This window comes from Elgaria multicarinata, chromosome 6 (assembly GCF_023053635.1).
Source record: "Elgaria multicarinata webbii isolate HBS135686 ecotype San Diego chromosome 6, rElgMul1.1.pri, whole genome shotgun sequence".
Lineage (NCBI taxonomy): Eukaryota > Metazoa > Chordata > Lepidosauria > Squamata > Anguidae > Elgaria > Elgaria multicarinata.
The window spans coordinates 22,960,601-23,090,047 of record NC_086176.1 but is presented as its reverse complement, the minus strand read 5'-3'; the positions used below and the strand labels follow the sequence as shown (position 1 = coordinate 23,090,047).

The 129,447-nt window shown below is 42.5% G+C and overlaps 3 protein-coding genes across 4 annotated transcripts; all 3 read right to left on the bottom strand.

The window, feature by feature from the left end:
- Positions 1-16,744: 16,744 nt before the first annotated feature.
- Positions 16,745-28,195, bottom strand: TAL2 (TAL bHLH transcription factor 2). Its single transcript, XM_063128458.1, is given in 2 exon segments — positions 16,745-17,352; positions 28,117-28,195. Coding segments are annotated over 2 exon segments (450 nt in total). The 3' UTR covers positions 16,745-16,981.
- Positions 28,196-65,075: 36,880 nt separating this feature from the next.
- FKTN (fukutin) lies at positions 65,076-85,746 on the bottom strand. The gene is made up of 10 exons (XM_063129148.1): positions 85,682-85,746; positions 84,158-84,362; positions 82,031-82,090; positions 80,254-80,457; positions 77,318-77,595; positions 76,746-76,878; positions 73,254-73,383; positions 70,375-70,508; positions 68,888-69,018; positions 65,076-66,464 (listed from the first exon to the last, which is right to left on the bottom strand). Exons 2-10 carry the CDS (start codon positions 84,260-84,262, stop codon positions 66,251-66,253), a joined length of 1,389 nt encoding a protein of 462 aa, XP_062985218.1. The 5' UTR covers positions 84,263-84,362; positions 85,682-85,746; the 3' UTR covers positions 65,076-66,250.
- Positions 85,747-86,941: 1,195 nt separating this feature from the next.
- FSD1L (fibronectin type III and SPRY domain containing 1 like) lies at positions 86,942-127,029 on the bottom strand. Of its 2 annotated transcripts, XM_063129145.1 has the most exons (14): positions 126,950-127,029; positions 120,343-120,438; positions 119,029-119,160; positions 113,790-113,891; positions 109,622-109,644; positions 106,996-107,117; positions 103,997-104,206; positions 102,697-102,795; positions 100,457-100,586; positions 98,209-98,241; positions 95,934-96,034; positions 95,504-95,755; positions 93,057-93,145; positions 86,942-90,534 (listed from the first exon to the last, which is right to left on the bottom strand). In XM_063129145.1, the coding sequence occupies exons 1-14, from the start codon at positions 126,962-126,964 to the stop codon at positions 90,412-90,414; spliced, it is 1,527 nt and encodes a 508-aa protein (XP_062985215.1). In that variant the 5' UTR covers positions 126,965-127,029; the 3' UTR covers positions 86,942-90,411. The 2 variants fall into 2 exon arrangements, with proteins under 2 accessions (XP_062985215.1, XP_062985216.1); XM_063129146.1 differs by lacking the exon at positions 98,209-98,241.
- Between the last annotated feature and the right edge of the window lie 2,418 nt (positions 127,030-129,447).

Here is a 129,447-nt window from a genome sequence, read left to right as displayed (position 1 = left end):
ATTGTATGTGCAATTGACACATTTATTTCTTTTAATGAAGTTCTAAAACAGAAAAATTTCCATGGAAAAACAAAGCTGTAGGAAATTTTCTGCCCTACCTCACCAAAGATGTTGAATATTTTGAGTTCTCAGGCATTGTATAACTATGGTTTTTGCAGTACTGCTTCTTATCCACTGAGTGGCATCAAGCTCATGTTTAGGAAATGTAAATACAATTCAGCCTGACTTCTGCGTACAGGTGGGGTTACGGTAGGAAGACCAGGGGAAGACAAGTGGGGTAGACAACTGCCAAATCTGGGCCACGAAACTGGACTTTCTATCTGGGTCTAGCTGAGCCTACCAAAACTTAATCAAGGTATGGTAAACCGCTTGTTCATCATTTTGCTCATAGGGAAAAGAACAACTTTTTTTTCAATTTGTAAGAATAGAGATATTACACTTTAATGGGCATGATGCTTGAGGAAGTGGTCACAGATCATGTCCAGGCTCTTGGATGAAATTAATTTTCTAGAGCCATTTCAGCCTGGCTTCAGGTGTGGTTTTGGTTGTCCTGTGGGGTGATCTTCGCCAAGAGCTGAGAGGTGCAATGCAAGGCTGTTGGTCCTTTTGGACCTCCCAGCAGCTTTCATTACTGTCAGCCTTGATATCCTTCTGAGTTGAGATATAAGAGCATTGTACTGCAGTGGTTCCACTCCTACATGGATAGCTGTTTCCAGAAGGTTGGTGCTGGAGGATTATTGTTCTGCCCAGTGGCTATTATATTATAGGGCTCCACAGATTTCCTCCATGCTTTTCAACTTCCAGGTGAAACCATTGGGAGAGGTTATATGCAGATGATACCCAGCTTGCTCTTTCCCTTTCATGGACCTAAACTACGGTGGGTGGGGTGGGGTGGGGTGGTGGGGCTCAAGCCCCCTCCGGGATATCCCAGAGGAGGCAATGTCTAACCAGGTAACATCAGTAAGCTCACAGCCTGGCAGCTAGCTGGGTGGTAGTAATTCCAAGATTCTTGCAAAATAGAAAGAGGAATTCTGCTCGCCTTGCACACTGTTTTAAGGAAACAAACATTTTTATCCCATCTCCATTTTATATTTAGCCATGAGGGAGAAATGGATGTGGGTGGGGGAACTATCCATTTGAGGGAGGAAGAGAAGTAGGTTTTCATACACAAAGGGAATATTTATTTTTGTCTCAATGAATGAACATGTTTTCTATCCTCTTGCATGGCTGTTCTACATGGACAAAAAGAAATCAGTTTGGGGATGGATCTTAACATTATAGCTAATGAGTTCATCCAGGCAGCACCAATCAGAAGAAATACATTCAATGTGGAAGAATCCTAGCAGTGCATATCCTGAATGTATTTCTTCTCTTTGGTGCTTTCTTTAGTAACCTACCCTTCAGTGCTCCTGCTGCTTAGCTATAATAAATTTGTTTTTATTCATAAAAAGAGCTTATTGATTTTTATCTTCGGCTTCAACTTGGATGGTATATTGTATAGGATTATGGATGGTGGGGTAGTGTGTAAACTATCAAAGTATCAAGGGTCCATTGTGGAGTACTGACAGGGTAGTTACCGGAATGAAGGCCTGAAAATGTTTTTTTTAGCAGTGAGGCCCTGCTGCAGCAGCATTCCGTCCTCCAAGAAATAGAAATATATACATAAATCTAAACAAATAAGCCTGCCCCCTTTCCCATGTTTAGCACCATGACCCACCCACCCCCGGAAATTCAGATGTCTGTGCCCCTGTCCCTTTTCACCAAATATAGGTGAGGCAACTGCTATTCTGAACTTGTGCTTGGGCTGGGTAATTTATTTATTTATTTATTTACAATATTTTTATACCACCCCCCATTCAAAATTTTAGAGCGGTGTATAAGATAAAATTAAATAAAAACAATAAAACACCTTAAAATAGATTTTTAAAAGCAAAATGAAAGGTGAACTGTGAACCGTGGCTGGTCAGTACGGAAAGGCTTCCTGGAATAAGGATGTTTTCAGGAGGCACTGAAAGGAATACTAAAGTTGCCGCCTGCCTGACCTCCAGAGGCAAGGAATTCCATAGGAGGGGGGCCACCACACTGAAGGCTCTTCCCCGGTGGACTCCAATCAGAGGATGGTTCCATGTGGATGGGGAGAGCCAATAAACTGAGACTCAATCCAGAAAAGAGATAATGTTTGTGGGTGGTTCATCTGTCTGGCTAAGTGGCATTTACCCTGTTCTGGAGGTTGGTTACATTCCCTTAAAGCACCTGTTGCACCGTGTCCTGCCTTGTTGGTCCCTGGCCGATGGCTGATTAGCCACTGTGTGAACAAGGTGCTGGACTAGATGGACCCTTGGTCTGATTCAGCATGTCCCTTCTTATGTTCTTAAACTGGTCCCCTCCAGATGTTTTGACTTCTGGAAAGCTGGGCATTGTAATTCAGAACATCTGGGGGCACCAGGATCAGGTATGCAATTTGGGTGTGTGCATGGATCCATCATTGTCACTAAAGGCTGATATACCAATTGCAACCTTGCCTGGACAGAGATAGCCTTCCAACAGTTATTCATGCTGTAATCTCCTGTTTTATATATGGGGCTGCCATTGAAAATGGTCCAGAAACTTCACTTAGTCCAAACAGAGCAACTAGATAATTAATGGGGACTGGTGGATACAGTCATATTATGTCAGTACTCTGCCAGTCTGTTGTCAGACCCAATTCAGAGTTCTGGTTTTAACCTTTAAAGCCCTGAATGGCTTGGAGACATTACCTAAGGATCTTTTCCTCCTATGTATCCCTCTCCAGACCCCAAGGTCATTTTCAAAGGCCCATCTCTGAGTGCTTCCACCAAAATGAGGCAAGATGGGTGGAGACATGATAGCACTCTTCAAATACTTAAAAGGTTGTCACACAGAGGAGGGCTAGGATCTCTTCTCGATCCTCCCAGAGTGCAGGACACTGAATAACGGGCTCAAGATAAAGGAAGGGAGATTCCAGCTGGACATCAGGAAAAACTTCCTGACTGTTAGAGCAGTACGACAATGGAATCAGTTGCCTGGTAAAGTTGTGGCCTCTCCCACACTAGAGGCCTTCAAGAGGCAGCTGGACAACCATCTGTCAGGGATGCTTTAGGGTGGATTCCTGCATTGAGCAGGAGGTTGGACTCAATGGCCTTGTAGGCCCCTTCCAACTCTGCTATTCTATGATTCCATGACTATAAGAGAGAAGGCTGTGGAATGTCCTGCCTGACACTTTTGTTGTTACCTTTTTGGCACCAGATCAGGACCTTTTTTGGGGGGGGGGGAGGAACCTTTCCAGAGCATTTTAGGAACTGTTGAAATGTTTTTAGATCTTTTTGCTGTTTCATCTTTTGCTGGTAGTTTTACTTATGTTTTAATATGTGCTGTTTTATTCTTGTGTTGTTTATTTTGTACTTTGTTTTTAATATGTTTGTACATCCCCAGAGAACTGCAGTTATTGGGCAGTTTTAAAATGTAAGAAATAAGTCCATACATTTAATATTTCCTAGACATGTACCTGATGCCACTCAGTGGGTAAGAAGCAGTACTGCAATGGGTATAGTTTGCTTCCACAAGTAAATTTATCGTTAAGACGAGAAGCCTCCATCTTCCTCCCCCCCCCCTCTGGTCCCGGTCCCGGTCCCAGTTTTCTTCTTCTCAGACACAGTTTAACATTTTTTTGAAATCGAAGACAGGCTTGATTCAAGTTTTGTTCAGACACAATTCTGCCTTCACACACACACACACATGAGACAAATTCTTATTATTTTATTTATTTATTACATTTATATCTGCCTTTCGCCCCCAAGGAACCCATGGCAGCGTACATAATCCTCCTCCTCTCCATGTTACCCTCGCAACAACAACCCTGTGAGGTGGGATGGGCTGAGAGTCTGTGACTGGCCCAAAGTCACCCAGTGGGTTTCCATGGCTGAGTGGGGACTAGAACCTTAGCCATTACACCACACTGGCTCTTATTATGGATAGAGCTCTCTAAATTTGTAGAACCTATAAGAATTATGAATGGAGTGACTGATGACTCGCTCAGTTTTCCCTGCTCCTCTTCCTTCCCCCAGCTCCTCTGCAACTTGTTATGTTTGGAAACTATGAAAAAGGGAGAAATGAAAACAGGAGATGAGAGGACCAGCACTGAGCCAGTATAATCCAATCAAAAATTGGGGTGGGTGGGTGGACTTGACATAGAATGGCCTAAAAAATTCCAAATTGGGGAGGGTTGTTTCCAAACGCCCATTTCTCCAAACCCAAAAAACAAACAAAATCTTCCCTCTCTAGAGAGAAGAGACCACATGCCCAGGAGGTACAAGGTGGGGTCACCTTTTAATCTGGAATAACCACCCACATTTTTGGCAGCCAGTTTGCAATTATAGTGGATATAGTGAGAAGACTGGGTGTATACATTGGCCCATTTTACCCATGGACAGTGAAGGAGTGCAGTATATGCTTAAGGAGGCATAATGCTTCCTTTCCGCTGCATAAGCAACTATTGGTTCCACAATGCGATGCATACTGAGACCTAGAAAGGATTATACTTTATCTTTTAAAGAAAGAAAAAGGACTTGCAACAGGAAACAGGGTTTGCATTGTGCCCCACATCGTGAGTTGCCGATTCTTCTTTTCCTTCCCAATTTAACACCAGCCTGTTTGGAACACTCTAAATTCTCAAGAGCGTCGTGGGCTTCCCAGAGTGAGCTTTGTTTTCCAAGACAGAAGATGTTTTATTGTTAACTGACTCACAAGCACATTGTCTTCTGTTGCCACCATCACCACTGTCCCGCCAGCCCTGGTGTGGGGCACCCTCTGCAGATCCCATTACAGTGTTTGGGATCATGAAGTACAAATTAGCATAATCAGATTAGCTGCATGGTGCTGTACATTTGAAAAGAACAAGGGGAGGGGGGGGAAATAACAAAAAGAAAAAGTATTTCAACAAAAGGAAACCCTGAGGAGGGCAGAAAGGGTTTATTGCTGTTAGGCTGCGGAGCTGAAGGCTTTGCACCTGCATAGCGAACAAGTCCTCTTCTAACTAAGGACTCTTAGATGGTATTAAAACATGGGAGGGAGGGCAAAAAGAAAGGCAGACTGAATGAAAGAGGGACTGAATGAATCAGCCTGCATCCCATTAATTGATTTATCGGGATAGGGAATGTGCAAATTGCTGACAGTGGTAAAACGGCCGTTTGATTTCTACTCAGCATGGAGAGGAGATCAGCCAAGTAATCTGGTCTATCGAGATAAGAGTTTTAGAGCCTCTGCAGGAGAGAGATAAGAAATGCCAAAATCCCATTGGTGGTTAACGGTTGTGTTGTTGGCTTTGCTTTTTCAAATCCTGCTGGAATTCTTCAGATACTTTTTATTATTATTATTATTATTACATTTCTAAATACGCAGCCTTTTTTCCTTCTTTCTTTTGTAAATATAAAATACAAAAACAGGATAGATAGAAAGAGGAGGGGCAAAGCTACAAGGCCTGCCGCAGGCAGGCAGATTTTTGCATACCATAAAAGAGCAGCAAATTCCCAATTAGTTAGCATATGATTATATTTTTCTGGGCTGTGCCATTTGGGTTTTCTGCCTTGATGCTGGTTTGGAAGGACTGACTCTTTTTCTAAATAGTAAATAAATATGCAAACAAACCATAACTACCATGTTTCAGGTGGGAGCTGGATACACAAGGCATTTGTTTAATTCCCTTGTGGGAATTGCTGGCATTATCACAGCTGAAAAGCTGGTTTGCAAGACTACCACGTTTGGGGGGTAATTAACCGGCTTCTCTTTGTTTCTGCTGCAGAGTGGGAGAGGAACGGGAGGGCCTGCCATAAGACGCACTAGTGAAATTCTTCAAGATTAGCGGCACTGACCAACTGGAGCAGGGTGTTGTGGTGCTGTGTAGTGGGGGTCAAAATGAGACGTTTGGCTGGAGCAGCTTTGACAGCTGAAAATTTCTCTCCCAACGTTTTGCAAGGTCCTTTATAAGCCGCTGAATACATTGGCCAGCCTGAAAAGATGTGGAAACTATCACTACATGAAAACCTAGTTTTCCTATTTGGCTTGGAAAGTGACAGAAGTGATAAAAAAGGGGGGGCTAGAGATTACAGCAACATGACAAAGTAGGCTGAAGAAGCAAGCTGTGGGTGTGGCTGAGCCAAAGGTTGATGCGGTTGGGTAGTTGCTGTGGCCGTGACCTGTTACACACCCCACCTGCCAGAAGGCAGTGCTGCCATATTGATTCTCATTCAGTGTCTGGCCAGGAGAGGTCAGAGGTGGTGAGTATTGTCCCTAATCTTGTCAAGCCTTATGCAACTAAAAAGTGCTACCCAGAGTCGTCTGGATTCTAAGACGTTCTGTTAAATAGGTCTTGCTTCCCTCTCTCGCCTTGTGTTTGCCTTCACCCTGACGTCATTATTGGTCTCTTGTACGCTAAGTTACCCAAGGCACCTAAAGTGGAGCTGGTTTGGCCAGTTGGTGGCGTGGAGTCTTCTTGTAATAGTGCTAATCTACGTAATGAGCAGCCTTGAACATTACAGCCCCTCTCGTGAAACAACTGCCCCTTGGAAACGTTTTCACTGGGCCCCACGTGGCTGCTGTGACAAATTGTTTCCTCAGACAGTCTCAGAACTTGGGTTGATCACATGCAAAGACAGATAGGAGACCATACATTTAGATAATTGTGCATCATAAAACTATTAAAATTCAAACAAACAAACACGGACTGCAATTATTATAGACAATACCTTCTCCATTTCTCCCTGGCCACCAAAAATGTATTGAAGTGTTTTAAAAAACGTGAAAGCCATAGCAGGGGCCCGAGGGACGTTTTCCACATCCACGCACATCGGTCGATGTCTTACCACTCCACTACTCAACACTTCGGACAGGCTTGCACAAAGTGTGCCCCACCAAGCTAAAGGCAGGTTACAAGCCATAAATTGTGACCTGCCAGGCACTTCACAACTCCCCTTGTTTTGCACTTGAAAGCCAAAGTTCAGGCAACATGACCCAACAGGGTTTGTAAATGCATGTAAAGAGGACAAGGCCATGCACATTTTCCCCCAAATCCCTGTGTGCAGTGACCCTAGGGTGACCATATGAAAAGGAGGACAGGCCTCCTGTATCTTTAACAGTTGCATAGAAAAGAGAATGTCAGCAGATGTCATTTGTATATATGGAGAACCTGGTGAAATTCTCTCTTCATCACAACAGTTAAAGCTGCAGGAGCTATACTAGAGTGACCAGATTTAACAGAGGGCAGGGCACCTGCACCTTTAACTGTTGTGTTGAAGAGGAAATTTCACCAGGTTCTCCATATATACAAATGACACCTGCTGAAATTTCCTTTTCAATACAACTGTTAAAGATACAGGAGCCTTGTCCTCCTTTTCATATGGTCACCCTAAGTGACCCCAACCTTCTTGGGTTGAGCAAGGAAGTCTGAAGGGGGCTTCTACTCATGAGCTGAACCCGCGGAGGCAATCAGGAACCCTGACTGAACTCTCATCCAAGTGAGAACAAGAAGAAGCCCTTTTCAGGCGTTGCCCCTCAACTTGGCAAGGTCAGGAACAGGGATGGTAGGGCTTGGGACATCGTGGGCGGGGCCCATATATGCGATCCCATATCCCTTAAATGTGTTTACATATCCTGTTCAGGAATAACACCCAAACAGGGAAATCAAGACTGGTAGGATGAGCTATGTGTGGTGTGGTGAGTCACAAGTTGTGCAGAGAGGCCTGAGATATAAAGGAGGATGTACCCTTAATAGTTCCCTTAATTATTCAGAATACGGGGTTTTGCAGGTGTTGCTTTTCATGCAGTGGTGAGAAGAAAAGCTACATTTATCTCTTAAAGTGAGTTGGATCCTCCTTTGCAATCTGGTCATCCTTTGAGGAATTGGTGGGTGTGTTTAATGTATTCCATTCATCCAGTAGTAAATCTCTCTTTTACTTTTACTCACCTTCTTCCTCTCCTATAGTTTCCCTCCTAGCACCTGCTGTTTTAAAAGTACAATCATGGCTATATATATAAAAAGGGTGAATTTAGAGTCACTTTATCTCTCTGGCTTTTGAATTTAACTATGTGACTTTTAACTGACCTCTGACCTGACAGGTCAGCAGTTAAGCTGTCCATTCTCTCACGTTCCTTTTATGGCTAAAGGATGAACGAACATGTCAGATGTGTGTTGTTTACTCCTATCTTCACTTGGTCATCTCAGACAGTTATGACTTAAATAAAATGTGTGGAAGTGCAATGTACAGGGTGTGGATTTATCCAGCACTGTTGTTTTTTAATAGTCTGTGCTGGGTTCATAAATGACTAGCCCAAATGTCTTCCTGATTTGCTTATGCTGGACTTCTGTTGCAGAAGGTTGTACTTAGGTGGCTCATATTATTGTTTCCAATGCAATTCCTCTTTAATTTATGGATATAAATTAGGGCACATTCATATATGTACAACTGCAAGACCATTGATTTACATATGCATACTCATTACAGTGATTCTTTTAGAGATAGAACATATGTAATGGCCTTATATTACTATGTCATGCTATTGGTCTATGTAACTTCTATTGGCAATAGCTTCCCAAGGTCTCAAACAGGAGGATTTCCCAGGCCTCCTCAGAGATCTTTTTTTAAAAAACAGATGCCAGGGACTGAAGCGTGATGCATTATGCATAGAGAAAGGCACGGAGCTTTCCCACTGAGCTTCCATCCTTCCTGCAAGCCCAGCAAAGATTGCAAGGCCTAAACTACTATGGCACACTGAGGTAAATTTTCATATCACCCAAACACAATGCTTTGCAAGACCAGCATCTCAGGACTTGTTTCCCCCTGAATACTGCATTATGATATAGGGCTGAGAAATAAATTCATCTAATAGAAATGTAACAATTAACATATCATAAAGAAGTGCCTTTTCCCAGTCTTTTTCTACAGGCCAAAACATGAGTTTGACAGTAGAAGTAGTAGTATCGGAAGCAGCTGTCATCATCACAACTAACACAGTTCTATATACAGAGGTCGATATAGGTATGGATAAAGATAGATATGGCTGGAGTTGTTTATTGAAATTCTAGCCTGCCCCATTCTACAGTCCTGAAAAAGATTAACCATACATGTAACATTGGCCCAGCGAATGGGTTGCAGGCACACGAGGCTTGGTCTCAGGAGGTTTGGCCTTGTGAATTGCCTGAATGGGAGACTGCCTGTCATGACCAACCTGCTCCGAGAGCCAGACCAGGGACCTGTCTATATGCGGCCAAAGCCCCACAGTGGCTGCAAATCTGTGCTGCATCAGTTATAAAATGCAGCCACCACAGGGCTTTCCCACGAAGCTGCAATTTGAAACAGTCGGGGACTTACCCCAACGTTTTTGATGGGAGGTCAGTACGGGTCTTCCAGTGTCTGACCTTGCTATGGGGCCAATCCAGGGGGTGGTCCTGGTGGAAGGTGACTGGCAGTTGGTCACTGCCTGGAAACCAGGAAGAGGGGGGGGCAGTTCCGGTACCCGAATGACCACCGGAAACTCCATGCTCCCTCCTTAATCCCGATGCCATCCCAAGTAAGGGAAACCGTGCGGTTTTTTGGGGTGGGGGGGAGGCAGCACCAACGCAGCACCGTGAAGGCATTTAGGATTGGCTCTAAACTCTGGCTGCTGCCAAAAAGATCCACAATGTATCTAGTTCCTCCCTGTCCCTCCATTATGTCTAAAAGAATGCATTTATATCAAGACATTATACCGTTCTTCATCTCCCTACTCCTGCTGTGGGGTGGGCAGGAAACGTGCTCTGTGAGGTTGCTGTTCAAACCTTCAAGTGAGAGACCACAACAAAATGCTGCATGGATTATTGCAAGAGCCCAGTGCCCCAAACCACCTTTCAATTTTTTCTCTTTCTCTTCCTTTCCCCTGTCGGTCATTCCTCTTCTAGTTCTATCCTCCTCACTCCTTGTGGTGCCTCCCATTTCACACCTTTTCTGTTTTCTTCTCTTGGCTCTGTTGATTGTCCTGGTATTCCCACCCCTTCTGCTCCCACTGACTCTTCTTTCATTTGCCCATTCCCTCCTCCATCTTTTCCTGCTTCCTCTTCACAGCTGCATCAACCCCCACCCCCCAGCTTTCCTCTCTCATTGGCTTTCCCTTCCTCCCAGTCTCTTGCTTTGGCTTCTGCTTTCATCATTTCTTCTGCTTTTTGAGATTGGGGGGATTTGTCCCCTTGGAAGGCCTCCTTTCTTTTAATTGGGGGCAAGTATTTCTGCATACCTTAGGCTTAACCAAGCTGGGAGAGACCTCCCCCTTCTGCGTCAATGGAGTTGTTGGGGCTACAAAACCATTGGCACACTCCACCTAATTTGGCTATTAGAGGGAATGATTAGACCAGACAGTAGCTCCATGGAAGAACAACAAGCTGCAAGTGGAGCACATAAATATATCAAGTAATTTCTTGTCCACCCAGGGGGATGGAGGGAGAAAAAATCTAACTTCCTGGGCAATCACAACATCCAACTACTTACCAGGTGATTGACAGGTTTTCACTAGCAGAAGGCCTTGTTCACTTATAGGTCTACTCGGTCAGCTCTGTGCTTGGCTCCCCTGATCAGGCATTGTTGGCCCACCTGAGGATAAAATCTTCCAAGTTAATGCCAGGCCTTAGCAGAAGTAGTTGTCTATGAGGGTTTGTACTCCTTAGCCTGCCTCTCTCCAAATCTGTTCCTTTCTGTATAACTAGTGTAAAGCTACGTCGCCATAGGTGCTAGTTGTCTGAGTTCCTTGACTCCTGCTATGTCGGTGCTCTAGAAGCTGTATGGAGATGTTGGCCCTCGCTTCCTCACACTTATTGCCTCACTTCTTCCCCTCAGGCCTCAAGTCCTCCTTTATAAAACCCAGCTTTTCTTAGGGCCGCTTCCTTTTCTCTTCCGCCACCACCATCCCTGCTGCGTAATATGGCCGCTCTGAGAGCAGGCCCAGCTCACAAAACCCTGCACACCTACGCTGCACAGAGCTACGTGGATGCTGTAGTTCCCTGAGCGCCTCAGGACCCTGGCCAGGACATGGAAACATACCGTTTGTCTATTAAAACTCGAGTTTTGAACTTTTTCAACCTTTCAACATTTTCTGCATGTCTACACTGAGCAAAATCAGTTTGGCAGCTTTCTAGCAATAAGCATTACGCTAACTTTTTAATATATAAATTCCTTGCTTCTGGCTTCATGGCTGTTCCTCGGTTCCCTAGGTTGGCTGTGCTGCTGCAATTCTGATTACTCCCAGCTCTTTACAGCTGTCTCCATTATCACACTGCTGCCCTAGTTCCTGGCCTGCCTAGATCTTTCCATTAACCTCACCCCTGTTGGTTCTTTTACCCCCCCCCTTTTTCCTTTACATGGCTCAAAGTCCTTTGAAAAAACAAACAAACCCTTTTTAAAACACACACACAAAAACCATTAGAAGTTGGTTCAACAACAGGGACTTACTCTAAGGCGGTTTACACATCTCTGCCAGGATATATGTAAAGCAGGAAGAAGACCAAAGAAAAGGGCTTCAGGGGATGTAAGGGCCCAGGTCAGACGATGCTATGAGCCACACTTTTTCACGGAAGCAAAGAAGCCGTTCTCCGAAGTAGAAAAAGTACAATCAACAGGAAAATGTTGCTGTGTCAGAGAAATATTCTCTGAAGTCCACTGTTCTCTTTTCTGTGCACCATGACTTTCCTTGAACTATTTGAGAAATATAGCTGAGCATGAAAGAGTATCCATGCTCTTTGGTTGTGCAAAATAGCCCTCTTTATGTCTGGCACTTGCTAATAGACAACAGAGTCCATATTAATGGAATTTAATGGCTGGGGGCTATTCCAGCCCACTTTATTTATGTCCATACCTACTTCCTGAGTTGGGACTGAAGTGAATAATTCTTGCTGTCTTGAATTTGGATGGGATGGAGAAAACCTAGTTTTGAGTTTGGAGAGGATTAGAAAAGGATTCTATGGGTTTTCTGGCTGACAGAAGCATCTCCTAGGGAACGGGTACAGGGATGAAGAACCTTTGGATTAAGTGTGTGTGTGTGTTTGTGTTTGCTTGTTTCCCATCTCCTCAACCTGTACATTTGTAAATCATTTGCAACGAAAGTTACCATAGTCTTCATTACTCTTTCCTTGCAAAGAAATTGACCACATAGAACTTACGCTTTCTATAGCTCTGAGAAGTGGAAGGATGAATTAATTCCTTGTGTAACAAAATGACAAAAGTTTTCCCAGTTGGAACATTTATTTTTTAATAGACGAAATGAAGTGACTGGTTTTATAAATAATTTATTTCTTAATATATTAGCCATTAAATAGCATAGTAGACAGGAAAAGATATCAGTTACAACATATTTGTTCATAGCTATTCAGAGGGGAATCACAAAACATAAAAAGTGCTGACAAAATAAATCTTTGGTAGATAAGTCTAGTTAAAAACTCAAGTTGTACATTAATAGTAGATGCTATTTCCCCCCTTTTCTATAAAATTAGGCAGGACATTTGAGAAATGTTACTACATGAAGTATAACTGTCACCACCCTTAACATTAAGTACCTGCCTTTTTCTTTTGCATTAGAACAATGTTCTATTCAAGGAATGAATCAATCTTCATTTGTTTGGCGTATTTGGAATAGCTTTTAACCATTAAGAATAAACGATACAATGGAGAGTCCCAGCACAAACACAGATGGTTTGTTTGGTTGCCTAATTAAAATTATTATAACCAGTGAAGTTACACTAAGGATAGGTCTATCAGGAGGTAGCATCCGCACCTAGAACTACTTCATCAGTTATTTACATTTTAAGTAGTTTTTTTTCATTGGAAATATTAAAATCTCACATATCATTGTGTTTTTACATGCATAAAATACCTAAAGTCCTGAAAATGTGACTACAGTGTATTTAGACAACACGTTCCTACCATAATATGCAGACTTTGCAATCATTGCCCAGTTTGGTCTCCAATGATTGCAGCCTTAGTTCCTAAGCACAAAGATTTGGGTCTATGTCCCCCTGAATTCAGCAGGATTTACCTCCAAGTAGACCTGTATATGGTAGCGCTGCATGTTATTTGAAAGCATAAAATGATAAATGGATTCTCAAGCAAGTTATATGTTGCAACTTGTCTAAGGTCAGTAAGAATGATGTCCTAGCTCTACTGGGGTTCTATTGTGTGGTCACTATGCAACAGAGAAAAATTAGTTATCCAGATGACTAGGAGGTGCATAAAAATCCAGTGATTGCTATTGTTGCTTTTTAATTTAACTCTAATAATTTCTGTTCGCTCTAGAAATAATTTTAAAACATTTGAAGTTGGGGGGAAAAATCTAAGACATAAAGGACTTCAATATAATTACCGTAGCATTTTTATTTCATCCAATCTCACCGCAGCCCTGTGATATAGTTTAGAGTTAGAAAAGTAATTTGCTCAAGTCCAAATTTGACTTAATAGCTACTGAGCTAAAGTTTGAAATTCGGCCTTTTTCCTAAGGTCAGCAATCTCACCACCGTACAAATGCCTCAAAGCACTTATTGGTCTGTTTCCTTGGAACCCCCTAACAAAGTAGAATTTCAGCCAAGAGGCTTCAGTTTAACAGGAGCAAGTGGAAGGCTACTGATGTCAGAATAGCTATAGCCAAAACTGGAGCAAGGGATTTCTCCTATTCTTCCTTAAAGCTTATACTACAGTCAGTAGAGACAGGCATTTTAAACAAATTTGGGATATCAATATTGAGAATATATGCAGCCTATATATTTGATGTAACATTGGATATTTGTGACTGCTGGTTTATTGTTTTTAATTTGAGTGAGGTATTACTGGTATATTAAAATCTTGTTATATTTAAACTGCTCTCCAGTATTTTGCCAGTTAATAATTTAACACTGCATGCATTATTGAGCAATGCCAAACTCAAAATGGTCATCTCGAGTTAAATCTGAATTTCAAGAAACAGAGCTGGATATAATGGCCCAGTGCAGACATAATACTGCTCATCTCTTAACCATGATTAAGAAATCGGGAGCAAACCATAACACTCACCCTTCTGTATAGTATGAATACCCGTCCTTGGTATAGTTATACTAACCAGGGTTTGAAGGTGGACGGTAAACCTGGTTTAAGAGAGAACTTGGTTAGCTGTAGTGCAGATGTACTGCTGAATTATGGTTAAGGCTGGCCAGACAGCAAAAACTGCACGAGAAGGAAGGGATGAGGGGACGTGTACATGAGCCCTTGACGTACTCCCTGTGTTTAAGAGCATCAGCATTATGTCTGCACCAGGCCAGTATGCCTCTTATACCAGTACCAAATACACTATTGCAAACGTCTTCAACAGAAACCACACCTCCATTTTTATTTCTCTGTAGCATAGCCTTTAATAAAACCAGGGGGATTTAACAAGGATATAGTTAAGACTGTACTACTTCGCTGAAAAATTATTAGGACATAATATATATATATATATATAATATTTGACTGAAATTTGAAATGCTTTGCATTATAATGTACTGATTTGCCCCCCAATAAGTCTTTAATCTTTATGAACCTCCAGTAAGTCTTTAATCTTTACAAACCTGCATAAATTAATAAAATAAACCTAGAAAGATAAATAAAAAAATGTCTGACTGCAGTCACATATCTCACCAGTAGTTTCTAGAACACTTTGCAGTGTGCAAAGTGCTCTTTATTACATTGAGGTATACACAGAGTGTAGGTCAGCAACGCAGACAGTAACCTAGGAGTTATAAGAGCCAGAGAAAGCAGTTTAGCATCTTAGAATATCAATAATTCTGAAACTATATTGGGGTACACGCGTGTGCCATGAGAAATAAAGTGGTTACATTCTTAAAGGTTTGTGAGCCCAAACCATAGATGAGGCTGTTTGTTGTCTTTCTGCATGGTTCTCTGCTTCAGCCTTACCTGCTTCCAAACAGCTTCCTCCTCTAGGAGCAGGTCATTCTCTTGTGTCCATACTATAGCGGCGATTGACTAATTCAATCATTCCTTATCAAAGCAAGCACAGAGCAAAACCACCCATTGCATCTCTGTGTGACCACATTTTAACTGAAAGCCAATCAGGGCACCATCCAGATCAATAACTCATACAGAAAGTCACATGGGGGTAGAATCCTCCATAAACCAGTAATTCTAATGCTTATTCTGAGACATGAACCTTTTTGGAGAGTAAACTAAAAGTCATGTTAATGACATGATTAATGCATACTCTTTTTTTCTTTAGTAAATAGCAGTCACAGTGGCCTGCAGCATGAGGGATGGGGCTTGAATTCATTGGCCCTGCTACGGTCTCAGTCCAAATTGGAGATCCCACTGCAGTTATTTGCCCTGGGAGCAAATTTACCTTTGGTGAAAATGAAAGCCTCCCTCCTGATGGATGTCCCATCTCCCCACACCACAGTTCCAGTCAAGTCAGGGGCCCCAGTGCTGCTATTTAGTAAATAATACACAACCAATCACACATGTAATTTGGACCTGAATTGTATGTCCAACTACAAACATTTTTTAAAAAAAGTTTGCCTAAGCTAACAAAAGGTTGGGAAACACTGTCTTCGATGAATATTGATACCAAAAAGTAGGTGGTATGATGCTTCCATTTCATTGTAGATACATCCAAATAGAAGCTTACTGGTTTATAAAATGTCAAAAACAATGGAACAGTTGTCTTCTATTCTCTGCCTTGGATAGGAAACACTTCACTGGAAACTTGAGTAGTTCCTCCTTGTTAAGTTTAGACGGTATAGACTTTTTGTTTTTAGTTGCGCTTTAATTTTGGTTTACAGCCAAATTTGAGAATCTTATTCCAAATGTACAATCCAATTTGAAAATTTGCTTCTTCTGAAAAATAATCAAATTTGAATTCACACCTTTTAAAGATGCACATGTTTAAATAATGGGGGGGAAACACAACTCCAATTCAATTTACTTCTTTTAGCAATTTTGATTAAAATTGAAGCAGGTATCTCCACCTAATCACATAGTTTTACTATGCAAATGTATGACACATTTCTGGGTTAGATTTTATCTAGTTTTACTTTGACATAGGCTGCAATCAGAAAAAAAAACCCATGGAATTAAATGCCGGCATCCTAAGCAATGCATAACTGACATGGCTGGTGAAAGGGGAGAAAACAGGCTGTTAGCAGTGCCAACCTTAGATATTTTTACACCTGTAGCAAAAAGTGTAAGAAAAATGACGACCTCTGCTCTAGAGCTCTTTTTTTTTTTTCAAAAGGTGTAGGAAGATGAAAATTGAAAACAAGAAAATGGTCTCCTCTCTGGAAACTGTTGCTAGAAACAATAAGTTGCTCCAGGGGATGGCGTTTAAAACAATTTAAATTGAAGATGAGTTGGGTTTCCCTCTACTAGGGTCCAGTTTATAAATTACTGAGTAGTGGAAGAGTGGACACATAGCCTTGCTTTCACCACACGCCTCCCAAAATGTGTGACATAACATCTTCACTCAAACAGCCGTAAGTGCGGTGGCCCAATTCATGTGTTACTTCCTCCTAAGCAAGCAGGGAAGAAATCATATGAAGCACTCATGTCATAATTACAGGAGGTGGGGAAGGGTCAAGGACTCACCCCACTGCAAGAAGGGGACTCACCAGCACAAGAATCATATGAATTGGGTGTAAAAGTTATATTGTTGTTCAACTTAGTATAGCTTTCACTTATGTGGCAATGACACATTGGCCTTGAAATCAAAGCGCTTTGTGGCAAGTTAAATTGTTGGAATCCTGATTAATTTCCAGAGATTGAATATTTCTGTTTTAATTACTGAAATTTACCATCTTCAAAGAAATATTTTACACAAAATACACTTAAAAGAGCAGATAAATAAATAAATACTGTACATAGGCAAACAACCCACAACTTATATAAAGGGGAACTATCAAATTACTACCAGGACTACAGCCCTGACTGATGGTTCGTCATGGAGAGGATGTCTCTGACCAGCACTCTGGGACATTGCTGCTTGTGTTGGGAGAAGGGACCTCAGAGTCTTCAATGAGAGTCAATTCTTCCATGCTTTCCAAACTTGGACTCTGCTGGAATAGCCCCAATATTCTTCCTCGCGGAGTCACCCCTGTCTGCTGCAGGCCTTGCTCCCCAAGCACTTTGACAAGGAAGTTGATGTACCTCATGGCTAAGCGAAGGGTCTCATTCTTGCTGAGCTTTTTGTCCGGAGGATGAGTGGGTATAAGCTTTCTCAGCTTGGCGAATGCGCTGTTGACATTCTGTTGTCTCCACCTCTCCCTGCTGTTGGTGAAGATCTTTCTGGTCATACTTAAGACTGGCAGAACTAGAGGAGGAGGAGGAGGAAAATTATAAAGCACATAATGAAAGGGCCAGTTGAACTGGAGCTATGGAACAGAAACATTCAGCCGCTGATATTTGCATTTATAGTCCCCAGCACTGAAGCTTTTGAGAAAAGGTTCTTAATAGCAGGGCCACCAGTGAGGAGATTCCAGGCCTGATATGAAATTTTGACCCAGCACACACACCTCATGCATGCATACAAAGAAGTCAGAACCTAAGCCAATGGTGCCATTAAATCACCCCACAATTTTTTAAACAACTGTCACAGAAATAAAGGGATTATCAAGTGGGTCCAGTAAGTTTGCTATGTATCCCCCAAACACATATGCAGACCTGGCCAGTAGTGATTACATTTGCCTAGGGGTCTTCATCTTTGAAAAAGTAACAAATGGCTCGTTCATCCGTTCATGTACATCCCTGGATTTTTCTTCGCTGGACTAGTTTCTGCCTAGCAGCTGAATAAGTGACCAGTCCCTGAAAAGCTTTTGTGTCTGTGGTGATGTGAAAACTGAGAGATAACCCAAAAGCATTTGGGAAGCCGTAAATCACTGAACATAGCCCAGGTTGTGTGGAACATGTCCTGCAGTAACAAATTCCATGGCTGAGAAATCAAAAGACCTACGAAACTAGCATACACATCCATTTTCCTCAATGCCGGTTCGGAGACTCCTTGTTTATTGAAACCAGAAATTTTATAAAAAGTAAGACAGACAAATAAGACAGCTTCAATCTAAAGTGCAAATACAGACCCCTGCCTCTCTATTTGGGTTATGCTTGATTATATGCTTCTGAAATGCTCCAGGAGACAAAAGGTCACTGGCTACCCATTAATAGATCTCTCCAGTATGAGCAGCATTATTTGTGGAAGGACAGCCAGAGCTGCCCCTCTTCCTTTCTTTTGCTCTCCTCTTTTGTCAGCACAAGCCCTGTGAGCAAATAGTGGGCTTTGTGAGTTCCTCTATTAGATGGCATGTTAAAAAATGTATCCTTGTATCTCTGACATTTGTACAAGATCAGCAAACAGTAGGGCCCTCTACAACCTGGGAATCCCTTTTAAAGAGCTGGTACCTCCTATTTTACAAGGTAGGGGAACATTTATGGTAACCCAACACGCAGCCCACTCCTACGTGTGTTTATTCACAAGTCAGGCTGTGTTCAATTGGGCTTATCCACAAATAAGTGGCATAGGATTGCAGCTTTTATCTATTTGCTCCATCTTAAAATGCATTTCTCTTAGTTTAGCCTTCCAAACAAAAATCTCTAAATCTTCCAGAATAATGCAATAAATCTTGAGTCACTTTCAAGATCCAAAGTGACCCAGTTCTGACTGCTTGCTTTGGGTCTTGTCTGAAGATGCCTTCACTGCTCATCACATACCAGCACTTTACTCTTCTCCATTTTAAAGGCCAAACATTATTAAAACATAGGGTTTAGGGTTTGCTTTGCACAGCAATAGCTGTCTGGGTTAAGACGCATGGATGATCTATTCAAAGAAAATGCTTTTGTGTTTCAGAACTGAATTGCTCCAGGAGATTTAGACTGATTTGTATGTAACAGTGGCAAATTGTGGGTTTAATTAAGTAATTAACCATGCGTTTGCCTTGGCATGTGCAGGGGGTGAACCACTTCCAACTTCAATATGCACTTCTTATTGGCTTGATAGTACGTTGCTCTATGATGTGCAAAGCCAGACACTTTGGGTTGTTTGTAGGTTAAGCAATCCAAAATTAAGAACTAATCATAGGTTAACATTGGGTTGTTTAACCTGTGACCAAAGTGCCTGGGTTCGAAGATCGTAGAGCAACCTAGATTGCATATTGAACTCAGAAGCAACTCACACACCATGGCATCCATGTGTGAACACACCCATTGCATGAATCTAAACATGTCATAACATTGACCCAAAAGTAATTTGCAGAGATAGAATCTTAAATGTTTGCTGAAATAGTCTGACCATAAATAATGTATTTTCAACCAGTAGGGCTTCTAGTAGTAGTACAGAGGAGCTAACATCCAGAGATAGTTCCCACACACACATACATGCCAGAATGTTGAAAATGGTTTGCACATAATTTAAACCATGGTTTATTTAACCAATGGTTTATTGCCCTACCCAGGGTTTGTCTGGCAGATGATCAGACAAACCATGGTTTCTATTCTCAATCCTTGGGTTGTTTCTTTGCTTCTTCCTTCACCCTTGCCCTCCCAGTATCACAAATGCATTTGCGGCACTGTAGTACTAGCATGTAGGGTTGCTGAGTTCTTTGACCACACTTGCCTACAGCCTCTGTAGCCTTGTGAAATAACCCATGAACAGCCCATCATTCTGAGTTCACACAATCCATAGTTTAAACAAGACTGAGTTCATAACCCAACAACAAAACATGGGTTCTTTTTCTGGATTTTTCATAGTTAACAAACCATAATTTGTCAGAATGACCAGGTTCACACATGACAACAACCTAGAATTTGGAAACCAATGCATCATTGTTGTCTTTAGTGCATACACTCATACATGTTTTGTAAGCTTATATAGACTGAATTTCCATGATCACTGCAGTCCATCATAGCTAATTTAAGCCACAATGGGTTGTGTGGCATGGGCCAGTGAATATTTTGAATATTCAAGCCACGATCACGGCTTGTTGTGTCATCCGAACCAGGGGAGGGTGGATTGTTGGCTGTTTTAGAGTTATGGGTGGTTTGTTAACTATGCCTACAACTCACCCTCCCTGCCTTCAGACAACCTGACAAGCTGCAGTCGTAGCTTAAATATTCAAAATGGCTGGCTGCACATGTCACAGCCCACTGTGGCTTAAATAAGCCATGATGGGCTACTTGATTGTGTGAACCGGACAATAGTGTTTCAAAAAACTACAAACCCCGTTTGACTAAAGGCAAAAGAGGAACAAAGAAATTTGTGTTAGTTAATCACCTTCAACGCTTATAACTTAACAGCAACTCAGAACAAAGTCCAGCCAAACAAGTTATAGTACCCCAAAAGCCTCATCATCTCCCACTTAAAATATTTTTTGAAATGCCAAAAGGAACAAAATTGATATAGATTCCCCCAAAGCCTGTTATACAAACGATCAACCAATGCATGGGGAACTGATGAAAATCTCTTTTTCAATAGCAGGGGCTCTGGCAGCATCTGTACGTGAAAATCTATTCAGGCTGCTTAAGGAGTACTAACAGTTTTCACCCAAAGCCACTTTTCTGCCAGGCACCTCACATTAAATGGCCATTCAAGCAGTGGCAATAGTCACAGGCTAGCAAGGAACTTCTCTATAGTGTGGTGGGAAACAAGTCATTATAAGAAATACAATTTGTTCAGATCTATAAATAGCTCAATAACTCAAATGTCCTGTTCAACATCTTATGACTGCATCTTATGAGACAAATGAATGAATGAGCAATCGTGGATTAAATACCAGAAACAGAACTTCTACCCACCCATCCACACTACTTTTTAATGGAATTGGTTCACACATTTAGCAGCAGCTATTGAGCTATTGAGTGTTCTCTAACCAAATGCAAATAATTCAGGACGTGTATATATGCATGTGTGAACTTGCTTTTACTATCCTCGGTGTTAAGCTTCAATAAGGTTTAAGGCCCAGATCCGGTTTACAGTTGTGTGCACAAAAACGACATTGCATGTGACTAGCAGCTGAAGAAATGGACTTTCCCAAACGCGAGTTCCGCTGGATAACAAAGATGGTGCAAAACTCTTTATAGCAAAAAAGTATGATGAAGTTAAAAAGTTAAATGGTACAACCATTTAACACAGAGAGAAATATTTCTATATATTACGAGTGAACTCATTTTCCAAGTGCTGATCCTTATGTAGCCAAACAGCACCATCTACACACAAGAGAAACCCCTAAGTTTAGAGAAGTTTAAAAAAAAAGACATTCAGGGGGAAATGTATGGGGCAGGGGGAGACACGAGGGCAAAACACAACCTAGTGAGGACAGAGCATCCTCAGTAGCCCGCTACAAAGCATTAAGTGTTGTTGTGGATGAAAAGCAGGAGGAGCACGGCGCTGGTTGGCTGAAACTCTGAACAGAAATACTCCCTACTGCCATATTTTGTCGTGGGTCCCACTTGCTCCTTACATTAGTAAAGTAAGATGTCCACATGTGAATATCATGAAAGCCTAAATGGAGGCTGTGCTCTATACCACCCCGCTGTGACTTAGGAGTCTTTCCAATATTAATAACTAATTATACCCAGGGACTTCTCATGTAGTATCACTGTCACTCTGTTTGCATATTTCCCTAAATCCAGTCACAGTAACCAGGATTGAAGATAAGGCACTGTGAGGGAGAGATTTCTAAAACCAAACCCACTGAATATTTAAAATGGGGCTTACTGATTCATGGGCAAAAAGGCGGGGTTGACAGATGGAAAACATGTGGAACATATATTCAAGAGAAACAAAAGAAACAGTCCCTAGCTACACTAGTCCAGAGTTTATTTACTATATATAGGTGTGTGACACTGATAGGCTTAGATTGAATCTACCACCTTCTTTCTTTCAGGGCAACCCTGACAAGTTCAGACTGTTAGTCAGGCTGTGCTCCGCCCCCTCCCTGGTTCTGTCAAGGAGGAGGAGCCTCTCGCTTGACAGACAGCTCTCCTTAGGCCCAACTACCAAACCTGCCCGAACATTTTGTTACAGGGGCAGAACAGGGTAGAAGTGGGTCTTAAATATAGAGCCCCCCCATCCTTGCAAAAATGCATCCAAGATTAGAATGACCCCCTCCACCTCCTATCCAATCCCAAAATCTTATCTAACAGGGGACAAAGGTTGCATATCTATGCTACCCACTAGGGTGGCCATGTATCCTCTTTCACAGAGGACCCTGTGAAGGTCTCTCCAGTTCAAATCCAGTTTAAAGATAAATAGCCATAAGAACTGTTGACCTTCAGCGCCTGGACAGCAGACTGCACAGGCAAGGACACAGTTGTGCATTATGCTGAGATGCACTGTAGTTCCATTCAAATTATTATTCCTAAATTGGCATGTATACATATAAATCAGCATATGTACATTTTATGCAAATTTGTGTCTCCTTTGTCCGCTTCTTTGATGAGGCATTTCCTCTTTTTTTAAAAAAAAATCGTAAGTGGCCAGCCTTCTGCCAGAGAAGTCTAAGAGCAGAAAGGAGTACATATAGGCATGAGCATTAGGACAGGTGGAAGGGAAGGAAATGGCCTCCTCTAAGCTCATGCTGGCTGGGGAATGCTCAGTGTTGTAGGGCTTTTGCCTGTATGAACATGTGCCGGATTGTGCACTGAAGCAACAAATGGGATAGCCTCTTTACAACTTCAAGGTTCACAAGGGAAGTGAGAACACTGGAGGATGCTCTTCTTCTAAAGATGGATATTGCTTTTATGCTTTTGATGGTTTTAAATTATTTTTTGAATATTTGTTTTTAATGTTCACTGTTTTTAACTATTGTAAACTGCCCAGAGAGCTTTGGCTATGGGGTGGTATATACTGTAAATGTAATAAATAAATAAAACTAACCCCAAATCTCCTACACTTCAGAATTTTTCATGGGTCCCAAGTTCTCTTTTCTATTTATAAAGTAACATAGGAACCTGAGAACATGCAATAAGACCCTGTACACCAAATGTCAATAATAAACGAAGAGATGAGAAGTTCTGACCCATGACGTTTTCACACCAGCTCCCACTAACGCTAACCCCTTTTTTAAAAAATGATGCACTATTCAGACACCGATTCCTGCCTTCATCTATCCCCTCCAACCCCATTGTGCTATCGGAAGCAGGTTGCTTCAGTTTGATGCAAGGCAGGGCCAGCCCTGGATATATGATGGAAGGCTTGAATCCAGCACGGGCAGCATTCAACTGACTGAGGGCCACGCAAGACATGACTCTAAACACATCACTTGCAATTACATCAATAAAGTAAAAAATTAATAGCAAGTACACCCCTGCCTGCATTTTTCTCAGAACCGTATCACGCAGGTAGGGGAAGATTAATCCTTTCCTCACACATTGTGATTGCTGCAAAGACACACACACACACACCCCGATGCGTGCAATTCACTCTGAGAGGGCATCCTCCATTGGACTCAATGGAGCCTAGTAGTTGTGAAGGGGGAAATGGGACAACCCCATATGTGCCACTCTGGGTTTCTTGGAGAAGGAGCACAATACAAATGTCATAATACATAAACACGGTCTCCATTTTTAAGAGCCTGGTGTAAACGGCAACAGTTGCTATCCTTAGGAATGGAAATATACTAGATTCAATAGAAGCAAGGCATAGGTGTCCTCTTGCAGTCACATATTTCTTAACCAAGAAATAAATGTTGGCTTTGTGATAGAAACTAGCACCCAAATCCTAGAGCTATGCATAGTAGTTATAGGCAGAGATATGTAGCACAAGGCGCCATTTTGGGTGAGAGTGCTTGAGCAAGGTTTTCTCGCTGTACAGCACACACGAAGACTGCCTTTTTTTGCTTTGTTCTTCTGCGTACTCACACTAACTATACAGTCAGAAATCAAAACCAAGCACAACTGCTCACTGGCACATATATGACATATCTGTTTGCTTAGCAGTACATACATGGCTCCATGGTAGCTTGAATGCAACATACGTTATCCATTTAAAATATTTGTGCCCTGCTTCTCTGTCATTCAAAGCAGCTTACAACCACAGCAAGAACAAAATCATCACAAAATAAAAATTACCAACGATTAAACCAATATTTAAAATGGCATTTTAAAATCTACTGTCTATTTATAAACGGTAAAAGTATAGGGTAGCATGTAGTCGGTCCTGCCTGTACGATGGTATCACACACAATGGATCCTGTAATAACTGAGGCTAGCAATCCACTTCCATACAGATAGGTGCAGGGGCTAAAGTCTTGCTGACCCAGCCACACCATTGGTCTTGGAAGCCCTGCCTTCTAATCCCAGATGAAGACTGAATTTTTCACTAGTGCATGAAAGGCACGCTATACACCTTCACAGGGAGTTTTGTTTTTTTCTTTGTTTGTTATCTTTATGTTCTGCTGTGTCTTAACCCAATAAACCGGTTCTGCTCTGAACCCTGTCACGAACTGAGACTTATTTGAGATTTCTCAGTCCATGTGTGTTTCCATTTTACCTCAGTTTTATGTGGTAATTTAAAAGACGAAATCTCATTTCAGACAGACTAAATATTCCACTGTCTAGCCACTTACTTGATCAGCAAAAAAGTATAACAAAACAATTCACTGCATTCACAGCTACTGGTGTTGCATTATAATTAACCATTTATGCAAAGCCAAAACATAATAATTTAGTTGTTTTACTTGCTTTAAACAACAGACACAGAACATCAATTTTAAAAAAACACACAGACCTAGTCTTGTTCTAATTTTAATTTAAGAAAATAAAAACAAAAAACATTTTCGTACAAATGTTTAAGGTAGGTGTATAACATTCTTAAACATGTTAGCCCTGACTTTGAGGCTTCGGTGCACATGCAAAGGCTCCAGTGTTCACAGAATGCTCCCATATGAGCAGCGGGGACTTCATTCTCTTACAACACTTGTGTGCAAAGAACCTTGTGGAATTTTGGATTAGGGTGATTATGCAGCAATTAAGTGCCCCTGAAATTAATGGGACTGCATTGTAAGTCATGCTCATTTCTCCAAAGGAAGCCTGCTTTTCTATAAAAAATTACCCCAAACATAACAATTAGAAATGTAGCCAAACAAACAACCCAAGATTACGACTCCAATGGTAACCACATCTATTTAGACTCCAAGGGCCAAAACAGACATTACATTAAACCTGTGTCTAGCAGCTGAAATCCCACCCACCCCCCATTTTTATTGTAGAGTTGTTGCATGGGCCCCATTCTGTATCAGGGCCCTAGTGTGGGTCTAGGGAGGCCTTTAAGAACTGGATTGGAGGCTAATGGCTAAAATTTCAGTAGGGCTGTGAATCCATTCTTGGTTTCAGTCAGAACCAGGAGCGATCCACAGTTCAGCACCTTGGACAGCTCCTTTATGGTTCTGACTGAAACTCAGAATGGATTCACAGTCCCAGCAGAATCGAAGCCACTAGCCTAGCTGTACCCCTACATCAACTCTAGACTAAAAATGGGGTGGGGACGTAGCTGCTAGATACAGATTTGAAATAATGTGTTCTAGCCCTCAATAAATATGTCTATCATTGGGGTAGTAATCTTGTGTTGTTTGTACCCTATTTGGGTTGAAAGGAAAAATCATTGTCCAAATCCACTTTTCCAAGGAAGAGCTACCTACTGATTCTGGCTGGCTTTGTAAACAAGATCTTTATTTCATATAAATTAAAGCATACAGATAAAAATGAAATAAAATCCAGCGTATTTCAAAGGGAGAGGGGAATGTAAGAGGAAAATATCCAGAGCAAAAGATGGCAAAGAACTCAAGATGGCGGGAGATCTGTGATTGGGTTTCCCGCAAAGGCTAGATGCAGCTGCTGGAGGACCCCAATACAGATCAGGACCGCGATACTAGGAGAGAGATGATTTAACCCTTTCCGCTGTGTTGTTTTCCTTAACCCAATCACCCTGGAGCTGCTGTTTTCCCAGACGGGTGTCAAAAAAGGGTGCAGGGGAAGGGTTAAGCCCCCCTTCCCCCAACATCACAGTCTCAATCCACATGGGGTGTGTGTGACAGCAGCTAGATGTTACACGGGAGATGCACAATTAGCTGTCTAATTGCTTTGAACTCTTGCAAACAACAGCTGGGGGGGAATCCAGATTGAGACCTGGCATAGGAGAGGGAGGGTTGCATCCTTCCCCCCCCCCCCGTTTTCTTCGTTACGATTGCTGCCACCCCTTCTAGGTACAATGTGCCCTATTAGGAAAAACATGTTTTCCTAATAAGACAGATAACAATTGGGGTGGGGGGGATTTTTATAAGAGAGCTTCGGCTATTGGGCGGCATAGAAATGCAATAAATAAAACAAATAAATAAAGGAACAGGGCAGAGGAGAAGGGTAAAACCATCCATCCCACCCAGCCCCATGATGCAGTACCAATCTGATTTGCCAATGCCCCTGCTGCTGCTATTTGCAAAAGTTTGTATTTATAACCTGCCAAAATAGGCTTCATTTTAAAGGGACCGGAGAGCTATCATCGTGATCATGTCTAGTTTGGCCTTTAGTCTGATGAGAAGGACAGTTCCGAAATTTTAATCCAAAATATATTGACAAGATAGCCATAATAAATGCATTTAAGCATGGGCTTCAATCTTTCCTGGTGAAATCAGAAGTGTTTAACCTTCACTGGGCCATGCCTGACATCCATAAAATGCAAGCATACATTAAAGAAATGGAACTCTGCATATAATATTTTGCTAAATGACCAAAGAAGCTCATATTTTGACCCAATATTTCCACTAGACTGCAGCTTTGCTCTGTTATTACTCTTATCTTTTTATTGCTTTGTAGAAAAATGGACAAAAAATTGCTAAATAGTCCTTGCAACAGACTCATGTTATTTTAAATTGAATCTATATGTATGAATCCGAAATGAACCAGTTTTTATTGCATCTCGCCCTGAGAGTTATTAGCTAGAGGGTGATACATAAATCTTAGAAATTAATTAATTAAATTAAATAACTGCATGCGAGGAATTTGGGAATGTATGGTTGATACGGTCATAGATTTATTTATTTTTAAATTAAACAAGACATCTCACTCTCAAAGACATTATAGGGAAATATCCCTGAAAATACCTTACATGGAAAATATTTACTGATTTCAATAAGTCACTTTTATGTAGTGCATGTAAAATTAGGATGCTTATGTAGTAATTAGAAGGAATGCAAAGTTAGGGATCTCTAGTGATATCTTTTGGGGTAACTCCAGAAAGCTATATAAAACACTACAGAAATATTCAGAGATATTCTTCTTGGACTAACTGCCTTGCATGCTAAAGTGTAAGAATTTGTCTTGTTATTAAAGATTTCAAAATTCATATAGATAAACAAAATGAACTACAAAGCTGTGGTTTAAGAGAGTAGACCTATCATTTTGTATAGATCCCATGTAGTGGCATGTACACAGAAGGAAGAAGGTATCAAACTCTCGTGCTCCAATTTAGTGGAGTTTTTATGATACGGGGACCAACATTTCACATGGTTTTAAACAGAATGAATGATAAGATCTTAAATGCTAATAGTTATACCGTTGCAAAGTTTTAGAATAGGATTTCACAAGGTTGTAGATATTCCATGTTACTTTAGATTCTAGTTTAGAACACACGTACTCATCTGTGGAATTTTATTCTTCAGATGCAACAAAAATTAATGGCTCCGCTGCCAGACTCCAATTGCAGGGCTTAAACTATGTCAACAACAATGTGAAAAATAGCGGAGGAGACATGATTGCACTTCATGACTGAATTGAGTCACCTGTAAAGTACACCGCCGGAGTCGTGTGCCACATTTTTTTGTATCGTGTGTGTCAAAATAGAGACGCCGAGGTTCTTAATCCTTCCCAGAAACCAGGGATGGCAAAAGGCTGTCCCAGAAAATGACTGCGTTTGCCACAACCCTTTTTACACCTGGAGAAGTGTAGGCAGGCATTTGGGAAAGTTATACAAATGACTAAAATGCTAGAGAGAAGACGCAAAGCTTGCAACTTACCTTTTCTAAAGATGGTGTAAGCAGATTTTACAGAAGAATTCACACTCAACTGAAGGAGGATTCTCTCCTCTTAGTACTTTGCTCTCACAGCTCAGAAACGCAAGAGCTTCTCTCCTGACAATCCAGCCAATTGCCGATCCCTGTCTGCTGCCTCATTTATAGAATGCCAGCTCCTTTGTCTGGCGCGTGTCACCACTAGTGCTAGCGATCCGGGGAGCTTATTCGACATCTCCTGGGAGATTCTTTTCATGCTCCATCTTCTTCCCTGCTAGAATCCTAGCCTGTGGTAGAATAGGTGGAAATGGCAGCTATATAAGCTTTGTTCTGAAACGCCAGTGCTACTGTAGATCCAGAGCGCCTAGAAGAAAACCCAGAAAAAGGCTCTTTTTGCAAAAGGCCAAAGTCTAGCAAACACAGCAGGCTTAGTTTGGGTTTTGGCTCTGGACACTGGAGAGGCTCAACCCTGGAACTGATTTCCAAGTGTCAAGGCACAGCCAGTTGCAGTAGAAATGACAAAAGAAGCACCTCTGAGCATGTTCAGAGTGTTCCTCACCACTAAGCAGCCGCAACCCATTCTCATACACCTGGCATTGGGGGCAGGGCTGGGGAGACCTTTTTAGATCAGTAGGTGTAGCTTCTAAGGTAGCCTGAAAACTGGCACTACTTTTCTTAGAAATTAAATTATTTGTGGAAATCACCCGTTTAAAAAAATGCCTTGTGAAAAATGGACTTCTGCAGAACGTGACTGAGACATCCTATAATCACAGCAACACATGTCTATACAGTTTCACTTATCTACATGTGTACATAGAGATCGAATTGCACATGGGGGAGGCAGGGCAAGGACTGCAGCTACAAAAGACCATGTGCCTCGTGTGCAGGAAGTCGCTGCATTCAGTCGCTGGCATCCCCATATAAAAGGAGGTCTGGGCTGGTTATAGTCTCTGTCCAAGTCGGTCAAGGACCGCCGTCATCTGACATAGATAGCAAGTGATGATGGAGCAGTGCTTCACTCACAGCTATAGCGGCCAGCTGAAAAGTTGCCAACCCTACGTGATACTCATACTCATTACCTTGCCTTGGTGACATCTTTTGAAACTGTAAACACACCCTCCCTTTACTGTACTATTTTTCAGACCAGGTCTGCGCAAAACAGTTGACCAAACTGAACATAGCCCACCAGCCATCTGTTATGCTTTAGGGTGGATTCCTGCATTGAGCAGGGGGTTGGACTCAATGGCCTTATAGGCCCCTTCCAACTCTACTATTCTATGATTTTGTGTTGTGGCCTGGCAGATGATTGACAGCCTCCCTGATGCTGCAGTCCCAGACAGGATTTTCTGACAGGACAGGTAAGCTGTTGGGGGTGGCTTTTACAGAGAAGAGTCTTCTGTTTGAAGGACTGCCAATAGATGGTCCTCTATTTGAAGAGCTGTCCTGTCCAATTCCATTTTAAAGATAAATGAACCCTAAGAGCTGCTGTCCGTCAACTGTGGGCACCTGGTCACAGTCCTATTCCTCACACTATGGTGAGATGTATCTAAATAACAGTAATTATTTCTAAATATGCACCTATAGCTATAAATTAGCATATGCAAATATTATGCAAATCACTCTAAATCTTTTTGTCCTTTTTCCCTGATGCATTTCCTGTTTTCTGGTGATTCATGAGTTACTACTCTAGATTAGCTGGCTTGAGGAGTCACAAGTTGTGCAGGCCTGTCATATGGTACAAACATCCAGCTTCCTCAACTTACGTTCATATGATCTATCTTCCAAACTTTCTTGTCATCCTCATAGTTCTCCTTAGAATATTTTTTTTTCCAATTTACCAACAACATCCCAAAATATGCATCTTTTGTCAACTTGAAAGCTGGATATATTAACTGTGTTTTTAAGCATATAGCTGAATCCTACCAGCTTCAATAGAGTGATAAGTATGAGGTTGCAGAAACACAAGGACTGCATCAATGGACAAAAAAACACAGCAGGAAATATTAAAAGATTTGCTTTTATTCTGAGAACTGATACAAGACATTTCAAGCTTGTTCAGATGCTTATTAAAGGGATCTTCCTTTTGCAACTCCTTCAAAAGAAAGTAGGTTTAATTCAAGCAAGCAAGCAAGCAAGAACCTATGCTTCTCTGAACTAGTTAGAAAAAGGATATAGCCATTTTAAAGAACTAAAGATGCTCAGACCGTATTGCCCTGGTTCACACAAAACTCTAACCCATGGTTTATTGCATTAATCAGAGTTTGTTTGTCAGATGATTGAACAAATCATGGTTTGTTTTCTCAATCCCTGCATCCCAAGTGCATTTGTAGCACCGTAGCATGTAGAATGGCTGGGTTTTGTTTGCTTTTTTACAATTCTTGCTTGCCACCTCTGTAAGCCTGGCAAAACAACTCATGAACAACCCAACAACAAATCATGAGTTCTCATTCTGTGTTGTTTGTCGATAACAAACCATAGTTTTTTAGTGCAGCCGGGTTCACACATTACGACAACTGAGAATTCAACAACCTATACCATGAGTTAGTGTTATGTGAAAACTAGGCACTGGGAATGTTTGCATGACACAGCAGCCCAGCATGGTGAAGTTGCAGTGTGTGTGGCCATTTTGAAAAATCCAATCTCCCCTCAAGGGTTGTAATTTGCACATCCAGCAAGCGTGGGTTATGCAAGAGTTAAACAACCCAGAGTTGTTTAGAGTTACGCAAGGGTTGTTTAACCCTCACATAATCTATATTTGCCAGGTTCGCACAACACGATAACCCTCCCCCCGCCCCCCGCAAGTTGCATATTCAACCTGGTGCCTGCATGTGTTCCAGCTCATCTAAACCAGGTCTTTAAGTCAGTTCTTAGAATTAAGGCAGGTCCAAAAATATAAGTGAGTTTTTATTTCGCTCTGGTTTGTGCTTGGGAGCTTCAGGAACAGTCTGCCCCCAAATAATGAAGGGGAAAAAAAATCACCCACCTAGACTAGTTAAGGCAATTCAGTACTGGAAGATTTAAACAATCTTTTTTTAATTTCAACAATGCCCAAAATGTCAACACTTAAAATTTCAGTGGCTTGGAAAAAACACGCCACACATTCTTATGATTACAAGTTCCTTCTCCTGCAGGACTAAATTGGAGGCTGGTCCCTTTCTCATGGTAAATTAAAGCAGCCTACCTACCCTCTGAAAGCTGTGTCAACTGCTTCATTTAGCACAAGTGTTATGTTAACTAAATCCCCCACTACCCCATTTGAAAGGGGCCTTTGGCCTCACAGAAATCTCATTTCCATATAATTTACATTGGAAAGTTGCCAAAAGCACCTCCACTGTGTAACCTCCTCCAGATCATTATTTACCCACAGCCTGCAGCAGAGAGATATTCTAGCCAGGAATATCTAATATAGGAGAGAGGGTTTTGCTCTGTGGGTCTTATACAGGGAGGACAAGAGAGAGAGAGAGAGAGAGAGAGAGAGAGAGAGAGAGAGAGAGAGAGAGAGAGAGAGAGAGAAGGCTATTGACATCTCTTAGGATGTTGCAAAACTCTGAAAAAAAGCCAATCCATACCATCTCTTGATGCCTGGCTTTAAAAATAAAAAGTTGGATTTTTGCTGAAACAAATGACATCAATTAAAATCACACAAAATAAGCTAAGGGACTCTCAAAAGGTATTTTACTGTTTAAAAACATTTCAGCTTCTGAGCTCACTTACTTAAGAGTAAGTGCCACTGATTCAGTGGTACTTAAAACTCAGTAAATGCCTAGGACTGGGCTGTTCATCTTATAATGGAATCTTAGATTTCTCAACCATTTTGTAGTCTTGCTACTTGGTAAGCGTTGGACACGGGAACCAGGAAAACTTCAGTTCAAATTTTGCCTCTTCTCTGAACTCTACTAGGGTGACCATATGAAAAGGACAGGGCTTTTGTATCTTTAATGGTTGCATAGAAAGGGGGATTTCAGCAGGTGTCATTTGATGGCATGCAGCACCTAGTGAAATTTCCTCTTCATCACAACAGTTAAAGCTGCAGAAGCTGTGCTCTCTTTTGTATCTGGTCACTCTAGCTAAAGAGGGCAGGGCTCATGCAGCTTTAACTGTTATGATGAAGAGGGAATTTCACCAGGTGCTGCATGCATGCAAATGACACCTGCTGAAATCCCCTTATCTTTGCAACTGTTAAAGATACAGAAGCCCTGTCCTCTTTTTCATAGGGTCACCCTAGCCACCTGGAGTTCAGAGAAGAGGCAAAATTTGAACTGGAGTTTTCCTAGGTGGCCCTAGGCTAGCAACTATCTTTCAGGTCACCACCACCACCACCCAACCAGTCTTTGTAACTGCCCAGAGAGCTTTGGCTATGGGGTGGTATATAAATGTAAATAATATTCATCATCATCATCATCATCTGCAATATGGGGACAATACTATCTGTCTTAATGTATACAGGTATCAGAAGGGTTACTGAGATAATATATTTGGAGCACATTGAACGTTCAAAAAGTGCTATATAAATACTATTAGTAGCAATGATGTGTGTTTTTTTACTTCTTTAAAAAATAATTTGTCACATGTCAACTTTAGATATTTAAACAATCTATAAAGAACACACACATTCTTAATAACCCTATTTCAGCTTCCCCTTGTCTAGATCTTTGAGAGCACCCAATTCCTGCTTCCATTCCCATCGTGAATGCTGTTAAGTCAACTCAGCTCTACCATAGTGCTGCACATCCTTGTTCGCGTGCAGACATGACCTTGCATGTATACACAAAAATAGGGCTACTTCCAGATGAGACTTTCATTGTGCCATCGCTGTGCCTCATTCACGGAATTCTACAGGTGGGGAGGGGGTTCCAGACATCGTCAACTTCCTCTTGCAGTCCTCCTGTGTTGACTCACTGCTTCTACTGTGTTTTTTCCTACCTGTTCGAGCATTCATCAGGATGCATGCTTAAAGCAGGTGGAGGTTAACGTTGTGCACACTAGCTCCACTCTCCTAGGCTTTTAAATGCACTGTCCCACCACTTTCAGTTCAGACCTTGCCCAGTTAAACCAGCAAGGTCTGAAAGGGAGTTCTCCTTGCGTTCACTTGAATCTCTTCATGAGATTGCCAACCCTGCCTTATAAGGCGATGTGAAGAGCTCTACTTGTGTTTAAGCAAATGCAAGGACAGCTCCTTTTTAGAACAACTGCTGACAAACCCCAGGGCCTGGGGTTTAAAACAAAGAGTAGAAAGGACTAAGTGACTTAGAGGATGGACCAAAGATGGGTCAGAACAAAGGAAACAATCCTTTGCCTCTGGGAAATGAAAGCTCAGAGACACTTGTTGCCCCTTGATTGACATCTGGCTAGCTGTACGGAGCCATAGCAGTACAGAAGATAATTGTCTACCCGTATTCTAAACAAAAGGTATAATTAAAATCATCTAGGGAGTGGGAATGCTTCAGGACTGGGTCAAATTTCCCACCACGGCTCTGGACTGGCCAATGCAAAGGGACCCACCTGGGTTTCTCAGCTGGGTGGTGGCATGGCAATGAAGTAGGTATTTGCATGTTTCCGAGGTTACAGAAAGCAACTCCCTTTAAGCTAATTAATTGGGGAAAGCCTGCACACAACTGGCTCCTACCTCTCTATGGCTGTCAAGAGCTTTCGCAATGTTCTTGGCAGCATTCCATGCTGCTGCTTCCAGAACCCAAATAGATTCTTGAGCCGAAGTGTCAGGGAAATGCCCAAGAAATGCATAGCACACAATACATACTTCCAGAGAGCCATCATGGCTGAGCTCCTCTGTAACACAGTAGCCCCAAATGGTGGAATAAGGTTTGAGCACCACACCTACCCTCATAGCACTCCGGTACAAAATAGATTCCTTGCTGTCTTGCTTGTGTCAGATCCAGCCTTTCTTGACCTAAATTAAGCAATTTGTTACACTAAGATTCCATTGATGGCATTACTAATGGGCTGAATAACATGTCACCCCTTCCATGAGCACAACTTTCCACCTATGAATGGGAGCTCCTTTAGTGCATAGAGTGAAAAGTTGGATCCAATCCACTGTTATTTCATAGACCATTGTAAGCCACCTGGGACAGAAATGCTTAAATAAATTAAAGATGTGATCACAGGTTACTGTGGCTATTTAAAGTGTTAGATGAATTCATAGAGGGCAGATCTATCAATACATGATAGTTCAATGGAGCCTCCATATTCAGCAACGCAGCATCAATTACCAGATTCAACAGGTGTCTGTCACCTTTTGTTATGCTGTTGGGAGGCTTGGATGCTAGAAATAGGGGCTGTTCACACAACACGACAACCCACCATGGATTATTTAATCCACAGTGAGTCTGTGGCATCTTCGACTGCCATTTTGAATAGGCAACCATTGCTTGGGGGCTGTTCTCTTGTGTGAACTCATTGAGAGTTCCCATTGTAGATACATTAAGTACTTGATGTATTCTTCATTTTAACAAACCTTATTTTCAAGGGCATCATTAAAAAATGGAATTGACGTAGGGGCAACGGGAGGCTGGCCATATGCAATATCAAAGTACATTAATATTGATTAATAAAGTTATATTCCACTCTTCAAATAGGTTTTTCCCCAGAGCAGTTTATATAAATTGCAGTTAATTTGAAAAGCATCAGTTACATTTTTATGGTTATTATTTTACACCTCATAATATGTGTAGCAAAGATCCCCACACAGAAGAGTCAAGAATTGCTCCCGCTATTTCATAAGCTCAAGAGCTAAGCCTGGAGCAATCCTGGCATTGAGCGCGGTCTTAAATTAAGCCTCCTCTGAATGTTTACCACACAGTGTGGAGGTAACTAGAATCCGTGCATGCTTACAATTGCTATGAATCCTCCATAATTTGGAAACTGTGTTCATAATAGGAAGAAAGCTTCTTATGGATGGAGTCATCCCAACTCCCTTCCCCCATACACTTTGAAATGCAATCCCAATGGTGAACAGTGAATTTCTCATAAATGATAAATCACAGACAATCTATTTGACAGTTTTATAGACCGAATGCATCCCTATTCTCTCTATTGAAATAGTGCCATCTACATTACCATCAACTTCGCATTACCTCGATGCGAAGAATTCTTCTGTATTTAATTACTAAAAATAATTGAAACCATGCAATTATATGATTGCAAGAGGAACCTTGATGCCCTTCTCATTTTGCTGTGCTCACACAGTAGATGGTGGAACTGCCTATCATTTGCCGGCTTAAAAGATGGCAAGCCTAACAATACCTATGGAAGCTAGAAGCCAAAGACCTCTGTCAATGTCATCCCAACATTCTGGAGATAGTCTGTGGTAGTCTGAGAGGGAGAAGGTCTGCTGGTTGGTGTGTGGTGCAAAAGGACCAGCAGAAATCTGAGGAGAAAGTGAATAGCTAAGGCCTGAATAGTAAGCTATTCCTTCTCTGAGGGAAAACCATACATGGCTGGTAAAGATTTATAGCTTCATCCCACGTACCTGCTTCCCTCAGATTATCCCCGTAGCGCTAAGCTTTCGCGGTTGTTGTTGGTTTTGCTACTGGGCGACAGCGATCCTTTGCATACCAGGAAGTGAGTTTGGGGGGGGATGTAAAAAAAATCATTAAAAAATCAATGGATGACCCAATTCAAATCAAATTTGGTATGCTTAAAGCTCTCCCTAATATCTATTACTGTGCCAATTTTGGTGTCTTTATCTTTAAAGCTTACGCAGATATAAGCATTTGTTTAAAATCCTGCTCCTGCGCCCCAGTGGTGGCTCGGAAGATACGATCAAAATGTAAGGGCTAAATACGGCAAATCTTTTTGCTTTATTGCACAATTAAGGCAGGACGCATGGGAGTACTTCACAATCAAAGCAGGTTATAAGCTGGAAAACTTCTGAGTCCTTTGCATGTAATTCGCAGCGATTGCACAGTATAACGCTGGTGTGATAAAGCTCTTATTTATTTATTTAAAAGATTTATATCCCTCCCTATATCAATAAGATCTCAGGGCAGTGTACAGTTAAAAGCATATAGTATAAAACAGTAAATATACACAGCTAAAAACAAATTAAACCATAAACCAAGTTAAAACAATATATAATTTAAAAGCAGTAAAACTATTAAAGCAGTTAAAACAATGTGCCAACTTAGTGAATTCAACCATTAAAAGCTTTGTTAAAAAGCCATGTTTTCACTTGGCGCCGGAATAAAATCAGTGTTGGCGCCAGTCAGGCCTCCAAGGGGAGGGCATTCCACAGTCGGGGTGCCACAACAGAGAAAGCCCTCTCCTTTGTCCCATCATAGCGAATGTGTTGTGCTGGTGGGATGCAGAGAAGGGCTCCTCCAACAGATCTCAAGTCTTGGGCAGGCATATACAGTATATGGAGAGGTGCTCCCTCAAGTATCCAAGCCGTTTAGGGCTTTAAACGTTATTACCAACACCTTGAATTCCTACCGGAAGCATATAGGCAGCCAGTGCAATTCCTTATATGGTCTCTGTAAGATGTACCCACCAGCAGTCTAGCTGCTGCATTTTGCACTAGCTGCAACTTCCGAGGTGTCTTCAAGGGCAGCCCCACGTAGAGTGCATTGCAGTAGTCTAATCGGGAAGTTACCAGTGCATGCACTACTGTGGTTAGGTTGACCCTGTCCAGGAAAGGCTGTAGCTGGCAGATCAGCCGAAGCTGACCCCAAGTACTCTGTGCCACGGAATCCACCTGGGCCTCCAGTGACAAAGATGGATCTAGGAGTACTCCCAAGCTATGCACCTGCTCCTTCAGAGGGAGCGCCACCTCATCCAGAACAGGTCGCTTACCCAATTCCCAGACTCAGGAACCACCAATCCACAGAGCTTCCGTCTTATCAGGATTCAGCTTCAGTTTATTGGCCCTCATCCAGCCCATTACAGGCTCTAGGCACTGGTCCAGCACCTTCACAGCCCCAGCTGACTCCGATGACAAGGAGAAGTAGAGCTGAGTATCATCAGCATACTGATGGCACCCAACCCCCAAACCCCTAAAGACCTCACCCAACGGCTTCATATAGATGTTGAACAGCATGGGGGACAGAATAGAACCCTGTGGCACCCCACAGCTTAATTGCCATGGGGTGGAACAGGAATCCCCTAATACCACTCTCTCGAGTTGGTCCCACAAATAGGAGTGGAACCACTGTAACACAGTGCCTCCTACTCCCATCTCGCAGAGCCGGTCCAGTAAGATACCATGATCAATGGTATCAAAAGCCGCCGAGAGATCCAGGAAGATAAACAGGGTAGCACTCTCCCTGTCTTTCACCCGGAGTAGGTCATCAGTCAGAGCCACCAAGTCTGTTTCAGTGCCGTGCCCTGGCCTGAAACCAGACTGAAATGGGTCCAGATAATCCGTTTCTTCCAAGAACGTCTGAAGTTGCCCAGCCACCACACGCTCAAGCACCTTGCCCCAAAAGGGGATATTAGTGATGGGGCGGTAGTTCTCACATACCTCTGGGTCCAGGGAGGGCCTCTTCAGGAGAGGGCACACTACAGCCTCTTTCAAGGCAGTAGGCACCATTCCCTGACAGAGGGAGGCATTTACCACCCCCTGGATCAGGAGTAGGAAGTTCCAAAGCCGATCTTAGGAGGACTAAAACTATATTAACCTGCCCATTATTTCTTAGAGATAGCAAATAGAAGAGAAGTCATGAGAGTAGATTACAGTAAGTCTGGATTTCTGCCCTTCAAGAGAAATGTAAATCAATATTAGACTGCAAGAACAGTGAGAAACCATGTGCAGCAGCTGCACTTTACCCAGTGCAATGTTAAACATCTCTCACAAAGGTTTATTTTTTAAAACCTTTTAAACTTCTTAGTTTTTAACAAAGCACTTGAAATAAGTGTGACTGTATACTTTACCTTCTGGGTATATGCTTCAGCATAATTCCAAGACCTAATATTTTCTTTTTCATGCTGAAAAACCTTGGTTGGATTTGAAGGAAATATTTAAGCCCAGAAAAACTTAAAAGAGATTGGCCATGAGATTGTGCCTTTTGCATCAACTGAGAGGGCAATCACTATTCCAGAAGCCTTTGGACATTAATAGCTTCATCACACCAAGGTTATACTGTGCAATCACAGTGAATTGTATGCAAAGGGCTCCAAAGTTTTCCATCTTATAATCTGCTTTGACTGTGAAGTCCTCCCATGCATTCTGTTTTAATTGTGCTTCTTAGCCAAAAGACCCGACCTATTTTGCTACCTCTTTAGGAGCGAATCATTTGTTGTTTTCCGAGTGGCCACTGGGGGCACAGGAGAATGATTTGATATGTTTAAAGTACAAATTAAACAAATGCTTACATCTGCATAAGTTTTAAAGATAAAGACATCAAAATTGGCACAGTGATAGATATTAAGGAGAGCTTTAAGCATACCAAATTTGAATTGGATTGGGTCATCCATTGATTTTTTACATTTCTCCCCTTAAATGCTTTCCTGGTATGCAAATGAACTTAGGAGCGCCGCCACCCTGGGTGTGATTTAGCTAGCAACAACAACAGCTTTATGCTACGGGAAAATTCGAGGGAAACGGGTATGTGGGATGAAGCCTTGAATGCCAACGCAAAAACATGACAGAAAGAAAGGGAAGGTATCAAACCCATCTCTTCACACAGTAAGTATGCAGGGCCAGTGCCAGACTATTTTGTGCCCTAGGCAAGGCGAGCTACTTGCACCCACCCACCCACCCCAAAACTGCCAACTTTGATTCAGCTGTTCAAGAAGAGTTTCTGAACTATTATATTTTCCTTTTACTATGTTTTTTTTTTCTTAAAACAGCTAATTTGTATAAAACTGTGACCCTTAAAGGCCAGTACTGCGCCCCTCTGAGGTCTGCGCCTTGGGCGGCTGCCTAGTTGGCCTAAGGGTAGCACCGGCCCTGTAAGTATGGTTTGCTCAGAGGTTTGTGTGAGGAAGTGCTAGATTTGGCAGCTCATGGCCTGCTAGGCAGAATCCATCTTGGGTTTGACCAGGCCATAACTATCTAACAAACAAGTTAAAAAGTTTAGGGCCAGTCTAGACATAATGGCCAAAATGTGCTCTAGATGTAGCTCCTTTCCTTGTCCTTGTGCTCCAACTCAACCCTGACTTGTGATTTCAAGTCTTGTACCTGTCCTTTCCAACCAGAATTAGAAGTTTACTTTATACGATGGTTTCCAGTTCTAGAGTATCATCACTCGGGGGAGGGGGCGGGAATTGTGTTTCCTTACCGTCACTTCTCCGCACTTCTTCATTCTTCCTCGAGGGGAAAGCGGAAGTAAACAAAAAACATAAGGCCCATTCAGAGGCTGTTCTTATTGCGCAGCTTTTCCTGCACACAGCAAGAGATCGCAGCACATTCCGATTTTTTTTTTTTTTTTAAAGACGGATTAAAAGGGGTCTATTTTGCTACGGAAAAACAAGCAGGAAGAGGAAGTATGTGGGAGGCGAACATCGTCGTCAAAAGGATGTGTGCACATCCATAAGTGGGCAGTAGCGAGTGTGCGATAGAACGCTCGTCTGATGAACCTCCTCATTTCACAATTCACATGTAACAACATAGTCTTTTTTATTTCCTCTTATGTTGTTATTATTTTTCTCTTTGGCACTTTTTCAGATGATGTGGTGTAGTGGCTAAAGTGTCAGACTGGGAGTCAGGAGATCCGGGTTCTAGTCCCCACTTGGTCATGGAAACCCACTGAGTGGCTTTGGGCCAGTCACAGACTCTCAGCCCAACCTACCTCACAGGGTTGTTGTTGTGAGGATAAAATGGAGAGGAGGATTATGTACGCCACCTTGGGTTCCTTGGAGGAAAAAAGGCAGGATATAAATGCAATAATAAAATAAATGACATGGGTTTCTCTTTTGTGGGTCGTCACGGTGGGCTATGTTATGACGAGGAGGGATTGGGATAATTCAGATAAACCCCCAATTAATCCCCACCTCCACCCCGTGATTCTCTCTTGCATGTGTGGAACATACAAAAGTTCCGGTCACAATAAGCAAGTTAATCCTGATACAAACCACAACTGGTGGCTGGGTCCAGCCCTACCATTAGGCAGGATGAGGTGGCTTCACTCAGGTGCTAGTTTTTGGGGTACCATTCAAACGGCCACAAACTGACAGTTCATAATACTGCCATGAGTAGTCACGATTTGTCTCAGGGGGAAAGAAATCTTGATCCACGCCTGGCAGCAACAACCTTTGTATAGGGGAGAAGTGGGCATGCGCCCCTGCCATGTACAAACCATGTGACACAGACACTCCACATGGAGACCTCTGCATATGGCTCCCTGCTTTCCACAGATGTTTTTCCCTCAGACAAGAGGAGGAAAGAAAGCGTCAATAATGATTCCGCGCATAGTTGTCTCCAAGTGAAGCCCCTGCATTACATTATCATCATCATCATCATCATCATCATCATCATCATCATCATCATCATTTATTACCTGCCTCTCCATCTGGAGCCTTGTGTGGCACAGAGTGGTAAGCGGCAGTTACTGCAGCCGAAACTCTCTCCACGGCCTGAGTTCGATCCCAGCAGAAACTGGTTCTCAGGCAGCCAGCTCAGGTCGACTCAACCTTCCATCCTTCCAAGGTCGGTAAAATGAGTACCCAGCTAGCTGGGGGGAAAGGTAGCTGAGACTGGGGAAGGCAATGGCAAACCACCCCACTACAAAGTCTGCCAAGAAAACGTCAGCAGGCGTCCCTCTAGGAGTCAGTAATGACTCAAGTGCTTGCACGAAAGGTTCCTCTCTCTCTCTCTCTTCCATCTGGATGGAGGCGGTGAACAACACTAAATAAAATATAATACATAAAATTAGTTTAAAAAGCATATAAAACCAATAAAATATTAAAATAACAATCACAATATCTTAAAATTCTTGGGTTTAAAATTCATCTGGGTAGGCCTGCCAGAAGAGACTAGTCTTTACAGCTGTCTTAAACTCAGAGAGAGCATTAAGCTGATGAATCTCCTTCAGCAGGCCATTCCACAGTCTAGGGGCGGCAGAAGAAGAGAAGGTCCTCTGGGTAACAGTTGCCAGCCTAGTTTTGGCTGACTGGAGTAAACCCTTCCCCGAGGACCTGAGTGTGCGGGGCAGATTGTACGGGAGAAGGCGATCCCGCAGGTAACCTGGACCCAAACCATGTAGGGCTTTAAAGGTAATAACCAACACTTTATACTTCACACGGAAACGAATTGGCAGCCAGTGAAGTGATTTTAAAGTTGGTATAATATGGTCACCCATAGGTGTACCGGTGACCAACCTGGCTGCCATATTTTGAACTAGTTGAAGTTTCCGGACTAGGCACAAAGGTAGCCCTAAGTATTGCAGAAGACAAGCCTCAAAGTTACTAACGTGTGCACTACCGTCTTTAGGTCTTCCAACTCTTTAGGTTTTCCTATGACATTATGTGAATGGTGGAAGAGAGGGGAGGGGCAGACCAGTCCCCCACCTGGATAAATGTCTGAACCAGGCCTAACTCACTAGGGTATCAGCATTGCTCGCCTTCTTCCCCTTTGAATGTGTCTAGGCTCTTAGTGTGGCATCCTCAAGGATAATCCAAACAGATCAATTAAAGGTTATGTACACGTAAAACAGTCTGTCTCCAACGGCCACCATCCCTTCTTCTAGTCTATCCTCTTGGCTTTGGCTATCCCACCCCACCCCCGCCCCGAACTTCTTGAAGGGCTTGGGAGCAAAGCAGGTGCAGTCTCTCTCCAGCATGGTGAGAGCTATGAATAGTAAAGATTTTTAGCTCAAGCACACGGAGGCTGTTTAGCAGCCATTGGATAATCCCCAGTTAATCAGATTATGCAAATTCTTTCTTCAACCCCCTCACCCTTATTCCCCACTCTCTAAAATGAGAAATTTAGCCTCGCTCCCTCCAAGAAACACCGAAATGGCATAAAGATCCCGTTTTTGCTAACTCCGTGCTCCCTCTCCTGCAAAGATACTGTCCTCTTTTATATTTTCAGTTCTGTGTAACTGTAAAGTTCACATTCCACAAGGCTGGCCCAAGTTACAACAGCACAATTTTAGCGTCCTTATTAATTCTGATCTGCTAAAGAAAGGCAGCAACACCCACTATACATAAGGATCCGCAACTGGAAGGCTCAAGCCAGCCCCCATGCTTTGTGCCAGAACTATGAAGCAAGAGACAAGAAGAGGGACACAGAGAGAGTGCTGGAAGTAGCAAGCAAGCTGCACAGGCAAGAGGAGCTTGGGTCATCATTCCCCAGCCCTTCTTCAAAGTGGTTCTCAGGGAAAAAAACTGTCTCCTGACAAGAATACATAGAGACCAACAAGACGATGATAAAGCTCAAGGGGATATTTTATTCAGCTTATGTGAGAGCCTCACATTAGAAGAAAAATCTGGTCATGCTTCTCCATGATTAATAAAAGGAAGAGTTGCAGCGTCAACACGAGACATTTTGCTGTCTGAAATGAAAAACAAGATGGCGGCTGCGACGCCATCACCTCACTCACCAGGCTTTGACGTGCACACTTCCCTCAGGCTAAGCACCACCACTTAAATACCTGAGGAAGAAGAAACCCATAACCTTTCCCTTATAGCAGAGGGAAAAGGTAAGGAGGTTTGGACAAGGCTCTTCTGTGAATAGGGCTGAAGGTTTAATGTAATGCGTTTATGTATGAACCAACAGAGCAGGAGACGCAACCAAACTGACACGTGGTTTTGCGGTAGCAGAATAAAGAAAATACTTATTGTTGTTTACAGTTCTTAGTTCCTTCAAATTCTATTCAAATCCTGCCTATTCTTAAGAATTCTAGTAATAACAATTCCAATAATAACAATCCTTAGTCCCTAGGATCTTATTTCCACTCACTCCTCACACAACTCCTGACAAGAACACACACAACTAAACACTAGGGCTGTGCTCCGCTTCTCCTCGGACTGGAGAAGCAGAAGTGGATTGGGGTGCTTCACCTCCCCTTAAGGTGGAGGCAAAGAGGATCAGGGGAGCAGCGGAGCGTTGCGGAGCAGATCAAGGTGAAGGTGGATCCTTCGCCTCGATCCAGAGCTCCACAAAAAAGGTAAGGTGGGTTTACTTGGCTCTGCCGCCGCCGCCCGTGCGGTGACAGCGGCAGAGCCAGGTAAGGGGAAGGAGACTCTTACCTGCATCCGTCCACGGCCCCGCGGCTGCTTCAACTGGGCCCGAGAACTCTGGTCTTCCTGTTTGAGTCCTCGGGTTTGGTTGAAGCAGCCGCGGGGCTGTGAACAGACGCAGGTAATGCGGAGGAAGGAGGAGGCGCTTACCAGGCGCCACCACCCCCCCCGCCACTGCGGAGCTCCAATTCGGAGCCGGAGCGGAGCAGACTCGAGGCGGATTAAGGTGGGGCGGAGCGGGCGGTCCCTGCACAGCTCTACTAAACACATCTGCCCTCCACACCCAATCACCAACCGAACACCTCAGACCACTCAGCTCCCCCATATATAGACTCCTCCCACCTTTCCAAAGCATCACCAGCCACACCCACTCAGTCCAACATTCCGCACCCTCTAGACATACTCACGCAGACATACCTAAGGGAATAGAAATGTGGGTAATGCCACAGCGGCCTTTCCCATTTTGAGTACAAAAGGCCAACACCGATAATGGGAAACGATCCTTCGCTGCATGGGCAGACTAATTTAGGGGTGCGGAGCCTGGCACATGGTGCACAGCTCCTCCAGCACCTTCCTGCTGCCTCCCAGCATCTGCCGCCTGAGGCCAAGCCCAAAGACAACCATACTAAAGAAAACAAAGTAAGAACAGGTTGCTTACCTGTAACTATGGTTCTTCAAGTGGTCATCTGTGCTGTGAGCTGTACGCTTTTAGATTGGGAAGAGAGGACGACTGTTGGACTGCAGGATTGCCATGTTACATCTTGGAAATTGTCCCTGTACCTTTTAATTACTTGCTTCCCCACCCGCCAGTCTTTCCTTCTGCATCATCCCCTACCTGCCCTGCTGCATACTTGCTTGCTACAACAGATGGAGGTGGACCAGAAAGGGACAGGTCGAGGAGGTGGCTGCAGTTCTTTGGGCTTCTGATTCAGTAGCTAAATGGTATAAAGGGGATCTCATCTGACAACCCTAATCCAACAATTCCAGCCAAAATGGAATTGCAGACTCCAGACCAATGGCACAACCATAGATTTTTGCCTGGAAGATGACTCAGCGATGCCCAGAAAGGTAAAAAAAATATCCAAAACATTTTTTTAAAGCACACCTGCAATATCTGTGCATGAACCTACAAGGCAATTTATCAAAACATGTTTGCATATGTCAAAGGGACAGTTGTCCCTTTGATTTGTTTTTCTTGTTGTTTTGCACACCGGCGTACCTTTTTCTTTGCACATGAAAATAGCCTTTGATACTCCAGAAATGAATTTGAGGGATACGGCAGCTGCATTTGCAATTCCTGCAGTTAAGAACCCTTCTCTTTCTCTTGTTAGGGGAAATCTCAGCATGTGTCCTGTCCCAGATAAAGAGAAGACAATTCTACTTGTTCAGATTAAAGTTTATTTTTTAGTATCGGCCCATTTGTGGTTTTACTTGGATGGTTAAAATGTGCAGTTTCTCCAGCATTCCATATTTGAGAACTGAGCTTTCAAAAATGCCTTTTTTTCACATTAACTTGTATGTTGAGGAATCAATGCACCTTATAGAACATTCTGGGCCATGTTCTAACATATGGCTCATTCAGGGCAGTAGCAACATCTGGAAGGGATTGGGGACCACTCTTGCCCCATGTAAATTAGGAATGAACCTTTGAACACCTTCAGTACCCTCCCCACAGCCATACATTTCTGCTGAAACATGGGGACTGTTTGCATGGCGCTGGGTTAGTGCGCCTCCCACCTCATCCCCATGCTTTCCCTCTCCTGGGACAGCATTGAGTATTCCCAACACCAAGGAGGGAGCATGGGGTTTTCGGGAGGCCATCTGGGTCCTGGAGCCGCCCGCACCCTTTTCCTGGTAGAAGGCAACCAATCGCTGGTCTCCCTCCACCAGGCTCTGCCCCCGCTTGGCCCCGGAGTTATGTTACATGGTAGAAATGCCATGTTGACATCGCTCCCTTTGAAGAAGTTGGGGTAAATCCCCAACTTCTTCAAAAGGCAGCATTGCAGGGAAGCCTGATGGGGCACAGATCCACAGCTGTCGAGGTGCTTTCCCCGGGTGTAGACAGCCCCATGATGGTGGTGATCAAGTTGGGTTTCAAGAGAACACCTGCCACTATACTTATTTATTTATTTAAAACATTTATATCCCACCCTATATCATTAAGATCTCAGATAAAAGCATACAGTACAGATAAAAGCATACAATATAAAACAATAAATATGCACAGTTAAAAACAAATTAAACCACTTTTGATCTTGATGGCAACGAATCTCAGAGAAGATTCTCAGCTTCCTTGGAAACCCACTGTTCCAAATCAGTTTGAAAATCACAGATTTAGGTAACATTCATATTGGTGAAAGAATAAATGTAGCAAGAAATTGGAGGGGGAAAGGCAGTTCAGCATCTGCATCAATAATTGGTGAAAGGCGACCAGCGACTGGTTGAATAAACTATAGATCCTGGTTGAAATGAATAAGAGGTCTTATTTAAAGAAACCTGTAAATTACTCCTAAATCAACTTTATGAGATATGGAAAACATTTACAATTTTTTGGAATAGACAAGATGCTACCCTATTATGGAATAAAGAGTTTAGATTTGCTTGTTTTCCTCTTTATTGTGATTATTTCCATTTTGGCTGATTCAATGTTTTATAGCCATTGTACAGTTGTGAAATATAGTGTTAATTAGGGCTGTGCTCCGCTTCTTCTCGGACCGGAGAAGCAGAAGCGGATCGGGGGGCTTCGCCTCCCCTTAAGGCGGAGGCAAAGAGGATCGGGGGAGCAGCGGAGCGTTGCGGAGCAAATCGAGGTGAAGGCGGATCCTTCGCCTCGATCTGGAGCTCCGCAAAAAAGGTAAGGGGGGGTTTACTTGGCCCTGTCGGTGCTGCCCATGCGGCGGCAGAGCCAGGTAATGGGGAGGGGGGTCTTACTTGCATCCATCCGCGGTCCTGCGGCTGCTTCAACTGAGCCCGAGGACTCAAACAGGAAGACTAGCCGGCCTGGTCTTCCTGTTTGAGTCCTCAGGCTCAGTTGAAGCAGCCATGGGTCCACGGACAGACACAGGTAAAGGGGAGGAGAGAGGGGGGTTTACCTGGCCCTGCCCCCGCTGCCGCTCATGCGGCGACAGTGGCAGAGCCAGGTAAGGGGGAGGGGGGTCTTACCTGCGTCCGTCGCAGCGCGTCACCAGCTTCACTAAAGCCCACAGTTCAACCAGGAAGTGTAAGCCGCAAGCGGGGCCTACAGTTCCTGGTTGAGCTGTGGGCTCTAGTGAAGCTGGGATGGAGACAGGTAAGGGGGAGGAGGGAGGGGGGCCTCACCTGGCACCGCTCCCTGCCACTGCGGAGCTCCGATTCAGAGCTGGAGCTCTGCAGCGGAGCGGAGGGACCCTAGGCAGATTGAGGCAGGGCGGATCGGGAGTGAAGAGGATCGGGGTGGTGGTGTCCGTGCACAGTCCTAGTGTTAATAGTATGGTATTCCCTTAGGAAAATAATTTTAAAAGCAAAGAGAAGGTCACCGTAGCAAGGAAGTAGGTAGGTTACCTCCTGAGAATCTTATAGTTCCCATTATAGAATTTGGCAAACATTACATGGAGAATTTCCCTAATGCCTAGAAAACACATTTACAACCAGTGCCATATTTTGGGGGGCCCATGGGCAAGATACCTTCAGAGCCCCCCTTCTGACAGTGAGTCTGCCATCTTACCGGTATTGTCACCTGCTGCTGCTCTTCCTCCTCCTCCCTATCACCTGCTGGCTTGCCAAACAGAAAGGCAATGAGCAAATAGGCAGTGGCATCTACAGCTCTCCTGTTGCCTGGGTCCGAGCAAAAGCAAGGTGAACAAGGAGGGCTCTTGTCAATAGGCTCCTGCTGGGGTGTGGGCCCTCCGAAGAGGCCCAACAATGCTGACCCTTGACGCTGGCATTCAGCAACCACAGCAAGGACCCAAAGAAGCACACAATGAAGATGTTGCAAAACATGGCCAGCGTCAAGGGTAGGTACGGTTGGGTTCCACCAGGGGCCCACATTCCAGCATGTCAACAGCCCCTTGGTGCTCTCTGGACCCAACTACCATATCCGTATTGTTTTCAGCCTTGCACTCAAATCCAGCAGCTCTCAAAAATTATGGTATGCAAAAAAATTTAAGCTTCAGTGTATTAGCCTTTGCTTCATCTCATACGCATGTTTGCATATTCCATCATTGTCGGAGATGGCCGGCTCCAAGTTCCCCTGCCTTCTGATACTAAGTTGGTGGCAAAACAGAGAGTCCTTCTTGCCAAGGAAGCTTGCCAGTCTAGCTCACTGGTGGTGTTTTAGGAAGCTGGCGAGAACCTTCTTGTTTACGTAAGGCAGGGCAGGTTGTTGGCCAGCGCCTGTGGTTGATTTTCGTAAAGAGAAAAGAAGCAAGCACGCTCCCTGAATTGCCCATGATTTGTTATTGGGTTAACTCTGATTGATTATGCAATAAGCAACTGCAGGGTTTCTGGGTTCACATGTCACAAAACAACCCAGGAAGAGGGCATTCCTGAGTTTTTAACTGAAAGCAGAATTATGAGCACGTGGGAGGTAGCACACTCTTCACTTCGCTTGTCCCCAGCAATTTCTAGGTTAAACAACCCAAGAATTACAGCGTTACGTGCGAACTGGGTCTGTCTGTTTGTTCTTGTTTGTCTATGTTAACCTTTTCATATGCCACTTTAGGGCATGTTTGAGTGCTGTTCATTGTTTTTTCACTTCAAACATTTCATGTGGTATTCCATGCTCTCAGTCCAAATGGACCTCTAAGACACTTATATAAAAAATAAACTGTATTTAATTTAATTTTATTAAGATATATATTGATGGCTATTCAGATGAAGCGACCACAGAGCAGTTTACAGAATCAAACAAGACAAGAAAAATTGTGTTCTTCTTCCATTCTTGTAATATTGTATATCTCCTGATATTTTAAGCTACTGTTCTAGATTTTGTTGCTTTGCATTTGTGCTAATTTATTGTAATAGTGTTCGCCCCCCCCCCCCCAATTTGTACTTTTTAAAGCTCAGACGTTGTGGTCAATGAGTTAGAGCCAGACATCCTGAAGAGTGAGGTTGAATGGGCCTTAAGAAGCATTGCTAATAACAAGGCAGCAGGAGATGACGGTATCCCAGCTGAACTGTTTAAAATATTGCAAGATGATGCTGTCAAGGTGATGCATGCCATATGCCAGCAAATTTGGAAAACACAAGAATGGCCATCAGACTGGAAAAAATCAACTTATATCCCCATACTAAAAAAGGGAAACACTAAAGAATGTTCAAACTATCGGACAGTGGCACTTATTTCACATGCCAGCAAGGTAATGCTCAAGATCCTGCAAGGTAGACTCCAGCAATTCATGGAGCGAGAATTGCCAGATGTACAAGCTGGGTTTAGAAAAGGCAGAGGAACTAGAGACCAAATTGCCAATATCCGCTGGATAATGGAGAAAGCCAGGGAGTTCCAGAAAAACATCTATTTCTGTTTTATTGACTATTCTAAAGCCTTTGACTGTGTGGATCATAACAAACTGTGGCAAGTTCTTGGTGGTATGGGGATACCAAGTCATCTTGTCTGCCTCCTGAGGAATCTGTATAACGAACAAGTAGCAACGGTAAGAACAGACCACGGAACAACGGACTGGTTTAAGATTGGGAAAGGAGTACGGCAGGGTTGTATACTCTCACCTTACCTATTCAACTTGTATGCAGAACACATCATGCGACGTGCTGGGCTGGATGAATCTAAGGCTGGAGTTAAAATCGCAGGAAGAAACATTAACAATCTCAGATATGCAGATGACACCACTTTGATGGCTGAAAGCGAGGAGGAGCTGAGGGAGCCTTATGACAAAGGTGAAAGAAGAAAGTGCAAAAGCTGGGTTGCAGTTAAACCTCAAAAAAACCAAGATTATGGCAACCAGCTTGATTGATAACTGGCAAATAGAGGGAGAAAACGTGGAGGCAGTGACAGACTTTGTATTTCTGGGCGCAAAGATTACTGCAGACGCTGACTGCAGCCAGGAAATCAGAAGATGTTTACTTCTTGGGAGGAGAGCAATGACAAATCTTGATAAAATAGTTAAGAGCAGAGACACCACACTGACAACAAAGGTCCGCATAGTTAAAGCAATGGTATTCCCTGTAGTAACCTATGGCTGCGAGAGCTGAACCATAAGGAAAGCTGAGCGAAGGAAGATAGATGCTTTTGAACTGTGGTGTTGGAGGAAAATTCTGAGAGTGCCTTGGACTGCAATAAAATCAAACCAGTCCATACTCCAGGAAATAAAGCCAGACTGCTCACTTGAGGGAATGGTATTAAAGGCAAAACTGAAGTACTTTGGCCACATAATGAGAAGACAGGATACCCTGGAGAAGAGGCTGATGCTAGGGAAAGAGGAAGGCAAAAGGAAGAGGGGCCGACCAAGGGCAAGATGGATGGATGATATTCTGGAGGTGACAGACTTGACCTTGGGGGAGCTAGGGGTGGCGACAGCCGACAGAAAGCTCTGGCGTGGGCTGGTCCATGAAGTCACGAAGAGTCGGAAGCGACTGAACGAATAAACAACAACATACCACATTAGGGGCTGTTTGGTGAAAAATTAAAAATAAACTTTAACCAATTAGAAATCACTTTAAAAAAAAAAGCCCTAAAACAGATGACACCAACACAAAACCACTGCTATATATTATAACAAGCTAAAAACTACCACCCACTCAGTCCAGCAGAAAATGTAAACAAGCCCATACCAAAAGCATTCCTAAAAAAACCCTCCAGATTTGTATTTTAGTTATGGTAAACTTCAAGTTATCTGTTTATTTTCGAGGTAGTTGTATTACTGTGCATATGTATGGATGCTTTCTTTTGATGTATGTGTCATCATGGCCTTTGGCTAGTACAATAAACTTTGGATTGAGTACTACATTAAAAAAAAAATAGCTATATAAAGTTGGACCAGGACTGGTGCCAGAGCCCAATGGGCCCTTGGCATAGTGCTGCCAACGGGCCCTCTACGGCCGGCTACCACCCCTTGCTGCTGAAGGATGGGCAGGAGGCTTCTTCTGTGGCAGCTCCTCCTCCTCCTTCAGCTGACCCACTGGCAAAGTGATTTTAAAACATTTTGTTCCATTTTGAGTAGCAGCAATCTGAGCCAATCTTGGTGGGTGCGGGACACAGCCAATGAGGGCACAGGAGTGACATAAAGACCATCCTGTGCTCCCATTGGCCCTGTCCCCCTAAAGGCAGCGTCTGATTGATTCAAGTCACTGCTGCTCAAAATGTAACTTAAAAAAAGAAAAGAATGGGGTGCTGCAGGTGCTTCCTTTTTCTGGCATTTCCTTTCGCCGGATGAGTGGCCAAGTGAGGAAGATGGCGGCAGCAGCTGCTGCAGTTGACTCCGGGACAGGGATGGGCACTTTTGAGTCTCTTGGACCTCGGCACCTACCCACCTAGGTTGGGCCCCCCTGACACGGTGCCCGGTTAGGACCCTACTGTTCAGGTATCATACTACAGATGGATGATATGCTCCAGTATTAAGCGCATTCCCCCCCCCCTTTTTTTTTTTGGCTAAATGTTAGCAACTGGAACTTGTAAGAAAGAAAGAAAGTCCCTGTTGCTGTTCAATAAATGGTGTTGGAAGGTATATTATGTGTTTTCTGGGGAAGCTCTCAGATGTCTTTCATCGCCTGCCCTCCTACCTCTGATTTAGTTGAAGTCTGCACAAAACCCATCACAGATAAAGAAAAGATTCACTTGAACAGCAGGTATTTTTCTCACCATAAATTCTCAACCTATGAAAGCCTGCAAACAACAGCCGTTGCATCCTCACACCACACAAAAAGCACAAGGAGCCGAGGCTGCCGTGCCAAGAAGCACATTCAGCTGCAGGCCAAATGGTGAGAATTTCAAAGGGTATCAGCCAAACAGGGGCGTTTTGTAGATTGTTTTTATCAACAGAGCTAAGGTAAACGTTGCAAACCTCCATTACACCAGCCTAAACGAATTTCTGTGTAGAAGTACCCTAATATAAATAAGTCACCTATTAATCTCAGTTTAAGATTGGGTTTTGTACTTGGAGCTGGGAAACAGGGTTTGAAATGATGGCTTGGCTATGAAGAAGTCCAGGTGGCCTTGGGGCAAGTTGATGACCCTGTTCAGATGACACGCTAAGCCGCTGTGGTTAAACATTTTGAGCTAAAAATTATGACTTAGTATGTCATGTGAACCATGACTTAGCATATCACATGAATCATTCCTAACCATGGTTTAAACACTGCAAAAGGGTTAGCAGCCTAACCAGGGCTTAGTGTGTTGTCTGAACTGGCCCGTTATTTCTCATCCCAACCTACATCACAGGATTCTTGCAAGGGTAAAATCTCACCCAAAAGCTCCTTGGAGAAAAGGCAGGATATAAATGTAAATGCACACAAACACACAAATCCCTAAATCCTGGTTGAGAATTAATTTCCCTCCCGTTCACATTTAATTTCCTTACATTTCAGGAGCAACACCATGGTATTCATATATTTTATAAGTAGTGGCTTCGTTTGTCATATTTCACGGCCCTTAAAACTTGCAAGTCACATTTGCATAATCAACACTGTAAGTTTATCGCAATTAATGTGAGCATATGGCTGGGTCACACAGCATCCCATGAACAAGCCTTCCCAAGGTGAGAGGCCTCCAGGTGACTGTAGCAGCTATCAGCTGTGACAGCTGCTAGAGCAGCCTGTAGAGAGAGACCCCTTTCAGCCCTCACTCTGCCTGATCCTCACCTGCTTGCTCATCAACCGCTCACCTTCCAAAGGGACCTGACAGCAGCAGACAGAAATAAAGAAGTTGCTGCGACTTCCCTTTTGCTGTGACATCCTTGTCTTTCTCTGCTAGTCACCGCTGCAAAAAACATACCAGAACATGTGCTACCAAAGGCTCAGCAAATGGGTGAGTGGGGGACCTGGTGCAATGGGTCTAAGGGGCCTCTCCAAGTGCATTTGAAGCAGCTGTCAGAGCAGATCGGTCCTGGAGGGTTCTCACCCCGTCTTTCTGTGTGAACTGGACCACAGTGAAATGTCGTATGGCAATAAACTAGCAAACAGGAAATGTATGAATGATATACAACCAAGCACACAAATGTATGGGATACACCAACAATTAGGGCTGTACGTATTCAAATTTAAATAAATGTGCATGCTGCCAATATTTCAGTAAAGGTGCCTTTTTGGCAACATTGGAGGAAGCAGGAAAGAAGTTAACAGTAAAAAAAAAGCTCTAGGCACCACACAGAAGGTCAATTTTAATATTTGCTTTTCCGTTCTCTGATACTTACCAGAACCAACATAAGTTAATTAACTAATGTCTGTGGCCCTTAAAAATAAAATTAAAAAAAAAGACTTTTTAAAAAATAAGGTTTTAATAGGAGGGACCACTACTTATGAGGTCTATATGTATCCCACTTTTGCATCTGCTAAACAGAGGTTTAGCAGTGTCAGGCCAAGATATTTTGCTGTCAGAAGCGGAGTAGCAAATAGAGCCCCCACTAACCCTTGCAGTCAATGTGCATAATACTCAAGTCCTATCAAGTTATTTTGGTACCTGAAATCCCACAAACGCCTCTCCCTGGGCATAAAATTCTACTAAAAATAAACTAAACAACAATTTGCAGTCCTGTCACGGCACCCAAAATCACCTCACGAAAAGACCTGGGCCTAACCAGAGACACTGGTGAGACAAAAGGCGTGTCACCACAGAAAGGAAAACCTCTCTTTAAAAGAAACAACTCCTGTCTCTAGTCTAAAGAGGAATTTGGAGAATTTTTGATTGTGAAATTAATTTGAAGATCCCTCCAAAGATTGTCTGTCTGTCTGCCTGTCTCTCTCTCCATATGCATGTGAATATAGTTGCCTTATTTTTTTACCCTGCCTCATTCCATCTAGCTGGCTAGTTAGAAACAGTCAGGCAGCCCTTGTGTTATAGGACTGAGTTGAGGAACCAGAATCCCCATTCAACTCATGGCCAGTAAATGGCATCAATCGCTAGGGGATTCGGAGAGGGGCGGGTGGTGAGGGGAGAGAAAGAGTGAGAGAAAAGGAGGGGCTGGAAGAGGACGAGGGTTTCTGTTTGGCTCTTCATTCCCTATTCATCCTGAAATGGGGATCACTCCAGCTAACTGGTCCAGAGAGATAAGGATTTCAGACAATCTGCCTTCGCCTGATAAGGACAGCTCGCATTGCGGAAAGATTATTTGTTAAGAACCTTGGTAGAGTAAAAAATACAGTCAAAGGCCTTATCGCTGGAACTCATTATCCATTCACACACATGGTCACCATCACCAATTTTGCAATGGACACAAATCATCTGCTTGGAGCTGAACTACACGAGGATGATACATGTATGGGTGGGGGGTGGCCGAGAGATGGAGCATGAGGCAGAGAAAGCGCACATGCTTACAAGCCTTCAGCCACGGCCATTTCTCCCATTGTTTGAATCAGTCATTCAAATTGAAACGATTTCTTATAAGGGGAGACCAGATTCTTAGGCCCTTGTTTATCCTTGAAGCTTCATTACGACAGAGCCAGCAAAAGCAGAAGGCTGTCTCGCACACATGCCTCACTCTCCTAAGCGGTAAGGAGCTGCTGCAGGGGAGAGATTTCTGGACTTTTGCTGTATCTGTTTATTTACCAACATACATATGCGTTGGAATAGCAAGGATTAGATGGCCCCATTCCGCAATGCCTCACAACCAGTAAAGCAGGGATGGGGAAATCTCTTTTGGCCAGAGGGCTAAAATGGCTCCAGATAAGTATGTCAGGGGCTGCATGCCCACAGTGGGCGGGGCCCAGCCCAAAGGGAAGGGGCATGCCAGAGGCCTCCATGAGCCAAATGAGGCACCCAGTGGGCCAAATTTGGCCTGCAATGCAGAGGTTCCCCATCCCTGCAGTAAAGGGACCACTACCACTAGTTTTGCACAGAGTAACCAAGATGATCAGAGGCAGCCATAGATAACTCTGGACACCTTGATTTTTGCCATTCAGGTAGGCCCACTCAAAGTGGCTTGCCTGAGGATCCAAAATCCTGGAGCTGACATGGAATATCAGTTGCCCCCATCTTGAAAAGCATCACACACATACACCTTGGAGCCCACAAGGCTGTTCCTTGTTGCAGAATTAGAACTTGTTTCTACTTCACAAGCTAAAATAACGAATTCCCTCTCCCCCCCCCCCGCTGCCCAGCCACCATGTAAGCAGGTGAGGGGCCTCACAAATTCCTGCAACACAGGGCAGTCATTGAAGAAGACCATTAAAGCAAGAACCTATAGGTTATACAAAAGCTTACAGAGAAATGCTTCACTTGTTTTAAATGGCATCTGGTTATCAAAATGCTGAACTCTGTTCTTTTAATGCAGTTGTAAGAATAGACACAAGACTTGGATATAATCATATTATCCTACCACCAGAAAATCCTAGGAATGGGCCCGGTCCACATCCATTCAGTGGAGGGAAGTAGAACATTTCTGCAATTGTCTTTTCTTAAAATATTCTGGTAGCTGGGCATAGTGTGGGGATAAGAGCCTATGCTTTCTGGTTGGTCTTGGGGTAAACCCCAACAAAACTCGTATATTTCGTTTAAGTGTATAGCTTTAAAAAGAACAATGGCTGATGTGAGGGTGGGAGGGGAAAAGGAATGATCTTGCTCCTTACTTTTCTGGCAAAAGTAAAAGAAACACAAACTGACCCACTATTTCCTTGGCCTTACTGTAGCAGCCACAGTGCCAAGGTCTTCATGATTTAGACCTTGCAACATCTACTCGCCACCTTCTCCAAATCAATTAGGGCCCAGCTGAAATCAACGGCAAAATAACTACAGACAAATCCTTTTGGCCAGGGCCATATTTAGCCTCATCAGGACCAAGCCCCAAATCACAAAGTCTGAGAGGATAATCCATATTCCAGAAGTCAGCTCTTGCCTTGTTATTCTCAAAGCATATGTGGATGATTGAGAATATGGACCAATCCTTACATATAGGAAGACTGTGTGCAGAATAGGACACTGTGCTGCAAATGGCCCAATCCTGTCAGGAGACAAACTATCATGTTCTTCACCAGCCACAGCCTCAGAACTACGTTGGCCATGTGTCCTATTTTACAGACGCCAATCCTCTATTTGCATGCATCCTACATCTGAAGGGCTCTCTAGTCCAACTCCAGTTTAAAGATAAAGAGCCATCAGAAGAGACAACCAGCAGGGTCCATGAACAGTTAGCACCTGGACAGCTGACTCAGCAGGCACATAGGTCACCTGGTCAGCCTTCCCCTCTAAGGTGAGATGTATTGTATTTCTTTTTAAATGATAGTGATTTCTAAATTGGAATCTAGACATAAATGTGCATATACAAATTCCATGTACATCTGTGCCTTTTTTTGTTGGTGGTGACACATTTCTGCCTTTCTTGCAATGTGTAAGTGGCCACCTGATTCAGAACATACGTATCACATGGATGCCACAGGAGTGAGGGGGGGGAAAGGTGAGGGAGAGCAGAATGTGATATTGGGAGCAGAATTCAGCCTCCTGAGATTCTTTGCTTTCTCTAAAAATAAATTAAAAAACACATTCCTATCCCTTATGATGGTAAAAAAAATATGCTTGAAACGTGGGCTATGAAGGCTGAAATCTCAGAAAGCAGAGGGATGGCTTTTACGCAGCACAACCTACTCAGAAGTACATTCCGTTGAGTTCAATAGGACTTATTCCCAGCTAAGTACAGCCTACGATTTCTTAGCACCAAATATAAAGGAGTGGAATCAAGGCTCCACTAAAATCACAGACTCAAGTGTGCAAAATAGAAGAAATGTGACACATTTGCTTAACGTATAGCGCACACAGCAGAATCCAGCTTTGTTTGGCATAGAATTTTGATTTCCTGTGCACATATTCCACACACCCTCCCCGCTTAGAAGAGGATATACACCGTCCTGTGATTTCCCAAACTTTCTACTCAGCCACAGAAACCAATCAGCCAGAGGTCATGACATCTGTGAACATTATATGAACAAGTCGAGATACTACTACAATACTAGATGTCCACCTTGACACTACTGTTCTTTTTTCATGCTTTCAGCGTGTTCCCTATGGAGAATAAAAAGTGTGATCAGCAGCTGAAAGGAAAAGATCTGGCACCATATGTCTGATCGGTCATAGAGCCAAATCTTAAACCGTCCGACCCTCAGCCTGGCTTTTGACTTCAGCGGCACCTATTAAAGCGTCTCCCCAATGTTTGCTCAGAACTCCCTCTGCTAGGCAGCTGGGGAGCGCCATTACCAAAAGATGTCAAAGTGGACAACCTAGGCCGATTATAGGAGTCTAAAATGTAAACATGGAGCCTTTTCATCCCGAAGCTGCTGCTGCGGAAACAGAGCCGAGGCTGCCGACGGAGAGAGCAACGCTAAGTGGGCTATAATGTCAGTTCAAGTTGAGAGGCTACAAAAAGTCAAACAGCAATTCGATGGTACTATAGCAACACTTAAGAGCCTTGCCTTTCCATACCGTCTGAAAGGCCAAATGCAGCATTAATTAGCTAATTTAGGAGGAGAGGGGCTATTTATTTTTGAAGCAAGCAGGAGAGTGGGGGAAAATTAAGAGGGATGGGGCGTTATTAGGAGTGCCATTTAAAGCATTGAGGGGGGGTGGAGACATTTCTGTAGGGGGGAACCACTCTTAATTATAATCAAGATTAAAGGGTTTTTTAAAAAAGCAAACTTGGGAGCATTTTTGTTGTTCACTTTTTGATGTATCTCCTAACAGGTCAGGGTGCACAACTTTTTCGGCCCTAAGGCCCGCCCGCCCATGCATACACACATGCATAAAGGTCTTTCTTACCAGTTTGGCTTGATCTTATGCATTGTCTCTTCAGAAGTAAGCCCCAGTGCAACAGCATTCAGGCAGGCAAAACACAGAGCAATTTTATGAATGTTTCTGATTGCCACCCCTTCTAGTTTAAATACGCATTACCTTTTAAAGGTGTACAAAGAGCAGAGTATTTAAAGTATAAATGCCTTTAAATCGCCTTATCTCACTGACCAGAGATAAGAATGGCGTTTCCCTGCTCAGCGCTGAAGAAAACCTCCCACTGCTCCAGTGACCCCCCCAATCTGGATCACTGGAATAGCCTTGCTAATGGCAGTCGGATCAACTGAGCTGCAGCGACAAGGAAAAGTAAGTGGAGCTGTGTATCTGCGATATAAATTACCCTGATGAATATATGTGGTTCCGAAACAAAAAAGAAAGAGGTGGTAATGGTAGGGGAGTCCCCTCTGCCTTCCCTAAATAGCATCTTTGGCCATTGTTGCCACTTGAAGATACCAAACGTCCACATTCATAGCGTTCCGGTCAATATCTTACCCAGACTCACAGTGTTTTCTAAGCAGAAGTAGCCCTACCACAAATTAAGGCAGGAAAACCACCTCAGGCAGTGGAGCATGGGTACCATTAAAGGAGGCTGACCAATGTGATCCATGAGAGAGAATTAGAGCTCCATCCGACAAGCATTTTACTGCACGCTCGTTACTGGGCATTCACGGATTGCTCACATGACGTCGTCTGTCTCTCACGTGTCTTCTGCCCATTCTGGCCTTTCCTTGCACCGCAAACGCCCCCCAGAGAAAGTCCGGTTACTGCTCTCCAGTTGCTGTTTTCAGGAAGCGACGTCAGAGCGACAGAGAAGGGACGGGAGCCGCGCGTTTCGACCTAGATGGGATGGGGCTCTCAGTTGTTAATTCTGTTCGTTAGAAATGGAGTGGTCCTAAGACTCTTGCAGAGCTCTCATTAATTTCAAAGGGTTTGGATAGGAGAAGTTCCCAATGAATTAAGAATATATGAAGAGCCATGCTGGATCAGGCCAAAGATCCATCTAGCCCAGCATTCAGTTCACACAGTGGACAACCAGGGGGCTGTCTATATCCTCTGGGAAGCCCCAGGTTATGTGACTCAACCGCTGTTTTAGAGCCACCCCGGGGCAAAGAGCCAAAGACCCCCGATTTTCCTGCCTGAGCGAGGTCAGCACGGCTCTTCCCCGTCTGCACTGGCGGTGTTCCCAGGCAGAAGGTGACCTCTCATTGGTCGCTGGAAGCTGCAGGAGGGGGAGCCCCCCCCCAGAAAGCCTGTGCTCCTCACTCCATGTAAATAACTTGCTGCCACCCCACACCAGCGGTGCCAACTCAGTGCCGTGAAGAACGCTCCCAACTGTCAATGGGAAACTCATCAGGACATGAGTGCAGCAGCAGCACCGACCACATTCCCCAGCAACTAGTGTACATAGGCTTAGTACCTCTATGCATTATGTCCTTAATTCACCAGAAATGTATCCTATCCACATTAGCTCACATTTTGGAGGATAAGAAATGAGATAAGGGCACCAACTTTCCAGACGTTCCAAGGGGCATAGTTGAACTACATCAGAAGAGTTTATCCGAGACCCCCATGAACTTCAGCACATTCCATGCCCTAAATAAATTGCTTCCGGATCCGTCATCCTTTCAGTCCATTTGCTTGGGTTTTGCCAAGCATAGAAGTATTTTTAGCGACACACCAGAAAATACCAGCGGTGCGCTATATTTAGACCATGGATAGCATTTGCATTTATAGCCAGCCTGTCTACAGCATTTGCAATCTCACAACAAACACAATTGTTGACAGGCATTGCATTTTGCTTGCATAACCTCTTCTTTCTTGTCTGGAGCAGGCAGGCTCATCATTTTGAAATTCCAAGCAGGAAAGACTTTTCAGCAATCAAATGTAAGCAACACATGTAGTTTCTGAAAACATTACCGCACTGTGAGACCAGGTTATCATTCCGACTGTGGAATGATCTCCCCGATGAGGCTCGCCTGGCACCAACACTGTTATCTTTCAAGCGCCAGGTCAAGACTTTTCTCTTCTCCCGGCCATTTAACAACATTACCCTATTTCTTCGATTCTAAGACACACTTTTCCCCCCATATAAACATCTCTAAAAATGGGGTGCGTCTTAGAATCGTGGGTGTGTCTTAGGGTTTTTTGTTGTTGTTGGTGGTACTGAAATTAGTGTGCGTCTCACAATCGAAGAAATACGGTAAGTTTGTTTTTTAACGGACCCCAGAACTGTTGTTTTTTTAAATGGATACTGTTGTTTTTATGTTTCTGATGATTTTTAAATTTTGTATACTTTTTAATGTTTATTGTTTTTAGCTTTTGTAAATCATCCAGAAAGCTTCAGCTATGGAGCGGTATATAAATGTAATAAATAAATAAATAAATAAATAAAAATTCCCCTGCATTTCTATCCAATGTGAAAACACTGAGAACAATGGAATTAATCATTAGGGATGTGCTCCGCTCCGATTAGGAGCGTAGAAGCAGTAGCGGATTGGCCTGCTCCGCCTTACCCAGAGGCGGAGTAGGAGCGGACCGCGGACCCCCTAGAAGCAAGGCGAAGAGAAGCGACCATTTTTCGGAGCTCCGAGTTCAGTCGGAGCGCTCCGGTCGCCATCTTGAAAACATTTCGCCATAGGATTGCATTGCGGCAAATAATCGCGCATAACTACGTTGTTTTTGAAGCTATCGTTCTGGAAATTCTTGTGCACAGAGAGTCGTGGATGGGGGTCATTTTGAGACCACTCTCACCTCTCTGCGTGCTGTGGTTCACGTGCAATATTTTTTTAAAAATCGGGTCAACCGCGGGGCTCAAACTGCGTTTCGGCTTTTCGCCCATAGGATTGCATTGAGGGAAAGAATCGGGGATAACTGGGGGGGGGTTTAAGCTATCGTTCTGAAAATTCTTGTGCACAGAGAGTCGTGGATGGGGGTCATTTTGAGACCACTCTCAACTTTCTGCGTGCTGTGGTTCACGTGCAATATTTTTTTAAAAATCGGGTCAACCGCAGGGCTCAAACGGCGTTTCGGCTTTTCGCCCATAGGATTGCATTGAGGGAAAGAATCGGGGATAACTGGGGGGGGGTTTAAGCTATCGTTCTGAAAATTCTTGTGCACAGAGAGTCGTGGATGGGGGTCATTTTGAGACCACTCTCAACTTTCTGCGTGCTGTGGTTCACGTGCAATATTTTTTTAAAAATCGGGGTTTGGGTTTTTTTTTTTTATTATTATTATTTTTTTGGAAGCGATGACAGGCACATTCAACTCCCAATCCTGATGAGAATTCATCTCCTCAGAAAGCATCCTCCTCCAATCCCAGCGTTGGAGGGGGGACTAAGGCAGACCCACCCTGAGAACTTTCTGTTTTGTGTCTCTTTGTGGGTTGGCGTTCGTGGAGGGAACACTTACTTAGCTAGTGCTCCTGCTTTGGAGATAGATTAATTTAATATAGGTTTAGTTTGGCGCGTGTGTGTGTTTGTTTGCTTCTTTCTGACTTGTAGCTTAGTTTGCCCTGTGTTTTCCCCTTACTTTGATTTAATATAAACTTTATTTTTGAATTTTGGAGTGTGTGGTTGGGTTGGTTGCCCCCCCCTTCCCTGTATTAAAGCCTGACTGTTCTGCTTTTGTGAAAGCTTTCTTTTGAAAGCATACACACACTTTTTGTCCCATTTCCCTACATTTATATTCTTAAACATATTTTATTATATTCTTTCACATAGTCCATTAGTATATATTCTCATACATATTATATTAGTATTCATATTTTGTTCTTCTTATAGTAGTGGTTGGTTCTTTTTCCCCCTCCCCTCTCTTAAATCCTGATTGTGTTTCCTTCTATCTTCTATATACCAAATATACCAAAAAAATTGGATTCTCTTTTTCTTCTCTGTGTAACTTCGACGGAGTGGGCTGCTTTTGTCAAGTTCAACAGGCAGCCACAGATTGAGCATTTTGGGGAAAGCATACGCACACCATTTCCCTATTCTTAAACATATTATTATTATATTCTTTGACATAGTCTTAGTAGTCTATTAGTATACATTCTCATACATATTAGTAGTAGTATTCATATTTTGTTCTTCTTATAGTAGTGGTTGTCCCATTTCTTGTCCCATTTCCCTACATTTATTAGTAATATTCTAAAACATATTATTATATTCTTGTAGATATTCTTAGTAGTATATTCTCATACATATTAGTAGTAGTATATTTTATTGTTCTTGTCCCATTTCCCTACATTTAAACATATTATATTCTTCTTATACATATTCTTAGTAGTACCTTATACATAGTATTAGTAGTATTAATATTTTGTTAGTCATCATGAAAAGAGAAAGCAGGCGTGCTGAAAGCAGCAAGGCTCAGTCTGCCAGCAGGGCTTCCTCTCCTCCTGTGAAACTCAAACGGGCAACTCCTTGGCTGACTGCTCCAAAACAGAAGCAGGACAAGCAGCAGGCAGAGCCACTCTCTTCTGCAACTTGTGCCCGGCGTTCTCTTTTTGAGGGTGGGAATGGGAAAAGTGCCCGTTTGCAAGAGGCACGTGGCAGCAGTGCCATTAGAGGAGGAGGAGTATCCCCAACTCCTTCATTCTCCTTTCAGCCCACGAGCCCGCTGATGGACCTAGACGAGGTCCTCAGCACAGTGGAGGGGGGGGAGGAGGAGGAGGCGGTGGGCCTCCAGGATGTGGGGGCTGAGGAGGAGCAGCAGCAGGCCGAGGCTCTCTCCCCAGTCTCATCCCACACCCCTGTTTCTGTGGCAACACCAGAGAGCTCAGGCGGGCAATTGGTGGTGTCACCACAGAAACGAAAGACAAGCATCGTGTGGGACCACTTTGAGTTGGGAGCGGATCCCCGCTTTGCTGTCTGTCGCCACTGCAAACTCAGCCTAAGCAGGGGTTCATCGACAGGGCATTATGGAACCAGCAGCATGAAGATGCATCTTCATAGGCAGCACCAGGCGATCTTGCTGGGGAAAGAGGCGGGCAAGGCGACTGGTTCCAGGGGAAAGCCGAAGGCTGCTGCTGGCACTGCCACTCTAAGCTCTCCATCTCCCATCCCCACAAGGGTTAGGCAGGCAACCCTGCAGGACATGGGGTGGGGGAAGTATTGACCCACAAGATGGCGTTTTCCAATGCCCACCCAGGGTGCTACTGTGTTGGGGCATCTGCCGGGACTGACTCCTCCCCAATACTAGATCTATGACATGTCACTCTGCCTGCCCCTCTGCTAGCCTGTCCTCCTCGGTGACCGACTCGCTGGGATGGTTTGCGTTTGCAATGCGTGACTAACTGCAATGCTGGCTTAGAAACCAGCCATCACTTCCTTGTGCCCCCAGAAATGCCCGCAGCCTGCCTGCCTGCCTGCCCGCCTCCCCCGGGGTGCTGCTGTGGTGGGGCATCTGCCAGGACTGACTCCTCGCCTACTCTGCCTGCCTCTCTGCCCGCCTGGTGCCTGGTTTGCTCCCAATCGTCCTCCTCTGTGCCCCTCAAGGCGTAACTGCTGGCTTAGAAAGAAACAACCAGCCATCTTTGCCTCACTTTGCGCCCACTTATGGGTTGGTTTGCTATGCGTTAGTGCTCAAGCCATCCTTGCGGCACTACAATGCATGCTGCCTGCCTGCTTTCCATTGATGGTGCTATATAAATAAATAATAATAATAATAATAATTCTCCCCTTCCCGCCTTGCAGCGATGGTGTATGTGTCTTGCTTTGACTCAGGGGAGAAGTCCTTCCTGCGCTCACTTAGACTTTATCAAATTCAATAATCCCTTTTTCAAATGTGCCAGAAGATTTAGGGTTATCTCGTGGCATGTTGGGATTGCCTTGGAACTGGCCCCATTGAGCTGTCTGCAATTGCAACTTTAAATCCCTGACATACTGGAGTGTTCAAATTTCAAAAGTTCCCCTAACATCAGGGGATGATGGGATTGCCTTGAAACTTGGTGTCCATGGGGACACATGGGTAAGCTGTCATGGGACCAAAGGATAGGTTTCTAACGTGCAAATTGACGTAGTTGTAGAATGGGACTTGATTTGGGGTGAGTTAAAAAGTTTAAGCCGCGCCAAAAATCAGGGGATGATGGGATTTGCTTGCAACTTGGCGTGCATGTGGACACATGGATAAGCTCTCCTGGTGCCGAGTTTGAGGTTTCTAACATGCAAATTGACGGAGCTATCCCAAGGGGTGTGAATGGGGTGCCCGATTTTCATAAATTCCCCAAAAATCAGGGGATGATGGGATTGCCTTGAAACTTGGCGTGCATGTGGACACGTGGATAAGCTATCATGGTGCTGAGTTTGAGGTTTCTAACGTGCAAATTGACGTAGTTGTAGAATGGGACAATTTGGGGTGAGTTAAGCCATGCCAAAAATCAGGGGATGATGGGATTTGCTTGCAACTTGGCGTGCATGTGGACACATGGATAAGCTCTCCTGGTGCCGAGTTTGAGGTTTCTAACATGCAAATTGACGGAGCTATCCCAAGGGGTGTGAATGGGGTGCCCGATTTTCATAAATTCCCCAAAAATCAGGGGATGATGGGATTGCCTTGAAACTTGGCGTGCATGTGGACACGTGGATAAGCTATCATGGTGCTGAGTTTGAGGTTTCTAACGTGCAAATTGACGGAGCTATCTAAAGGGGTGTGAATTAGGGTTATGGGAGGTGCGTTAGAGGGTAGAGCCGCGCCAAAAATCAGGGGATGATGGGATTTGCTTGCAACTTGGCGTGCATGTGGACACATGGATAAGCTGCCCTGGTGCCGAGTTTGAGGTTTGTAACATGCAAATTGACGGAGCTATCCCAAGGGGTGTGAATGGGGTGCCCGATTTTCAAAAATTCGCCAAAAATCAGGGGATGATGGGATTGCCTTGAAACTTGGCGTGTGTGTGTATACGCCCATGAGGTGTCATGGTGCCAAACGTGAGGTTTCTAACTTCAACGGAAAAAAAGTTGTTTACTTTTTTAGCTTTCAATGCAAGCCTATGGGGGGGCAAAAACGGAGCTCCGGATCCGATCCGGAGCTCCGAGCGGAGCGGAGCGGAAGTGGGCGGAGCGGGGGCGGGGCGGAGCGACCCGCTCCGAAAAATGGCGGATCTGCAAGTGAAGCGGAGCGGGGGGTCCGTGCACACCCCTATTAATCATCATCTTCAGAATTATGCAAGATCCTTCTTTAGATCCCCTTACCTTTGTCAGTTTCCCCCAAACGCAGGTCTGGAGCAACAGAAGAAATTTCAGCTGCCAAACCACCTGGATTTGGGGTACTTCTACAGTTGCCATTTTCTCTAGCGTTAACCTTGTTCACTCGGTCAAGGATTCCCAAGAGCCAAGACAGTGTCACCGTCGAAAGCACTGCAATCCAGTGGTTTCTAACTGTCTCACTTCGGGTCACTTTTCTGACTTCGTTCCACCATAGTTGTTGAAACATCCTTTCATAATACATGGCCTGGCCTGGAGGAGTGATTCATGATGCTTTCGGTGGAGCCTCGCCTGTCAGCCTTACCTGTCCTGTCTCCCTTGCACTGTCCCATCACCTACCTTGCATCCATGCTGCCTTTGAAAAAGGTGAGAAGTCTGTAGCTGAGCAGCTTCGGGGAAGCGTCCGCCTCCTTGCTTTCCCCAAACATCAAATTGGAAAGATTTTAGCTGTAAGCGTCTGCTTGCGCTTCTGCCACAAACGCCCTGAGCCGCAGCCTGTTCCCCTATTACTTCTCAACAGGTGGCATTTGCCTTTCTCAGCGTTTAATTGTATCATTTGACTTTTAGCCTAAGTGCCAGTGCACAAATAACAAACAAGCAGCCCTGGTACTCCCCTCCCCAAGCCAAAAAGAACAAGTTCTTTTTAGGCTCCTTGAGGTATAAGTGATGACTTAACCTTAAGAAAAAGGACTTTGTTATTTAGCCCTAACTAGTTATATTCATCAAATATACAAACCTTGACCATTTTGATATTTTGAATACATGCACCAATTTTGTTTTCAGTTGTTTATTACAAAGAAACTCAGTATGTGCTATCATTTTTCAAAAGCCTCAAACCTTCTCATTATTTTGCTATGAGTAGCATCTCGAACTGAAAGTTAAAAGCGTACCTCTGCATAACAAGTACATTAAAATTTTATTCTGATCCATAAACGGTTGATATTAATGTCCTATTGCTCTTAATGGGACTTACGCATAACCACTCTTTTGATTGGAGCCACTAATATACATGGTACAAAAAAATCAACAACTTTGTCAATAAGTTAGACCATACCTTACGATCATTTAAATACTCTGTTTTAGCTAGGGGGCATGCATTAGTTCTCCCTGTATTCATTTCTTCTACCTGAACATGAGAATTTTTTTAATATGTTGGAAAATATTCTATCCACATTCTCTGTCCACAAACAGAACTGCTACATTATTGTGCTTTGTATAACAGAGTTCCACATAATTTAAACAGACCTTTTTTTTGCCATAAATAGCATAAATAATATATACTATTGAGTACTCCTTCACAGTTTTAGGTTTTTGTTTCATCTAACACTTAATGGGAACTCCTGCTCTGTTTTGTTCAGTTTCAAATGTCTTGAATACCTGCTCATAATAAGAGCTGTGTCAAATAAACGTTTTAAATAAATGTTAATGCAATGGCCCATATCACAACAAGTTACATTCTAATTATTGAAACATACAAATGATATAGTAGACCAAGGATGGCCACATCCTATACCATTAGTAGATTCTCAAGTTATTCTATACTCCAGACAGTGATCTGAAGAGTTCAAACAACCTGAGCCTTTTGTGGTTGGCCAGATATTAATTACCAAGAGGCCAGAGTCATTACATAAAAAACCCTGGAAAAATGCAACAGAAAAGTATGCAATATCTCTCAGCTTTTGAAATTTCTTGGCCAACACTTTTCTAGACCATAGCATCCAAGTTGGTTTATTCAACAGTTTTGAGGGTTCGTTTTAAATCCTTCCATCCTCAGCTGTAGAAACAAGTGGCTGAAGCTGTATGCCAACTTGCTTGTGTGTTGTAATAATAAAATAGTTGGGTGACCCTGAAAACGATCAAACATCTCCAAATGGACGACACATTCCACAATTGATAATGATTTCCGGTGAGCCACAATTCAGAGGGCAGCATATACATCCTAGATTCCAGCATCTTACAGACAGGTCAGTAGAGTTGAATGACTTCTTCCCATTCACTGATTGGCCAGATCCCATTGGGTTGGACATTGGGTGGTGAGTTTTTCCAGTCCCACACCTTCACCGGCATCTTCCAGTCCTTACCATAGTTGGCTTCAATATAACGGAGGGCGTCACACGGTACACGTACCTTGAGTTCTACAAACTCCGTCCAACACAGTGTGAATTTGGGAAACAGGTATCTGCATGGCAAGGAGGACAGAAGGGTCAGCACGATGCAGGTAAAGATGCTTAGCAATCATGCTGATGCGGTGTCTCGTCTTAGAATGCAATGTGGAGACCTTGCATGCAGGGAGTGCTAGAAGAACCCTCTGCTTAAGAAAAGAAAAGTTTCTATATCCAGATAGCCCAAAATTTGGCAGCATGCAGAACTGGCTTCTGCAACTGATATAAATTATACCTACTAAACAACTTTCCATGCTCTGCATCAGGGGAGGGCAATGTTTTTGGGCCCATGGGCATATTTGGAAATTTGAGAAACTGTCCTGGGCAGCACCATGAACTGGCTGCCATGGGAGGCATGGCAAATAACAAGCAACATGCCCCCAAAATGGAGTACAATGCAGAGATGAGGCCTGAGAAGGGCCTCCAGTGATCTTAATAGTCAGGCAAGTTTGTGTGGGAGAGGGTGGGTCCTTCCGATGCCGGGATGCAAAGTCGCCCAAGACGTTAAAAGATCAGCAGCAGGGAAATGGACCAGCCGCCAGTGTGCTTTTGCAAGGACTGGCAAGATACGTCCCATTTGGCTAGTCCCAGTTAGCACCCTGGTGACTGGATTTTGGACTGGCTGCCGCTGCTGCTGCTTCCGAGAGATCTCCAGAAGGAAGACCCACGTAAAAAGGCATGGCAATAGTCTAACCTGGAAGTGATCAAATGTGTGATAACCACAGCCACGCCGTCTGTCCAGAAGGGGCCAAATGGCACGGGCGCTTTGTGCCACTTGGGCTCTTGTGGCAAAACTGGATCTCTGATTTCCACCACCATCAGCAGCATCTAGTCTAGAGGGAGACTACAACTCCATCAACAACACACTGCATTAACCTCACAGGGCTGTTGTGAAGATAAAGTAGGTTAACCTTCAGGTATACTACATTGTGCTCCCTGGAAGAAGGTAAATAAATGAGTCAGTCCTGTTCCAAAGTTTCTGCAGCATCAGAGAGAGACATTTCCCTTCTCTACGTCTCCCTGACATAACTCACAGCTAAAACAACAGAAATCCCCAAACGCACAGAAGCAGCAGGACGTTAACACAACTTGCTAGAAAAGAGTGTTCAGTTTTTCACCCCTCGATGAAAATAAGTCATCTAGTACAATATAAAACTCCTACAGCGAGGAGTAACAAGCGCTTTATGGATTAAAAATCACGATGCTGAAAGACGATAAAACCAATAAGCTCAGGCAAGAACCAAGCATTGGGGGGAAGCCCTCTGCTAATTCTCATTTCTACCTCTTCGAAATTTCTATTTAACTAGTGTTCAGTCTATGTAGCGTCTGTTTTAACAGATTAGATTTCAAGTCTATGGCAGGTCTTCCAAGAACACAACTGGTATTTAGGGCCGGGCCCTACCTTTAGGCAAAGTGAGTCCAATGTCTGAAGCAGCAAATAGTATGGGGCCCTGAAGGGACAGAGCTGTGCTGTGCCCTAAGCTACTCCACTCCCCTCAGGTGTAGCAGAAGAGTCTGTCCTGAATTGGGTGAGGGAAACAGCAATTGTTTTGAGCAGTACTAGATATGCCACTAGTTTTAAAGCACTTCCTTCCCTTTTGCTCTCCTTTCCTGTTGCTTCAGCAACCATAAAGACTAATAGAACCTTTGTGTTCCTTCGGGCAGGACGTTCCTTAGACAAGAGCAGAGGGGTTTCACACTTCATGCTTTCAGGGAACCCTCACACACAACTCTACTGCTGAAGAGCACGTGTGCATCTGGCATGGAACCCTAGCAGACTGCAGAGGATTCTGGGAAATATTCTACAGCACACAGTTACTGGCCCCGTTCAGAAGACACCTTAAACGATGGTAACCACAGTGACTAAGCCAGAAAGCCAGGCTGTGTTCAGAAGACACCTTAAACCACGGCTTTAACCATGGTGAATAAAGCAAAAAGCCTTATTCACCATGGTTAAAGCCATGGTTTAAGGTGTCTTCTGAACACAGCGTGGCTTAACCACCATGGTTAAAGCCATGGTTTAAGGTGTCTTCTAAACAGGGGCCATGTGGGGCACTGGCCAGGGTTGCTGGGTCTCACTGCTGCTCTACTCGGATGGTGTCCATGGCCTAGAAAATATCCAATCATCTCCTGCAGCTACACATTGCAAAGGAAGGCGGGTAAGGGTGAGCCTTCTCTTTCAGAGAAGCTTTTCCACCATTACTATTCATCTCATTGAGGAACCCCCTGAGAAAGATCCTTAGAAATCCCATCAGCGTTCTCCAATAACAGAGCTGGAAAGTCAATTGGAGAAGATGCTGTTGCTTTGCCTGCAGGGTATTACTACTATACTGACTGCAGAAGACAACTGCGCTACACTTTTTTGGGAAGGGTATCTCATGTTGCAATTTGTCACACTTGTCCTCCTCCCCTACCACCAGATGCCAGGTCTGAATCATACTTGAATTTCTTGCCCGATTTGGCCTGAGTTCCTCCGTTCCACATGTGGTCATCCTCTTCATAGAAGAAAAAAATGTCAAGTTTCACGTCATCCCCTTCTCCTTGGAAGGAAAGCTCCAAACTGTCTTCGATCTGTAAGGCAGACCAAAAGACACATGTGAGAAGATTGAGTATGCGAAGTCAAGCATAGTAAATGGGCAAGAGGGGCAGATTCCACATCTTTTGCACGGATTCCAAATGACACGTTACATTATACACTTTTTCTTGTTAGCGTGCTTAAAACTGGGCAGTTTATTTTGAAGTATAAAAGTGCAGGGTTCCCAGTCTGGAATGTGCTCCCAATCCAAGCCAGTGTGGTGTAGCAGCTAAAGTGCTGGACTGGGAGTCAGGAGATCTGGGTTCTAGTCCCCACTCGGTCATGGAAGCTCACTGGGTGACTTTGGGCCAGTCACAGACTCTCAGCCCAACCCACCTCACAGGGTTGTTGTTGTGAGGATAAAATGGAGAGGAGGAGGATTATGTATGCCGCCTTGGGTTCCTTGGAGGACAAAAGCAGGATATAAATGCAATAATAAATAAAATACATCTGGATGAAGCCCTTGCTCCCCAGTTTCCTTCTGGAAAGTAGCTGCCTTCCCTGGTACTGCAGTAAACGACACTGGTGTGTGTGTCTCTGTGTGTGTAAATAGCAGTCAGGGGAAAGTGGGTGAGTTTGGGCAGGAAACTGGTCCCAATCCAGATCAGGAGCACATTCCTGTCTGAAACCCCCCAGCTGCTTTTCCTCCAAAATAAAAGTGGCCAGTTTAAGCACATGTTTTTATCATTTGATGTAACATACAGTATATGGCCTTTGTAACGGAAAGAGAAAAGAAGGGGCACTGAGATAAGGGTTAAAACCAGTGAAAACCAAGCCACTGAGAGAAGAAAACCTGTTCCTATCTGCACAGGCTTCTGCCTCCCAGTCATACTGCCGTGCAATGGCATGCTGAGACCTCTGTCCACCTGATAAATGGCATGCCAGATCTATTTACTACATGTTTATCCTGTGTTTCATCCAAGAAGCTTGAGGTGTAAATCGTTCTCTCCTCCCACCCATTTTATCCTCACAACAACCCTGCAAGGCGGGTCAGCGGAGAGAGTGTGACTGGCTCAAGCTTCTGGGCTGAGAAGAGACTTGAAGCCAGGCCTCCCTGGTCCTCGTCCCCTGCTCTATCAAACACCAGTCCTCCTAGAGCAGGGGTGGCAGCAAGTAGATCTCCAGATGTTTCGGATTTCAACTCCCAGCGTCCCTGATCACGTGCCATGCTGGCAGGGCCTTCTGGGAGTTGGCCCCAGGACATCTGGAAACCTCTACCTTCTGGCCACCCCTGCCCTAGAGCACAATGCACCCTTCCTGTAAACACCTGTTACTGCGTTGCCATTGCAGACCCCTCGAATGGAGACTTGAGGAGGAGGGCAGGGGAGCAGGCAGGGGCAACTTCTACCAACCTTGCCAAACTTGTGCTTTAGCGGCAGTCCTGCCTTCTGAAACGCTGGAACAATATCCGGCTTATAATCTTGAATGAAAATCCCCAAGTCCACGTCTTTGCTGTAAGGAATAATATTGCACTGTCTGTACCAACCTAGGAAGAACAAAAGCAAACCAAAAAACACCCGTGAGCTGTATGGCAAATGCCCTCAAGTAAAGGTCAGGCCACTCCCAAGCTGGTGCGGTCAGTGTAAGTCCACAAACATTCCAGCCTCCAAAGTTTGTTCCTAGCTGGAGCTGGGTGCTGGCCGAAGAGGGAAACGCAGCCCCGCTGCATCTCTAGGCCGGGCATGGGGAAGAGGTAGCCCTCCTCTTGCAGACCGCTGGATTTCGGGGCTGGGTGCAGTGGAGGGAGGGTGGGAGCACCCCGTCCCTCCAGCCCTTTGGCTGCCTACCTGGCTTCTTAGCACTACCAGGCAAATGCTTAAACACAAGGCTGATTTCCCCCTCCTTTAAAAAAAAAAAGGGAGGGGGCGGCTTCTGTGATTTGAAAGCTGCAGGTCCTAATGTCCTTTTTTTAGTTATTTGACGTTTTGTTATTAACACAAACATTATTGATACTTTTCACATGCCAAACACATTTTTGGTAAGATCTACACAGAACCGTTTCTGATTAAACATGTCTAGTCTTCACCTCCTTTGCATGACACAAACGTTTGGATAATCAGAACATTTTGTAGGCAACTTTGCCCTCTGGACAGGGGTGGGGAAGCTAGTCCGATAAGGCGGGCCATAGGATGTCAGGGGGCGGGGCCACACCACGCAGCCCCTCCCCTGGACCATTTTGCCTCTCTGTGCAGAGAAGGGGCTCAGCTGACTTCTGCTGTCAGCTGACTTGGGCGCCTCCTTCACGTGCTGCTCACCATCCAGGCAGAGGCGGCATGCGAAGTTTCGCTCTTTCCCACACTGCTTGCCAGTCCGGGAACGCCATTTCTGACTTCCTCGCACCGCTCCACAAGGCTCAGCATTGCAGGAGACATTGGGGCAGGAGGAGGGGCGGAAGGCTGTGGTTTGAGAACACACACCTCTACAGACCCCTTGGCTTCGTGGCAGTGGTGGCTGGTGCCCATTGAGGCGGGTGGGGGCAGAGGACAGGGCTGAAGGCCACGTGTGGCACTTGGAAACAGTGCAGCCAATGGTCCTGTTTGTGGGAGGAGCTCTCTGCCACAAGTGGATGGGGGCCAGGCATGGGGTCACTGCCCTGTTTGCCCCAAATATACAGCCTCGTGGATTAAAGCCTAGTGGGCACTCCCTTGCATTATCACGGATTCCCTTGCATGCAGCAATAATGTGTTTATATATTTTGCACTTCTTATACACGGGGGGCGGGGGGGGGGGGGCGGGGGGCTTCGCCTCAGTCCCAAACCCTGAATTGGGCTGTGCCACGACACAGGCTCTGCACACCAGACCTCACGTCTGCCACCACTACTTATGGGGCGACACAGGCTCTGAACACCAGACCCGGCCGAGGCTACTCCCTGCTCAAGCCAAGCACCACCACTTGATACGCCTGAGGCAAGGGATAAGAACCACCTTCCTCCAAACTATGTGGAGAAAGGGGTTTAAAATGGAGAATGGATTTTAATATATATAATAATGCGCTGTGAGTTATATCTGCTTAGGTGAATGATTGTCAGAGTGGGTGCTAAATGTGTAAACTTAAGATGATAAACGCCAAACAGACACGTGGGATTTTTGTGGTAGTTTTAAAACAAACAATCAAAATTTATTTTTAAAAGTTCATAAGCTTTGTTTCAAATAACAACATTTAAAAACCTTTTTGAAACCTTCCATACAATCCGGTCACTCATTCACATTCGCGCTTTCCTTTTTCTCACACAATCACTCTTGAACTTTCTTTATTATCAGTATTGATTAATATACTTCCACTACGTGCACACCACACTCTAAAGACACCACTCACTACACTGACTCTCAAATTTCCCAGAACTTAAGTACCATAAATACAGAGAGCACTACAGACTCTCAGAGTACCTAAAAAGTCTCCCACAATCCCCTCAGCCATTCCCTTATATATCACTCCTCCCCCTCCCAAGACATTCTAATTCCACCCACTCAGGCCAGCATTCTAAAAACCACAGACTTACAAACTGCAGACATATATTTGGAATTGACTTGTGGGGTGTAACGCCACAGGCTGCCTCGGCCCAAACCAGCCAAATTGCTTCAGGCCAACTCTGCCTGATGGCCAGCTGCTGCCCCCTGCTCTCCTACAGGACATACCTGAAGCCTTTGCTCACGTCTTCCAGGAGAGCTGCTACGGCCTGCCATTATATCTACCGCTGTAAACTATGGTGGCTGATTCAGCCCAATGGCCAGCTGCTGCTCCCCTTCCCACCCGCAGGAGTTACCTGAAGACTCTGCTTGCGCCGGCAAGCCCCCCAGCCTCCAACAGTGGATCTATGGCAGGACAGAGGAGCTCTTCAGGTAAACCCTGCAGAGTCTTCAGGTAAGTCCCGCGGGTCGGGGGCAGCAGCTCACCAGGTTCAGAGAGTGAGCAGGAGGGAAAGACTATGGGAAACTGCAACAGTCCAATGAGAAACCGCCCGGGGAAATCACAACAACCGTCCCTGCTTTGGAACCGAATCTGAAGTGGGCTGGGGCAGTTTTGAGGCACCCCGAGTCGATTCGGGGCCAATTTGGAAGTTCCTAATCGGCCTCTAAGGTGAATCAGAGGGGGAGGGCTGTGTACAGCCCTATTACACACACATATGTCTCAGCTGAGACGCCACTTACTCATTTGATATTCCGTTTTCAATCTCGGCAATCCACAGCGGTGCCAAAGAGGAAGTTTCAAATGTGACCGCAAGCTCCTTACCCAGGCAAGTCCCGCTGCTCAGCCAGAATCTCACTCCTAAACTGTTTAAAGTCAGAGCAGCAACATGCAGCAGCGCCTTGGCTTTTTTCCTGAATTCCACCGCATCGAGGGACACGTCGTCAGGGTACAGCTAGAGAAAAGGAGGGGAAAGGAAAGTGTAGTGACATCGAACACGGTAAATAGCTCTTCTTCTGTTTCTAAAATACAACTCCCCCCACTCCCCCCCTCAAAAAAACACCCCTCTTGGTTTTCCATGATTATACTGAGCATTTCTTTACTTGCTGAAATTCTTTTTCCTACTGAAGGAATTTTAGTGACCTGTGAAAAGAATTATTATGGAAATGTTGTTCCTGATTCCCCAAGGCAGGGGTGCCGAATCCTTTTCAGTCCGAGGGCCCAAATTCAATTACAGAGAAGCTCTCGGGCAGGGGGCGGTTACATTCCAGTGGCTAAAGGGGTGGGGGCAAAAATACCACATGTACGGTAGCCTCAAGTGCTTGCTGCCATGAACAAAGCCTTAAGAGAGGTATTTCAATCTTTTTAGGAGGGGGAAAAGCTGGAAAACCACCAAGCCATTGGGCGTCAGGGAAAGGGGTGGGGCCACCTGGGGAACTCTGGCTGGCTGGGCGGAGCCACCAGGCAGGCTGGATTTGGCCTGCAAGCCTGAGATTCAACTTCCCTTGTCTAATGTTATAGACGTGGGGCACAGTGGCTTATTATTATTATTATTATTATTATTATTATTATTATTATTATTTACATTTGTATACCACCCCATAGCCGAGGCTCTCTGGGTGGTTTACAAAGGATAAAAACACTTAAAAACAATATACAAAAATTTAAAATCACAAAAAACATACAAAAACAGGGAATTGGGCCACGGGTTCATACGGTGCCTTCCTCCATAAAGGCATAGGAAGAGCCATGCTGGACCAGGCCAAGGGTCCAGCTAGTCCAGCATTCTGTCCGTTGCTCCATCAATTCCTCCTCCACTCAACCACAGCTCAAACCCCACTGATGCTACCCTTGATAAACACATGTGCGCCCCCTGCAGCCTGGGATGTGGTACAGCATGACATGGCCTGAAGCTTCAGGGGCAGCAGCAAGAAGTGGCACTGCCTGAGTGGGTCTTTCCATCCTGTCCCTCCCTCCCAAATGCAAACTGCTCTGAACCAGGGTCTGAAAAATGGATATTCAAGCCCGGGGTTCAAAAGATGGCATTAGAAGAAGAAAACAAGATTTTAGGATGTGTTGTTTTATACTTTGAATGGTTTTAATTTTTGTGAACCGCCCAGAGAGCTCCGGCTATTGGGCGGTATAGAAATGTAATAAATAAATAAAATAAAATAAAATGTTTTAATAATGTATACTACATTTTAAATTCAGTTTTATGAATTTTATACTTTTTGTTGCTCCCCGCCTAGATCCAAACAGAGAGGCGGGTAAGAAATATTATTATTATTATTATTATTATTATTATTATTATTATTATAAAACATTGTTTTAAAAAGCAGCACGGTCCACTTTTGAGAGCCTATGCAAACTAAATGCTGCTAACGACATATTGCACTGTATCAAACGTTGCTCAAAAGAGAGATCAATAAGTGAGGTTACAACTCAAGTCTATAATCTTTAGTCCCAACCCCCATCAAAAAGTAGTTACTTACTGTACATACTGTACAGTACTGGTCGCAACTGATAAACTGCTTATTCCCCTTACTGCCGGTCCTTAGAGCCAAATGTCAAACTTCCATAAACTTCAAGACATAGTCAAGCCCATGGAAAGAACCATTTTTCAATACAGGTGTTCTTTTCCACCTTCCAGCCATGGCTCAGAAGGTAATAAAGCACTCGTTCCTGGCTTCCCTGCACAAACGTATTCTTCAATGTTATGCTCTGTGTTTTCATTCTTGGGCACCACCATGTGTTCAAGCCAAAAACTCAAATCTTAATGCGCAATCACAGTAGGCAGGGATCACTGTGTTGTGGCTGGCTTTTAGTCTGTAAAGTTAAGCTACTAGTCAGCTGGGAGGGGGAACAGGTTAATTACCTCTGAAGCCATTTCCACTATTATTATTTCAAGGAAGACTACAGCCAATATCCAAAGCACCCTGAGGATACTTCCATGTACCCAAGGGAGCTTTTGACTTGTGTTTCCTGAACTGCAGCCTCCTATGCTCTGAGGTAAACTACTTTTGAAATGGAGGAGGGCATTCCTGAGGTATTTCACTGGATCATGGGCTACATATTTAAATTTAAGTGAATAGTTCCTCACACCCCAAGCTATTTGAATGCTGGCAGGATCTAAATTCAAACAGGTAAATATTTCAATAAGAACCACTTAAGAGACAGAAACTAGTTTGACCCTCTATGGCTCAGCTCTGTAGCAACCATATAGCAAATCTAAATCAGTCAGACAGAATGCATTAAACCAGGGTTGTACAAATTATGATCCACCAAGTCCCAAGGAACCCACAATCGGCTTGACAACACTGGGTAAAGGTTACAGTGTTGGACTGAGACTTGGGTGACCCAGGTTCAAGTCCTCACCCAGCCATGAAGCCCACTGGGTGACTTTGGGTCAGTCGCTGACTCCCAACCTAACCTACCTCACAGGGTTGTTGTGAGGATAAAATAGAGAAGAGGAGGATCGTGTATGGTGCCTTGGGCTCCTTGGAGGGAAAAGGTGGATTACAAATGGAACTAATAAATACACACGTTATTTATTTATATAATAAATACTTCTTTTGCAGTTAGAGGCAGGCAACAAAGACAGTTATCAAGACCCAGCTCCCGCTGATGGATGTGCTGCCCTTGGCTTGGTGGGTCATGGGTTGCGCAAGTCTGCAGTAAGTGTTTTTGTTTGCTTCTACAGTCTGGGAGCGCTTCAAATACTCCCATTTCAGCCTGTTAGGAACGTGGGAAGCTGCCTTCTACCAAATTAGGTCCTTGGTCCATCTAAGCCCAGTATTACTGACACTAACTGGCAGCAGCCCTCCACAGCTTTGGGCAGGAGGGTTTTTTTCCCAGCCCCACCTGGAGACACCAGGGATTGAACCTGGGACCTTCTGCATGCAAAGCATGGGCTCTAACTCTGAGCCACGGCCCCTCCGCACTGTAGTTAATTCTGGCCCCTTTCAGAAGACACCTTAAACCACGGCTTCAACCACAGTGGTTAAGCCAGAAAGCTGGGCCATGTTCAGAAGATGCCTTAAACCAAGGCTTTTTGCTTAGTCAACATGGTTAAAGCTGTGGTTTAAGGTATCTTCTGAACACAGCCTGGCTTTCTGGCTTAACCACCATGGTTAACGCTGTGGTTTAAGGTGTCTTCTGAACGGGGCCTCTGTTAACTCTGACAAGTGCTGCCATTTTAACATGGATTGCGGGGGGGCGGGGCAGAGGGAGGGAGAAAGAGAACCAACCAACCAACCAACCAACCAATGCTGCAAATAGTCCACATTTTGGAAGCAACGCTACTTGACAACCACTAACCTGGAAGAAAGACCGGGCTTCTCTGTACCTACATTCAATAAACCTGGATTGCGACTTTTCGTCTAGGAACTCGGATGGCTGTTTTGGAATCTGGACCGTAATCCCATCCATGGAAACACTCTGTAGTTCTAGCCTGCTATGAAAGGGGAAAAGGGTGACGTTATCTTGGCCAGAAAATCTAACAAAATCGGAGCAACCAAGTCTCCAATTCGCATCACGACTGTGACGGAAAAGGGAAGAAAAGCACCGACTCCGTTGCTGTCCCCTCAAGGACATAAACAGCAAATGCCGTCTGTCCACTTTCATCCAAACACTCCAGAATTGCCCAGAGAGCTTCGGCTATGGGGTGGTATACAAATGCAATAAATAAATAAATAAACCGGGTGCCCTCTGGATGTGATAACTACAACTCCCAGCATTCCTCAGCCAGCAGGTTTCGCTGGGGAATGCTGGGCATTGTAGTCCAAAACATCCAGACTGGGGAAGAACTGGTGCAAAACGCAGCTTTTTGGACTTGCCACGCAAGAAAAACTCAAGCCATCAACCTCCTGAGAAATCCTGCCGTTCCTTACTTGTCGTAGGCTCCAGCGTAGTGGCCAAACTGCAGCTTCCGGAAGGGCACAAACTTCCGGTCCACGTGTGGTTTCAGCCTCAGTGGTCCGTGCCAGAGGTAGTTGCCGCTCCTCTCGTAGAAGACCACTAGATGGATGGCGTGAGCGGCCAACTTGAAGATGTAGTGCAGGGGAATCTCCGTCCCAGAGAGGTCCTCCATCCCTTCTAGGCGCGGGTCTTTGCTTTGAATCTTCAGGCACTGGAATCCCACCCTCTCGGCGGCTCGAAACAAGCCCACCTAAAATGGACGCCGTGCGTCAGCTCCAGCCCTGCTCGTAAAACCACAGCTCTGGTTCGTGAAGCCCTTGCTCTGGGCAGGTTGTGGGGAAAGCAAGACTCCTACGGCAATTCCACCACTCCCCTCGGAGCTGTTCATGGCAACACAAAGGTTCTGTTTCCAATTTCTCCTGTGGCTTAAACCAGGGTGGCACCACCATCCTGCTGCCACCCCTGCAGTGCTGAAATGTGGTGATGTAGTGGCAAAAAAAATATTGATGGCTTGCTGCAAAAATTCAGCAACAAACTGCTAGAGAGACTTTGAATTGCCAAATTTATTTTGTTTTCAGGCAACAATTCATGGGGGCGGGTGTTGGCAGTGCAGGTGATGTGGCGGCAGGAGTGACCCCAGATTGCCCGAAGTTGCCCACTCCTGGCTTAAAATAAACCACCCAAGAATGCTCCAAGTCTTGCAGAAATTACCACACAGACATTAGTCCATCAACGCTGTACGCTTCAAGCCTGTGGCTTTAAAACTTTACCCCTCAAGGGAACCCTTTGCACATTGACTTGTCTGCTAAGGAACCCCTGCTCATTGCAAAGGATTCTGGGACATGTCCTAGGGTCCTCTGCGCAATTCACACAGGGGCCAGGCCCACTTTGGCCTCACCAGCATCATTTCCACCAGTGGAAACCTTTTTCCTATGAAGGGCTGTTGACCCTCAGGAAAAGTCATTTGGGGGCCGCAGCTGATGGCAGGCAGAGCGACAGCCCAAAGCGGGTCATGTTTGCAGCACTGTGCCACCCCCCTCCAGGCAGGCCGCGGTTCTTCTTGAAGCAAGGCCTGGAGAACCTACTATGGCTCAAAGGGACAACTTGGGGGCCCCGATAGTCACCCAGCTACGAAAGCTTGATTAGCTGGAAGGAGGTGCTTTCCTGGGCCTGGCAGAACCAGAACCCAACTCAACACCGCAATACTCAGAAAAAATGGTTTTTCTTTACTTCTCTTTTTGTATAACCTCTCTCTCCAACTTCCCTTCAGAGTAATGATGCTATTGATAAGGCTGAAGCGAAGATGTGCCATCTTCAAATGCAAACTACGGGGGCATATTCAAAGGCATCTGCCTCTGATTCAAGGACCTTCTAAGCATCATTGACCTTGCAGTCAGAACATTGTGCAACTTCCTCTTCTCTCAAAGCCTTCTGGGAAATGCACTATAGACTATGAACTTCTCAACGTTTTATCCATTCTCCAACCTGATGCCCTCCAAATCTTTTGGACATCATCTTCCATCAGATGGGGAGTTGCGATGTTCTGACTGCAAGATAGATCAGGCATTCCCATCTGCAAAACATCAGACCATCTAGTTCAACCCTTTTACAACAGTCCTTTTACAACTTCAATGGCTGCCAGTCCAGGTCCGGGCCCGATTCAAAGTGCTGGTATTGACATTTAAAGCCCTAAACAGTCTGGGGCCAGGTTATTTGAAGGAACGCCTCCTCCCATATGTACCTGCCCGGACCTTAAGATCATCTACAGGGGCCCTTCTCCATGAGCCCCTGCCAAAGGAAGTGAGGCAGGTGGCTACTAGGAGGAGGGCTTTCTCCACTGTGGCACCCCGGTTGTGGAATGAGCTCCCCAGAGAGGTCCGCCTGACGCCTACACTGTACTCCTTTCGTCGCCAGCTGAAGACCTTTTTATTTACTCAGTATTTTAACATTTAATTTTAACTTAAATTTAAATTTTACTGTTTTAACTCTGTATTTTAATCTTATATCAATTCTGCTGCGTGGTTTTATCCTGGTTGTGCTTTTTATACTGTATTTTGTATTTGTGCTTTTAACCTGTTGGTTGTTTTATTATGGTTTTAATTTTTGTGAACCGCCCAGAGAGCTTCGGCTATTGGGCGGTATAAAAATGTAATAAATAAATAAATAAATAAATAAACAAACAAACAAACCCATCCGGAGGGAACTGGTTGGAGAAGGCTGTTAAGAAGGACAGGTGAAGGAATAACAGTCACCTGCCCAAGGGTCTCTACTTCCCTTGCTCGGCTTTGTCCATTTTCTTCTGCTGCCCCTTACGCCTGGAACGCTCTTCCAGAACATCTGAGATCCACAAGTTCAATCACAGCTTTTAAAGCTCAGCTAAAAACTTTTCTTTTTCCTAAAGCTTTTAAAACTTGATGTTGTTTGGACTCTATACTGTTAGTTTTACCCTACCCTGTGCCTGTTTACCCTACCCAGTGCCTGTTTGCATTCTCTTGCCAACCTTATTGCATTACTATGATTTTATTAGATTGTAAGCCTATGCGGCAGGGTCTTGCTATTTACTGTTTTACTCTGTACAGCACCATGTACATTGATGGTGCTATATAAATAATAATAATAATAATAATAATAATAATAATAATAATAATAATAAGTGCAGAATTACTTTCTCCCTAGGCCTTGCGACCATAACCAGCCCAGGTACATGGTGGAGAACAGCTGCTCAGGCTTAAATCTGTGACAGGGTTTAGAGAGTATGGGAAACTCCCATGAGCACCAGCCAGCATGGTCAACAGTCAGGCATGCTGGACTCTGTAGTCCAAAAAATCAGGAGGCCACCAGGTTGGGGAAACGCTGCTTTCTTCTCATCAAGCTGTAAAGTTGATCATGGTTAAGTAGGCAAGCTTACCTCGAGTTTCCAGGTTTTGTCCAATAGTGCAAATGTGGTATAGTCCCGTGGGGCACAGAAGTACTTGCATTCTGAGTGACTGCCGTCAGAAGAGGTCCTGAGCTGCTCCAAGTCTGTGTCAATCAGCCCCAGGAGCAAGGGATCAATCAGATGCACAGCTATGTTGTGATTGGACACCAAACTAAGGAATTTCCTAACCACATGCTGTTTAAAAGAGACACAGAGGGGGGAAATCTATCAGGAGTGAATCGTTTGAAAAAAAGCTATATACTGAGAACGAAAACCTGATGTCAATTAGCATCAAAGATCTGCGTCCTACCGATTATGGTTAAGATAGCAACAGCTACTTTGGCTGCACCTAAGGTGCAGCCAAAGTAGCTGTTGCTATCTTAACCATAATCGGTAGGACGCAGATCTTTGATGCTGGTAAAACCAATTAACATTTCAAACCAGCACACACACACCCTATTACCACTACCCCAAGTTAAGAGCGGTCTCAACCGGCAAAAAGCCATTAATGGCTCAAGGTAGATTTTCCCTGGTGCCTAAAGGAGAGAGAAGAAGGTGCTAGGCCTACGATTCTAGGAAGAAGGGCGTTCAACCCAGAAGGGAGCTCCACTCTACCAGCTAGGACCAGCCAGAATGGGCAAAGGTCAGGCAAACAAGGGCTCCAGGCAACCTTTCCGCATCCTTGGGCTGCAACAGCTGAAAAACATCTGTAATTCTGAACAGGCAGTTGATCCAAACTGGAGTCCAACACAGTCTAAGAGCAGATGTGATTCTATTTGCATTGTGCTTCACAAAAGAGTCATAGTGGAAGAAGGAACGCCCACAAATGTGGAATCTCATTTTCTAAAGCAGGGCTGAGCAACCCACCCCCCAAAATAAAATAATGTATTTTTTTAAAAAATATGGCGTCCATAGTGGCTACCGTGCACCAAAACAGGCAAATTTAGCTTGCTTGCAAGCTCAGTTGGGTTCTTTTGGTGCTCTGAAGCCACTATGGAGCGCCAAAGGGGTTAGATTTACCTTGAAAACACTTTAAATGTAACCACTGTAGTATTCTGTAGCCCTACAGAGTGGTTTGCTGTCAGATTTTGGGAGCAAACAGGCATAAGAACATAAGGAGTGCCATGCTGGATCAGACCGAGGGTCCATCTAGTCCAGCACTCTGCCCACACAGTGGCCAACCAGCCATCGGCCAGGGATGAACAAGCAGGACATGGTGCAGCAGCACCCTCCCACCCATGTTCCCCAGCAACTGGTGCACACAGGCTTACTGCCTCGAATACTGGAGACAGCACACAGCCATCAGGTGTAGTAGCCACTGATAGCCTTTGCCTCCAGGAATTGATCCAACCCCCTTTTAAAGCCATCCAAATTGGTGGCCATCACTACATTTTGTGGTAGTGAGTTCCATAATTTAACTACACGCTGTGTGAAGACGTGCTTCCTTTTATTTGTCCTGGATCCCCCACAAATTTCAGCACTTCTTTTGGTTTGTTGGGGGGGGGCACCCCATGGACTGCAGCTAGTATGGGGGGGGGGGGTCAAAAATAGCCCCCAGACCACCCCTGTGCTAAAGTGTGCACATCTAACTAGGAAATGGAGCAAGAAATGATTCTTTTGCTTAATGCAATGATCGTCACACTGACCTCCAGAAATGCTACAATGCCCTTAGCTGAAATAAATGAAACCCGTTGAATGCAGTTTTGGCGGAGGTTTTCACAACCGGTAAAAATGAAAATGAAAACCAAAACGGAGCTGTAGCACTTACCCATCGGCTACTGTCTTGTCCCAATTTGCTGCCTTTAATCTTCGGGAAAACAGCTCCATTCTAACACAACCAAACAAGAGAGAAATCTTCACTTGGCCGCCAAAGTGCAGTTATGAAGAGTGAAGCTTCAGTGACATTTCCCACTCACATAAACCATGAAGCTCACTGGGTGACTTTGAGCCAGTCACTGACTCTCAACCTAACCTACCTCACAAGGTTGTTGTGAGGATAAAATCAGAAAGGAGGGGGACCGTGTAAGCCACCTTGGGCTCTTGGCAAAAGGAAAAAAGCAGGATAGAAATGTAATAGAAGTAGGGTGACTATATGGAAAGGAGGACAGGGCTCCTGTACCTTTAACAGTTGTAATGAAAAGGGAATTTCAGCAGGTGTAATTTGCATATATGGGGAACCTTGTGAAATTCCCTCTTCATCACAACAGTTAAAGCTGCAGGAGCTATACTAGTGACCAGATTTAACAGAGGGCAGGGCACCTGCACCTTTAACTGTTGTGTTGAAGAGGAAATTTCACCAGGTTCCCCATATATACAAATGACAACTGCTGAAATTTCCTTTTCAATACAACTGTTAAAGATACAGGAGCCCTGTCCTCCTTTTCATGTGGTCATCCTAAATAACACTCCATCCCTACCATGACTGGAAATGCTGGGAAAGAACCGGCTTTGAGGAGTCTTGTTGGCAGACACCTTTCAGACAAATACATCACTGAAGGTAGGGTGACCATATGAAAAGGAGGACAGGGCTCCTGTATCTTTAACAGTTGTGATGAAGAGGGAATTTCAGCAGGTGTCATTTGTATGCATGCAGCACCGGGTGAAATTCCCTCTTCATTACAACAGTTAAAGCTGCAGGTGCCCTGCCCTCTTTTAGATGTGGTCACTCTAGTATAGCTCCTGCAGCTTTAACTTCTGTGATGAATAGGAAATTTCACCAGGTTCTCCATATATACAAATAACACCTGCTGAAATTCCCTTTTCTATGCAACTGTTAAAGATACAGGAGCCCTGTCCTCCTTTTCATATGGTCGCCCTAATAAAAGTAAATGGTTGTAAATAAAATATCTTTTAAAATATTTGATAGAAGATACAAGGAGGCTTCACAGCATAAGTAACTGTGTAACTGTGTGAATATTTATTCAGAAGTAAGCCCCACTATGTTACTTCTGGGATTGCACAGGCCTACAAACTTAGTTCCAAAACCAACTACAGTCCTCCACAACCTCAGTGTGTCCACTTGTAAAATGTACTACACTTCTGCTGCACGAGATTGATTCCAAACAACAAAGCTACAAACCGAGCTAGAAGTATGTCGGTATTTGCATAAAAGCCCCACTTCCCTTGACTAGTCAGTGGCTAGACTGTAAATTCAAACCTTTGAAGTCTGATCTTAACCATGTTTCCCTGGCAATGAAATAAGCCTTACTGATTTTCATGGGATTTACTAACAAGCAAATATGCTTTGTATCAAAGCCTTGATCTTACCATGTATTTTAGCTAACCCATTTAAAATCCTCGTAAACACTTGGTTTAGATTAGCTGTACTCCATGATGCAAGGTGGAAAAATTTCCAGGGCTTGATTATTCTTATGATTCTTTATTAGTAACAATGAACAGATGGCAATTGCGAATACATTACTAGACAAGCTTGGCGGTATCAAAGTTGGAGATGAGTAGTTGTCAGCCTAATATGCACATTTCTTTGGGTTGCTAAAATTTATTACGGCGCAATGCTTTTGCCTATTTAGAAAGAAATATATTCTACATCTCCCAGCTGACTGGGGCATGCTAGAAGTTGTAGGACTTTTCTCCATCTAAACATGCATAGGATTGCGCCCTAAATGTGGTTTAATTTCCCCCCCCCTCAAATACTTCAGATCAAATACCTTTCATGTATTGGGACAAAAACTATTACACGGGGTACTTTTATTTATTTTACTTTGTCGTTTATGAAATACAAGTAAAATAAACATGCTAAATTGCACCACTCTCTAGGGCAATAGAAAATTTTCCAGTGCAAACTAAAAAATTCCAATTCATTTTTTTCTGGGAAACCACTAGTTATGCTGAACTTAGGTTTGTTTTTTAAGTAGTGAGTTACAACAGTTCTTACCTTTGGAGACAAATAATACTTATAATAGTACAGCTGGAAGAGGAGAAAGACTGAGCTGGTTAAAGTTAGAAGGCCCAAAACCACGTTCTTGTTAATTCTCTGCATTAGTCTTCAAGTCTTTCCTGACTGTCATTTGAAAGCTGGAGTTTGGTCCTTCTCATCTTTTCAGGTGACATATGATGCTTCTCTGCTGTGGAAAACAAAGCTGGAAAAACATATTGTTGTTTTAAAAAATTGAATTCATTTAAATGCTTGCAATGCTTTTATGAACTAGAATGATTTATTTATTCATTCATTACTGTATTCATAAAGCTGACCCATAACACACGTTTTGGGGGCAGTTCACAAAACAAATGCAACATTAAAATACAACATGAAGCATTAACAACTATTCAAACTAGAACCGATGCATTCTAGAAAACATGTATTCTAAACCAAGAGGCCCAGACTATAAATAAGACGTGTTATTTAAAAGACCCAGGTGAATGGAAGGTTTTTTTCTGCCAAGTTACAAGAAAACCATAAAGATGGAGTCAGGGACGCCTCTCTAGCATGGCTGTCCTATAACTGGCATGTTCTCTCCTTAAAGGTTACCCACCTCATTTCATTTGGCAAAGGGCGCTATTTTTTTCAAAGTTCATGAAAAGTACAGCAACCAGCATAATGTTTGTTAGAGTGTTCAAACGGGGGGACGGGGACCGGGGACCCAGTGAATTTGAATGGAATTTATTATTCTCCATTTTATTACTAAAATTCATTTCTAATGCTGAGAGCCAACAAACTGGACCAGAGTTGTGCTTGCTATTTGACAGAGATTGTGAGACCTCTTTGTTGAAGGGGCTGACAGATGTTTGATTTCTGGTGGATTGTGCCCTTCGTCTGGAAGCGTTCAGGGTGCGGGCCGGGGAGTTTGAGCCTCTCTCACACACTCCCTGCCAGAGATGCTGAGCTTTTGAAACGAGGAGAGATTCTATAGGTGATCCATAGAAATTCCCAACAGGGACGGTATACTACTTGAATGTTGACAAGGGCACAAAACAACCCTAAACCAAAGATGCTCCTCCCCGAAACCTAGCAGGGACATCGCCTGTGCAACCCTTGCAGTCAAATTCCACCCACCCCCTCCACCACCCCCGGTCTTCCCACTGGCTTTCTCCAACCCGGCACCCTGCAGATGTCTTGGGTTACAACTCCCATCGTTCCAATGATGGCTAAGGATGATGGGAGTAGTAGTCCGAAATACCCGCTGGTTGCCGAGTTGGGGAAGGCTGCCTGCACAAATCCCTTTCTTTCCTATGAAAAGAAGGCCTGACGCCATTTGCTCACACCCCGTTTCCTTCCCTCTCTCAAATGGTAGATTGTGAGATCATCGGGGCAGAGACCTCTTTGCATCCTTATTACTTTACTGATTTGCATGCTACGTATCATATTTCCATGGGGCAGCCTCCGCCCGCCCAGGGAAGAAGCGCTGCCGCATCGTCTCCCCGCACCGTGTTTAGCACCTCCCTTCCCGATGCCGGTTACCTGCTGGATGCGGAGAGAAGCACTGCCCCACCCCACCCCCCAAAAAAAGCCCAGGGAAAAGGTTTTGCAGCACCACGAACCGTAAAGCAAACCACTCTTTACGGCGCGAATGGCTTTGGGGTAGTACGAGAAGAGAAGAGCGACACACGCGGAGAACGGCTTCCCTATGAGAAGTCTATGGTCACCGTGTTGTCCTCACTTCCGGTTTCCGCTTCCATGCCTTTGTATGCGGGGCAGAGGGGAGCGGCTCCGCCGCCTCTCGCTGTGGCTCTACCCGCGCGTTCAACTGGAAACCGGAAGTGTTGCAGCCTCTTTGAGTCTACGAGCCCTTGGGAGAGGAACTGGTGTAGAAACACAGCTACACCAGCCCCCGGGGATTAAAATCTCAGACCTCCTTTCGCTCTCTCCATCTAACTTGTTTTTTTTTAACGTTTGTAATATAGGAACTGGGCAGGGGGTGGGATTACTGTTTCTAGCTTTAGCCTAACTCTGGACTGGCTTCCTCCCCTGCGATGGTTTTTAAAAGGGCAAAATGAAGGTTTTAATCTACACTAATCTTCTAAACTGAGCAGAAGAGAATGTGTAAATTATTCTTCCATCTTGTACAGAGAAAGCTGTAACAATCCATTTAATCTTTCTAGCACACCATTAGATCATTTGTCAGTAGTTTCTCTTCAATTGTTTTTCTACAACTAGCACAGTACATGGTCAAGCTCCTGCCAATTCCCCCCTCCTAAACTCAAGTTACAGCAATGCTTTGCCTCACCCATCTTTAAATGTGGAACCAAGTAGTGACAGCAGTTTTATTCCTCTGCATTACTGACATTGTAAACCGCCCAAAAAGCTTCGGCTATGGGGCAGTATATAAATGTAATAAAATAAATAAAAATAAAGACCAAACAAGCTCAAGAAATTGATTTTGGCCAGACATTACCCAAAACCTCCTTTCTGTCAAGGTACTTTATTCTTCTGCTAAACTGCAGTGTTGTGACATTTCCAACTTCAAAAGCTCCAAGTTAAAGTTAGACTGCACTCTTGTACAGCATAAGGGTACCTATTTTAACCAGGGCACTGATCCAAGTTAAGCGTTCCTACAGTTCAGTTTACAGTGGTGTATAAAGATCTCCCAAGAGAACATTAGTTATTGGGCAGATTAGAAATAGAAATGAATTAATAAATAAAATCTGCAAATACTAGATGTCCACCCTCTTCTAAATAGTATATGAAGCTCAAACACAAGACAGCAAGAAAGGTACTGTTTTCAAAAGTTTATTAATACAAAACTCCTGTTAAGATGTTTTTGAATTAAAGACACAGCAAATAAAAACACTACATGGGCTTTAAGGCACCCCAGTTGTACAGTGTTGCTATGGCAGGTAGGACTGTTGTCTTAGGATACTTGACAAGGATAAAGAATGATGCACTGATTACCTGAGGTACTGTCAATGCGCAATTTCCCTGTTTAATTAGATCAGTGTGATAATATAATATGCATTCTAGTCTCAACACCTTATGCCATGAGCAGAGCAATGAATGATATGGAGCCATTTTGAAAAGGCACATGCAGACACATTTACCAGTGGTGAAAACTAAACCGTGAGCTTCAGCTGCCCAAATAACAGGAATATGTGGGGTGACAAACAAGTTTGGGTTTCCCCTTCAAGTCAATAAGCTTTTGGAACACTTCAGTTTAATGCCAAAGACAAAAATAATGACCAAAGAGGGAAGGGTGACACCCATACACTAATATACTCTGCTGAAATACTACAACACCAAGTTAGAACTTGCATAATTTAAATACCAAAATTTGTCCAGATAACAGTTTGAAGCCTCTGACCTGTTCTGCACCATAAAAAGGAATCCAGTCCCAGCACACAGGGTAGAGAACAGGGTAGAGACAGAGGAGGAGGATTTTGTGGACTTTGTTACATAGCCCTGAAGCTTAAACTCAGGTCTCAGCATCTGTTTTGTATAGCCGTTGTATAACATTCAATTATTATTAAACCCTTACAATCCCATTTGTAGTATTGTTCATCTGGCTTGGGCTTTCAGCTGGTCTTTTGAAACCTCTCGGCAAGCTCACATAATTTTAGACTTAGATTTAATTGAAGAGTCAGTTCGCTACTGTATTCCATAAAAGGGAGTCAAGTTTTGTTACATAATTATGTTACAGTGAATTGAAAGTTCGTAATCTCTGAACACTAATTAGCAATACACATTTGCACTTCCCTGTAAATATACAAAAACAAACCTCCAATAGCTACAAATACAAAAATACTTTAAATTTTACAACGAATAAGGAGACAAAATATGTACACACTGGGGAAATTCTATGCTTTGTTACCAATCTAGCATGTCTACCTGAAGAGTCAACATAATTAAACTGAGTAATCATTTTGCTCAACTGCATTAGCAACAGCATGCTTGCCACAGAATGAGAACCAATCAGGGTTGTTAGCTCAGAAGTATCATAAACTAAGAAAAATGTCTAAAGTGCTTAAGGCATTTCCTCTTGTTGGCATACCCCCGTTTCATTAAGCTGTTGAGCAGCAACAGAAGTAAGCACCTGTATCTCAAGACTATTTCACAGTAATTATTCTTCCCATAAAGGTAAATAACCTACACCTCTATATCAATTTATGCTTCTAGATGCATGTTAAGAGCCTCTAAACACTAGTGCTGCATCTGGAATAAAGATAAATTGCAGATCTGTGGAGTTGTGGAAAATTCACAAAGATTTCTGAATAATTGGATAGATCTTGCACACATGCATGTGTCTCTGAAAGACGCTTTCTGCTTTTGGACCACACTAAATAGTTAGTAGGACCTTACACCTAAATGGGATCATTCAAATTTTAAGAGCATCTCAACAGGAGCCAGACTAATTAGCTCATTTTACAGTACTCAAAGCATCAATAAGGTATTTAGCATACTGTATTTTCACCCAAACAGTAGTTGGCATTTGATCTTCAAACCATTTTTCAAAGTCTTAATTTCACAAATCAAATGTGCAAAGAATAAAAATCTGAGGTCAACTGCTGCAAATATAAAATGAATCGGTACACGATGAGTACAGAATTCCACATTGGAGTATATAATGGGCTTCTTGATAGCTAGAATCCATGATAAAATTGGGTAGAAGAGGGATTTAAGCAGATTGAATTTTGTAGACATAAGAAACTTTAGACTGATTTACCGCCAAGGAATTTTTTTTGTAAGAGAAAAATTGAGGAAACTGATCAGATAAATATAGCCACATAAAGGATTCTGATGAAGGAGTTTACATACTTCAGTTGAAGTTAAATATCCAAAGTGAATTACTACATTACTAAGGTTGAATGTATCCATTTCTCAAAAATGGAAAAACCCCTCTAACCAGACGTGTTGTATTAGAAAAATACTCTTTTGTGAAATTTATCAGACAGACAGCCGATCAACAGAAAGTAAAAAAAGAAAAGAAAACAACAACAACACTGTGCTATATTGGAAGAATTAATAGGAAGCCAAGGCCAAATCTGAATATGCCGCTTATGGCCTTAATATATACTTCTGACACTATGTAAGGGACACAGGAGTTACAGAGCTTTCAAAACTGGAATGTACAATCCACTTTTTATATCTAAAGGGAAAACGCTTTAGAGGCTTGAAGCAAAAACCATTTAGGGCCTTTAAGGCTGAATACAGGGCTTTTACAATGATACAAAATTAAGGTGTTTGATGCATCCAAGAGTTATCCAGTTATATAGTTTTGAGTCCATTAAGCACAGCTTTCAGGACTCAACCTGAAAGCTAAGAATTGAAGCAAGCGATTAGTTTACGGACCAAAATTATGTCTACTCAAGAAATACAACTTGAGTAGATATACAGTGTAAGCTTACCTCAAGTAAGTGTACAAACATGAAGTACATGCTGATGTCTGCCCATTCAGTAAAACTAAAGGACTCCTATGAACATGGATGAGACTAGAAACAAAAATGTGACGAAATCCCCTCATTACAGAACACACATTTAACATAGGGAAAATGGAAGCACTTCAGAAAGTTCCTTAAGTTAAACTGTCTGGTCTCAAATACTATGATCTTAACAATAGTGAAATATAAGTGACATCTTCCATTCCACAAAGCATTCCATGAGGTTAATGGACATTGTGCTCAAATCCCATCTTACAATGCATTACTTGGGATGATTATGCAGACCCTGGGCAGAGTTAGCCATGATGCCTGAGGGTGTAATAGCGACTTTAATCAAAGGATACTGATCAAAACAGAACAATGTGTTTTCCCTCCCCTTCCATTATACTGAGTTGTAGAAATTCAGACAGGCTTTAGAAAGTTCAAAGCTTCAGCGTATGATCCCTAGCTCACCTACGTTTTTCAAGGGCAGGGAGAAATCCTAGAGAGAAGTAATGAGGGCTTTTAGGCTAAGATCATACTTGTCTAATGGGTGCTCAGCTGATTCCAGTATGACATGTAGCAAAGACAAGTAGTCAAATTTAGTCTAACAAGCACATCGCTACAACCTCAAATGTCTTCTCTAAAAAGAAATGATGTCTATATTCCTATTACACTGCAGATTCACAGTACACTCCTGCTAACACTTCAGTTCAGCCCTAAACATTTTGCACTAGTGGTGCTCAGACCTTAGAAGTTGCAGGAACACATTAAACCGTTGATCACAAACTCTCTGAATAACACCTGCAAAGAAAAGCAGTTAACCTAGAACTGGAAACATCATTGGGCAACATTGTTTAAGCTACTGGTTGAACCACTCAATCCATTTTCACTCTTCTGAAGCGTTTTCACAGCAGTTGGCACCTGCAGTCCTGTTGTCAAGGTGAGACCACCACACCAAACCTAGAAAAACAGACATTTGAAAGATGAAGAGTCATATGCACTTTCTGGCATAAAAAGCCAACTTAAGACTGTGTCTGTGTTTTGTTGTCACAATAATGAAAACACGACAGGTCCACATGCTTCCACTCCACTCTCCTCCTCTGGCCACAAGACTGAAACCTTTAACTGCAGTATAGTGTTACATCTAAACCCTAAACTGTGGTTAAACTTAACTACGGTTTGTTGAAAAAAGCCAGCTTCATCACCCATTATTTGAAGATGGCTTGTTTCAAACAAACCATAGCTAAAAATAATCACGGTCTCTTAGGTTTGCCATAACAAAAGGCTGTAGTTGGGAAATCTTCCAATCTCATCTTTGCAGCCAAGAGGAGGGGAGAATGCATGAGCCCAAGCTCACATTCACTGTAATGTCTGAAAGCAGCCTGTGTGTGGTTTCACAAGTGAAGCAAACACACTTTTCTGGCAGGAATGAATTGCTTCTTAATCTTAAAGCAATATCAGGGAGAATGTCTACAATATACACTTGATTTTTAAAGTAAGTACATGTCTTATTTGCTATACAGAAGAAACATTAGTTTAAACATCACCTCAAAAAAAAACACCTCTTGCTTGTTTGCTCTAGCCATCTGTCAACCTGGACCAGTTGAAAACTGGGATCAGCCTGTTAAGGTCCTCCCTCAAGGAACCCCAACTGTAATACTACCATGGATGCAAAGGATTGTGTTACGAGATCTCCAGCTCCCTCACAAGACAGCTATTTCTAAAATAGGGTGGAGAGGAGGAAAGAAGAAGGTAAAGAAGGAAAGCTATCAGATTTGGCTATACAATTTGAGCTTAGCTGCCTCTGCCCAATTTTCACTTTCCAAGTTTTTCCTCAAAGTTCCCCAATCTTAGGAGAGGCTGTAAGGGGTGCAAGGGGCTGTAGTGGGGAGGAGTCCTGCTGCACAAGTAGATTTCCGCTTGCGTACCTTTGGATCCTTCCCACTGTTGATATCAAAACTCTACCTCCCTGAATACAACTTTGTAGTGACTGTGCACTTATTTCAGCATATGAAACGGAAAAACCGAAGCCTCCAAAGCTTGGAAAAACACAAACCTCAACTTTACTTTTGTACAGTCACTCGTTTTCACTTGGAAAAGGAGGATAGATAAAATGGGCAAGTAGCTGGCCTCGAGTTTTAAGTTAACTTTCAGGCAGAGAACAGTTGGAGGTCTGTGAGGAATCACAGGAGGGAATAAACAACTGGAAATTCCCCCCACATAATATATGACTGCTAAGGTTTGTGGGTAGACAACTAGATTTCTATTCACCATTCCCCAAACCTAGTCTAGTGCTAAGGAGCAGTTGTCCAACAGCTCACCTGTTCCCCAAACATAAGAGGTACAGTGCAGAGTAAGAGGTATTTTTACCTCCCCTTCCTATGCTGCATAGGAAAGTAGGGGAAATGGGGCCAAGGTTATCTTGTCTCATGAAGTACATTCCCAGATCCTATTCTGTTTCTGCTGCTGTAGTTCCAACTTCCTTTCCGTGCCCAATTTAAAATGCTGGCAGTTACTTTTAAAGCCCTAAATGGCTTGAGCCCAATACATTTGAAGGATCACCCAAATACATACACGCCTGCCCAGGCACTAAGATCAGCCTCCAAGGCCCTGCTTATGGGTCCATCATTAAGTAATATTAGGCTGGTGGACACTAGAGGCAAGGTCTTTAAGTGGTGGCCCCATGCTTTTGCAATTCCCTCCCTAGTCAAATATGCATGTCACTTATGCTGATGTCTTTTAAATGGGCTTTGAACATTCCAGGCTGCTTTTCATACAAACTGCATTTTCAACCTGCTATTTATGTTTGGCGTTTAATTGCAGAGAGCACCACTAGTTAGGAATAGTTTAACAACTTGTTATTCTTGATGTTGGTTTTCATTTTTATATTGTTTTACTCTGCTGAGATTGTTTACATGCTGCTGCAATATTTTAGATGTTAGCCATTATCATGTTTTGATTATGGTTTTATGGTTTGTAATATGCTTCTCCCCTTGTATTCGTATTTTTCTATTTTTTTTTTCTGTGCAAATTGATATTCAATTGTCCTTGGCATTCTGTAGGTCCTGGAAGATGCCAATATAAGCATATATAAGGCATTCCCCCAGTACATAGAAAACCTCTGCTTTTCCATAAGTGGCCTGTTTAACCCCATAACTGATTAAGAGATTTCTCTGCACACTTATGAACTGTGGCATGGACCAGAGCCCTAAAGTTAGTAATTCAAATGACCACCAGTTCTGAGTTGAATGTTTAAGGAGTAATCTAATTTTAATAAGCATGTATACATGTTCACAGGTCAGACACTGATATCTGACCTGCTTGCAGGAACCTGAAAGCAGCCCCAATATGTGACATTACGTGTGTGTCTTTTCAACATTTTAAGTTACAAAATACGATTTATTTGCAAGAATAAATCAACTAGCAAGATAGAAAATTCCCTTTGAAGCAGCAATTATGAAAAAAGTTTAGTTAATACTGACCATAAAACCTGGTAATAGCGGTTGGGTAAATTTTGTTTTGAAGGTGTACAACAACTGCTTTGAGTTTGCATTATAGAAAGAAAGCTGACCTGAAATGAGAAAAGTAGGTTAGTACTTATAAATTATATCATGTATTTCTTGTCTTCTCACTAATACAAATTCTCTATTGCTCGAGTTTATACTCAGGAAATAAGACTCGAGCTCTGCAGGAACACGTTTAACGACAGCCAGCACACAGGCCATCAACAAGCAACAATACTATGAAGAAAACTTGCTGCCAAAATAAAAAAGTGTAGGAGTAGAGAAAAGTAAGAATGTTACAGCGTGTAGGACTAAATGCTAAGACTTGTTTGTTGATTGAGACAATCAGTCTGTCTAGTCCAGGGTTTGGCAATGAGGCCCCTGCCCTCACCCCAAGAACCAATGACTGTGCCCGACAGACCTCTTGAGCTATTAGCCAATGGAGCGATACCCTTCCATTGACCTTAACAGAGGTGGGGAAAAGGGTGTTCTGCCCAAAAATGTCGGAGTGGCATGGGGGGGAGTGCAACCTCACCAAGAACCCTTGGGGAGAAAGATAAAAAAAAATTGCTTAGAAAGAGAGAAGAAGACAGACGATCAGAACGGAATCCCAGAGATGGGGAAGGCAAGGATAGTGAGAACATTTTACCCCCCACAACAATTTGTGGTGGTACCTGGGACATTTTTTCAAAATAGGAAAGGTGCCCACAGGCCTGAAAAGGCCTAGTCCAACACTGTTTCCAACAGTGGCTAGTCAAATGGCCTTGAAAGCTTACAAATGTTTTGGATTGTGACTGCCATTCCCATTTGAACCCAGCATCTGGTAAATTAGAGGTATACTGCATGTGAATAGAGATTCCATAATAATAATTGACCCATCCAACTTATGGCAATAAATTCCATAAGTTGGCTGTGTGCTACATTGTAGACAAAGATACTTCCTTTGTTTGTCCTGAATCTTCTATTTCAAAAAACAACCCTAAGTGCTTCTATGAAAAGAAAACTCTCTAATTCACTCTCCAGAGTATGCTGCTAGGGCTGGACCACAGGACTGGGAGAGCCCTGGAACAACTTCCAGAGAGGTGGCAGCAACTCCTCCTCCTCCTGACACTGTGCTGAAAAAAGTAAGTGCTACACTGGTGAAGGCCAGCCAAGGCTGCAGCCTGGCATCTGCAGCATTCCATTTTTAATTCAAGTATTTTTATTTGCTGATTTTGAGTAACACATCTTTGCCACCCTGGTATCCTCACTGGCCTTTCCCTTTCCCTCAAAGGCCATGTCGGATTGGTTCAGATCTCTGCTATTCAAAATTAGCAAATAAAAATACTTGAATTTAAAATGGAGATGGGGGGATGGGCAAGAGGCCTCTGGAAAACACTTTGCCCAGAAGCTCCTTGAACCTCATAATGCCTCCAACTGTCCACAATGTTCACGATGTGAGAGATACAAAGACGATGCACGCCAGGCAATTTGGAAGACCAACAGCTTACACAAGCCCCAAGATCTCTGATTACTATTATGGCAACATATTCAAACCGGATTTTCCTATTTTCCACCACCTATATATTTGAAAGGAGTTTCTGCAAGTAGTACTGAGATGTATCCAGCTTTAAAAATTTACTGCAGCATTTTAATCCATACTAAATTACAGCTTAACGCATCTAATAGCTTTTCTTTCCACTGTAAAATGGGAGCCATTGTTATTTTAGTCTTTCTGGCAAATAGACATTTTTTGGCAAATCCCCTTGGATGGATTTATTATGAAATGTATATGGCTGATGTCAGGAGTGAAAAAAACTGCAGCTATTTAAGGAAGTATCTGAATTAGAGGAGGGCCAGAAGGGGCCTGGCTCCATTACCTTTTGAGCTCACCCCACCAGCTACAGGTGTTAGAGGGCTATGGGGGGCTATGATTTGGCTAGTTGAGGGGGTCAGGGAGTGGGTCATCTAGATTCCATTGAAGTATGCACACACACAAATATATATCACCCTATAATCTGAGCATTGACTCCAACCCTTGGGAAAACAAAGCCTTCTCAATGATTGAAAGTCAACCTATCTGCAACCCAGAGCCATACGCATGGCATCCTGGCTTGCATATCTGGGATTTACATTATATTTTCCCCTCTGGCAAGTTTTCTGCTGGAAGTTATAGCACCAGCGACCCACTCCAAGGGGGGGAAAGCAGTGATTTCCCGTAGTTCTTGTGTTAAAAGCCACCTCAGCATCACATGTAGTTTGGGCCCCACTACCCTGTTTAAGTAAGGTTTTGTAGAACATATAGAAGTGAGTTAATCTGACGTGTACCAAGCCTGTCTGTTCTGAGAAAAAAGCCACTTCCAAATCAATTCAGATCAAGAATTTCCCCAACTTCACAATGTTTTATTTCAGTTCTCTCATTAATTGTTCTGAAGACTGGAAATTACCTCCATCGAAGTCACAATAGACTCCTATCCTGTCTGGAACTTGGACATCGAGTGATTTCGCTTTGTTATTGTGCTTGGCTGCAAATGTAGTCTGGAGCCAGTTATTTACATGTACACACCAACTTGTATTAGTCTTTCCCAATTGATCAAATTTCCCTAAATTTTTGTATGCGACTCCCACACTGTAGGATTTGCAATCCTTCTGGGCTTTCACTTCCCAGTAGTGTTGCCCGTTTTCAATAGTAGTATCTCCTGTAACAAAACAGAGAAGCATCAATTAACAGTTCAATGTAGATGAAGAGCATGCAGAAACTATAATTAGCAAATACAAACTACAGATTACATTCCCCAGTGAAAATCTCCAATTATTCCGGAATTGTCTACTATCTCATGTTTTAAATTAAGAGGTTTTACACAAAAAAAATATTACCTAACACGGTGTAGGATTCCCCAGTAAATCTATCTCTGCTGCCTCTTATCAAAGGTGAGCGTGAACTAACGGATGATCGCTTTGGAGAGGGAGTGCCGCTTCTGTAAAACGACAAGAAATGAGTTTGCATGGCACTGCAGTACACAAGCAATGGCCGTTATAACAGGCAACAAGTTAGTCTGAACTCTTACAAAAAGTTTCAACAACAATAAATTTCACTAAAAGCATTTATGTTTATGTTAAGGTTCTCATGCTATTAGAGAGGTCTGTAGGTAGCCATGCTTGAAGTATTTAGTTATTTCAATACAAACAGCCATGCACAGAAACAGCTATTAAGACAGCAGATAAACTATAGTGTAACAATAGTATATATGCAGGACAGGAGTGAGTGAAGTGAATATTAAGCATAATTCTGAAAAAAGTGTCCTTAGAAAAATGACTACATTTGGTCTGATTAAAAGTGAATACTTCCAAATCAGACAGGTTCCCAATATTACATTAACAGCTATCGCTGCAACAGTGTTGTAATATTACAGCCTTCAGCACTGCACTGATTATAGTCAGTGCAAATCATCTTAAAAGTGGATTTCTGATGGATAATCCACATATTGGAGGCATTTTAAAGTAAATTGCTTTGCTGTGCAAATGGCAAAGTCTCAATGGCAGAAAAGTAAAAAAATCATTACATTACTGTTTTCAGAATGAAGTCCTACTGTGGATGCTGAAGACATTTAAAATACTAAAATGTGTTTTGACCAAACAAAATATATTAAAGGAAAGTTACTTACCAAAAGAAAAAAAGAAATAAGTGAAGCATGAAAAGACAGCAAAGCCAAGAAATTAAAGCAAGTATTCAGGGAAAAGTTGTACACACACACACACCACAGCACCAGATCCTACTTCAGGGTTGTCATTACTATAAACCCTACTACCTTCTGCTTTCTACCGTAGAAGCAGTCTTAGTTTGCTGCTAAGTTATGTAGAAAAATAGCACGTTTGTTAGAAAGATGCTGCATATGATATAAGGCAGTAGTCCGAAATTAATTCTCCCCCTTCTGCAAAATCTACTCAAAAGCCAACATGCTATTTTTCAGGTAAGTGTTCCAAGATCCCTTCACCCAAAAGATGGCCTTTATATTAACAGCCTTTACTAGTATACAGAATAGCGTTTGTATTTTAGAATATCTGGTACATCTGAAGCCGCTGATCACTTACATGAATGAATACAAGCCAACCTCTCTGTACGCAATTGTACTGTTACACTGCCATTATGTATTCCACCATCTGATTTGATAGGCCATGTTGCTGCCCACTGCCATTTCAGCGGCATTTTACTTGTTCAAGCAAATGAGAGAAAACCTGCAGAGTGACTGCAAACAAGCCAAGACATCCACTTGGCCAGGAAAACCCATTTAACTACTTAAAAATGAACTCTCTCTATAACTCTAGCCATGGCCAGGGAAGGCTCAAGGCACCTAGGCTGGAATCCATATAGCTGCGGACACTGGTTAGCCCTCAGCCTCGTTCTACTCCCCAGTAATGTGCAGCAATACAAAATGCAACATCATGCTGCACGTTTTCCCATCTCACTTCCTGGGCGGCTGCTTTCAGAGGAAGGGCAACATGCCTACTGTGATGACATCATGTACTAACTGAAGTTATTGGGAGGAGGGGAATTAGACAAGGGCCCGGTTTTGGTGGCAGCCCCAGGTCTGCCATAACTGCTAGTTCCAAACTAAAATGATCCTTCCGAAAAGAGGTTTATTAACGTAGAGAACGTCAGGCCGAGGGGCGGCATGAGGAAGAGCAGAATCTGCCTGAAGAAAAGTTGATTTTAAGGAGTAGCTGTGTCAGTTTAAATCTAGCAGTGTTAAATCCCTCCATTTACTTCAGACTGGGAAGTGATGGATTGAGTCCACTGTCTCACTATTATGGAAGACATGGCCAACCCTAAATACCACAGGCATCAACATTTAACTTACTGACAAATTAGGCACTTTTGTATTTTCAGTTTTCTACATTTAGTGCTAGTGGTTTTCATTCTGTAAACTGTTCTCATTTTAAACTCCTTTTTCTGGAAAGCATCCAAGGCAGTATACAAGTTAATACAAAAAGTGAGAAATAGGAAAATTGAAGGATCTACACAGTGGCTTGTCTACTGGTAAAGGCTGTTGGATTGATTCATACCAAGTCTAGAGAGCAAGAATTGAAAAGAAAATACTGAGAAGTAAAGCTGGAGGCTAATCCCTAGAGCTAGGAAGAGGCACATTATCACCTTGAATGGTTCTTCAGAAGGGTAATCGGGCCACTGTCAGACAAAAATAGGTAGTTAAATGATACTTTGTGGCAACTCAGTCTTATTTTCTAAAACCAGTAACTTAAGTCTTTAAAACCACTTTAAAACTATTTCCTTGTTGGTAATCATAGCCACTGCATGCCATTCAAATTTATTTTAAAAGGAAGCACTACTTGCTAACAAATTAAAACGTAATAGAAAATATTTTCAGAAACTACTTGAAAACCGGCTTGTAATACATTAAATACGCCTCATTTGAGAGTTTACAAAGGTTTTGCCTATTTCACTCAATTTGTTACTAGCTCCTTTTGCACAGCTCGGGTAGGGAGAAATGAAGGATGCACCTACAGTATTACTACTTAGACCATGGCTCCATAAAGCTAACCAGGCTTGAAGCCTCCTCCTTTGTACAGTTAGATACAGTCTAGGTATTTCATTAATGGAAGTCATCATGGAAAATCTCTCCTCACAGTAAATGCTTAATGCCATGATTATAAGACTACAGAGAAGTATTAACATGTGCCTTATTGTTTGTAGTGCCTTTTACAAAACTAACTTCTGTTAGCAGAAATACTCAATTTGAGCTTCACCAAGCTCTTGAGGGAAGCCTATCAAAAATGTGTTGTCTAATTCCCATATATCTTCTAACACTGGATAATTTTCAGCATCTGAAGAGGCATGTTCAATTACAAACGTAGTCAATGCGTTAACATTGATCATTCTGGTGAAAATGCAACTGGAATCCCAGAACACACATCTGAGAGCTGCTAAGTAGGCTCTCTGCTGCCTATTTCCTCGCCCCCCCCCCCCATTTTCTCCATGAATTTCCACATAGTACTATTAGTTCTGTTAATTTGGATGGAGCGTGGGTTTTGTGGTGGAAACACATCTGCCTGCTCCCAGACCATGCCGTTCTTTAGGTCCTTCCTTCACCCTCCCATTTTGCCATATGGCAGGTGTGGAAGCTTACTGCATGCCAAAAGATAGCCAGCATTTTTGTATCTTGATGGGGTTTTTTGTGGTTGTTGAAAGACAGATATTTTCTACTCAGAACTGTGTTTGCAAGAAGAATTTCGTTATTTTTAAAAAAACACAGTAGTTTTAGAAAAGCACGAAAGATGTGAAATTCAACTGCTTGCCCCCACACTTGAAAAGAGAGGATTTTGGACTAAAACGCCCATAATTTCTGACCACTGACCATGCTGGCTAGGGCTGATGGTTGTAGTCCAAAACATCTGGAGGCACCCTGGTTGCCTACCCTTGACGTAACGGGGGAGTCCTTAAGAAGAAATACTTTTGTAAGCCGCCATGAGAGCCTTTTTTGGCTGAATGGCGGCATAAAAATACTTAAATAAATAAATAAATAAATAAGAAGAAGAGTGCAACTATCACGACCAGCAGCCATTCCAGCAGACTGTCTGGCACGAGATGAGATGGAGAGGACCATTCCACCAGCCCAGCTGAAAGACTTCCCTCATGAAGGCTCCTCCGCCCTCAGCTGTCACCAGCAAGTCATTCCAGCAGACTGAGCTGAGGGAGGAGAGACTGAGAGCAGAGCCATTCCACCACACCTACTGAAAGAAAGAAATTTTCACTCTTCCCTCCCCATTTTTCCTTGTGTATCACGTCTTTTTAGATGTTAAGCCTGCAGGTAGGGGGATGTCTTGCTTAATTCACTGTATGTAAGCTGCTCTGAGAGGCTTTTTGGTTTAGAAGCGGCATAAAAATAATTCAATTAAATAAAAATGAAATAAGTGTAACCATACCAATACTCTAACCCTTTCTTTCAGTAGACCAGGATCTATTTTTAGCCATATACCCATCCAGAAAAAATATATACACTGTCTTGTGAATTTTTTTCTAGAACAAAGAACTCCCTTTTTCCCCTTCAGAACAAGGAATCTGCCTCAGAACGCTAGAATGTTGAATACCATGGGGATAGTGGGCTCAATTAAGTTCAAGGCAGAGGGGCTGTTTGCATGACTTGACAGACTTTTGAATATGCAACCCCCACTCACATGTTGTGTTGTGTGAACTGCATGTGCAATGTGGTCCCCATGGAGCTGTGGCTTGTTGTGGATTAAATAACCAATGACAAGCTGAGGTGTGTTGTCCAAACCCAGTGGCTCTGGGCACTTTTCATCTCTTCTACCTAATACACCACAAATCTGTATTTTTTGTGACAGGCTTACAAATCACTTCTGAGGTTAAGTTCAGTTTTCCTTACCTGCCTTTGTTCTCTTTTCCTTTTATTTTATTTTCTTGGCTTTTGCCTCCTGTCGAATCCCACTCAACATAAGAATCTTCAACTTTCAAATTAAGATGAGACGATGAACCATCCAGATTGAATATAAGAGCTGACCAAAGACAATTTGCAGATTAAAACAGTTATTCACATCTTTTCCTTTAATGCAAAGAAAGCTAACGTTATTAAGTAAATTAGCCTGATCCTAAGTTAGCTACACATGTTAATCAAGTTTTTTTAAAAACAACAACAACAACAACAACCCATTGTTCTGAATATAGCCACTTTTATTTCTGAAAAAATAGAGCCGTCTTCATCAGGGACCCACACTGTTTTTTGTTGCTGAAAATTGCAAGGAGAGGTAGAGCCTGTTATGTTTTCCGATTTGCACCTGAAAAATTAAGTTCTTAGAAAAACAGTGCGTGTCAAGACTCAAGCTTGCCAATTTGCTGTTAGAGGAGCAGGAAATGTGGGAGGATCCAAGGGCCATATTTGGGCCACACACCCCTTCCTGCAGGTGTGACAAAAAATAAATTTAAAAAATTAAATGGCAGCCATAACAGCTACAGAATGCCCAAAGGACCGTATTTAGCTAATATTGACTCTTTGGGTGCTCCGTAGCTCCTGCAAATGCCATCTATTATCAAAAAACATCCACCCAACTTCAGGAGGGATTGGGGGCCGTAGGCAGCCTGCGAACTGCTTGTTGCCCACCTGTGCTCTAGGGTCTCCTACTATCGGCTTCCAAAACTTATGAATGAAAGCAGTATGGAACACCAAAGCTAACTAAAAAAGTACTATTACAGTGGCACAATAAACATGCTGATTTTTCATCAGAGCACCAGAAAGTACATGTTATGAAAAATGTACTAGCCTCAGGGTTGTTGTTTTTGTCTTTACCGATGAAGCCAAATGCATTAAGTGGGAAGAATGTAGTTATTTCAGACATGCCCCTTTCCAAGTATTAAGTCTATTCCAAGATATATATTCAAGAAACGTTCTAGTTTTACTGCCATAAGAGTCAGAACGTCAATGAGGTAGGTTATAATGTTCCCAGAGGCCGTGAGTGTTCAGTACAATCCAACATTCAGAACTGAGTCATAGTTCTTTACTGGAATCTGTTTTTGTGCAAATTTAATCTTTGCTACTGCCAGCTAAGCAGAATAATTGAGCCTACATTGCTGTGCTTGCCATAATATTTTGGAACCTAAACAATAGTTGTCATACTAAATGGACACTATTGAATTAGAATGCATCAGAGACAGGGTTTTTTTTTGTATTTCAATATACAAACACTGAAAATTCTCTAGGAAAGCAATGCCCAATTTGAAGACTGTATCAAGCAAATATTCAGCCCATGAGGAATAGTGCAAGTACCATACAGCTTTAAAGGAAAATTTAACTTATCACTAAAATGAGTCTTGTACAGGTGTTGGGCTGGCATACGCTGAAAAGCCATGAATGATTGTGACTGTTATATAGTAGGTAAGGATAGTTTGCTAATACCACAGTAATGTGTCTTCTGTGACAGGCCCAAAGATAGTACATGCAAAGCTGAGCAATGCAGTCTCCCAAAAATGTTTTGCAGTAGTTCTAATCTTAGAAGAGCAACATGTGGTAATAGAAGAAATTACAAATGGACATCTGCAAATTCAATTGTCAGAAAGCCAAGTTCTTTTTAAATATAAAGCAGCAAGTGAGATGTCTTCCTACCACTTTATATTTCTAAGGCTTCAGGAAAGACCTTACACTTAAATTTCAGAATATTTTTTGTACTGTCTATGGCAGCTATCTGCTTCTTCTAAAAGCTTTCTAGACATTTTCTTTCACCCAAATGCATCTATATAGACAACTGGTAATTTCATACATTAGAGTAAAGTGATCTCTGCATGGGCCCCTCAGATGACGTCTTCTGTATGCTCACATTCAACCCAGGCTGGCAAGAGTTGTCATAAACTGAAATAAATGCCAACACTGGTTGAGAGAAATGGCCCTTATTCTAGGTATCCTATATTAACTTGAGAAGCACACTTTGCCAGCCAGTATCATAAAGTCTGTTTTTCAGTTACAGGACTGCATCTCAACACTTGAGGTACATTAGAGCAAGACACAGCTACTGTCCAAAACCAACTCTGTGTTTTATATCCAATATGAAATCTCAATCTAATTTCCCATATTCAAGACACTATACTATGCTAGTACTTAAAGCAATGTAGTTTTACCTTTGGTCTCTAAAGTCACTGGGTCAGAATAGTCCCCAGCCACAGCCTTGTTGCAAGCTCGGACACGAAAGTTCATGTATTTTGAATCAAACCTCAGACCTGGAAGAGGGAGAAGCCTTCAGACACACACTACCACAAAAAGGGATTAATAGCTCAATGAGAAAAGAAGTATACATGCAGTTCCCTCCACTCCAAAGCTACACGCAAATGAAAGTATCAATAGCATTTGATGCTAAAAAAATTAAGGGAGACTTAAGACCTCCATTTTTTCATGCTGGAAGTGTAACAGAGCAGACTTCTCATTTGTGGTGAAACTGACAGTAAAATATTGCTGGATTATGAGCTCTGAGTTGTTCATAGTTAACAACCCATATTTAACCTGTAGTGCAGAGTTCGCATGTAATGACAACCCACAATTCAATAACCTGTACTCAATAGGTACTCTGGGTTGTCATTATGTGTGAAATCAGGTCATAGTAATGGCTTTTTTGTACACACAGGAATGTACATAACAAAAACGTTCCGCTAGTGTTCTTGTAGTATAACCATAAAGAATTCAATTTATGATATAGGCATGCTGCCAAATTATTTCCCCTACCTATTTTGAGACATTGCTGGGGACAGAACAGACCCAAGTTAGGTTAGGATGGCGTTTGATAGTTTCTTTTTCTTGTTCATTTCAATAGGGGTAGTTCAGACCTTTAAAACTTGAGTTAAATGTAACATTTTAAACATCTGGAAAGGGGGTGCAAGATGAACACTACAGGACAACTGATTCTAACATTGAGGAACGCATCAAATACAAAGGGGGGCAAGTATGTTAAACATGTTTTACAGATGTCTCCAACAACTGCTGAGATCCACAGCAACTACATTACCTTGGGAGAGTTGAGGTACCGGGATAATAGTTGTATAACTTATTTATTTATTGCATTTTTATCCCACCCAATAGCCGAAGCTCCCTGGGCGGTTCACAAAAATTAAAACCATTCGGTATAAAACAAATAGTATAAAAACGTGATATAAAATACAATATAAAAGCACAAGCATAACTACACCTGTTATGTATCATGTCTGATTTTTATAATGTTATGGTTACTTGGTTTTAACCTGGAGGTTTGCTCTTAGTATGGAACTGTCCTATTTAAACTATTAAAATCATCCTGCTTTTAGAATAGTCATACAAGTTAACAGTATTTTATTAGATACTATTAGAAATTGATTTTGAAGATAAGTTCTAATAGAACTTCCTATGACAAGTTAAGTCAACCTGAAGAGAAAGCATCAAAAAATTGTTTACCCGATAATGTATATTCAGTGCCCTTAATATAGTCTATAGTTTCCCAACACCTCTCATCTTTTACTCGAGGAAGTCCATCAAAGTTGGTTTTTCTGTATTCTAGTACGTAGTGATCAATTTTGTTGTCTTCTTCTGTCATTTGCCATGATACTGTTACAGAGTTGTCAGCTACAAGGCAGTCTGTTAAAACTATCTCCGGAGCTTTGGGTACTGTTGATGGAACAAGAGAAGAGGACTTAGGAAACTAGAATGCTACTCATAGAAACCTAGCACTGGTAAACCAGAATGCTACCTATATACAAATCTTTGGCAAGACGGTAATGGTTGAGCATAGACTTGAGCAGAAAGCACAGACTAACACAGCTATAGATTTTCTTGAAATGTCCCACGGCTAATGTTTTGATTTGATCACATAAATTTTCAGCTTGAATTTATGGATAAATACACAAAATCAAGTCCCACTGGATTTAATGGGACCAGTGCACTAGAAAGCATGCACAGGTCTGCAGCCTTAAAATATTTATGTTGCAGTTCTAAACTATGTACATTAAATAGTGCCATTTAAAATGTTTTGCCTCGTTTGGTGATTTACATCTGTTCTGGAAGGTCAAGTCTGTCTGACCCTCCTTTAAACATTAGCAAATATATTTTGTGCTTAAGCAAACAGGGATTTTTAAAATTTCATTTATTTATTATTACATTTATGTTCCGCCTTTTTCCTCTTGCCAGAAACCCTAGGTGGCTTGCATAGCCTTCCTCCTCATCTCCATTTTGTCATTACAACCTCCACCCTGTGAGGTAGGTTAGAGAGTCAGGGACCAGCCCAAAGTCACCCAGTGAGCCCCATGCCCTGACTGAGGACTTGAACCCAGAACTCCCAAGTCCCAGTCCAACACTAACAACTACTCCAGACTGGATCTCAATACCCATTTAGCTATTGGAACAAATATGCAGAAGCAAGAAGTCCCTCATGCCGCTGGTACCAAAGCTCAGCAGCATAAGAAAGAACTAAGAAATTACTGCCCTAACTGTAGAGGAAGGAGGTCCACATAACACATACCCCACTTTAATAAGGTATGTGTACTCTCCAGGTATTTTGTATAACACCACAATGGGACATGTTAATTCAAATGAATTAAGTTTATGACTCTTTAAGAACCTCCCTTTAAATACAGCACATTTCACTCTTACAAGTTGAGGTTCAGTTTATTTGTATACACTTTTTTTAAAAAAGCTGCTCATATCCATGCTGATCTCAGCACCAGAGGAATTTGGACACAAATGACTGTTTAATCTATTTGTATCACCTACACACTAGTTCACTTGGCTTTCATCCTATTTTAATCTTGCAACAACTGTTTTAGGTAGATTAGGTGAAGAGAGAACGACTGGCTCAAATTTACCTAATGGCTAAGCAGGAATCTGGAATCAAGCTATCCGTAATCCAACACTGTTCACTATACTGGCATCCACAGATTTTCAGTACTACCCCCAAAGCCCTAGATATTGCTCAATGCCAGGACGTATTCTTAATTTCAAAATAATACATTGTATATTAAATACAGAAAGCCTGCTTTTAATAAAAGGCCTTAAGGGCTGTCAAAACTGACATTGCTTAGAACAGATTTAAAAAGATTATTTCTACCAGTACCCTAGAAATCCCAACAAACTCCCTTAACCTTCTGCCATTTAGGCTTAATGCATTTGTATGAGAAGAATCAAATCATGGTTTAATATCCTCCAAAACAGCAAATCAATGAAAGGTAAAAAAAAAGGGAAAGAAAAAGGAAGGATTAGTATGTGTTTTATGGAATCACTGGTGCAAAGGATTTAAGTCCCAAGATGATTAGATAGTTGTGTAAGTCTATACTGATGAAGTTTTTCATTGCCAAAATACAGGACATGTCCTCTCATTCTCACACACAAAGACTAACACTCTCTACAACAGTCATAGCACAATGGAATAGGATTCTTTTTTTCCAGATGTAAAGTTAGTCCCAAGGGAGCTTAGCTATATATTGGTCCTAGGGATAAATCAATTATTTTGTATTTGGGAAGGCTGAAAGAGAAGGCTGCTACAGCCAAATCCAGTCTTGATGACTTACTTTTTGCAGGGGGAGACAGGGAGAAGCAACAATAAAGGGTTGTCAAAAACATAAATCAGTAACTATTTGGACAAACTAGACTGAGGTGCCAGAAAGTCAGTCACTTATAAAAGTGTCAGAACTGGAGATGTCAGAAGAAGAGACTCATTTGAGTGTCACCAGCATCATTTAAAGCTCAACTATTCGTAGCAGTCAGAATTAATGTCCAATGTGAACACTCAGAGCTGCCCAAAGTCTTTTGGAAAGTATATACCAAAGATTCCAGACAATTCATCATCTACAAGATGAAATCAGGTTTGATATCCTGACAGTTTTAATTTGATGTTTCAATATGAAGTCTTAGATTATTCTTTCATGAGCAAAGAAAGGCCAAAATATTAAATGGAACCTGGCTATGCAAGGCAGAAGACGATTCTTTAAAGACAAAATTAGTTGACCATGTAGCCATTAGAAACTGACCCACCTAACAGGGGAACGTGTTCCTCTGAACACAGAAACTATCCAGATTTCCAGAAATAACTTAGCTACCAGTTCCATTCAGTTATTATTTGATTGACTGCTTCAACTATATTTCAGTATAAAATATATAAACCTATCAGTTCAGACATTGCAAAACAAGAAATACAGCCCAAGTTGCAATGTTCATAGCTACCTGCCTTGCTATCCATTCCCACGTGTGTCCTGTTTGGAAAGAAACTGGGGAAAGTGGTTTCCTTGGCCTCCAGCCACCAACAGCTCAAATATACACACCAGGACACACTATGGGAATGGGCAGGGGAATATCCTGCACTCACTTGTATTCATCATTATGGCAGGAGGGAAGCTTACTGTCACCTCTTTGGAAGCATGGAAACAATATTCCAAATAGATCACAGCTGCGTGGACTATTTTTACCTGGCAAGAACTTTAGAGCCTGGAGCATTTGTCTTTCCTGAGAGAAGTCCACCATCAAATGTGTCATGTTGTCACTCACTTTGGGTTTCAAAGACAGACGGAACGCTGGAGCCATTGTGACTCTAAAGGGAAGAAATTAGGGAGAAGAGTTCTTCAAATCTCTATCAGCGGCCATGCTGCTGAACACATAATGTTCACTTGTTATTCACTGATCCATAATATGCAAACTTGCTAAATCATTTAAAGTCATTGTGCACCAAAAACGTTCGTGCATGACATGTAGGGACACATACCCCATTAGTCACTCTTGTAGAGCCATTCTAAGGGCTGCCAAGTGACAATAGCAAGATTACTGGAAGTTTTTGGCAATCAGTAAGCTTACAGTTCTCCTATCCTTTGTGTAGGAATGGTCATGGTGGAACCGGCAAATAGTGGTCGTACTAGCCAATTGGGCCAGTGAGCATAGGAAAAATACTTGTTTCATGAAAGATTCATCCTGAGAACTGAAGTATTCTGGTGTCAGTTTGTAGACAGAGATTATAGTACCTACCTGGTATCCAGGCAGATTTGGAAAGCTTGAGAATAGAATACTTGATTTACAATCAAAGCTTTATTATTCTAGACCTAAATTTCTACTTATCTCTAGTCAGCTGTCTGGTTTGTACAAGTACCTTAACCACAGTTTAAGGACCACATATTGTACAATCCAAAATCCAAACCTTTATACTTGTGTCACTATTAGGTTAATAAAATTAGGGAAACCAGTTGCTTGGCTCATAGCAAGGATCAACGTTACTTGTTTACAAAGGAAACAAGCAAGACAGTAAGATCCTAAGATGCTGTGAACAGGGTTCCACCCATGGAAAGTGTACTCCTAGTGCTTGCTATGGAAAGAGAGGAAAACAATTTTTGCCAATTCTCCCTTTACCTAAAAAACCCTGCCCAGGAGAGTGGGGGATCCTTGGAACAGTGTGTGGGTGTGGGTGTGCAGAGGGTTACGGTATCAGTGAAATCACATCCCCCTCATTCTGTTAGCAGGAACCGTTGCTGGATCAAATGCCCTTTTGTTGACTGAAGGGAACCTTAAGATGCAACCCTAAATCTCTAAGTAACATTGAAGTGAATCCTAGAAAAGTAGTTACCATATTAATCTGTTGTAGAAAAACATCACCAAGTCACTATGATATACATTTTCATAGGGTACAAGCTACTTCAGACAGAAACTGGAAAGGGTATGAAATGAGACTTGTGTTTCAATTGAACTCATACTCAGGACAAAGAAAAACATCACAGTCTTAAAATCTAGAACCAGAAAGTTATGGTGTACACTGAAGTAGATACAGGAGGAAAGGACTTCAAAATAAGAAAGTATAGATAGCCATACTATATAGCTTTTTCTCAGCCTTCCAGCTACGATGCTGAGGATAGTCTCCACAGCTATTCTCTCCAGCCATCACCTCTTGCCCCCACCCCCCACTAGGAAAGAGAATACACTATGAAACAGAATAGCCTCTTAGTGTTGGGAGATCTTCATTAGGCTTGAAGCTTCTAGAAGCATTATCAAGTTCCTCAGCAATCACGTGGAGGTTTCCAAGACCCCACTCCAAGATGGCATGAAGCATCCCAGTGTGATGTTCAGACTACACACCACGTTTCTATTAGACACAAGGTGGATTTCACAAACTACTAGGCAGCCTGTTTCAGCAGCAGCCTGCTGGTGACCAATATCTGGCCCTTGCCACTCAAGATTTATTTTTGAAATAGGAAGCCATATATGAGCAAAGCTTAAATACAAAAAATGATAAAATGAAAGATCTGTGATGTTTCTATTATGCAAGTATGGTTATGTGTTCTAGTCTTCTAATACCACCTGCTCTAATTCAAGCATAATTCAGGAATTCAGCAGGGAACCAGGAAACAGACCAACATTCTGTTTCATGTTGTGGCATGGCTTGCTCTATGCTCACATCTGTCAGGAAAGCCTGTCTCAAGTTACACACTAGATGGAAAACTGGACAGTTTTATACTCTCGAATGTGTCAGGGTGCATAAATACTAAGTTCCATCTATGTGAAAGTGTCTCACCTATTCTAGAATACAGAACTTGGGAACAGATATAAGGGGACAGTGTACAAGTATTCTTTTTTCAGATTTTCCTAGCTATTGAATTGTTTTGAACAAGATGTGTAATAAATTTCAGCTTTCTTGTTCAAGTAGAAGAACCCAACAAGTTTTGATACCACCATCCGTGAGGCTAAGCATGATACAAATATCTTTAGTCACAACAGAGGCTCCTGTGCTACTTTCAAATTAAGTTTGAAACTGCACCTATTATAAGAGATTAGCACAAGTATATATTTCCACACACACCCCAACCACACTTCTATTTGAAGTGTGCACATTTTCTTTGTCACTGAATGAAAGTTCACACACAACACAGGCAGAAGATAGTGTAAAGCCAAACTGAGCAGTGTGTTTTTGCCATGCAAAACTCAATTTTATCTTTTGTTTACATTAATCCTAAGTAAAAAAAAGGGGGGGGGGTCAGAATAGTGCCTCAGAAGTAGAATATCCTCAACTCCAATTAAGAAAAATTAGGAACAGAATCAAAGAAGTTTGTACTGTACCTATCCTTGATCTGTCTTGCAGCCTTGAGGTGCATCAGGAAGAAGAGAGAGAAGGCAGTTAATGGTTTCATGCAAGTTTCATCTGCAGTAACATGCAAGAAAGTTAGGATATCAATTTCAAATGTAAACCAGAATTTTATCATTTAAGAACTGCCTCATAAGCCATTGTTAATTCAAAGTTATTAGGAATTCAATAACAAACATGCAAAGCCATTTCAACAAGCCACAAATAAATTCCATATTATGTCATCAAATCTCTGTATTAGACGCTAACTTTACAAGTGATCAATCAAACTCAGGAATATGCAAGTGAAATTTGACATTCTGTTGGGCTTGACAGCTATTAGTTAGTGAGTAGATGTAGATTTGTGCCAGAGGCGTGCCATTCTCCCTCCCACTGCCCCAAGCTGTTCAGCTCCATATTTATCAGGCTCAGTATTTTTTCATATAAGCCCCTCAACAACACACTGTTTTTCAACTCTGGAAATGTTAGCTCTCACTTTGCTCGGGACAGAGCATAACATTATTATAGGCTGCAAGAAACCAGGAAATGAGCAGAAAGTTCTTATACCCAAACAAGCATGTCAAGACTCTAAAAGCAAAAAGGCAGGCTTAATTTTTTGTAGGCAATTACTGAAGCTGTTCACACAACATGACATCCCACTATGGGTTATTTAACCCACAGAGAGGCCATGGTGTGTAAAAATTCCATTTTCAAGATGAAACTCCTGCTCAGGGTTTGTCATGCGGTGCAAACCTGGCAAGCAGAGCTTATGTAATGGTTAAACAGCCCTTGCATAACCCATGGTCTGTTTTAGATTCTGTTTAACCCTCACATAACCCACTCTTGCCAGGTTCACATGAAACAACTTCTAAGTGAGGGTTGCATATACAACCCAAGGACACCGTGGATCATCTTGACCAAACCTGGTCACTTTCTCTTGAAATAACGTAACACAACACAAAGACATCAGTTGCACAAAATGCTAACCTATGGTTTATTTAACCATGGATTGTTGAAATCTGGGTTGTCATGATAAGCAAATCCAGCCATGTTAACAAACCATGTGATAATTACAAACAAACCAGATAGAGAACCCATGAGCTGGGCTCACACAACACAATAACCCATATACAAGGTTGCGTAGGGTTGAGTGTGGGTTACCATTGATCCGTGGGTGGTTGTGCTTTCTGAACCCAGCCATGCTAACAATCCCTGAAGAATACTCATGGTTTGTTGTTGGTTGTGAACTATTGGTTATTTAAACCATCACTTGTCCTTATGCGTGAATTCAGAACTGTGGGTTGTTTTGTCAGGCTACAGAAATGACGTGCAAGAATCATCATCATCATCATCATCATCATCATCATCTGGCTGCTCTACATGCCAGTACTGCAGTGCTGCAAAGGCTTTTGGAATACAAAGAGGGAGTGAAGAAAGAAGGAAACAACCCAGGACTGAGAAAAGAAATCATGGTTTGTTCCATCGTCTGACAAACCCTGAGTAGGGCAACAAACGATAGGTTAGTATCAGCACAGAATCTGAATAAAAATCCTCCTATATACAACTACAAATTGTTTTCCATGACTTTGCAGTCATAAATACAATGAAAACAGATTTCAAGAGATCTGTTGGCCAATAAAGAATTGATTGGTTGGGGTTCCTCTTACCTGAGGTCCCTTTTGGGGGCGGGCAGGGAAACAACTTTGAAATTTAAACCTGAATTCTTTAAATATTGAACACTGCAACAGAGTTTATGGAAGGTTTTATACAATACCATCACCAAAAATACATCGCATTAGCTCAAAACAACAACAAAAGAGGAAAATATAGTAAAGTCTAAGCTTTCCTAGTTGAATCTTTTTATGTCTGAAAGAACTTCCGTATTCACTGGGGAATTAGACCCTAACCCTAAAACATGGTAATTTTAATCATATTTATCTTTGAAACAGACTGCATTATATCTTGGTAGAAAAATAGATATAATTCTATAGCTCTAGGGCAGATAGCATTTTCTAGTTATGGCGGTTGTATGCACGCTGTCTGAGGTAGCTTGGACAACAGGGACTTGTCCCACTGTCACCCAGTGAACTTCACAGATTAGCGAGTCAGTTGCTTCTGGACTCCTGTGCTTTGCTGTATCTGCACCAAAGAAGCAGTGTATGAAAGTCTGAAAGCAATGTTCTTCTTCTGTCTCCAGCTAGTCTATACATTTACTTTGGAAATGCAGGTTAACATGCCAGTACAAGCTTCTATTTGAAGTCTGCTTTTCCCCAGATTTAATATTGTGTAAGTTGGTTATTGCATAAATATTTAATGGAATATGGATCAAAGACTCATAATGTATTTAACTGGAAGGGAAAGTGATCTCCTGCAATAAACAACGTGCGTTCTGCTACCTCAGCAGTTACTATCCGTAGACCTGCATTATCTTTCATACCAAATTAACATCAATCATTAATTTCAATAATCACAATGCAAATCTGAAGAGCAGAAATTATACAAGGCATAAAGGAAATATGAAATCTACTTTCATGGCAAATATTGACAATAAAATCAATAGGATTCTTCCCTCCCTGGCTCACTTCCTTCTTTATTTGAACTGAGTCATTTTTAGAATTTCTCCTGAAACCCAAGTATGACATGGTCGTCACTAGAATGATTTCACATGCTTTGAAAGCCGAATAAGGTGCATTAGCTGGCATGCGTCATTTGGCTGTGCTCAGCAAAGAATGTGTCAACACAGAAAGTGCTGAAACAGCAACTTTTTATGCACTCATGTATTTAAAAGTCTACAGATCAAAATTATTTTGGGTCTATGACTACTGGGCAAGCATAGAAGGACAGAGGAATAAACAGAATGCAAGAATCAGGATTTGTTGTGAGGCTCCATGCTGCAGAAATAATCAGGGAACTGAAAACCAGGAACCTGGACAAAGTCCAGGGAAAACACTGTAGCAGATGGAAAGGAATACGATTTGGTAGGGAGTACTATCAGTTAATCGCAGAATCAAGAAACCTAGGATGCACAATCATCAAGAAAGAGCATTCAGATGGAATGTAGGACGAAGAGCACCCAAAGGAGCATGTGTTTAATACTGCACTTCTGCCTTACTTTAACTGCGAAGAAAATACTGAAAGCAGTTCCAAATGAGCTGGTTAAAAGTATCAATTCAACGTTTAACTCTACAGTGCTTTAAAAACTAGTAAGATGCTATGCAGATACTTGAAGGTGGTATTTTGTTCAAACCTGTGGAATTATTTCAAGTATCAGATTTAAAGTATTAAAGGCTGCCCTTCAATGGAGCGTTCCCAACAAATGCAGAAGATTGTAAGTAAGAGGGCTTGGATTTGGTGTCACATTGCTGGTACAAATAAGATTGAAACACAAAGCACTAAAAAAGCCAACATGAGAAATCCATGTAATAGAACTGTGGCAGGATATTGTATTGCCAAGGTTAATTGATAATCTAAAGTAGATTGCCATTTCTATTTTACTCTTAGCTTGCAGATTTCCCATTCGGCAGTACATTTATTATTCTATTTCTGGAGACATAGCTAATACTAATAACCTGATTGTGTATGCATACTCTCTATGTACCTGCATAGGTATTTACTAAATTATGCAACACTGATGTTTTCTTAACTTTATGCTAAATGTTCTTAGCCACAAACCATTCTTAAGACCTTAGGCATTATCATGGTACAGGACAATTCTGATTCCATAGGGTTTTTTAAAAATCTACAAATCTTCCTTCATGGGCTATGAAAATTAGCCTTGTTTACAAAACCAGTCATTTGGATGGTTCTAATCTCCTCAGATAGTTTGAATATTCACAGTTGAAACACTTAGGGTCGGATCCTATCCCATCTGTCTACCAGATGATCAGAAACCCATCCCCACCTCCAAATCTGCTCCAGAGTGTTCGGGGACCTTCCAGAGCAGATCTGGGGTAATGCAGAGTGCTCTAGGTAGAAAGAGAGCAAGGAGAACCCCAATGAGTGAGCGAAATCTATTCATGCAGTTGTTTGAATCCTCAGAATATGTTAAGAGATTCCAATCAACTCCACAAGTCTACTTGCCACATTTCAAAAGTAGTTGCACACAGATGACATGCTATTAAGTAGTATTTCCATTTTTGCTGTTCACTCAGGCAATTTTTATACCTTTGAAAAATCGTCAGCATCCTTTATGTCCAGTGACCGTGCAGCAAATTCTAGCAATTCTTCAGAGTTCTCCAGGGCATTATTACATTGGCTAAGCTGATTCTAGAGGAAAAAACAGAAAGCCATTCAGTATGCCAGCCTATAATAAAAGTTTGTTAGAGAACTTACTTCAAGGCTGCCTTCTCTCTCCACTTCCAGTTACTTGTTTATTCAAACATATGGGGAGAGGCCACAGCTCCAAGGTAGAGAATATACTTTGCATAAAGAAGATTCCAGGTTTGATGGCTCCTATCTCCACTTAAACGGATCAGGTAGCAGGTGATGGGACAGACCTCTCCAAGACCCTGGAGAGCTGCTACCAATCATATTGGCCTAGATGATAAGCTTATCTGACTGGTTATATGGCAGTTCCCTGTGTCATGTCTGTTGCATCTTCTTCCATGGTAGGATCTGCTCAATCTACTTTTAAGATAGCAACCTTTCTTATACACTTTACACTGTTTACAGTGTAAAGTTTACAGACATATGCTAACATTTCAGAACATCTATATAGACTACCACTCCACCCCATGAGACTTGCCCTACAAAATTCATTTAATCCATCCAACACCAACATGGGCCCAGAAATTAGCAAGCACGTAGTTTTGTACTAGCTAAACTAAATTTTCGAGGCTGTAGCTATGCAAGCACTTCTTAAACTCACTCTTCCATCTGGTTTCTAGCTACTCCAGATTCCTTAGAACAAGGAGAGAACAAGACACACATGGATCTAGCTTACAAGTTTCCCCCACTCCATTTTCTTAAAGTGACAACTGTAACTCTAACATGCCAAGTCACCCTTAAACAAGGAAAATAATTTTCCTCGTTAATACTTGTATTCAAATATGGATCAAGTATTTAAAGCAACGATATATTAGAAGTTTAACAGACTTACGAGATGGGTACAACAAAATGTTGCAGCTTATACCAGCCCCTGACCAGAGTCCTGATCAGGGCTCCAGCCAATTTTATAGTACTAATTGAGGCTTGGGGAGAGGGAGGATTTCCAGGAGGGGGTTATTTTTCTTCTCTCTTATCCTCCAGAATTTTTCACCAGATATACTATATAGTATAAAATGCCTAAGTTCAGGACTAGTTGCCAGCCCCAACCTCAAGTACTTTACTCATATTCAGCAGAGTAGTAGGTTACTGGAGAGTAGGAGAGGGAATACGTGTTCTCCACAAGGGGGGGATCCTTGCTGAGTACCAATTATTCAGAAACCTCAATCCACTGCCAGGCTGATACATCCCCTCCCCCATCCTGGAACACAGAACAGCGGTATGTCAGAATGCTTATTGCCAACATGCCAGTTTTCTAATATGCAGGAATTATTCCTACAAAAGAACATCCAGTCATGTGAGCCTTGTTTGCAATCTGATGTGATACACCCAAACACCATCTCAGTGAGAGCTAAGCCACAATACTGTACATAGATATAACAAGACATCCCTGATAAATCCCTGGGTAAGTGCTATGTACTTTGGTAGGCTGTGTTTGAGTTAAGGCAAACTAAGTAAATCTATAAATGCTGAAGATTTTTGTAGTCATTTATTGTCATAATAGATAAAGACAAAAACAAGGCAATATATGATTTATCTTAGCCAATTAACAGTAAGGCCCAGTAAAGATATAACCTGCTCCATGAAAAGCATGGAGTATAGGCTGGAAAAGGGGCTTTTAATTCTGAAGTGCTGTGTTTTAGAATGCCCTTGCTCAGCTTTGCATTGTCAGTATTTCTAGCCCCTTATGCTGCCCTGGATGCACTGACTATGGTTCAGGGGACGTCACTTGCTATTAAGTGGCAGTTTGGTCATACAATATTAAAGCATCCAGGTCACATTGCTCAACACAACAGCACAGTATCGATAAATAAGGTTTCCAGTATCTGAAAGTCTTTTGTTAGCTCATGAGGCAGAGTCATTGTTCCTTGCTCATTGTATCGCATATTCAAACCACCAGAACTAATACCTGAATTAATCACGGATTGATCTATAACAGTTTCAAAGTAGCATATGTGCCAATGATTTAAGAAATGCTGAATTATTTTACAGCATCAGTTACATTAGAGCTCTGTATTATACCACAATCCAAAGTATACAACCATATTTAAGTCAGCCAAGTAAGTTTGTACACATTTATTACACGTTTTACTATGTCAAGAGGCTTATGCTGCCAAATTGGGTTTTTTCCAAGGAAGAGGTGAAATAAGGGTATAGCAATAAGTGATGGCCACTAGCACAACCATGAGAACAAGAACAGTGGCTATGTGCAAGGGCATGAAAGCTGTACTCTACTGCTCAACCACTGCAAGTATCTTCCAGCCCTCCTCTAGCATGAGTTCAGAAACTGAAAGGACTGCAAAGGTATGTCAAATTTCATATCCCATACCCACTTTCACATATGCATAGTGAAACTGTGGACTTGTAGAATATGTATAGCCCAAGTTAAACCATACACATGCCAGTTCTGTACTTTCATCTGCTGGACATAATGAACTCTCAGTATGAAAGGGCACTGCATCTGTCTCCCCATTCAAGAAAATGGAGGTACTAATGAAAGGAGAGTATTTATTTTATTGCATTTGTATACCGCCCCATAGCCGAAGCTCTCTGGGAGGTTCACATAGAGTACCTCTTTGCCTCTCCTTCTGGTCAGCCCATGCATTAAAGTCATGCTTCTCTCTGTGTAAGAAACCAAATAGTCTCTTGTAGACATTAGTGGGGTAGTTTTGTGGCCTTTATTAGAAACATTACAGAAAGACAGGTTGCTTACCTGTAATCGTAGTTCTTCGAGTGGTGCGATATAATTCTACAATAAAGGGGTGTGTGTGTGTGTGTGTGTGTGTGTGTGTGTGAGCATCTTTGTGCCAAGACCATGAAAGCTAGGCACCTGAAATTTTTCATGCATACAAAAGAGGTACTAGAGATATGCACCTCAAGGTTATTTGATTTTTAAGGTGCATTCGTTTCAACAAAATGTGTGACTGTGTTTGAAGTCTGCAGTGCCACCTTCAGTCACTAGGTTGCACACTTCCCTAAGCAGCAAATACCTCTGCAATCAATATAGTTTGAAACAGAGCCGAGTGTTCCAAAGCAGAATACAGCTGCCCCGTTCCTCCTGCTGTGGGGCAACCCTCCCACTCAGGGGAATGGAGTGGATAGACCACTCTTTCAGAGGTGCCAGTGGGCATGGCTTCACTCAGACACCTGTTTAACTTTGAAGGCTGCACTGTATCAAACTAAGGGCTACATCAACCCAATCAAAGCTGGGTCCATTCACTAGTATTTTAATAATGGAAGGAAGGAAAGTAAGCCAAGCAAATTTAGCAAGTCAGCATCAGGATGAACTCACCACAGAAAATTAAAGTTTGTGGAGGAACTGGAGGACAACTACCTGCCCATGCACAGTTACATAGTTATCTTGAGTTCAGATCAAGTTAATGGGTAAAAAAATGGAGTTAATGATTTTAAGTACCACTCTTGAGCATGACTGGAAACTCAAAGTTGAGAGTGCAGCAACAAGTCTGAATAAAATCACTTTTCACATATGAAATCTGAATATCCAAACCACTCAAGCATGCTGGCTTCCAATTCATTTAACTATTATGTCGTAGGAATTTAAAATATATACAGTACAGAGCAAGGTAGTGAAGCAAGGACTTATCTTATATAATTTAATATAGGCAAGCTAGTGTTTTTGTCTGTTTCAGTACTGCTTTCCATTTTCCTCCAAAGATAATGCAGTACTGGCCAAGATAATGTGATTGATATTGTTAAATAAACAATGTATGCCAACTAATAAATATTTAGCATATTGTACCTATCAGTATTACCAATTTTCTTCATTTTGCAAGAGAAGCAAATTACATATGTCTGAGTCTGTCACAAAGTTAGAACAGATTATAAGCCCAAAGTTGTAACCCAGAGACTAAATTCTTGCTGTCTGCATCAAGGAGACAAGTCTTGCATGCAAAGTACATAGGGCCAAATCTGAATGTCAGTGTTTGAGTTTGCTCTGAGCTCAATAGTAGAACTACTGTAGAAATAAAAGCTCCAGGAGTCTAATAGGAAGAGGCATGCACAAAGGCACGTCAAGTACTCCTCAGTCACTTGAAGTGATACAGGAATTCTAGAACACAACTGAAGAACCTCGTGTGCTCGTTTGCATGTCAACATTCAAGCGCTCTTCATAATACTACGGAAAGTTATACTATCAAGCATACTGAAAAATTGAGTTTCCAGAAGTACTCAAAGCTGCTTTGGGAACTTTACCTTATAATTTGTCAATTATTTACACTGTTGCCAAAAGGAGCAAGGACTTCATTAAGATTTGAATGTAAACTGAATAAATTAAATCAAATTAAACACTATGCAGTCATAAAAATATGGTGTTTAAAGTTTGTTCTTCTAGAGGTGCACTATAACAGGGAAGGCACTTTTGATATCTTGCAGCTTCAGAACTTAAGTTTTGTTTCTTCTGATATTCTGCTGCCAATGTGGTCCAGCTCAGCAGAATAATAATAATAATAATAATAATAATAATAATAATAATAATACCCTTAATTATCTAACACAGGTACTAGAGCGGTGAACATAGGTATAAACTGTAGAAGAAAGATTAGAAAAGCAAATTGAAATTGTTCAATTTAAAAGCAAAGGAAACAGAAAAACAGTGGCCAGTTAGTTGAGGAAGGCTTCTTGAAACAGAGCTGTTTTTAGGAGGCACCAGAAACGGCCTAGGGTTGGCACCTGCCTGACCTCCATGGGCTAGAGAGTTCCACAGAGAAGGGGCCACTACACTAAAGGCTCTTCTCCTGGTGGATTCCAATCAGGCCATAGGTCCACGTGGAACCACCAGGAACATGCCCTCAGATGACCTCAGGGATGGTAGGATGGTAAGGGTGAAGACGCTCTCTCAGGTATCTCTCAGATTTTGCTAGCCAGAGTTACTGAACATGCAGTAGAACTATAGTTAATACAGCCCAAATAAAATTTTAGAAACACAGCAAGGAATGCTTAAAGTGAAAAGCAACTGAAATATTTGAATCAATTTACAGAAATGTTGTCATGTTGTTTTAGAAGGCAAACTTGCACTCCACAGGAAGTTATAAGCCACTGTCTAGTTATTTAATTAGTAAAGATTTCCCTAACATACAAGAGTTTGAGAATTTTACAATGACCATATTGTATACTTAATTACCTGAAGTTCTTGGGTTTTATGAGCATGTTCTTGCTTGATACTAGTTCTCATGCTCTCTTTCATTTCATCAAGTATTGAGTATAAGCCATCAAACTCCTCATCCAACTCAGCAATTACACCGGAAGAATTAGCCTGTAAACAGAATTTTAGTTGTGTATGAACTGTATTGCCAGCTTTAGATATTTATTTGTTCAGCACAAACTATAAATAGTAGTAAGCAACACATGGGCATGTTCTCATCATGGTAGCACACTGCATTTCCTAAATATAGTTGTAAAGTTAAGAATACTGTAAATCAAGATTTATATGTATAGATGGTATAGATGTATACATAAGACCTGCCCTATTGCTTTACTAACACTAGCCCGAATACTAGTTAATGGCTTGCAAAGATTATCATCAACCTAGCAGGATAATACTTTCTTTTAACACAACTGTTGATATACAGTACGTTTCCAGAGACACATTAAACAGAGACATAAGGTTAGCAATTAGAGAATGCATCTAAGAAATATTAATTTGCCTCACTTACACAGGGTTACTTCATTTTATTCCCACAATTCCACTGTTAGGTAGGCTACTAGATAGTCAGTTTCATGACTGAGCAGGGATTTCAAGCCCAGTTTAAGATCAAAATTATGCCTACTATACAGAAGTAGCTAATTCAAGAGACACTGCAACACATCTCACTCGTATCAAAGAATATGGCATAGCATCCAACTGTGTTCCAGTGATAGCGCTAATGAGGTTGAGCTAGCGTAAGCCAACATTCCACAATGTCACTAGCTTTGTGGAGGGCAAGGGGGAAAAGCAGTGATTTGCCATTGCCCTAGCAAGCTGAAGTTACATTACGCAAGCACTGGTTTCAGCTAGCACAGTATCATTAGCACTAGCACTAGAACACCCTTGGGTACTACTCACAAATTTAGCACTCACACCAAAACCCATAGATGTTGTCTAGCCATCACATTCAGCATGTCTCTGCATGTATTTTACAAACTGCATCTGATGTCAAAGCCATGGCCCACCTTCAGCAAAACTGTTTAGAGTTGGCCCAAGCTCTTTGCCTGAGACAGAGGCCCACTGCTGAGGCAGAGGCCCACCCAATGTGCTGCTGGCAGGTAGCCACTAATCATTTAGCACTGTAGAAACCCTGTTCCAAGTCTTCCAAGACTTCCCCAAACGGTGGGACAGAATAAAGTCTCACAATAATTTCCCAAATAAGACTTATATAGGCCTCCCCAATGCAGCCCAGCTTCACTGTGCTCATCTTCATCTTTGAACACAGTAATTCACACAAGCTTTACAACATACCTGTACACCTTTTAAAGTGTGGTTTAAAGTTTCAATGAAGTTTTGAATTTCATCATTTTTGTGAGCTAATGTGGAGATAATCCTTTGCAGAGCTTCCTAGAATTAGAAACAATCAATCCATTAAGATATACAGGTTCCTTTTATATGCCTTCTAGTTAGCGTTATTTGATGAACAATTCCTTTGGAACAATTAGTTTGACCCACCAACTACTGAAGCTACATAGGATTTGTCTGCCAGGATAGGATGATGCTGGTAGGCAAACTGGTAAATTCTCCATTTTCCTATCTGTAAGATTGCTATGTACATAATGCTACTGGTGATTTATTGAACAAGGAATATACTACTTGCTTGACAATAAACACAATATTAGCACAAATATGGCTTGGCAAGGCTCAGTACTCCTCACCTTAGATTTAGTCACATTTTGGTGGTCCAATGTAGGGGTGGGATTTATTATTTTATTGAATACATTTCTACCCTGCCTTTTGGCCCAAAAGGTATATAAAAACACAGTCTTGCAACACTTTAAAGAGTAACAAATTTATACAAAGTGGTTTGCATCATGAATTCAGCATGTTAGGAAATACATATAGTTTCAACACTATGCCACTTAATAAGATTTACCATACAAGTTGTTATATGCTTAGCTTTGTAAAAGCTATGTTGCAAACTTAATCAAAAGTTTCATCTCATTTGTATTTACATAATAGAACCTTATTTCTAAATTCAAACCAATGTTGTGGCTGCAACTTAAAATATTTATTTTGAAGAAGGCTGCTGTAGTCAAGCAGACTTGCATGTTTACTATGCAAGTGGCAAATGGCTCAAATAAACCCTGCTTGGAAGCATATAAGCAAGTAGCAACTGTTAGTGTCTTTCACACCCTTAAAGTTCTCTACCACTGATAGCATCCATGCAGTTCTCAAACTGTCAGAAATCTTAGACTGAAGGGTGAAATACACATTTTGTACTGTAGTAAACACAGAATGATACCACACATCAAAATGTATAAAATGTGTCAACACTGTCACTTTTTCCATTTTTTTTAAAAAAAACATACAGAAAACACTTGCTAAGAAATGTCTACAATTGTGTCTTTTTTTCTTTCCAGGATTGCTCATTTTTTGCTTCATTTTGTCTTGGGCATGCTCCACGCGGACAAAAATTAAGTGACAATGAAAGAAAGAAAAGTCTGATAAATAGTGGAGAAGCTAGAGTAGTCTATTTTCATGAGATGTAAATGAAATGCCTATGTTTGGAAATGATCAAATTTAGTAAGTTAGCAAACTTAATAAAGCCGCCTCTAACTCAATTTATCTGGCACAGGTGTTGATAAAGTTTACAAATTAACAGTGGGGGAAACATGCTTATATTTAGATTTCATATTAACCTAGTTATTATTCAAGAGAAACTTAAAAGTTGCAATTTTAAAAGAAACAAAATATATACTAGATTTTTTTTATCCCATCAACTTTTATCCAACCTGCAACATTTAACAGTGTTAAAGCCTATTCTGTCTTTACCGTTCATTAATTTCAAACTCTATAGTCTGTGTCTGAGCAGTTACTACAGCTTGTGTCATTTTGATCACATTGCCTCAGTTTGGGCTGACAAGCTGCTTTTACCACCAGCAGCCAGGCCCAAGATGAGCTGCGGGTCCGATGGCCTACAGCTTAGCCTAAGATCCCAGATAAGCAACTGTCACTTTGTTTCAATCAGAAGTCTTAGAGCCCATTTAGTCTTACCACATGGAAATCATTTTATATCCATGTTCAGAGAAGCAATAACTTGTTTGAGGGCAAAGGTTTCTATTTGAAAGGTGCCAAGTCAGCCACTCCTAAAATACAAACATACCATGCTGCGTTATTTTCACTTACCAACAGTCTCACCATAAACAAAGTTTGAGAAAGAAGCTTAAGTTCGACTGGAAGAGATTTGTCAAATGAAAGCAAACATTTAAGCACAACTTCAGTAGTTTAAGGCAGATTTGCTGCACATGACAAATGCAAATCCCATGCTACTCATCACTTAAGCAGCTAAACACAAAATGGACAGCTTATTTGTCATATAAGATACAAGCAGAAATTATAACGTTAGATTGTGGTTATAGTTTGTCTAATTTAAACTCAAGCACACCTAAGTTATAACGTACCCCCATACTGGTCACAGTTCTTACTCTAACATTGATCCAATAAAGCTTTACTAACTGGATTAGCATTATAGCAGTATATTTTAATTGTTTTAGGAGACAGAAGTTCGAACCCACAAAAGCCAGAAGTGCTTGGGGAAGAAGAAGGAAGTTGTACAATGAACAAGCCTGTTAAAGTTACCAGGATCTGACAAGCTTTGCAAGAAAGTTTTGCAAGAAAGCCAATATCAACAGGTGATGGTAATCTATTACTATTAATGCAATATGTAAGTAAAACCCTGGAAATTCATTTGAAAAGCCACACTTCATGAAACATCAAAGGCTTAATTAAGCTCTGGAAGCTGTTTTAGGAAGAACTGAAGTTCATATTCTCATTAGCCATACTAACTATGAATTAAAACCAATGCATGATTATGATCAATTACAACAAGAACTAAAGAGGTTTGGTTGATCTTGGTATTCTTCATTAGAATACAGAAGAACTGCTAATTCTATACATTAACATCATTTAAGTCATGATGCAGCTGGCATCCAAAAACAAATCTGATTAAGAACTGCACAAATAAAAGCATAGATTAATCTGCATCCTTTTCCTATGATCCGATGGTAGCATATTTCTTCTTCCAGACAGACATTTAACCTTGCTCAGTTTGCTATAAGCTGAATTATTGATAGGCCTCTCTCTTCTATTCCCTAGCACATTGTCCTACTTTATCAGGATTTAAAATTATATATACACTGGTCTCCCTCACTGTGAGTCTCCAACTCAACTCTCTCAAAATCTACACTACACAGCTATATATAGCTACTTTCCCATAAAGCCTCTGCACCAAACTATACATGACACGGGAGAGCTATGTATGAATCTCCAAACTTTCTTTTTATTAATTCCACATCCCGATATGAATCAGGACTATGGCACCAGAGGAAATGTAAGTTATCAACAAATAACTTAACCACAATTACATGACCCAGAGGCCATGTATACTCACCAAGGTAATTGTGCCAGAGACGCAATTAGCTATGGAGAAATGGAGAGGCATAACTATACAAGACAGGTACCTTTCTGCCCCCTCTGCAGCCAATTCTAACTTCAGGAAAGGGAGCAATTTCTATTGGGCAAATAGCACAGAGAAAAGTGAAGTGTCACAAAAGGAGATACCATACAGATAAAACCCAGAAGCCACAGTAGACTAATACCTACAAATAGAAAATAGTGACATTTTATTTGGCCCTAATAAAGTTATTGACCTTCTGTGGGTTTTGGATTTTCTAATGGAACAGTATGGTTATTTACATCCATTGTACATTTGGAGAATACCATACTGGTAGTTTATTCAATTTAAAATTATAGTTTGGCCATCAAGTATAAATGGATTAATAACTAATATCTTCCTTCATCCCAAAATACCAGTTTACTTCTGATTCTAGATTGAAGATACCATCAATTCCAAGATCTCTCTGCACAAACCATGCTGTTTGTCACCCAAACACAGCAACAGCTTGAAATAATGTTTTATTTCAACAGTTAATCAATTACCAGATGTGCTATAATGGCATGGAAGAGTGTTATGGCATTGACAGCAAAGCAATGCCACTTTATACCCAACCAAGTATCACAGGAATTATAAGTCTGCTATTCGTTAAAGAGAATATTCACAGCTAGGGATTACAACTTGTGGTGCTCTTACAATTAAGAACTCAGTAGAATAATTAACCCCTCACTCACTCTTTTGTAATCATAGCCATGACCAAGAAAAAAAAGCCCTTACTATTCAGTTAAGCTTTATAAAACTTGAACACCAGATCCTTCAAGTGAAATGTTTATATATTCAAAAGGTCTATATGAAGTGATCCCCATCTACTGTCCAGCCCATGATATCAGACAGTGAGACACAACATCAGCCAATTTACAGAAGAGTTGCTGACATATCTAATTATTCTCTCCCCACCCCCTACTTCATTCCTTGTAAAAACAAAGACTCAGAACTAAATAATGTTTAGACCAGTAGGTATCACAGGGGTCTGCTCCTATTCAATCTAAGTCCCACCCACCCATTTCAATGTATATGTTTGTATTATAAGGCAAACTCATATGGGAATACAGAGGTCGTTGTCTGCTAATTTTTACAGCCAGCAAAATTAATAAAAATGCTTGAAAAATGCTGCATAAATATTCCTCACAGAATACTCAATATACACCAATGCATAATCTAGATGTTTAGAATATGGAAGCCCTGCTTGGGTTTCACCTAGACCCAAATAAGAATTTAACTTACATTTGTGTTTAAGCTATTTATCAACATTGGGGCTACATTCATTGATCAATGCCAACCCTAACATTTGGGATCTAAGCAGATCTTATTTGGAAGTAAACCCCACTCATTTCAGCCACAATTCCAAGTATTGCTTTACAGATTGCATTAGTTTAAATAAATTGCAACAAAACATAGTTCCTACCTATGGGACAGAAAATAATGCAAGCACAGCACTTGAGAAATTAAGGGAAGTCTTATTTAATATTTAAAGTGTTCAAGGTGCTTTAACATACAGCTATAATCTAGAACACAATTACTTGAGATTAAGTCCCTTTCAATGCATTGTGCTAGTAAAGAACTGTGGGACTGGTCTGTTGACCTCATAAGGTAGGCTAATATTATTCCCTCATGGCAGATTGAAGAACAGCAACTACTTTAACATTATCCAGTGGAAAAAATCGAACCAGATACTTTCCATCCCATTCGCTTAATCAGTACACTAAAATAGACAGGCCAAATTATTAATATATTGGTATTCTGCTTTTAATTATTTGCTTAAGGCAGCTAACATAATAATAATAAAAAAGAATTAAAACTGAGAAATATTAGATCCCCCCCTCCGCCTCCCCCACAACATCTGCTCCAGAAACTTCACATCCACTCCCCAATTACCCAAAAGCCTTTATAAAAAGGCAGGCCTTTCATATTGGTTAAACCACATGGAAAGATCACTGATGTACCTCCTAGATGCTGTTCCTCAGAACAAGTTAAGCCACCAAGAAAGTCCTGTTACAAAATAATCTTCCACTAAAAAGGTCTGTATTGAAGCAACACAGAGCTTTAAGTTTAGATTTTATCATGAAAGTTAAAGGGTATTTCCATTTTAATCATTGTGTCTGCTTTACTCCCAAAGAACTGTTGGACTAAATTAAGAAATAGAAGGTGTTTGAAGCCAAACAAATGTTCTATGACTAGTATATACCAACATATGAGATGTAGATTGAGATTTGTGATTAGGTTAGATTGAGATTTCTGATCAAGTTTTATTTTACTATCTTGACTATTTTGCTTGATTTTTCTTCTTTTGGTGGGATTTTTTTGTTTTGTTTTGTTTTTTGCACCAGTGTTTCCCGTTTAGTTTTTGTTTTGCTTTTTTTTTTTAAAAAAAGAGCTGACTGAAGAGGGGGACAAGAGGAAGGGAAGAGATGCTTGTCAATCTAATTAAGAACCATTGACTCAAAAATTTCACTGTGTTCGATGGGGCTTACTGCCAAATAAATTACATAGACTTGGGCTGCAAGCTTAAATGTATTTACTCAGAAGTAAATCCATTAAGTACAACAAAAATTGCTATCTACTAAGTATGTTTTAGAGTGCAGCCTAAGAATGCAATCTTATTCACACTTATTTATCCCACTGAACATAACGTAGGTAGCTATCCTGTTGCATTACAACACAATAGCAAAAGTTCCTTTAGTAGGATCAAGGGAGCAATCACGAAGTGATGAGACGGGGGTGGGGGGAATTGGGGGGGCATTAAAAAAAAGTGTTGCCATGCATGATAGAAATACACAGATTTACAGTTTTGTTTTTTAAATGCATAGTAGTCCCCACATTTCAGGTTGGGGGGAAAGGAGGATCCTGGGTATGAGGAAGCTTTATGAGAAAGGGAAAAGCCACAAACCCTCGCAGCGCCTAACCAACCCCGCCCCCCCGCGAGCGTGCACAATTCACCTGTCTCGAAGCTTATGGTTAGCCCTCAAGGTGTCATAAGCCGCTTGTAGCTGTTGTTGTCGGGGGCGTGGCCCCCCCAACCCACTATAACAGGCTATAATGCAGAGCTATACAGCAGGCATTTGGCACATATTGCAGTTCTCTCCCCCCACACACCGTTTCCCCAAATGGCGGTCGGGGAGGGGGGTGTCACACAGCCGTTTGCACGACCGCTCCCTTCGCTTCACACACCAAGCCAGACTCCAAAACACGCTCAGGGGAGAAAGTCCTTCCTCTTTCTTTCGCTGCTGCCGACGGAGTAAAGGCCCTCTTCTGCTGAGCGACCCACTTCCCTGCCTCTGTGCCTCCCAGCCTTTATCCCTCAGCCAGACCCAAAGCGAGAGAAAGGGGCTTCTGTACACAGAGACACAACAACGCCCGCTAACCTACCTACCTACCTGCCCGCCCCCTTCTTCCCTCACTTACTTTCTGCGCCTCCATGGTGAAGCCGGCTCCAGGGAAGGGAGCAGGTGAGGGGGGGGGGCGAGGCGCGCTCCCTGAGGAGACAACAACGGATGGGGGAGGAAGGAGAGCACTGCGTCTGCCCTGCCCGTCTAACGGTTAATGCTTCAGAAGCGCCGCAGCAGCCACTCGGCAGCAGCGAGCCCTAGAGCGTGCGTCAGGCAAGCCCCGCCCACAGTTCACCACCGCCTCGCCCCGATAGGCGCATGCGCGGTGAGGCTGGAGCCTCCCGACAGAGCATGCGCGGTTATGCTAGTGACTGCGGTTTGTCTGCGCGTGGTCTTTGATTTTCCGCGTTTCCTCTTATCCTGGTGACATAGCAGCTGAGTTCGGACAACGCGCTACTCAACAGTTGCTTCCCATTCTGTTCCTATTCACCACCACCCCGTTCATTGGCTAGGGTGACCATATGAAAAGGACAGGGCTCCTGTATCTTTAACAGTTGTATTGAAAAGGGAATTTCAGCAGGTGTCATTTGTACATATGGGGAACCTGGGGAAATTTCCTCTTCATCACACCAGTGTGATGCAGCTGCAGGTGCCCTGCCCTCTTTTAAAGCTGGTCACTCTAGTACAGCTCCTGCGGCTTTAACTGTTGTGATGAAGAGGGAATTTCACCAGGTTCTCCATATATAGAAATGACACCTGCTGAAATTCCTTTTTCAATACAACTGTTAAAGAAACAGGAGACCTGTCCTCCTTTTCATATGGTCAGCCTAGTTAAGCATACTCATTGGATTCAGTGGGAGTGAAACATGCATTGCACTTGGCGTCCCATCTAATGGACACTTACTTGAGAGAAAGCTGTCCAGGGCTCTGGGTTGCCGCCGTGTTTAGGGAAACCCCACGCTTTCTCTGCTGTGGGATGGCAGCAGCTAATCCCAACGCAGAGGGAGGGTGCAAACTTTCCAGCGGCCATTCATCCCGCCAGGCCCACCTACTGCCCTCTGCCCAGGTGGATAGTGACCAACCAGGAACACCTCTGCCAATTTAAAAAATGCTTACAGCTGTGTAATTCTTAAAGATAAAGAGATCAAAATTGGCACGGTGATAGCTCTTAAGGAGGGCTTTCAGCGTGCCAAGTTTGAATCAGTTTGGTTCATCTCTTGATTTTTTAGGAATTTTTAAATTTTCCCCTCTTAACCCCTTTTTCTCATAGTCCAACAGTGTGAAGGATTGCTTTTCCTTTCCTTTGATCATGCGAAGCTGTGCATCTCCAAGTTCATAAACTACAGATCTGCTGGTTCCCTTACTCATTAGTAAATCCCATTGACTTCAACTGCATTTACATCCAAGTTATACTAAAATCCCATGCATGCTTACCTTTGAGTAAACTGGATTAAACAGAGACTTACTTCTGAGTAAACAGAAGTAAGACCTCAGAAGTAAGCATATGGTTGCAGAGCACTTCTTTCCAGTTTGCTGTTTTAGGCTTTTTAAAAAAGTTTCTGAGTGACCACACTATTAAAAGTCAGTTCTATATGTATTTACTCAGAAGTAAGTCTCTCTCTGTTCCAATTTTGATCTCTTTATCTTTAAAATTTACATAGATGTGAGCTTTTTTGTCCATTTCCATTTTAAAAATTCCTTAAAATCAAGGGATGAACCGATCTGATTCAATCTTGGGGTGGCTAAAGCACTCCTTAAGAGCTATCACCATACCAAGTTTGATCTCTTTCTCTTTAAAACTTATGCAGATGTAAGCATTTTGGTTACCTTGGAGCAAAGGAGGGGACCTAACCACCTTTACAAAAGAAATGAGTTAAAATGATTGTTCATCTGCCCACCCTTTGAAATGAGCAAAACAAACCTTTACTCCTCCTCCCCGTAAACCTTTCCCAAGGGGCGTAGCGGGAGATTTCGTCGGTATAGTAGTGCTCCAGGTGAAAAGATACATGAGCTGAAAGAGTGCAACAATGCACAGACGTGAAAGTGCCCAGCACTCCACTCACTAAGGAAATGGAGGGGGAAACCACAGATGAAATATGGATTTAAAAAGTAGGTGTGATGGAGCCCTATGTTCCTAATAAGTTCAATAGCATGAAGATATCTTCTTGCCCCACGATACCAGCTGACTTATTTACCATAACTTCTGCTTCTCAGCTCCCCTCTTTTCAGGTGATATCCTGAATACCCGGTGATATCCTCTCAGTGGTCCAGATTTGACCTACAGGCATACGGCAGCTGGTCTCTATAGCAGGACTTATTCCTTGTACAGTTCAACATAAGCTTCCCAACAAGATACATTTTGAGGGAGAAGGTTATCCTAATATTCAGTGCCAAAAATATGCACCAGTAAAAGCATGCAGACAGTTTTAGTGCTATGTATTTATAACACTGAAAGCAAACACAAAAATAAAACTGGCATTATACATGAATTTCAACATGAGGATCTAAATATAAAATTAATTCCTGTTGATCTCAGCAAGTTAAGGGTTGCAGTCCCAATTCTGAATCTGAAAA

Coding starts and splice junctions, on each gene's coding strand:
- FKTN (XM_063129148.1), bottom strand. CDS start 84,262: ATGCAGAGAATTAACAAGAACGTGGTTTTGGGCCTTCTAACTTTAACC. Junction 77,596..80,253: donor ACAAAACCTGGAAACTCGAG/GTAAGCTTGCCT, acceptor CGTCCATTTTAG/GTGGGCTTGTTTCGAGCCGC. Junction 73,384..76,745: donor AAGCCCGGTCTTTCTTCCAG/GTTAGTGGTTGT, acceptor CCTTTTCTCTAG/CTGTACCCTGACGACGTGTC.
- FSD1L (XM_063129145.1), bottom strand. Junction 109,645..113,789: donor ATGCTGACGATTTTTCAAAG/GTATAAAAATTG, acceptor ATGCACCTCAAG/GCTGCAAGACAGATCAAGGA. Junction 100,587..102,696: donor AGTGACTTTAGAGACCAAAG/GTAAAACTACAT, acceptor GTCTTTGGTCAG/CTCTTATATTCAATCTGGAT.